At 50.2% G+C, this 129,465-nt stretch overlaps 3 protein-coding genes and 1 pseudogene across 5 annotated transcripts; 1 reads left to right on the forward strand and 3 right to left on the reverse strand.

Annotated features, from left to right (window-relative positions):
* The first annotated feature begins 3,337 nt into the window (after nucleotides 1-3,337).
* On the forward strand, nucleotides 3,338-7,670 carry LOC100193627 (Pumilio homolog 12). Its single transcript, NM_001309886.1, has 6 exons — nucleotides 3,338-3,576; nucleotides 4,146-5,607; nucleotides 5,698-5,860; nucleotides 6,640-6,803; nucleotides 6,911-7,169; nucleotides 7,249-7,670. Exons 2-6 carry the CDS (start codon nucleotides 4,256-4,258, stop codon nucleotides 7,366-7,368), a joined length of 2,058 nt encoding a protein of 685 aa, NP_001296815.1. The 5' UTR covers nucleotides 3,338-3,576; nucleotides 4,146-4,255; the 3' UTR covers nucleotides 7,369-7,670.
* A 29,619-nt stretch (nucleotides 7,671-37,289) lies between these two features.
* LOC109942761 (enoyl-CoA hydratase 2, peroxisomal) lies at nucleotides 37,290-39,336 on the reverse strand. The gene is made up of 6 exons (XM_020545286.1): nucleotides 39,240-39,336; nucleotides 39,000-39,150; nucleotides 38,630-38,700; nucleotides 37,649-37,822; nucleotides 37,524-37,561; nucleotides 37,290-37,369 (listed from the first exon to the last, which is right to left on the reverse strand). The coding sequence occupies exons 1-6, from the start codon at nucleotides 39,245-39,247 to the stop codon at nucleotides 37,290-37,292; spliced, it is 522 nt and encodes a 173-aa protein (XP_020400875.1). The 5' UTR covers nucleotides 39,248-39,336.
* Nucleotides 39,337-41,773: 2,437 nt separating this feature from the next.
* On the reverse strand, nucleotides 41,774-101,580 carry LOC103642309 (uncharacterized; annotated as a pseudogene).
* An 18,069-nt stretch (nucleotides 101,581-119,649) lies between these two features.
* On the reverse strand, nucleotides 119,650-122,112 carry LOC100191480 (uncharacterized). Of its 3 annotated transcripts, none has more exons than XR_559643.2 (4): nucleotides 120,749-122,112; nucleotides 120,625-120,671; nucleotides 120,332-120,521; nucleotides 119,650-120,201 (listed from the first exon to the last, which is right to left on the reverse strand). XR_559643.2 is itself a non-coding variant. In NM_001367167.1 (3 exons), the coding sequence occupies exons 1-3, from the start codon at nucleotides 122,021-122,023 to the stop codon at nucleotides 120,419-120,421; spliced, it is 1,425 nt and encodes a 474-aa protein (NP_001354096.1). In that variant the 5' UTR covers nucleotides 122,024-122,049; the 3' UTR covers nucleotides 120,289-120,418. The 3 variants fall into 3 exon arrangements, 1 of the variants encoding a protein (NP_001354096.1); NR_159727.1 differs by having other exon boundaries at nucleotides 119,653-120,196; nucleotides 120,749-122,057; NM_001367167.1 differs by lacking the exon at nucleotides 119,650-120,201 and having other exon boundaries at nucleotides 120,289-120,521; nucleotides 120,749-122,049.
* Nucleotides 122,113-129,465: the final 7,353 nt, after the last annotated feature.

A 129,465-nucleotide genomic window follows, 5' to 3' on the forward strand; every position in this document is an offset into this window, starting at 1 on the left:
TCGCGGTAAGTGAACCGTCGTGTAGTGCCGCTGGAGTTAGTCTAAATTGGGCTTTTCTTTTTTTGATTGCATTTGTTTGTCTTTAGGAGTATTCCTGTGACTTAGACAAACTTATCTAAAGTAATGTCCAACTAGTCCGGTCATAGTTCTTCATTTTTTTTGATTCGTCCAACTTAGAATCCAATTTTGGCTCAACCTTGGCTCCGGATGCACATTTTCTAAAATTTAAACTTCTAATCATTATAATGTAATTATAATAAGGCGCTCAATAATGATCCTAAGTGTATATAACTTATCCAAACACTTGGACCGCCTATAGTCCATTTTATTATCCAAATTGTGCTATTTCCTAGCTTTGGTTTAAGCCATTTGTTGCATTGAATACTTAAATCCGATTACGGTGAACCTGGAACCATATATTTAGCAAACTAGTTAGATCAAACCGATATAGAAATGACCAAAATGTCTATTTTCCCTTTCAATTCCTCCGTTGTAACGATTGATGTCAACACAAACAAAACAAATACGAAAAGCTTGTCAGAAAAAACCACCACGTACCCGTGTATCGAGTAGCGAAGAGCCGACGAACCCTAGCTACGGGTCTGAAGTCTACAATCTACACTACCTCTCCACCTGATCTCGGCAGTCAGTACCTCCGGCCTGTCAGTGTCGCATCGCCTACTAAAACTCAAATACAAGAGGACCCAATTACAAGCCGACCTGAACCAATAAGGCGAGATACAGATGGCAGATACCATTCCCTAACAGGAGTGGCAAGCGCTACAGTGCCCTGAAGTGGAATACAAGATGATGAGCCAAAAGCGGCATGCACGTACGTGTGCAGCACAGCACAGCAGCAATGCAAGCAAGCAAGCAAGCGCATCAGCAGCAGCAGGACAAGTGAAAGGAAAGCAGCGCGCGCTCCAATGTTCATGCAGCGAGACAGACGAGTGCAAAGGGGTGAAGCTTCCTGGGTCCTTCGCTGCAGTTTCCTACTCCTACTACCGGCCTTGGTGCTGCAACTCACTCACTGCTCCCGTCCCGTCCCGTGCCTGCCAAGGTATCAAGCTTCTTGTGAGTTTGTTATATCCTAATAGTCGTAGTATAGTTTATTAGACATGCAGCAGGTCGTTGTTAATTGTCTTTGTGTATACCATACCATCTACGAAGCCAAATAAACAAAAAAAAATTATCCAGATAGGAACACACGGTGGGGAAGCAAAGCCATTAAAAAAAGCCGGGATAGAATCCATCGGTGCTGCTTCTAAAGTACCAACCGATCGAGGAAGGTACTGCTAATGCGAGAGATTTCACATTCATTTATGTTTTAAGTTTGTGTCTGGTTGAGCTTTTTAAAAAAAACATAATACATCCTAAAATTCGCAGGATACTTTATATTTGCTTTTCGCTCTTGGTGTTTTTTCTATTTTTTAATGAGTGTGAACACAGATACTTGTTTGTTTCACACTTGTTTTAGATATACAGAGAGATCAGAGAGTGGGTAGTAGGTTTTACACCTTGCATGCAGCTTGCACCCAGCTGCAACTTGCAATTTTTTCTACATTCACAATAACTTCTCTCCTACGTGTAAACTAAACAGATCATGATATTAAAGTGTTTAAAACCCCACACAAGATTATATGGCACTTTAGGTTAATATTCTTTTCTCGAGCACCAATCACATGCATATGCATCTGCTACCAAGCTCAAAACACGCGAGATTAATTAATATGTCAATTTGTTTTTTTATCACGTAATAATACATCCTGAAATTCGCAGAATACTTTATATTTTAGGATGGAGATGGAGTAAATAACAAGTGTCTTTAAACAATACGTACAGAGGGCCATATGTTAATTTCTTTATGCAAGCCGGTTTAAGGCATGTTCGTTTTTTCAGGATTGAAATAGGATTCGTTCCAACTCATCAAAATTTATATAAATTAGAGAAGTAATCCGGCTAGGAACCATTCCAGAGCTCCAATCCGTGCAAACCGAACCGGACCTTAGTCGGGGGTTTATTTGTATTTAAAGTAATGACATACCAGTATATTTAAGGGATATTTGAATGCACTAGAGCTAATACATAGTTGGCTACAAAATTGCTAGTAGAATTAGCTAACTAATAAGTAATTTGCTAATTTACTAATAATAGCTAATAGTTGAACTATTAGTTATGGTGTTTGGATGTCTCCAACTAATTTTAGCTACTACCTATTAGCTTTAGTGCATTCAAACACCCCCTTAATGATTTTGCATGTTAAGAGAGATAGATAGTTTCTAGATGAAACGTTGTCACAGTTAACAACACGCGCGTGGGATGGATAACGAGCTAACCCTACTTAAGGTCTGTTCGGTTTCACTCCAATCTCTATGTGGATTTGAGGTGATTTGATAGGTTTAAATCCATAGCAAGTCAACATATCTACTAACTTTTTTAATCTCATCCAATTTATAGGAATAACCGAACAAGGTCTTACTTTTGTCATGTTTTTTTTTATTAAAAATGATATACTACTATTTATCATGGTCTCTTAAGTTATTTGAGACCCAACTTCAAATAGAGCTTGATGAGCCGAGCTAGAGTCAAAAGACACTCAAAATCAATCTATTTTTATTTGAAAAGACTCAACCAGAGCATTTTGATACAAGCAGCCACCGCGGGCACCGGGGAACAGCAGAACACAAAAAGACATAACAATACCGATAACAATACAGTAAAAATCCATCACTAAAATTGTAGCATGAGAGAAAGCAAACATAAAATCATGTTGTAAGATGAAATGCCTTGGCATGTTGTGTAGTGTTTAGCAAGAGAGAAATCTACGAGAAAAAAGTGACTTGGTCCATGCATCACGATGCACTAAAAACAAGTAGAGAAGTGACTATAATACCCTCACCATGGATGACATCCTCGAATCTGTTGTAAACGTGAGTACTGTGATACGGTCACGTAGAATGCGCATCTTAAGGCCAAAGCAATAGGCATATAGGGAAGCCAAAAAAAGTGACTGCAGAATTATCTTTGGTATAATAATATAATTTCTTTCAAAAAAATGGTAGAGAGCAAAAATAGCACTATTCGATTTGTATTGATAATCTCGTATTATTCTCGTTTGAAGAACTTGCGGTTGGGGCTGCATGCAGTCCGTGCATGCTTGCATGGCAGCAGGCTAGTAGCATCATGTCATGTGTCACCCCCCCTCCACGAACTTTTCTGACTGCATGTTGCCCCCAGATGAGATCCCAGCTGCGGAGAGAGCGAGGGGCAGAAGCGTCCACCCGTTCATCACGGAGCCACGAAACAGAACAGGGGGAAGGAAACCAAAGCCCTCCCCGGAAACAAATGCCCCGTCTTCCTCTGCTCTCTCTCCCCTCTCCCTCTCCCTCTCTCCTCCTTTCGTCTCCTTCTCGCGTAAGCCTTGCCTTGCCCTGCCCTCAAAATCCCTCACAAAATCATCACCTCCACCCGCCGCCTCTCCCCCAATTCTCCCCGGCGGCGCGCCCTCCCCGAGGCAACTCGACCGTGCGGCGGCGGCGCTCCGGCTAATGCGCGTGCTCCCCTCAGCCTTTCCTGGTAATCATCTACTACTAACCTCTCTCCCTGTGACGTCTCTTGCCTGGGTCGATCGGGGCCACGTGTGTCTCCGGATCGGTTTGATCGCGCGGTTGTGACCAAGATCGGGTTTTTCGCGGCGGGGCCTTAGGTTCCTGGCGACGCGTTCTCGTGATCGGGGGGGTTTTATCGGGTTTTTTCGCGATCTTGGCGTGTGCGGGTGGGTTTCGTGGGCATCGGATTGCCGTCAGTTTCACCGACCATTTTTTTTGGGGTCATCTTTGCGCGAGCGCAATACGATCAAGGATTCAGTAGCGAAATCTTCTACTCTTGGTTGTTCTGTTCACCGAGAATACTCACGGTTTTCTCTGTGTTCATGGATTCTTTGGGATTCATAGCGCTGGTGTGATCATAGGTACTTTGTCCTCCTTGCCATCTGGACACCAAAATTCTATGGCCATGTGACAATTCCCCGTTTTCGCCAGACACCCTGCTGTCTCCTGCTCTTGTCTTCGTGCCGGATTTCGTACCAACGCTTTCTTTTTTATTTGGTAACGATTTTTTTTGTCATTGTTCCTGTGATCATTTAGGTGATTTTGTGTTATCCGTGCGTCACACGTAACTCTGGGTGCCGTAGTGTTGGTGAAACTACCTGCATTGTGTGATCGAGTTTGGCTTCGTGGACTCTTCTGGTACTGATATGGACGAAGCCCCGGGTAATCAGGACAATCTGCCATTCCTTGGCAACTTCACTGGAGCCATGTTTTATGGGGAACAATCTGCAGGGTGTTCTTCTCTCGAGGCAGGGTGGGTTCCTATGAGTGAAAGGATCCCTGCTCAGCATGATATAGCAATGGCGCGAGGTAACTGGAATGGTCTGGGCATAATGGACAATGCCAATTTGTTTGATGAGCAGGCATTGGTATCTGCATTTGGTAACATGGGATTGAGCCTCACTGGTAATGCTGCTGCTGATTCTTCTGCTCACTCTGGCACTGTTGGATCCAGGGATGGACTCCTTTTTGCAGACTCTTTGTTTACATCGGCTGATTACCCAACAAATCTGCCACATCAGCCAGCGTTTGGTCAAGATGAGTTTGTGCCTTCATATTATACGGTCCACAATGCTGGACACATGAAAACAAAGTTTGGTGCACAAAATCCTCCAATGTACACAGGGATGCATGGCACAGATAATGCGTTTGTGACTAGAACCAATTTACCGCAAGCTTTGTCTTTCCAGCAACATCATATTATTGATACGCAGCCACAGACATATGCACCTTGTTATCAGCAGATGGACTATAAATTTAAGCGGCATGATATCGATGCCGAGACGAATTTTTTCATGCAGCCACAGTATCCTTATCAGCAATATCCACAGGCTGCTGATGTTCATTGGATCAATAGCAATCAGTATGGTGTTATCAACTCATCAGACAAGTATGCAGCTGCGCCTCACCGTGGAGTGCCTACTGTTCGTCATCTGGGACATGGCAGTCCTGATATCTACAGGAATGGTGCTGTAATTCCTAATGGAAGTAACCGACGGGGTTTGACACATGTGAATAACTGTCCTTTTATAAGTTATCCTGACTGCTTATGTGAAACCTGTGAATATTGTCAGATTCATCTATCTGAAAATCTCAAACGTTCATTTGCGCTCAGACATACACCCAAATGTTCATCAGACGATTGCATCTCTGATAAAGCGAAAAGTTCACCGTCATCCTTGGATTCTGTGGCCATGAAATCTGCCCAACTGCCCTATAGTTCAGTTGATGAAGTTGTTGGGGAATTGTACCACTTGGCGAAGGATCAGAATGGTTGCCGTTTCCTCCAAAGGATATTTATTGAAGGTTCTCGAGAGGATGCTCGAAAGGTCTTTGATGGTGTAATTGAGCATATCGATGAACTTATGGTGGATCCATTTGGAAATTATTTGATACAGAAAATATTTGAGAAGTGCAATGATAATCAAAAGATGCATATACTTTATGAAATAACCAAAATACCTGGCCAGCTAATTGAAGTTGCATGCAACATGCATGGGTATGGCCACTTCATGCTTTGATATTAATTGATTTCCTTTATTTTTCATTTTATCATAGCTTTACACCGTTTTTGAACATAAAAATCCAGGACACGTGTGGTGCAAAAGGTGATAGAATCTATTAGTACCTCAGATGAAGTGTCCATGGTTGTATCTGCTCTGAGCCACGGTGCCATTACTCTGATGATGGATTCCAATGGCTGCCATGTTGCAGAACGTTGCTTGCTGAAGCTGTCACCTGAGGGCAAAGCAGTAAGACATTTTTTTTACTTTAATCCAATGTAGCCGTACTCATGCCTTTTATGTTGTCTGACTGTCTCTAATCTTCCTTTTATCAGCTTTGTATTGTTATAACTTTTTACCCTGCTACTTATAACTTAAGATCCTTTATGGCTAGAGCATTGGCTTATACCTAGAAATTACAAATGTTCAAACTGATGCGAACTAATGCCCATAAGAATAGTGCCTGGCTTGGGTTGTTCTTAGATGGACCATCCTACTTCCTATGACAACCGTGATATATTTTGATTAGCTTTCCGAAGAGTGTTTCATCATTTAATAGCAACCCTGGTGTTTATGACTTGCTGCACATGAAAGCTTGCAGTGCTGCTAATTGTCTCACCAAGTTACTTTAATCAGCATCTTCTATTATATTTGATATCTCTTTCCTGAACATTAGCTATCTGAATTTGAAATACCGTTTAGTATTAATTTACAATGTTCTCTACAATGAAGTCTTGTTTGGTGGAACATAATAGGTACTAACGATGTCTGAATTAACCAAAGGGTGTTCAATCAAATCAAAATGTTAGAAAGTGTAGGACATTGCATCTTTCTCCTTTTTTATATTAATATTATGATTGTTCGAGAGAGAAAAAAAGTGTAGCCATGATGGATTCTCATGCTAGTTGTATCGAAAGGACAAGAAAAAAAAAGGATAATATAAATTGTGTACTTGGCGACTCCTACGTACGTAGTTTCTTTGGTATCATTACTACCAAATCTGCAAAGCCGATTTTGGACCGTTGCAGTTCCTTGTCAACGCGGCCACGAAATACTGCGTTGAGCTAGCAAAGGATCGGCAAGGCTGCTGTATCATCCAGAAATGCATCGCTCATGCGAGCAAGGAGCAGAGGAACAGGTTACTGTACAGCATCACAACTCGGGCTCTCGAGCTCGCAGAAGATGAGTACGGGTACGTATATATATATATATATTTCGCCTTGAGAGAGAGAGAGAGAGAGTTGATGGCGGCTTTTTTGGCACGCTCTGAGCGGTATGTGAGTGAGGAAATCGCTGCAGGAACTACGTGATACAGTTCGTGCTGGGGCTCGGGGTTGCCTGGGCAACGAATGAGGTACTGGACAAGCTTGAGGGCAGCTATGGGTACCTGTCGACGCAGAAGTGCAGCAGCAACGTGGTCGAGAAGTGCCTGAGAGAAGCGCCGGAGCGAGAACGCGCGAGGATCATCCTTGAGCTCATCCACGACCCCAGGCTGCTTAACGTCCTGGTTGATAAGTATGGGAATTATGTGATCCAGACTGCACTCCGGGAGTCTGAGGTAGTAAAATGCAACAACATGTCGAATAGATTGCTTGCTTGTTTGCTTGTTTAACCAAGATTAATCTCATGGCGTGCAGGGTACTGCGGTGGAGGCTGCGTTGATCCGAGCCATCAAGCCACACGCCGGCGCTCTTCGGAACAACATGTATGGGAAGAGGGTCCTGTCGAAAGCCTGCCTGAAGAGCAGGAAGCCCTGATCCCAACAATCCCATGCCGTCCTGATCGCGCTCAAGTGTAGTACAAATCCTGTAATAAGGTAGTGTTATCTAGGAATGGGGAGGAGGAGGAGAGTAGTCTGTGGGGTCTGGTTGGAGGAGGAATCCACATTTTGGGCCAGTGTAGAACGATCCCATGCGTGTTGTAGCTGTAGAGTTCTTGGGAGAGTTCGTTGCAAATAAGTAAGCGTTGTGTCGTTGCTACGATTAGTATTACGTCCGTCAGACGATGCTCTGTATCTTCTTTACATTTTCTTACAGCAGTAAAATTTCCATTTTCTGGTACATGCTCTGTCTCTGGGATGTTTATATACCCGTTGCGGGTGGGTGGCACGTCCGAAATGCGTTTCCGAATTGTGATTGGCTGGAGAGAAAAAATATATGAGGAAATGCGTTTCCGACTTGTTTAATTTTGTTGTTTTGCGCCTAAACTGGTCTTATAGTCGTCATCGCCTCATTAGGTCTAGTTTTGGGTACTCTAGTAATGAGTGGGATTGGAGTGAATTGAGATGTATTTAAAGAGTATTTGATCTATTGAGGATTTACACTCTCTTCAATCCCTCCAAAACACTATAATCTCAAAGTATCTAAACTAGGCCTTAGGTGTATCCCCTGCTTAAAAACCCCTGCTTGCAACCAGACAAGGGAATCGATTTGAATCTGTGAAGTGAGGGATTCAGGCTTGCATAGGCCGATAAGCTAAATGTCGTCAACTGGAGACAGGAGACCATCCTCAGCTGCCGATGCTTATGCAGTACTGTAATGTTCATCTTGCTGATAATAAACATGTTTTTATTTTCAGATTATTGTTGTTGACAAAAAGGTGTTTGAAGTTTAGCGCTGCTTCGCTGCTGTGAGGATACCTGTGTTTGCCCAATTCAAACACTTGTTGCTTTAATTCACGAGACATGAGGTTGAAATAGGTTTAAATCTGTTTTTTTCTTTTCTTTTTAAGGGCTAGATCAGCGGCGAAGCGTGGCCCCAAACACAAGAGGAGCCAAATTGCCTGTTCCTGATCACTGTGTAACAATTTTTAGTGAGCCAGTTTGTCGGCGTTTCGACCCCGGGGGTCCCTGGACCAACGAGTAAATTGTCTTCGCGTGCCCCAGTCCAGATGGGTCGGCGCGAGACGGAGCGCGAAGGGGGGAGAAAGCCGGAGGGAGACAGGTGTAAAAGGGGAAACCCACGGCCTTCGTGTTTGTCCCGCGCCCAGGTCGGGTGCGCTTGCAGTAGGGGGTTACAAGCGTCCACGCGGGAGGGAGCGAGAGGCTTACGCGAGCGTCGTCCCGTCCTTCCCCGCGCGGCCAACCCTCTGTAAGAGGGCCCTGAACCTTCCTTTTATAGGCGTAAGGAGGGGGTCCAGGTGTACAATGTGAGGTGTAGTAGTGTGCTAACGTGTCTAGCAGAGGAGAGCTAGTGTCCTAAGTACATGCTGTCGTGGCAGCCGGAGAGGTTTTGGCACCCTGTTCGTGTGGTGTCGTGGTCGTCGGAGGAGCGCTGGAGCCTGGCGGAAGGACAGCTGTCGGGGCTGTTGAGTCCTTGCTGACGTCTCCTTGCTTCCGTAAGGGGGCTGAGAGCCGCCGTCGTCATAGAGCATGCGGGGCGCCATCATTACTTGTTTTACTGGGGCGAGCCAGATGGGACGCCGGTCTTGTTCCCCGTAGCCTGAGTTAGCTTAGGGTAGGGTAATGATGGCGCCTCTTGTGACGTGGTCGGTCCGAGCCCTGGGTTAGGCGAGGCGGAGGCTCCTCCGAGGTCGAGGTCGAGTCTATCTTCCGAGGCCGAGGTCGAGTCCGAGCCCCTGGGTCGGGCGAGGCGGAGACTGTCGGCTGAGGCCAGGGCTGAGTCCGAGCCCTGGGGTCGGGCGAGGCGGAGTTCGTCGTCTTCTGGGGCCGAGCCCGAGTCCGAGCCCTGGGTCGGGCGAGGCGGAGTTCGTTGTCTTCCGGGGCCGAGCCCGAGTCCGAGCCCTGGGTCGGGCGAGACGAAGCTTCCTATGGCGCCCGAGGCCAGACTTGGCCGCTGTCAGCCTCACTCTATCGAGTGGCACAGCAGTCGGAGCGACGCGGGCGGCGCTGTCTTCTTGTCAGACTGGTCAGTGGAGCGGCGAAGTGACTGCGGTCACTTCGGCTCAGTCGACTGAAGGGCGCGCGTCAGGATAAGGTGTCAGGCCATCTTTGCATTAAATGCTCCTGCGATACGATCGGTCGTCGTGGTGATTTGGCCAAGGTTGCTTCTTGGCGAAGACTGGGCCTCGGGCGAGCCGAAGGTGTGTCCATTGCTGGAGGGGGTCCTCAGACGAGACGTAAATCCTCCGGGGTCGGCTGCCCTTGCCCGAGGCTAGGCTCGGGCGAGGCGAGATCGTGTCCCTTGAGAGGACTGAGCCTTGACTTAATCGCACCCATCAGGCCTTTGCAGCTTTGTGCTGATAGGGGTTACCAGCTGAGATTAGGAGTCTTGGGGGTACCCCTAATTATGGTCCCCGACAGTAGCCCCCGAGCCTTGAAGGGAGTTTTAATACTCGCTTGGAGGCTTTTGTTGCACTTTTTTTGCAAGGGGACCGGCCTTTCTCGGTTGCGTTTCCTTCCGGTGGGTGCGCGCGAGCGCACCCGCCGGGTGTAGCCCCCGAGGCCTCGGAGGAGTGGTTTGACTCCTTCGAGGTCTTAATGCATTTCGCGATGCTTCGGTCGGTCTGGTTGTTCCCTCATGCGAGCTGGTCGTAGCCCGGGTGCACGGTCGGGTCCCAAGTTCTCGGGCTGGTATGTTGACGCTGTCAACGGTTCGGCCGGAGCCGGGTTTGCGAGAGCAGCCCCCGAGCCTCCGCACAGAGCGAGAGGATGGTCAAGGACATACTCGACTTTTTTACATACGCCCCTGCGTCGCCTTTCCTCAAGGAGGAGGGGGGAAAAGCGCCATGTTGCCCTCGGAGGGCGCCGAACATGGTGTCTCCAGTGAGCTGCTAACGGGTAATCCGAGTGGACGCCCGTGCCCCATTTGTTAGGGGTCGGCTAGAGGCCCGGAGGCGCGCTCCAAAAGTACCTGCGGGTGATTTGCCGGACCCGGTCCCCTTTTGACGGGGTCCGAGGGCTCGATGCCTCCCTCTGATGGGATTCCGTTACAAAATCGTTCCCGTTGGTCTCGGAAATGTCCTAGGGTACCTCGGGAGCGTAGCCCGAGCCTTGGTTATGTATCGAACGTACCCAGGGTCATTTCTCGCTCTGCGTCTGAGGCGGCTGTGAACCCTTTGAGGGCCAGCCTACGAACCCCTGATTAGTAGTGGGCGCGGAGCCCGAGTGGCCTGAGGTGGCCGTTGAACCCTTCTGAGGGGCCGGCCTTCGAACCTCTGACCAGTAGCGGGCGCGGAGCCCGAGCGCTCTGAGGCGGCTGTTGAACCCCTCCGAGGGGCCAGCTTTCGAACCTCTGATCAGTAGGGGGGCTCGGGGCCCGTTTCCTTCGCGGAGAAGGATCCCTTTCGGGGTATCCCCTTTCCCGGTCCCTGTTGTAAGAGAGAGAAAGAGGAAAAGGATACGAAATCGAATGACGTGGCACACCTTTTTTGACGCGGTCATTATGGCGGAGGTGAAGCGTCGCCTGCTTCGCTTGCCAAAGGCGTCGTCTGTCCTGCCGTAGAGTTAATGCGACGGGGCGAGTGGTTCGCGGGGCAGCCATTGCGCGTGCGCGAGCCGTTCGAGGAACGGGCGTTTCGCTTTGAGTTTTGAATCCCACGGTGGGTTCGGGCGACGTGTTGAACGGGTCTCGTCAGGGTCTTTATATATTCGGGAGAGGGACCGGTGACGGCTCTTTGCTCTGCTACTTGCCTCCTTCTTAGGTTTTCGCAACCCGAGGGAATAGCCAGAGAAAAGGAAACCGCCCACCCAGTCCTTTCCGCCACCACCTCCTCTGCTTGGTGATGGCCGACCGGGTGACCATTGTTCCGCCGCGTGACCCGTGGCCTTTCTCCACCGTCACGGCGGATGATCTGGAGGCCCTCGTTGCTGAGGGTTTACTTCGCCCTCTCTCCGATGAGAGGCAGCCGGAGTGGATGCCCCCCCCCCCCGAGCGGAGCCGCCCCGTCCCCGCCGCCGGGGTATGTCGTGAGCTTCGTCTCCTTTCACGAGCGGAGGTTCGGAGTGCCGGCAAGCCGTTTTATGCGAGCGATTCTGCATGTCTACGGGGTGGAGCTGCACAACCTCAGCCCCAACTCCATCTCGCAAGCCGCCATCTTCGCGGCGGTTTGTGAAGGATACTTGGGGATTGACCCTCACTGGGACCTGTGGACTCATTTCTTTTCCGCGGAGCTTTTTGCTTCGCCGACGGGGGAGAGAAGGGTCCGCGCAGCAGTGCGGGCCGGTGGCTGCATCCTCCAGCTGAGGCAGGCGCGGGCGCCGCAGTATATTCCCGCCATCCTTGCATCCTCGAACAAAGGGTGGCAGCACCGGTGGTTCTATCTCCGAAATGACGACGGGAGGCTCCCGTCGTTTTCTCAGTGAGTGGTGATCGCCGCTGCCGATGCCTGGCGCTACGGGACCCCGCACGACAGACAGAGAATCCCCAGCCCCTTCTGAAGGCCCTGGAGGAGTTGCGAAAAGGAGGGCTCACCGCTGCGGGTGTGATTGCCGCCATTCATCGCCGGAGGGTGCTTCCCTTGACGGAGCGGCGGTTGCCGCTTTGGGAGATGACGCCGGAGGCCGACTTGGAGGGTTTGCGGATGTCCTCGGATCCCCTTCCCGTTGACGACTTCCACAGGCGGGTAGCCGTCACGTTGGGGAAATCGGACGCCGGCGCCCTTTCCCAGCCCTTGATGCGTCCCGACCGCGGGTGTGTGTCCCTGGTGAGTGTCCGCTCCTTCTTTCTCCTTGCGTCGGGTTGCCCTTGGTTCTCACAGCCGAGACTTTCCGTCTGTCTCTAGGAGGTAGGGTGTCACAAGCCTTCCCGGCCACCGGTCCCGGAGGACGCGGTGGACCGAGCTGCGCGGAGGGTTGCCGCGGAGAAGAGGAAGGAGAAAAAGGACGCGAAGAAGGCTTGGGCCCGCGAGCGGATGCGGGCTCGGGACGCCTTGGAAAGGCTCCGTCGTCGGCAGGAGAGGGATGGGCTCCCGAGGGAGCCGTCGCCGGAAACGCCTGACGACGACGACGACGATGAAGACGATGACGAAGACGACGATATGGCTGCCCGCCTTGGCCTCAGCCCGGATCTGAGGCTGGGCCAGGAGTCGTCAAGCCAGCCCCCGAGCGGGCTGGCGCCGTCGGTTTCCGGGGCCGAGACGTCGGGGTCCCGGTCCGAAGAGCGGGGGCAGACCGAGGGGGTACTTGACCCCTCGGCCGGGGAAGTTGAGGTGACCCCGGGGAGTCAGGCCGAGCTGCCTGTTCCCCGAGAACCGTCGCCCGCGCCGGCTGCGCGGGAGGGCGATCCTTAGGTCGTCGTGGCTGCGCCTAGGCAGTCCGTCTCTCGGGCATCTAGGGCGCCCAAGGCGAGGATGGTACCGAAGCTGGCAGCGAGGCAGACCTCGGCGGTACCTTCGGGGGTCGAGGTTCGAGAGACCTCCCCACAGGCACGGTTGATCATGGCCCGGAGTGGGTAAGTATCTTAGGATGCCTTCGTCCCGGCTCCTCTTTTGTATGTCGCGCCCCTGACTTTGCTTTTCTCCTTAGCAAGCGGAGTCATGGTCCGACCGATCTGGCTCCCCGGAAGGTCCTCAAGACGGCGTTGGCTTCCGCAGCTGGTGCCGCGCCGTCCTCGCCGGCCAGCTGACCTCTTCGCAAGACGCCCCACAGCGGGGGGCTCAGGCGGCACCAGTTGCCGTGAAGCGAGCTCCCGAGGTTGGCTCTTCTGTCGAGGCGGTCGTCGCGCTGGGGGAGGTTGCTGGCGCGGCCGTGGTCTCGGGCCCACCGGACATGCTGCCGGCGTTGGCGCCGGCTGCTGCCGAGGCCGTCGACGTCCTGGCCGTGGAGCGACCCGTCGCCGCCGACGCTGAGATGGCCGAGGCGTCGCTACTTGGTGTCTCGGAGGAGGGGGGCGCGGGACCGCGACCCGTCCCGTCGAGCGGCAGCCTTGTCCCCGCGCGGCGGAGTTCCGAGAGGAGGCGCTAGTTGCTTCGGTTCCGGACCCGTGGAGCCTTGGATCCCCTCTTCGTTCTTGACGATGAGCGGGAGGAGCAGTCTTGGGACGAGCTCCGTGAGTGTGCCGAGGCAACGGTGGGGTCGCTCCGGTCATCCTTGGAGGTCTTTTGCAGGGACGTTCCCAAGATTCTCCAGGTAATGATTTCAGGCATACCTTTCTCGTGATCGAGGCGTTCTTTGTGACGCCTCGCTTCCTTCCCCCAGGGTCTGACGGATCTAAGCGCCGCCAAGTCGTCGTTCATCCGCCGCGAGGTCGATGTCTGGGGTTCGCTGCGGTCCCTGAGGACCACGCTTGCCGGGGCTACCACGCGCCTCTCCCAACAGAGCGCCGAGGTGGCAGACCTTCGGTTGCTCTGTGCCGATCTAGGAGCAGAGGAAGCAGCGGCACGCGCAGAGGTGCAGCGGCGGCAGTCGGAGCTTGACCAGGTCACCGGCGAGCGGGACCAATCTCGGGGCCGGGCCACCGAGGCCGAAAGCCGGGCCGGAGCCCTTGCAGCAGACCTAGTCGTGGCCCAAGCCGCATCCTCGGAGCAGCGTGCCCGAGCTGGAGGTATGTCTTGGCCGTTTTAAGTTTTTGTTTCAGCTCGGTTCCTCAACTTGTGTTTGAGGTACTTGCACTTTGGCTGTTCGCAGAGCTCGAGTCTGCCCTTGATAAGTCCACCAAGGCGCTTGCTCAGGCGGCCGAGCAGAGGTAGGTCGACCACGCAGCCATGTCCGATGCCATCTCGGCTTTCTGCCGGGTCTTTGGCTTCGACGACGTCCCCTCGGGGAGCTCCCCTCAAAGTCGCCTGCAGGCCTTGGGTGACCACGCGCGTGGCAGACTCCGCGAGGCGCTACATCACGGCGTCAGGCGGGCCTTCGCCGTGCTTGCTTCCCACTATGTCGTGGATCTGGAGCGGGTCAGCGAGGGGTATTGCCTCCCCGACGAAGATGAAGCCGCCCTGGCCGAAGTCCAGAGGCTCGACGCAGCTGCCGCGGGCCCGAGCGCGGTGCTGGCAACCACCTTCGAGGCAGAGATCCTCCCGCTCTTGCCGTCGTCCGAGGCCGGGGCGGACCTTGCCGAGGGTGGGGACAAAGCCGAGGGCGCGACTCCTTCTCCGGGCGACGCCTGACTCTGCCGGAGCAGTTTTCTTTGAATGCATATGTGTCTTTTGCGGCCGCTGAGGCCCGAACACTTTATTATCGTCGTATAAGGTTGTGCTCCTTTTCCTTCCATTTTGCGTATCCGGCCCCGTTTGTCAGTAGCAGGGTGGCTTGCCCAAGTAAGAGTCATTTTTTGTGGTAGGTGACGAGTGAGGTATCCGTATCCCAGAGGTGTGGGAGTCCCTCGGCTCGGTCGGCCTTGCCACTTACATGCGCCCTCATTTGCTTCTTGGGGTCCTGCTACTGATATAGCCGGGGAACGCAGAAGCCTTTTCGATGGAAGACTTTTTTCGGGGAAAATTTTGACGCAGAGGGGGTTCCCCCCTTCTAGCCCCTGAGGGAGGGTCGGGCTTTGCCGAGGCAAGGCTGACCCTTCCTTGATGGTTAGACTTCGTGTGTGAAGGAGGTGTACGAACGACCTGAAAGCATCTTAAGGGTAGAAGCGACATAGCTGTCGGATGTTCCAAGCGTTGCTGTAGACCTCGCCTTGACTGTTGGCCAGCTTGTACGTCCCGGGCTTCAGAACTTTGGCGATGACGAACGGCCCTTCCCAGGGAGGCGTGAGCTTGTGCCGCCCTCGGGCGTCTTGTCGCAGCCGAAGCACCAAGTCGCCCACCTGAAGGTCTCAGGACCGAACCCCTCGGGCGTGGTAGCGTCGTAGGGACTGCTGATACCGCGCCGAGTGTAGTAAGGCCATGTCCCGAGCCTCTTCCAGCTGGTCCAGTGAGTCTTCTCGGTTAGCTCGATTGCTTTGGTCGTCGTAGGCCCTCGTCCTCGGGGAACCGTATTCTAAGTCTGTGGGCAAGATGGCCTCGGCCCCATAGACTAGAAAGAACATTGTGAAGCCCGTGGCTCGGCTCGGCGTCGTCCTCAGACTCCAGACCACTGAGGGGAGCTCCCTCATCCATCGCTTGCCGAACTTGTTGAGGTCGTTGTAGATCCGTGGCTTGAGTCCTTGCAGAATCATGCCGTTGGCACGCTCTACTTGCCCATTCGTCATGGGGTGAGCCACGGCAGCCCAGTCCACCCGGATGTGGTGATCCTCGCAGAAGTCCAGGAACTTTCTGCCGGTGAACTGGGTGCCGTTGTCAGTGATGATGGAGTTCGGGACCCCAAAGCGATGGATGATGTTGGTGAAGAACGCCACCGCCTGTTCGGACCTGATGTTGTTTAGAGGTCGGACCTCGATCCACTTGGAGAATTTGTCGATGGCGACCAGCAGGTGCGTGTAGCCCCTGGGTGCCTTCTGCAAGGGGCCGACGAGGTCCAGCCCCCACACAACAAACGGCCAGGTGATGGGTATCGTCTGCAGGGCCTGAGCGGGCAAGTGTGTCTGCCTCGCATAGAATTGACACCCTCGGCAGGTGTGGACAATTCTAGTGGCGTCGGCCACCGCGGTCGGCCAGTAGAAACCTTGTCGGAAGGCATTTCCAACAATGGCTCGAGGCGCTGCGTGATGACCGCAAGCCCCCGAGTGTATCTCTTGTAAGAGCTCCTGGCCTTCAGCGATGGAAATGCATCGTTGGAGGATGCCCGAGGGGCTGCGGTGGTAGAGCTCCTTCCCGTCTCCCAGCAAGACGAACGACTTGGCGCGCCGCGCCAACCGCCGAGCTTCGGCTCGGTCGAGGGGTAGCTCTCCTCGGTGGAGATATTGCAGGTACGGGGTCTGTCAGTTTCGATTAGGCGTGACCCCGCTCCGCTCCTCCTCGACGCGCAGTACCTCACCTTCGGGGGCCGAGGGTGCCTCGGGCTGAGCCAAGGGTGCCTCGGGCTAGGCCGAGGCCTTCTCGGGCTCGGGCGTGTCATCGGTCTTGACGGAGGGTTGATGCAGGTCTCGGGAGAAGACGTCCGGGGGAACCGTTGTTCGCCTCGAGGCTATCTTGGCCAGCTCATCCGCAGTCTCGTTGTACCGTCGGGCGATGTGGTTGAGCTCGAGCCAATAGAACTTGTCCTCCAGGCGCCGAACCTCATCGCAGTAGGCTTCCATCTTCGGGTCGCGGCAGTGGGAGTTCTTCATGACTTGGTCGATGACGAGCTGCGAGTCACCGCGAGCGTCGAGGCGTCGGACCCCTAGCTCGATGGCGATGCGCAACCCGTTGACCAGAGCCTCGTACTCGGCCACATTGTTGGACGCCGGGAAGTGGAGGCGTAGCACGTAGCGTAGGTGCTTCCCGAGGGGCGAGATGAAGAGCAGGCCCACGCCTGCTCCTGTCTTCATCAGCGACCCATCGAAAAACATGGTCCAGAGTTCCGGTTGGATCGGAGCTGTTGGGAGCTGGGTGTCGATCCATTCAGCCACAAAGTCCGCCAAGACCTGGGTCTTGATGGCCTTCCGAGGGGCGAACGAGATCGTCTCGCACATGATTTCCACCGCCCACTTTGCAATTCTACCCGAGGCCTCTCGGCACTGGATGATCTCCCCCAGGGGGAAGGATGACACCACAGTTACCGGATGAGACTCGAAGTAGTGTCGCAACGTCCACCGCGTTAGGATCACCGCGTACAGCAGCTTCTGAATTTGTGGGTAGCAGATCTTGGTCTCAGACAGTACCTCACTAATGAAGTAGACTAGCCTCTGGATGGGCAATGCATGCCCCTCTTCTCGTCTCTCAACCACGATCGTGGCGCTAACCACCTGAGTGGTAGCGGCGACGTAGATCAAGAGGGCTTCTCCGGCGGCGGGAGGCACCAAGATGGGCGCGTTCGTGAGGAGCGCCTTCAGGTTCCCGAGGGCTTCCTCGGCCTCAGGGGTCCAAGTGAAGCACTCGGCCTTCCTTAAGAGGCGGTACAGAGGCAGGCCTCTTTCGCCGAGGCGCGAGATGAAACGGCTCAGAGCCGCAAGGCATCCCATGACCCTCTGTTCGCCTTTCAAGTCCTTGATGGGCCCCATGTTGGTGATGGCCGCGATTTTCTCCGGGTTGGCCTCGATGCCCCGCTCGGAGACGATGAACCCCAAGAGCATGCCTCGGGGGACCCCGAAGACACACTTCTCAGGATTGAGTTTTACTCCTTTCGCCTTGAGACATCGGAATGTCACTTCAAGGTCGGAAAGGAGGTCGGAGGCTTTCCTCGTCTTAACTACGATGTCATCGACGTAGGCCTCGACCGTTCGACCAATTTGTTCACCGAACACGTGGTTCATGCACCTTTGGTATGTCGCACCCGCATTCCTCAAACCAAACGGCATGGTAACATAGCAGTACATGTCGAAAGGTGTGATGAAAGAAGTCGCGAGTTGGTCGGACTCTTTCATCCTGATTTGGTGATACCCTGAGTAGGCATCGAGGAAAGACAAGGTTTCACATCCAGCAATGGAATCCACGATTTGATCGATGCGAGGCAGAGGGTAGGGAACTTTTGGACATGCTTTGTTTAGACCAGTGTAGTCTACACACATCCGCCATTTCCCTCCTTTCTTTCTCACAAGCACAGGGTTGGCAAGCCATTCGGGATGGAATACCTCTTTGATGAACCCTGCCGCCATTAGCTTGTGGATCTCCTCGCCTATGGCTCTGCGCTTTTCCTTGTCGAATCGGCGCAGAGGCTGCTTCACGGGTCGGGCCCTAGCTCGGATATCCAGCGAGTGCTCGGCGACATCCCTCGGTATGCCAGGCATGTCCGAGGGACTCCACGCGAAAACGTCGGTATTTGCGCGGAGAAAGTCGACGAGCACTGCTTCCTATTTGGGGTCGAGCTCGGAGCCGATCCGGATCTGCTTGGAGGCGTCGTTGCTGGGGTCGAGAGGGACGGACTTAACCGTCTCTGCTGACTCGAAGTTGCCGGCGTGGCGCTTCACGTCTGGCGCCTCCTTAGAAGGGCTCTCCAGGTCGGCGATGAGGGCCTCGGATTTGGCGAGGGCCTCGGCGTACTCCCTGTACTCCACGTCACATTCGTACGCGTGTCGGTACGTGGGGCCGACGGTGATGACCCCATTGGGGCCCGACATCTTGAGCTTGAGGTAGGTGTAGTTGGGGACGACCATGAACTTGGCGTAGCATGGCCTCCCCAGCACTGCGTGGTAGGTTCCTCGAAACCCGACCACCTCGACCGTGAGGGTCTCCCTTCGGAAGTTGGAGGGTGTCCCAAAGCAGACGGGTAGATCGAGTTGTCCGAGGGGCTGGACGCGTTTCCCGGGGATGATCCCGTGAAAAGGCGCAGCGCCTGCCCGGACCGAGGACAGATCGATCCACAGGAGCCCGTGGGTCTCGGCGTAGATGATGTTGAGGCTGCTGCCTCCGTCCATGAGGACCTTGGTGAGCCTGACGTTGCCGATGACGGGGTCGACAACGAGCGGGTATTTCCCCGGGCTCGGCACGCGGTCGGGATGGTCGCCCTGGTCGAAGGTGATGGGCTTGTCGGACCAGTCTAGGTAGACTGGCGCCGCCACCTTTACCGAGCAGACCTCCCGACACTCTTGCTTGCGGTGCCGAGCCGAGGCATTCGCCACTTGCCCACCATAGATCATAAAGCAGTCGTGGACCTCGGGGAACTCTCCTGCCTTGTGATCCTCCTTCTTATCGTCATCGCGGGCCCTGCCACCCTCCGCAGGTGGCCCGGCCTTGTGAAAGTGGCGCCGAAGCATGGCGCACTCCTCAAGGGTGTGCTTGACGGGCCCCTGTTGATAGGGGCACGGCTCCTTGAGCATTTTGTCGTAGAGGTTGGCACCTTCGGGAGGTTTCCGAGGGTTCTTGTACTCGGCGGCGGCGACAAGGTCCGCGTCGGTGGCATCGCGTTTCGCTTGCGACTTCTTCTTGCCTTTCTTCTTGGTGCCGCGCTGAGTGGACGCCTCGGGGACATCCTCCGGCTGGCGGCCCTGGGGCTGCTTATCCTTCCGGAAGATGGACTCAACCGCCTCCTGGCCGGAGGCAAACTTGGTGGCGATGTCCATCAGCTCGCTCGCCCTGGTGAGGGTCTTGCGACCCAGCTTGCTCACCAGGTCTCGACAGGTGGTGCCGGCGAGGAACGCGCCGATGACATCCGAGTCGGTGACGTTGGGCAGCTCGGTGCGCTGCTTCGAGAATCGCCGGATGTAGTCCCGAAGAGACTCTCCCGGCTGCTGGCGGCAGCTTCGGAGATCCCAGGAGTTCCCAGGGCGCACATACGTGCCCTGGAAGTTGCCGGCGAAGGCTTGGACCAGGTCGTCCCAGTTGGAGATCTGCCCCGGAGGCAAATGCTCTAGCCAGGCTCGAGCGGTGTCGGAGAGGAACAGGGGGAGGTTGCGGATGATGAGGTTGTCATCGTCCGTTCCACCCAGGTGGCAGGCCAGCCGGTAGTCCGCGAGCCACAGTTCCGGTCTTGTCTCCCCCCGAGTACTTTGTGATAGTAGTCGGGGTTCAGAACCGGGTCGGGAACGGCGCCCGTCGTATGGCCCAGCTGAAAGCCTGCGGACCGGGTGGTTCGGGCGAGAGACTCCGATCCTCCCCGCTGTCGTAGTGTCCCCCACGCCTGGGGTGGTAGCCTCGGCGCACCTTCTCGTCGAGGTGGGCTCGACGGTTGCGGTGAGGGTGCTCGTTGCCGAGGCGACCCGGGGCCGCAGGCGCTGTGTTGCGCGTGCGCCCGGTGTGGACCAAGGCTTCCCGCATGTATCGGGAAGTCGCGGCGCGATGCTCCGAGGGGTACCCCTCCTTCGGGAGGCAGAGCTTTCGGCCCGTCGGACCGCGGCATCCTCCAGGAGATTCTTGAGCTCTCCCTGGATACGCCGCCCCTCGGTGGTTGATGGCTCCGGCATCGCGCGGAGATTTATTGCCGCTGCAGCCAGGTTCTGGCTGACCCCACTGGAAGCCGGTGGCGGCCTTGCCCTGGCATCGTCGGCGATGCGGTGCTGGATGCCCTGGGGTAGATGACGCGCTTCTCCGGCCGGAGGTTGGCCTGCCCATTCCTGCCCGATGTCCCGGCGGAACGACTCAAGTGTTCCTGCTCCCTCGTCGAGCCTGGCCTGCATCTCGCGGATTTGCTCGAGCTGAGTCCTGACCCCCCGCAGGGACTGGGACCACAGCTAGCTCCCGTAGGATGTCAACGCGAGGCGCAGGCTTAGGAGGATCACCGTTCTCCGGTATACCAAGATGGTTGCCTTCGCCGGGACCCCCTAGATCGATGTGGAAACATTCACGACTTGGGCCACAGTCCTCGTCGCCGAGGCTGCGGTTATCATCGGAACAGTCAGAAAGGCAGTAGTCGCATGCGATCATGAAGTCCCGCATGGCACTGGGGTTGCCAAGTCTGGAGAAATCCCAACAAAAGTCGGGCTCGTCATCTTCCTCGGAACCCGAGGGCCCGCAGGTCGAGACGGCTGCCAGCCGGTCCCAGGGTGACCGCATACCGTACCCCGAAGGGTTTGGACTCGCCTCTATGAAAGCGTCCACCGAAGCGAAGTCACTTGGTGGGTCGAGGCTGAATCCAAAAGGCATGAGATGGGAATCGGTCAGTACCTCTTGGTCGACGGGTGGTGACGAAGTCACGTCAGGGGCAGACTGCACCGTCATCTCAGGTACGAGGGTGACGCCCAGCAAGTCTTTTGCGAGCGTGCTGGCGTCGTCTGTCCGCTTGGAGTTGGCGTGTTGCGGGGAGACGGCGCTCGTCTTCGTCTCAGACGCGAAGTCGATGCCCGACGTGTCCCCCGTTGGGGCGCCGACGCCGTCGACTCGCTCGACAGCCGACGAGGTGCCGCCTCCTGCTTGGCCTCGGTTGCCCCGCCTCCTCCTCCGTCGGCGTGGGAGGCGACGGGATAAACCCGAATGTTGTTCTTCCGCCACGTGGGGAAGACGTCGTCGATTCCGCCACCGGCGGGCGTGTTGTCAGCCGCCATTGTCGCTGTCGCGCGGCGGGGGAAGGAGTATCATGTCGTAGCTGCCGTCGAGGGACATGAACTCAAGACTCCCGAAATGGAGCACCGTCCCGGGCTGGAAAGGTTGCTGGAGACTGCCCATCTGGAGCTTGACGGGAAGCTGTTCGTCAACACGCAGCAGGCCCCTACCTGGCACGCCAACTGTCGGCGTTTCGACCCCGGGGGGTCCCTGGACCGACGAGTAAATTGTCGCCGCGTGCCCCAGCCCAGATGGGTCGACGCGAGACGGAGCGCGAAGGGGGGAGAAAGCCGGAGGGAGACAGGCGTAAAAGGGGAAACCCACGGCCTTCGTGTTTGTCCCGCGCCCAGGTCGGGTGCGCTTGCAGTAGGGGGTTACAAGCGTCCACGCGGGAGGGAGCGAGAGGCTTACGCGAGCGCCGTCCCGTCCTTCCCCGCGCGGCCAACCCTCTGTAAGAGGGCCCTGGACCTTCCTTTTATAGGCGTAAGGAGGGGGTCCAGGTGTACAATGGGAGGTGTAGCAGTGTGCTAACGTGTCTAGCAGAGAAGAGCTAGTGCCCTAAGTACATGCCGTCGTGGCAGCCAGAGAGGTTTTGGCACCCTGTTCGTGTGGTGTCGTGGCCATCGGAGGAGCGCTGGAGCCTGGCGGAAGGACAGCTGTCGGGGCTGTCGAGTCCTTGCTGACGTCTCCTTGCTTCCGTAAAGGGGCTGAGAGCCGCCGTCGTTAGGGAGCATGCGGGGCGCCATCATTACTTATTTTACCGGGGCGAGCCAGATGGGACACCGGTCTTGTTCCCCGTAGCCTGAGTTAGCTTGGGGTAGGGTAATGATGGCGCCTCTTGTGACGTGGTCGGTCCGAGCCCTGGGTTGGGCGAGGCGGAGGCTCCTTCGAGGTCGAGGTCGAGTCTGTCTTCCGAGGCCGAGGTCGAGTCCGAGCCCCTGGGTCGGGCGAGACGGAGACCGTCGGCTGAGGCCAGGGCTGAGTCTGAGCCCTGGGGTCGGGCGAGGCGGAGTTCTCGTCTTCCGGGGCCGAGCCCGAGTCCGAGCCCTGGGTCGGGCGAGGCAGAGTTCGTCGTCTTCCGGGGCCGAGCCCGAGTCCGAGCCCTGGGTCGGGCGAGGCGGAGTTCGTCGTCTTCCGGGGCCGAGCCTGAGTCCGAGCCCTGGGTCGAGCGAGGCAGAGTTCGTTGTCTTCCGGGGCCGAGCCCGAGTCCAAGCCCTGGGTCAGGCGAGGCGGAGCTTCCTATGGCGCCCGAGGCCGGACTTGGCCGCTGTGAGCCTCACTCTGTCGAGTGGCACAGCAGTCGGAGCGACGCGGGCGGCGCTGTCTTCTTGTCAGACTGGTCAGTGGAGCGGCGAAGTGACTGCGGTCACTTCGGCTCAGTCGACTGAAGGGCGCGCGTCAGGATAAGGTGTTAGGCCATCTTTGCATTAAATGCTCCTGCGATATGGTCGGTCGTCGTGGTGATTTGGCCAAGGTTGCTTCTTGGCGAAGACTGGGCCTCGGGCAAGCCGAAGGTGTGTCCGTTTCTGGAGGGGGTCCTCGGGCGAGACGTAAATCCTCTGGGGTCATCTGCCCTTGCCCGAGGCTAGGCTTGGGCGAGGTGAGATCGTGTCCCTTGAGAGGACCGAGCCTTGACTTAATCGCACCCATCAGGCCTTTGCAGCTTTGTGCTGATGGGGGTTACCAGCTGAGATTAGGAGTCTTGGAGGTACCCCTAATTTTGGTCCCCGACACAGTTAGAGCATCTCCAATAGCCTAGGCAAAACATCGTACTGGGGAAAAAAAGAGAAAAACTCGGCGAAACTCGTTCCAACAGACTCGCTTTAATCGTCGCACTTTTATCTCGCTCGGTATCGAGTATCCATTGCTTGGCATCTTTGACTAGGCTGTGGGCCTTGCCATTTATTTTCGTGCCCTCTCGCTGCTGCTGAGATTTCCGCTCCCGCGCTCTCTCCTAGCCTCCTATGATTTCCTCTGTTGCTGCATGCTTGTGCCGTCGCGCGCTGCTCTGCTCCCGCATCCGCGCGCGTGCACAGTGGATAGCCCAACGGTGGTTGTGCCCTAAGCCCTCTTCAGGTCGCTGATTGCTCGCCCATTCTTCAGATCGTTCTGCTCCTGTTTCCCAGATGCCACTACAACGGACGGATTTGGAGCTAGGACGCTGAATCGAGGAGATAGAGGACTGCGTGGTCGGATCGATGAAAAATTGTTCTCAAATTGATGGATTGGAACCCTACACTAGTAAGTTCGTTCAAGTAATCAATTTGTACACTGTATGTTCATTGTTTGAATGTATAGATTGAAAATAATGAATCTCAATTGAAGTTGTGCGTGCAGTTTATAATTTTTGGTCTCTAATGTACATATCTGACTGCAAATATGGTCTATTGCAACACTGCTTGTTCATACCCGAATCAGTTAGGTGTTGGTATTATTTGAATGACTGTTATTGTTCACATCAGACAGAATTTTGGGTTTGTATTGTTGGGCTCAATGGTAGTGTTCATACCCGACTGGATTATATTGTTCATAAACCAATACGATTTTTAGATTGATGGTTTGTATCTTACTGCTAACGATCCTCCTCAGAGTGTTGTTGTCTGTAAGATGAGAAGTGAGTTTTCATTATCTTTTCATGTATCCGGAATAGTGCATACCAACCAAAAGGAATGATTGTGTTTGATTTTAGTTCCAGATAATCATTCAACAGATTCACACATCCAAATATGTCATGACTTTATATTTTTAGTTTTTTCTGATGTCCTTCTAAAATGAACCCATTCCGATAGAACTATTATGTTCATTATATTTTTTGTTTGTCACAGGTGTTTTGGACTCTGTATATTACACTGATGTACTAGTGAATGTTGTTGAGGAATCTCAAGATCCCACACCTCCTATTGATGCAAGAAGCCATCATGGACGTGCAACAATCAAGAGTAGTTAGGGTAGAAGCAAAAATTTTAGAGACCCGGAGGATATTTTTGAAAGGAAAATGTGCCCTTGGGCCATCTCTATAAGATTTTGGTGATTAAGTGCCCAACACACATTAAGGGAATGAGTATATGCCAAAGGGTGGACAAAGTGCAAATCAATACAAAGGTATGATTCTAGACTTAGTACATTGGTTTTTGTGTACTAACATATTTGTCTAAGTGCTAGAATCAGAGAAAAGACAATTGGAAAAGACTTGGCTCGAGCAGCTAAGACTCTGCTCAGTCTGGGTGCACCGGACTGTCCGGTGCGCCAGGCTGGCTCTGGTGAAAAGGCCGCTCTCGGGAATTCGTCGGCGGCGTACGGCTAAAATTCATCGGACTGTTTGGTGTGCACCGGACTGTCCGGTGAGCCAACGATCGGCCAAGCCAACGGTCGGCCGCGCAATCCGCGCGTGACGCATGGCCGGGCCAACAGTCTGAAGGGGGCACCGGACTGTCTGGTGCGCCAACGGCTCCAAATCTTCAACGGTCGGCTGCGCCAGAATAGGAAAGAAATCCGCACCGGACAGTGTCCGGTGGTGCACCGGACTGTCCGGTGCGCCAGTCGACAGAAGGCAAGAATTGCCTTCCTGGAATGCTCTCAACGACTCCTAGCTGCCTTGGGGCTATAAAAGGGACTCCTAGGCGAATGGAGGAGGACACCAAGCACACTTTGAGCATTCTTGATCATTCTCACTCCGACTTTGCGCACTCGTTTGGCATTCTTAGTGATTTGAGCTCCGTTCTAGTGGTGAACTTTGGGATACTCATTTGAGCTCAATTCTTGGCTGTGTGTGTGCGTATTTGCTGTGGATTTGAGTGTGTTGCTTCCCTCCCTTACTCTAGTGCTTTCACTTTGATTCTTATTGTAAGGGTGAGAGACTCCAAGTTGTGGAGATTCCTCACAAGCGGGAAAGAGTAAAGAAAGAAGAACACCGTGGTATTCAAGTCGATCATTGGATCACTTGAGAGGGGTTGAGTGCAACCCTCGTCCGTTGGGACGCCACAACGTGGAGTAGGCAAGTTTTGTACTTGGTCGAACCACGGGATAAATCCTCGTGTCTCTTGTGCTTGTTCTCACTGTGTCTATTGTATTTCACAAGAGATCTCCTATAACCACTTGATTTCATTGTGCTAACTCTTAATCAAGTTTTGTGGCCTTAAGTGTTAAGTTTTTACAGGATCACCTATTCACCCCCCTCTATGTGCTCTCAATTTTGCTTGTGTCCGCTTGGCTGAATGTGGGCATGGATCCTATTCAAGGCGTTCTTGTGCCTGCCTCGGCGGTGTACAGAGTTGCTCGCGACAGTGGCGGATGGAATGACTGTAACGTCGGTGCCGAATTTGACTGTGATGGCGGCTTCGGAAATCAACTGCAACAATGGAAGGAAAGGATCTCGTGTCCTGCGATGGCCATGCGATGGCGGCGTGGGCTTCGGCTCCCGCGAGCAACGTGCAGAGGCCAAATTTTATTGGTTTGTTGAGATTTGTACTAGTCAACATCTATATTTAAAGAGTTTGTTGGATACATCCTTCCATTTAGTCCTTATCTATTTTTTTCACAGCCATCTAAACTCTAAATTTAGATAGGATTATACCTAAGCTGTTGGAGATGCTCTTAGCCCTGCACTTCAGCCTTGGGGAGATCTATGGGGCACAAGGAAGGATACATTGTAGTTTACAATGTTTTTGGACTTCATTTAATGGGCTGGCAGCATTGGGCAGTACACGTAGCTACGCTACGTGTTAATGGGCCAGCAGACCTAGTGAAAATTTTGTGAGCCCAGTTTCTCCGCCACTAATAAAACATGGTCAAATTTTGAAAACTTTGACTTGGGACAAAACTAAAGTGACCTGGAAGTACAATGGTTACACTTTATAGCTTGATGTCACTAGGGAATCGACCTGATTGGGATGTACAGAGAATGTGGTTGTTATCATTCTATGTCAAAAAAACAATGTGCTTGCAATCAGTTCCGAAATCTGCTTAGCTGTTTAGTCTTCATTTTGATCCTCTACCTCAGATGGTAGAAGAATGCGGGAAACGATTTTCCAGGGACAGCCAAGGAGAAGCATGTGACGAAGACCAGCGGGTCCAGGAGTTCCTGGATATGCCGATATGGTGAAGGAGGTTTTGCCACCACCCCCACCTAAGGTAGAGGCAGTGGCGATGCAGGAGTGAGTGTGGTGTTAATTAGCATACTTAAGGGTTAGATCGCCTGAGATACAAGTGCTAAATACTTCAAGTAGCTCTATTTTAGCATTATATAGGCAGCTCTCTTGCCTGGTCGTTCTTAGAAAGTTTGTATCGACTGCATTTTCTGTTGCAACTTGTAGAACAGTCAAAAGACCTGACTGTTAAGTTATGGGGGTTTTGTTTCTTAAATTTTTTTACTTTATACTCCTTTCATCCCAAAATATAATTCGTTTATATAGTTTCCATGTATATCTATATTCATTATCATTTGATTCAAATGTGGACGGAAAAAAATGAGCTAGAAAGAACTATATTTTTAAACTCCACTCAACAATGTTTTATAACTTTATTTATCCTGAGAAATCACGGCTGTAACGTCCAAGAGAAGAGTGAATTGAGCAACTTAAAATTTTTCTAACTATGGTATCTAATTTTCACATATGCAAGACATGCCAAAATATATGCAACACTTCCTAATTTTCACCTATGTAAAACATACGCAAGAAATTAATCTATTTGGATGCGTAACTACGGTTTTGGTAGGTGTATTAATATCATTACCATAAAAAATTATGCTACTTAGGTTTTAATTATATCACTAGCCTAGTTAGCTAAAATATGAATGTAAGCACACAATCTAGATAAGCAATAAATAAAGTACAAAAACTTAATTAAGATAAAGATGTAACTTTTTGTCGATGACTTCGATATTTTTATCATGGTGTTAAGAAGGTCATGTTTCTCTCTATTCCTAGTAAGGATACTCTCGCAGGGCCAAGCTCTCGATCGAATATCTTCATGGATAGCCTTTGGGCCTTCTCCACACACAATTGGATCTTCGAGATGTTCTTTTGGACAACTTTCTGTAGTGGAGCCAAATCACCATGGATCTCATTTCCTCTGATATACAGTGGTGGCCATACCCAAAAAATGATTGGTGTGATCTCTCGAGACTATAAGTCACTCTAATTAGAACAATGGTGCATACAACCACCAAGTGGTAAGAGATATACAAACCTTACTAAACACTAGGCTTAAATCTAGAGTAGGGATGACAACAGGCACATTTTACCTACATGCTTGCTGGTAAAAACCCTATAGGGTACATGTTTGAATGTGAGTTTGTATCCATGGGTACGGGTGTGAGTTTAATTCTCAACTTGTTGGGGGTTTTTTTCCTCGTGGGTATGAAAATGTTGTACCCGTGCCCGCAAGCCCGCGTGCCTGCAATGGATATATATGTGTGTATATGTATGTATATTTATATATGTGTGTATACATATGTATATATATAATATATATACATATTTATATGTGTGTATATATAATGTGTTTATTTATGTGTCCGCGAATACACCCACGGGTTTGTGGTACCCGCAGGTAGCAGGTATGGATAGCATATTGTACCCATCACGAGTAATGGGTACGAGTGCGGGTTTGTAAACCCTCCACCCGCGGGTTCTACACTAATCATCATGTGTATCACTAATCACTATTGTCGGGGACCATAATTAGGGGTACCCCCAAGACTCCTAATCTCAGCTGGTAACCACCATCAGCACAAAGCTGCAAAGGCCTGATGGGCGCAATACAGGTCTAAGCTCCGCCCACTCAAGGGACACGATCTCGCCTCGCCCGAGCCCAGCCTCGGACAGGAACAGCAGACCCAGGTGGATTCACGTCTCGCCCGAGGGTCTCCTCAAGCAACGGGCGCACCTTCGACTCGCCCGAGGCCCAGCTCGGGCAGGCTTCGCGGAGAAGCAACCTTGGCCAGATCACCTCGCCAACCGACCGTATCGCAGGAGCATTCAATGCAAGGATCGTCTAACACCTTATCCTGATGCACGTTCCTCAGTCGACAGGGCCGAAGTGACCGCAGTCACTTCGCCCCTCCACTGACTGACCTGACAGGAAAACAACGCCGCCTGCCCTGCTCCGACTGCTGTGCCACCCGCCAGGGTGAGGCTGACAGCAGCCAAGTCCAGCCTCAGGCGCCATAGGAAGCTCCGCCTCGCCCGACCCCAGGGCTCGGCCTCCGCCTCGGCCTCGGAAGACGGTCTCCGCCTCGCCCGACCCCAGGGCTCGGATTCAACCTCGACCTTGAAAGACGGTCTCCGCCTCGCCCGACCCTAGGGCTCGGACTCGCCTCGGCCTCGGAAGGCGGTCTCCGCCTCGCCCGACCCCAGGGCTCGGATTCAACCTCGACCTCGGAAGACGGTCTCCGCCTCGCCCGACCCTAGGGCTCGGACCCGACCTCGACCTCGGAAGACGGTCTCCGCCTCGCCCGACCCCAGGGCTCGGACTCGACCTCGACCTCGGAAGACGGTCTCCGCCTCGCCTGACCCCAGGGCTCGGACTCAGCCTCGACCTCAGAGGAGTCACCGCCTCGCCCGACCTCGGGCTCAGACCGACCACGCCGCAAAGGGGGTACATCATTACCCTACCGCTAGCTAGCTCAGGCTACGGGGAACAAGACCGGCGTCCCATCTGGCTCACCCCGGTAAACAAGTAATGATGTCACCCCGCGTGCTCCATGACGACGGCGGTTCTCAGCCCCCTACGGAAGCAAGGAGACGTCAGCAAGGACCTGACAGCTGTGCTCCTACAGGGCTCAAGCACTCCTCCGACGGCCACGACATCACATGAACAGGGCACCAACACCTCTCCAACAGCCACATCGGCATGTACATAGGACTCTGGCTCCTCTCTGCTACACACGTTAGCACATTGCTATGTTCCCCATTGTACACCTGGGCCTTCTCCTTACGTCTATAAAAGGAAGGTCCAGGGCCCTCGTACAAAGAGGGTGGCCGCGCGGGAGGACGGGCTGACGAACAAGGCTCTCTCTCTCCCTCGCGAACGCTTGTAACCCCCTACTGCAAGCGCATCCGCCCTGGGTGCAGGATAAACACGAGGCTGCGACACTTTACTCGGGCTGGGACACGCAGCGACAATTTACTCGTCGGTCCAGGGACCGCCCGGGGTCGAAACGCCGACAACTATACAAGTGGAGAGCACTAGAATAGCACACCAACTCCTTTGTTCCATACCCATTTTTACATAGCAAAACTAAATAATCATATATGTGCATCTAGGATGTCCAAACACATATTTTATTACATTGATATTCCAATATATTGTTAACACATAGTTTTGTTCACATGAAATATGAAGCAAAAAACAGAAAGTTGAACTACATTCATCCACAAAGACCTCTGCCCAATGGACACCAACTAGTAGTTCTAGACATCTTTGGAAAACTCCTCAAAACTGGCATTTGGTATTCATCTGTATTTTTATTGAATAAAAGCACAAGCATAAGTGTACCATAATTGGGGTTATAAGGCTCAAAGGCTCAACACTATTTGGCTACGGTTAGCACTCTTAGCTGAACATGTTTATTAAACCCGGATCACTACTTTAGTGAAGAACCCAATTTAAGTCATAATAATTAGAATTAATTTGGATGAACTCTTCCTCCAAAACAAAACTTAACCATGTAACCCCTAACAAAGAAGGATTCAGTTTGTTCATGTCTGAGAGCATGTACAATATATCATGTAAAGGGTCCATTTTGCAAAATGTGTACAACTTTACTCGTGAGTCATGATTCCCAAATGTTAAGGTTTGCAAAGCCCACATAACCTCTTCCACGGAATTTTGGCAATGTTTCACTATGCAACCTTTAGTTAGGCACCCTAACTTGTAAGTAGTCGCTAGGTTTCAGTGGCAAGTGTGCATATGTGTACTCCTTCTAGAGGCATAAGTGGTTGCAACACCACACACCAAGGTAGGAAACACAACTATACCACATGATACACCTCCACTTTGTGCCTTTTGGAAAGCACTAACAAGTCAGATAAGTACTAGATACTTAATTTTGATCATAGTCATATGAAACTTGTGGTTGTAAGATATCTTCGAGGTGGGCACTTTAGGATTAAGTTCATAAGGAGAGGAATCTAGAGTATCAACACCTCGTGCTCTAGCCCCTATTCCATGTTGCTAAAAGAACAATGTTTATCCCATTTCATAATACATTAGTCAAAATTATTTAGTTAACTTTGGTTATGTTAGTAACTTCTAACCAAACATGCTTACCAAACCCATAGGATCAAGGATATATAGAACAAGGTATACTAGGTAAAGACCTTAAGGAATTTCAGATTATTCACATGCAATGATGAATATATTTAAGTAATGTTCATATGTGTAAGGAGCCCTTTGTTATACTTGCCTTCCTCAAATTTATTTTCCTGATGTTGCTGGTGACCAACTTGATCTTCCTCAAACTCTAAACCTTCACCTTCTAAATAAATTTTAAAACACCATGCAATCATCCACTATAATCATCACATGTAACAAATATTATTCTATTAGAACAATACATAAAATAGTACAAATAGAGGATAAAAGGTTATAAAACCACTATGCTGTTGGGGACTTGTCAGGGTTTCTAGAAAGAAACACAACATGGCAACATGATTAAAATGTGTTACCCTTCTCCCCCCTCGAAGGTGCAATAAAAAGGGAAGAAGGATAGGTAAGAATGACACAAAATACCAATATCCAAAATGATCGCAATGTTTTATCAAGATAAGAATGCAATTATGGCATGAGTCGAAGGTGATCATTTGCATTGCTTCTCAAGCCATTTTCTTCTTACACATAGACATGCTACAATATGGTCATATTCTTTCTCATAATATTATCCATTCTTATTATTTTTGTAAACCTATTTGTCTTTATGTTGTGCAAGATTGATTTCAAGTATAATTGATGTCGAGGGTGTTAGTCACTCGTTTTTGGTTCCTGAAGGGTACAAAAAACAAAGCAGCATAAGTGAGTAAATTTTAAGCTTATCCCTTTGTTCGACTTCCCTTCGAGAGTCGGTCAAAGGGAGAAGATTGAGATAAGAACATTTACAATACCAATTAGTCACAAAGTGAAACATATGAAAATTTTTGCTCATTTCCTTACTTTATGAAGTCTGCTTCATTTTTACAACATAACAAATAACTATAAATATACCTTCGACTTCACAAATGCGAACTCAAAGATACCTTTAGATGGAGCGCGAATCTGATGAGGACATCACTGCCATACAAATAATGCATGAGCCGACAACACGTGCACGACAAATAAATCTCCAGGTTCGTTCTTACCTAGTCAATTGTATTTTGGAGCTTACACTTTGTGCTATGGATGTTTTGATGAGTACAAACCTTGGAATAGGACCATAAAGGACTTGATAAATGCTAAGATGTCAAGGAAGAGAAGCTAGGACGTTCACAACAAGAGAAAGCCAAGTCCGACTCAACTATCTCCACCTTGGAGCCTAGGACTAGTCTGCACTAAAATGGACACCCAAGGCGCATCCGAACTCTGATTAGGTTGGGCTTTATATGGATGGAAAGATAATGAGATAAGGTTTCCAACCCAACTGGAATCACTTTAAAATTCATCTAGAGTAAATAGGAATCATCGAAACAAGTCACCGTTCAGATTCTATTTTGGTGCTGCGACACCGTCTGTTGTGTTGTTGGGATGTGTATCATGTTGGAGCCCATTAGGGGTACCTCCAGGGGTTGTGCATGCCCCTAACATCTATTTTAACAGCAGCCGCCACCACAATATGGTTTTGGTTTTGCTTAGAGCTCGTTTCGTAGAGCTCTGCTCCATGATTCTCTAGCTCCGAGGGCTAGTTCTCTAATACAGTGATTCTGGGTGATTCTCTACTGGAAGTGAATCTATTTGACAAATACTGTTTGGAAAATAGGCTGAGAAGTGATTCCTGAGGGGTTAAAGAGTGGGGAGCAGGTTGGGAGTGGTGGGAAGCATGTTTTTTGGAACCCACTTTCTAGTACAAAGTAGAGACTAGATTCACTCCACTCCCAACATGAAGCAGTATAGATTTTTATCGTTTGACTCGGCAAGAGTTATTCTCGCTAGAAGTGGAGCTGTGAGAGCTCTGTCAAATGCCCCCTTAGATTATTCTGTCATCGAACAGTTTCGCCGCCGTCGGCTTGTGAGACCCCATCTCGTAATCAACACAGTTTGGTTGCTTTCTTCCTATTCTTGCTGGTGTTCTTGATTGCGCTTGCAGGGATAAGCCTTCATGGCGAGGTCACTCGTGTGTCACGTGTGATAACCAACGAAGCAATGGTGTAATGATTGTGAGGAGCCATTCGCACGGAGCCTTGGATTATCAACGTCGAGATCTCCACCCAATCAAGTTATCGTACCTCACAGAAGATCGGGCCTTGCCCTCTATCAAGTAGTATCAAGATTCAGGTTACCCATGAGGTATAATCTTACCTTTAGATTTGTTTTGTTTGTCCCATAACCCAAAAAAGTCACAAAAAACATCAGTGTTGACCTACAAACTCCGTTGACCTACAACCTTCGCCTTAGCCTTTGCACAATTTGGTTTCAGATTCCGCTGTATGGAGTTTGTGTCCTAGGTCAAGGTCTTGTTGCTGGTTTAGATTTGTTTTGGTTCAGTTTGATCATTTCCATCTGCTTCCATCCTACAAAATCAATCTTCAAAATAGATCCCATCTACAAAACCAATCCTAACCGATACTATTTTATCTCATTATCACGTCCTTATGAGATTAATTTCTGTTCAGTTTGGTATTTTAAGCATAAATCTCGCATACGAACTCGGAATTTTATGTTCTTGTACTTTCTAGAAAGCCTAGAAAATTATCTAAAACTTTGGTATTTATGAGTTTTCTAGAAAACATCATTATCAAGGAGTTATTTGTATTGGAATTAAATCTGTTTGGTATCCTAAAATTTCACGCTAGTCTGTTTTCGGGGTCATTATCTCCCATTTTTTTATCCAAAACAGGCGATCTATATATCTAAAAGAAAGAGAAAAAAGATCTACAACTTTTGTGTTATGTGTTTTTGCGTTTGAGGTCGCTATATTTGTCAAACAACCTGTTGAAGTTAGAGCAGAAAATCTGTAACAGACAGACGATATTTTTTTGATACTCTTGAGTTGTATCTTGTTTTTGCGATACTTTTGTAAAAAAGAGAATATAAAAGGCAAGCGCACAAAAAATCCGCACAAAACAAAAAAATGCAGAAGAAAGAGAAAAAAGCGTGCGCATAAGTAGGAACACCATTGATCTGTGCAACTATATGATTCATCTTATTTTCATCTTGTTTCCTTACTGTACCTAGATCCTTCTTACCTTCTTTGTTTCTTTCTCCAACTATTCTAATACATTCTCTAGGCCAGCAGCTAGGACAAGTACTTTAGACACTTATTCAACATTGCTATCTGTTACTGACTTGTGTGCCACAAATATATAATAGTGAGACTTCCCAAAGCTCCACATTTCTCTCGAGCAGAACAGGTACTCCTTTGCAATCACACCCACGTTCTTTGGGCTGTCACACCGGCCACCGTTTGCCACCTGCAGTGCTGGTAAGAACCTTGTAAGAGCGGGGTAAGACGCTCCATAACTTGTGTTCCACCACCATCCTTGAGAGCAGTTGTAGGATTCACACCTTTTGCTTGTTGCTTTGTTTCTGTTTTGTACTAACAATGACAGGAACATTTCATCTGGAGCTATGTGACATGATGAGAGCTATGTGTTATGCACTCAACATGAACACTGAAAGGCTGAAGAGAGATTCAGGACTTGTTGAACAAATGGAGACGATGGAGACTCGTCTACCACTGCCTATAACTTCTTCCACAGGTGATTCTATTCATGCTTTTCCATCCTATGATAGTATAGATGCTGAAAAATATATTGAGTGGGAAACTAAGATAGGTTGTCTTTTTGCTAAATATTTTATGTGTGAACGGGAAAAGATCAAAAAGGCAACTAGTGTTTTGACCCATTCTGCTTTATCTTGGTGGGAGTCCTTGACTCCATCTGATAAACCACAAACTTGGGCTAATATGAAAATGCTTATGAGAGAACGATTTGTTTCTTCCAATGATGTCATACCTTCAAATAAACTTGAGTTACCTTCATTACATGATGATTGTACTAGTAACTCTTGTGATAAAAAAGAGTTGTGTGATGATTCTTCTATTATTTATATGCCACAACTTGAGCACAAACTTGATATTGTTTCTTCCAATCCTATTAGTTGTACTGAAAGAAGAACTTTCAATCCTATAACTAGTGTGCATGATGAGCTGAAATTGTTGTCTACTTTAAATACTTTATGCTATATTGAATTTGATGTTCTATGCAATCTAAATAATTTAGAGAAACTTCCTTTTAGTGTTGATTTGTCGTGGTTACTTAAACGTACATATCATGTGGTTGGAAGTATAATCGGAAAGGAGACTATATGATACATCGAGTATATATTTGTTCAAATATGAAATATCCTTTTGGAATATATTAGAACAGTTGGAGGAAAACACAAAGAAGGTATACAATATTAGCAACAGACGGTCGGTCGCTAAAACGATGTCGGTTCCTAAAGCCTTTAGCGACGGCACTTACAGCGACCATCCTTATAGGTCGCTAAAAGTTTTTAGCGACCAACCGTAGGTCGCTGAAGGCCGTTTTAGCAACCAACCATATGTTGCTGTAAGTGAACCGTCATGTAGTGAAGGATCTAGGTACAACAAGGAAACAAGATGAAAATAAGACGAATCATAGAGGTGCACATATCAATGGTGTTCCTGCTTATGCGCACACTTGTTTTTTTTCTTTTTTTCTTTGTTTTGTGCGGTTTTTTTTGTGCACTTGCCTTTTATATTATTTTTTCACAAAAGTGCCACAAAAACAAGATACAAATCAAGACTATAAAAAAATTCTTATCTCTCTGTTACAGATTTTCTGCTCTAACTTAAACAGACTCTTTGACAAGTATAGCAACCTCAAACGTAAAAACTCACAACACTAAAGTTGTTGATCTCGTTTTCTCTTTCTTTTTGATATATGGATCTCGTGTTTTGGATAACATAAGTGGCTGATAATAACCCAGAAAAATAGACTGTTCCGAAATTTAAGAATCTCAAACAGGTTTACTTCCAAAGCAAAAAACGCTTTGATAATGATGTTTTTGGAAAACTTGTAAATACAAAAGTTGTAGATGATTTTATAGGATTTCCAAAAACTACAAGAACATAAAATTCCGAGTTTGTATGCGAGATTTATGCTTAAAATATTGAACTAGACAGAAATTAATCTAATAAGGACGTGATAATGAGATAAAATAGTATCGGTTAGGATCGGTTTTGTAGATGGGATTTATTTTGAAGATTGGTTTTGTAGGATGGAAGCGGATGGAAATGATCAAACTGAACCAAAACAAATCCAAACCAGCAACAAGACCTTGACCTAGGACACAAACTCAATACAGCGGAATCTAAAACTAGATTGTGCAAAGACTAAGGCGAAGGTTATAGGTCAACAATGATATTTTTTTGATTTTTTTTTGTGGGTTATGGGACAAACAAAATGAATCTAAAGGTAAGAATATACCTCACGGGCAACAATAGAAAGCTAAGTCCGACTCAATTTCGTCTCCACATCGGAGCCCAGGACCAGTAAGCACTAAAATGGACGCCCAAGGCGCATCCAAACTCCGGGTTGGGCTTTATATGGATGGAAAGATAAGGAGATAAGCTTTCCAACCCAACTGGAAACACCTTAAAATTCTTCTAGAATCGACTGGAATCATCGAACAAGTCATCATTCAGATTCTGTTTTGGTGCTGCGACATCGTCTGTTGGGCTGTGTATCGTGTTGGAGCCCATTAGGGGTAACTCCAGGGGTTGTGCATGCCACTAACCTATATTTTAAAAGCAACCGTCACCACATTAGGGTTTGGGTTTTTCTTTGATTATTCTATCATCGAACATTTTCGCCGTCGTTGGCTTGTGAGACCCCATCTCGTAATCAACACGGTTTGGTTGCGTTCTTCTTGTTCTTGCTGGTGTTCTTGATTGCGCTTGCACGGATAAGCCTTCGTGGCAAGGTCACTCATGTGTCACAGGTGATAACTAACGGAGCAGTGGTGTAGTGATTACGAGGAGGCATTCGTTCGGAGCCTCGAATCATCAACGTCAAGATCTCCACCAGTCAAGTTATTGTACCTCACGGAAGATCGGGCATCATCCTCTATAAGAATCGGTACTTCCAGGCTCGAAAGGTGTCCCCAATGCATGACACTATTCCTCTATTTATAGTCGTGAGGTGCAACTTCGTATGAAATTACAAACATACCCACAAATCTTATACACATGACTAGTTACATGGCCGTGCATTGCGACAGGAGTAAAAAATAGATACAGATCGACAGACATCACTATGATATACAAAATCCAGACAAGTACATAGCTTCTGTTCATAATCATTTGTGATGGACGTCAAATACCAAAATCGACTATAGGAAATGTTGGGTCCATTTCCCTTTCACAAACTATGTCCTAACAAAGTTTCAAGTCACATACACTGCATGAGAATACCACAGAAAAAGATGGTACAAGCATTATGTCATTGTAGACCTTATACTCGGACAAGAACATCACAAGAGAAGCAGAACAAAGCTACACGGCCAAGATCCAGAAGTAGACAATCCTCGTCAGGCTTCCACCAGAAAGCTGATCACTATACCAAACTTTTAATTCTCCGTATCATCGTTCTCCTCTTCCACTTGATCGACAACGCGAGCATCCAACTTAACGCTCGCTGCCTTGACCAGCAGGTTTGCACCTTCTTGAATCAAGCCCTGCAGGCTGCAGCTCCCTTTTGCTCAAACCTGTCCACAAAATCATCAAAGCGCTCGCATGACAGATAATTTCATTAGGTGATTTAATTAGAATATTCTCAAAGCACATTCTATTCCTTGATTTCCAGATGGCCCAACATATGGCCAAAACAGCCATGATATGAACATGTTTGGTTTGTGGCACAAGCATCTCCAACCACAAGCTTCGTTTGGTAGTGCACCCTGCAAAGGCCAAATCATTTTCGTGAGCAAGGAATATGAGCAGCAGAGTTCAGCTGTGGGCCTGTGGCCAGAATAGCTGTTTATTACTTCTGGCTGTCAAGCCACATCTCAGTGGGCAACGTTTCCCCGGGGTAGACGTGCAGAAGGAAACGACCGAAGATGCTCTTCACCATCGTCGGTTCATCGTTGCAGAAAGATTTTATGATGGCGTGAGCAGCAAATCCTAGGGTGAAGAGGCCGTGCAGGATTGGACGGGTGAACCTGCAAAAGCTCCTGTTAGACAGAATCTCCAGTAAAGAACCATGCATGGAAAGCCGAGTCCAGGCAAAGGAGGGATCTTGCGGCTTTTGTCAGATCATTTAAAAAATAAACAGAACACAAACATTTCACTGGGAGCGTCGAAACATGTAAACTAAACAGAACACAAAGTTATGAGAAATTTCACTGGGATTCTAGTTCGTATCAGAATGAAGGAAAAGGACTCAGAACCTAAATTTCACACTAGCATCCTGGCATCAACGAATCTTTCAGTTTTTTATTGAAAGCTCCAAACGAATCTCACTGTGTCCGGTAAGTGCTAACCATGGACTATCGTAGAACACTGGTTGCCGAGATTCAAGAAATCACTCGGAACCTAAATTTCATGGCATCAAGGAATCCTTCATTTTCGTCTAAAACATCTAAACCAATTTCAGTGCATGTGCGAATGATAAGTGCTAGCCGTGAACTACAATGTGCATCACTTGTTTCTTTATTAAAGAAAAGAAAATAAAAAAGTTGGAAATTGGTTGCCCCTTTTTATTCAGAGGTAAGGATGTGAGTTAATACAGCAAGTGAGAGCTGGAATCCTACTATTAATAGTCCATGTAATACTTTTAGGTAATTAGTTACCTGGTTCTGAGATTATCTACATTCCTACAAATGCTTAACTTGGACAAGTGCTAAGAAAGAAGAGGCTGAAAGCTTGAAACTGAGAGGCTTCTCAGTCCAACATCTACCCCAAATACTTCCTCGATGTCAAATATGACTATAAATACAATGATAGAATAGCATTCTGATGAGGCATACCCAGCAAGCTGTGCAATATCTGGGTCTGAATGCAAAGGATTGTAATCCCCAAATGGCCTATATAACAATGCCTGATTAAAAAAGAGAGAAAGAATTAGGCTTTGCATAACAACATTCATGTTTACAAACTGAGAAACTAATTTCGTTTGCGAAAAATAGAACTTGTTCTCTTGGGTCTTGGTTAAATAATTCAGAATTTAGAACACTTGAATTGTACTATGAATGATGCCAGTAGGAAGGACACATTAATTAATCAAAACGACCTATAAAAAGTTGTAATCACATTGGCACAGTGCGAAACATGAGTTGTGCCTTATTAGCAACAAATACCAGATATTGCAGTGTTGTACAAGCAAATAAAGTAACATGCCTGGGATTGCTTTGTCTGGTCGTCGCATACTGCAGAAGGTGCCGAATTTGGAATAGAAATGCGAGAAACTTGATTAGCAGGATAGGTAGCATATGAGTATGGCCGTGAAGAGTCTGAAAACCCTCCAGCACCACGCAAGTAGATAGTACTCCTGCATTACACACTAAGATAACTGCATTGCTCTTTTTTGTAGCATAGTGTTTGATTGGGAGTCTGAAATAAAATGGGCACCATACTGACCTGTTCATGCATAAAATTTCCCCCGACTCTTTGAGCTAGAGAAATTATTGACAGCAAATAAGGTAAAGGAAAGAAATTATTATACAGTGCTTTGTTAGCTTACAATTAATTGATACATCTTTTCTAGTCAGCTAGAAGGGTGTTCTCTAGCTCATATTGAAGAGAAAGCAAGTCAGATTGAAGTGTTGATATCTGCTGAACCAATGCATGTGGTGACATGTATGTTGGTATGTTGCTTGGACATCTACAAAAAGAATAAGTGATGTTAGGAATATGAGAATAAAATACTCATATAGATAAGTAGAGTTGCCCACTTACTTGAGTGAAAACATAGGAGATCTCGCACTGCATGGAGGAAAGTGTCACGATCATCTATAGCTCCTTGTTCTCGCACATGCTTGACGTCTCGGAAGAACTTGAGCACAAAGTGCAGCCTGCAACATCACTAAAAATGGCATAAAGTTTCCGGTCTCCAAACGAAACATATGAAAATCCAGGCGCATCTAGCACCACCACTAAACAAAATTCCACAGCAATGGTGTGTCTCCATGGCCTAAACTGAAACACCAGAATTTCTTATCTTGGAATTATAAACTGCTTTTACTGTAGTACCCATCACCATACATCAACCAAGCTCAGTAACAATAAAAGATGGGTGCAATTATTAAGAACCACAAAAACATAAAAAACCAATGTGCAATGTATACCTTCTTGAATAGTATTAGTTGATTGCTGCTTTTGCAGAGAAAAACAACGACCAAAACCACAAGAAAAAGATGAATACAGACCAAGGAAATTTTTGAAACATTGAATCATTTGCTCGTGATTTTATTTACATATATAAATAATAGTGATTAGAGACTAAATACTGCAACATATTTGAAACAAGTAAACTGATTCAACATCAATTATAGCCATTCAAAATTTAGTTTATTTCATCATACCATATCTTGAGTGCATAATCACTTAATCTCACTATGATGGAGTTACGAATGCCTTCTTCTCCCGATCTCAGATGTCAGAAATCTGCCAGAATTGCTAGTGCACATCCAGAAAAAGATGTGGTATGAACTTAAGTCCTTATTTTTGAACGTGTATGAACTTAAGTCCGAAGATTCATAGAAGTAGCAAAGCAACCTTCTTTGCGGCAGTAAGCTCTCGGTTAATTCCTCCTTGAGGATGTCAAAAACAAAATCCAATGGTTTCAGTTGTGAACACAAACCAGCGTTTGACTCTTAACGACAACATTAATGTGGTCGAGCGCATTATGTACCTGCAAATGTGGTACACTGTGAAACTGATCTCGGTTAATTCCTCCTTCGAGATGCAGTAAATAGACCGCCAACCATGGCAGTGCATCTTAAATCCAGTCAAGATATCCTCTATAACTGATCCATAATTCCAGCCAATCTGCAAGATACATTGATCTACTTAGTACAATACATCTTTTTAGAGTGATCAAAAGTCTCTAAATCAGGTTATATGGTATATATGCCTCTTTTCCCCCAATCAGTCATGTTTTCATAGCCTCAACTGACAACATGTATAGCTTCCTTCAGAAGAGAAGCTAGATCCCACCATTCCCAAGAAGTGTTGATGCTTGCAACCAAAACAGAAGGCTGCCCAAATTTAATTTTCTAGTTGCTATTGCATTGTCATTTATCGGGTGCTCCAAGTGCAACCAAAACAGACCCGATAACTAAGTTTGCAATCTAAATAGAAAGAGAATGAGTGAAGCTCATACGTACCCAACCAGGACATGGAGGCTTTGACCATAGCAAGTCACGAACGCTGCCAACTCCTGCGGGATCTGCAACGCCTCGTCCAGGGTCGCGACGCGCACGCGCCTTTTAGGGCCTAAGGTCTGCACCAGCGTACTCTCTAGGAAGATGAGTTTGGGGACGGGTGATGGGGGCTGGCGGCGTCGCCGGAGTCGAAGAAGGCCAGCTTGTGCTGGCCACGAGGTGCTCCACTGCACAAAAAACCCTCTTTTAGTGGACTGTAACCTATAATTCCAATTCCAACTTGAATACCTCTCACTGACACTACCAACTTCCACTTGCATGTTCACATCGACCACCCGCAGGTGATAGCCACAACTACCAAACAAAGGAAAAACGCCTCTTTTTTATCAATTTGTCTTTAACAACCTAAATATATTTGGAAATTCGGATAGCCACTCTTCATACTCTCTAGCGAAATCCAAATCAAACAAAGAGGTCGATCCTATACATACACAAGACTGCAACCACTGAAACCTTTGCCTACTACTGTTGACAAAACCCAAATTTCGCCAAAAATATGCTCCAAATATAGTGCCCTCCTACATCCCCAAGAACATGAACAACAAAGGCGAGAATCGCACCAGCTTGTCCATCTCCTTTAGCCCCTGCCCATACGAGAGTCCATTCAAAATCCCCTTGAGAATTGCTCATTACCAGCACAATGAAACACATTAGCAAGATATGAGTAAGTAACGAAAGGAAGCCACGAGGGATTGGGAGGCATTTTTCTTGCCAGGAAGAAGCCGCACCTCAGAGGCGGTCGATGGCGGAGAGGCATTTTCTCAGCAGGAAGAAGCCACAGCTCGGAGGCAGCCGATGGCGAAGAGCTCGAACCAACCAGTCATTGTCTGACAAACTGACTTCACACAAGATTACACACAATAGGTTGGCATTTTGACATATCACCTTTGATTTGAATTAACATTACTGTATCTTGTCTGGCATACTTGATCCGAAATGGCTGTGTGTGGAAGCTATTGTCGACGTCATCTATTTTCCAAATGCCTAATGCATCATCCACACCAACATCAGAAGCTACACAATCCACCTACCATGTCATTATCTATTAGCTAAAAGATTGACAGCTACAGAGGACTTAAAAAAGAATCCCATGATCAGCAGCGACCAAAATTCCTTGAGATACTTATTTAATTTACAACAAAGCAATATATATAAACACATGTCGGGAGGGCAGAAAGATAAACACTACAACACTGTCATAGAAGTTAACGAGATGATCTAGTGCAAATATGTTCACATTCACCATAAGCACCATAACAAAAGGTTTGACAGGAGCTCCCTCATGATCATACTTTAGTTGTGTTTTCGCTTTTCCGTAGTTCATCATCACCACTTTATCACAAAATGGAAATGTATCCTTGGGCTTGCACATTTTGACTACTATTGAGGTGACATTGAAAGGAAACAGACAATTATACATACATTGTTAGATATGCTCTAAGTAACACATGGCAAGTATAGGAACAAGGAGATATTATTCATGACACGCTTGCACAGTTATGTTCCATATCCAGCTACGCAACAAATTTCTTGATGTTAATGTTATCAAAGTAGAATTAGACGGAAACAACAAAGATGGTACAATAGTCTCTGGACACAAGGTACTTCTGAAACCTAAAAAGTGAAAAATCATAACGTTTCCTCCCATATAAATATGTAAGTTTCTGTTTTCAGTATCCTATAGTCCTGATAGGATCTGGTACTACTGCAGACAACAATCAAGCAGTTACCGGCTGAATGCTAGCATATGAACAAAACTAAATATTCGCTTTCAATGTAAGCACATCTTGAAATGATGGATATGGGACCAGAAGACTGGATCACGCTATTCAGTGCCCATAGAGATGCACACCTTCATATTGCACGACCTTGGCAGTTGAAGCCGGTGCTTTGTTGCCACCTTCCTCCCACATTGCACTAATCTTCATCTGACCTCCCATCTCTCGCTGCTTTGCCCTGCTGCTGTCGTCGCTCGGCTTCGGCGGCGGCGCCCATGCCGTCGTCCCCTTCGGCGGTGTTCCTGCACGAGCCACCAGCAATAGTCAGACGTCGGTCCAAGTCGAACCATCACGGCTCATCACATCGGCACCTTAAAACAGGGGAGAGCACACGAACAACAATACCTACACAATGCACAAGCGACAGGCAAGCCCACCATGCCTCCACCAACGATAGCAACGTCATCGGGCGGATCCTTTAGGGCAGCAACCTTCTCGGCATGATCCTACACGTTAATTGAGAGAAAGTGAGTAGCAGGGAACATGTTGAAACCGTAAATCCGCGCAGAGCAATCACAGGTGGGCACCCCAAACGACGCTATTCCCCTGGAGGCCTAAACCCTACAAGGCAACGGGAGGCAGAGTGTTCGGGGTGAGTACCTGCGGGTTGGGCGTCCCGCTAAACCAAAAAGTATGGCGATGAAGGAGCGCTCGAGATCCTGGGAAGGTAGCTGCGCGAAGGGGGACATGGGCATTGATGGCCGCCTCGCAGCGGGTCAGGGCAGTGGATCGAAGGCGCGAGGGGGAGCTGAGCGAAGGGGAGGAGGGCGTTGATGGCAGCTTTGTAGCAGATCACGGGATCTAGGAGGGGAGTAGGGCGTTGATGGCGGCAACAGATCACGGCGGACATCACCGAGTCGCGCACATCCGCGGCGGAGAGAGTTTGGCAAGGCCAGGACGCGATCAACACGCGAGTGAGCCATGACAAAAACCAATCGCGGATTGGATCCGAGCAGACACATCACGCATTTAGGGTGGTAGAGGCGTAGTGTACCCTGGCGTTGATGAACTCCTTGAAAGTCGCCTAGAGGGGGGGTGAATAGGCAAATCTGAAATTTACAAACTTAAGCACACACTACAAGCCGAGGTTAGCGTTAGAAATATAAACGAGTCCGAAAGAGAGGGCGAAAAAAATTCACAAGCAAATAAGGCGGATGACATGGTGATTTGTTTTACCAAGGTTCGGTTCTTGCAAACCTACTCCCCGTTGAGGTGGTCACAAAGACCGGGTCTCTTTCAACCCTTTCCCTCTCTCAAACGGTCACTTAGACCGAGTGAGCCTTTCTCTTCAATCAAATGGGACACTAAGTCCACTACAAGGACCACCACAACTTGGTGTCTCTTGTTTTGATTACAAGTGAGTTGAACACAAGAAAGAAGGAAGAAGAAAAGCAATCCAAGTGCAAGAACTCAAATGAACATAGTTGTCTCTCTCACTAGTCACTATTTGATTGGAATGATCTTTGGACTTGGGAGAGGATTTGATCTCTTGTTTGTGTCTTTGAATGAAGTCTAGAGCTCTTGTATGAGGTTTGAAGGCTGAAAACTTGGATGCATTGAAGTGTGGTGGTTGGGGGGGTATTTATAGCCCCAACCACCAAAATAACCGTTGGTGGAGGCTACTGTCGTATGGCACACCGGACAGTCCGGTGCGCCATCGGACACTGTCCGGTGCGCCAGCCACGTCACACGGCCGTTGGGTTCTGACCGTTGGAGCTTCTGACAGGTGGGCCACCAGACAGTCTGGTGGTGCACCGGACAGTCACTATTCACTGTCCGGTGCGCCTTCTGGCGCTGCTCTGACTTCTGCGCGCGTAGGCGCGCACTGTTCACTTTTACTGTTCCGTTGCAGACGACCATTGGCGCTGTGTAGCCGTTACTCCGCTGGCACACTAGACAGTCTGGTGCTGCACCGGACAGTCCGGTGAATTATAGCGGAGCGGCTCCCAGAATTCCCGAAGGTGGCAAGTTCGGAGTTGGGTTCCCTGATGCACCGGATCATTCCGGTGCGCCAGACCAGGGCACACTTCGGTAGTCTTTTACTCTTTTTATTTGAACCCTTTCTTGGTCTTTTTATTGGTTTGTTGTGAACCTTTGGCACCTGTAGAACTCATAATCTAGAGCAAACTAGTTAGTCCAATTAATTTGTGTTGGGCAATTCAACCACCAAAATTCATATAGGAAAATGTGTAAGCCTATTTCCCTTTCAATCTCCCCATTTTTGGTGATTGATGCCAACACAAACCAAAGCAAATGTAGAAATGCAGAATTGAACTAGTTTGCATAAGGTAAGTGCAAAGGTTGCTTGTAATGAAACCAATAATTATTTCTACTAGATATGCATGGATGGTGTCACACCCGGTTTTAGAAGGCAAACCGAATGCGAACCATGTACGTGCCAGGATCAGCAATTCACGTACACAGCAGTTACATATCATGGACATCATCACACAGTGCTCAAATAGTATTAAAAAGGGAAATAATAGTCGATTACATCATATGTCTGAGACATCCACATAGTCTTTACAATAAATCAAAGTGCGGAAAAGAAACATAGATAAACGCGGCCTTCACAGGCAGCTGACTGGGGGTTGCCGCTAACCCACGCCTAGAACTCGTCGTAGTCTTGGAACTCTTGGAAGTCTCCTTCCACAGCTTCATCTTCTCCTGAGCAGTGGTTGCAATGCTGACAACCTAGGGATGGGGGGGTTTGGTGTGTAGAGCAAGGGTGAGTACACATCAACATACTCAGCAAGCGTCCTGTTTGGCTGTAGTGGACTAGCTTTATGTGGGGATAAGTCAAGCAGTTGCTTTTAGTTGGTCAGATTATTATTTACTAGTAGAAAGCCAGGTTTTAGCATTAACCCAAGTTATTAGCCCGATGTACCCTTTCCAAACGGAAATAATACCACTTACCAGCACCATAGACATAACCAAAACCATCAGTCTCATTGCCACCTGTAAACCAAAGTGTCTCTGATCAAGTACCACTAATCACTGGAGCTCCCTTGGCCGCTCATAACCACGAGCATGGCTGATATATCAGTTTTCAAACACTCTGCAGAGGTTGTGCACTTTACCCACAAGCCGTGATTCCCTTTCTGCCCAGAGATCATGACTCTCCATTGATCACTACCAAGGTGACCCAGTAGGGCATCACTACGTAGCCTTTACAAAGATTCCCCGGGGCTGTAGCCACCCGTTAGGTTTCCTAAATGCACCGCACTCCTCCCCAAGGGGCGAACCCAAACTTGGCAGAGCGAGCCGCATACACCGAGCCCCATTGACGGCACAACGGCTAAGCGAACTACACCCCGGATCCTCTAATTATTCAGCTAAGGGCACCCCATTCCACCCTCATGGTTGCATTGTTTTCCCGGGCGGTCATCCAAAGAACAGGTCCTTACAGAGAGGCACTCGAGAAACCGCTCGAGCCCCCTTAAAGGCCACAAGTATAACATCATAATAAAGGAGGGGAAAACAGCGTATCATAGATAATCTCATCATGTTCATTGATTATAGTTGAGCAATAGCATAAACCTAAACAATAATAATCTAACCCAAATAGGTAAACAAGGACATGGATAACAAAAGCTAGTCAATCCTTAGGCATAAATGTGTAATGCGGGAGGTGAATTAAAGAATGAATAGGACAGAGATAGGTCAAGGGACACTTGCCTCCACCAACCGACTGCTGCTCAGGGGCTTCTCCTGCGAGTTCTTCGGGCTCCTCGACCGAATCGTTCTCTATGCGATTGCAAGCATACATACATCCATCCATTCAAATTAGGAAACAAATAGTACACCATACAAGAGAACAAATAAAGTAAATATGCATAGAATATCACATACGATAATGAATTTACCATGGTTAGAAAGAGGCGGGGAAAGGTCTCGCGAGGGTTAAAGCTTATGCTCGAGGTGCACTACGGGTAGACGAATAACTACATGTTACGTACTCTAATTCTACTTAGCTTCAATAATAAGGATTAGCTACATGCACTAGTGTAAACGTGACCACTTTTAGTAGATTAACATTAAATGAGATAGACGATTAGCTATACAAATTAACTAACGTAACTAATTTCTAAATTAAGACTCCTATCTTATTAATATAAACAACAAGATTAGCGCGCATAAGATACGGGGGGTAGACGGGGCGTCTGGGGGGTAGACGATCGTATCGCGGACGCGACAGGGCGCTATGCGTCGCGTCGCGGGCACGATGAGCTACGCCAAGGCGCTGCGCGGGCACGCGCACTCACAAAGCCACGCTTAACGTGCCGCGAACGAGTCGCGCATGCGTCGGGGCCGCGCGCTGGCCGAGCTCGAGGCCGCGCGCCAAAGGCACGCTGGGCCGAGCTCGAGGCCGCACCGGGGCCATCACGACACGAGCAAGGCACACCGGCGGCACGCCGGGGCGGGCGGGCGAACACGGGCGACGGCGAGGGCGGTCGGGCCGGGCGCGGGGCTCGCCGGGGACGAGCGCGACGGGGGCGGCCGAGCCGGGCGCGGGCGCCATGGCCGGGGACGGGTGGGGCGGCTCGACGGAGAGGCGTCCGAGCACGGGGGCGGGCGGGCTCGCCGAGGGGCGGCCGAGCCGGGGCACGGGGCGGGCGGGCTCGCCGGAGGGCGGCCGAGCCGAGGCACGGGGCGGGCGGGCTCGCCGGGGGCGGCCGAGGCGAGGGCGGGGAAGGTGTGGGGCGGCTCGTCAGAGGGGACCGAGCACGGGGGCGGCCGAGCCGAGGCACGGTGGGGCCGAGCTCGCCGGGGGGCGGCCGAGCCGGGACCGGGCGGGGTCGGGGCAGAGCGGGGCGGGGCGGCCTTGCCGCGGCGAGGGGTGGACGCGGGCCCGGGGTGGCGCGCCGGGGAGCGGCGCCGGCGGGGGGGAAGGGGGAAGGGAGGGGAGGGGGGCCTCATCGAGGTGGGGGCGGCCGGCGGCGGCGCTGGGGAAGGGGCGGCGGCGGCGCTAGGGCGGCGGCGGCGGTTAGGGTTAGGGAGAGGGAGAGAGGGAGGGAGGATGACGGGCGGGGCCCACGGGGAGGGAAATTTTGGGGAAAAAAGGGGGGGAGGGGGCGGCTGGGCCACTTGGGCCCAAAGGGGGGAGGGGGCGGGCGCGGTTGGGCCGGCCGGGACGGCCCACGGCGGGGGGAGGGAATGGGGGAAGGGGGGGGGCGGCTGGGCCGCCAGCTGGGCCGGCGCGAAGGGGGAGGGGGGGGGCGGTTGGGCCAAAATGGGGAAAGGGGTGAGAGAGAAAAAGAAAAGGTTTTTTCTTTTTCCTATTTTCCATTTTCTATATCCCCTATTTCTTATATGCCTAATTCTCCAATTCACCCAACCACAAATAAAAAGGGTGCATAATCCGGCTTGATGCAACAACCAAAAATAGTTCTAGGTTTTGCTTACACAAGATATCGAGCTAATTCTCGCTATAACTTTGGAAAAGATCAAGGTTTAGTGAGGGGAAAAGGGAAAAGGAAAGGGTAACGCCTGAATTTGGTGTGAGAAAAGAAGAAAAAATTCTACCCCCAAATTCAGGGCATTACAAACCTATCCCCCTTAAAAGAATCTCGCCCTCGAGATTCAGGGTATGCTAGCAAAGAGCTCAGGGTATTTAGCCATCAGATCATCTTCACGCTCCCAGGTTGCTTCTTCCTCAGAGTGGTGATTCCATCTGACTTTGCACATTCTGATGGTCTTCCTTCGAGTGACTCTATCTGCGGTTTCAAGGATCTGCGCTGGCTTCTCTGTGTAGGTCAAGTCCTCCTAGACTTCAAGACCTTCCACTGGCAACTGCTCTTCCAGCACACGCAAGCACTTCTTCAATTGAGACACATGAAAGACATCATGCACAGCAGACAAATTCTCTGGCAAACTGAGCTGATAGGCCACTTCTCCACACCTTGAGAGAATTTGGTACGGATCAATGTAGCGGGGTGCTAGCTTGCCTTTGACTCCGAATCTTCTGACTCCTCTGATCGGTGACACTTTCAGATAGACGAAGTCTCCGACTTCGAAACTCAACTCTCTTCTTCTTGTGTCTGCATAACTTCGCTGTCTTGACTGCGCTATCTTCAGATTCTCTCGAACCATCTTGATGTTCTCTTCGGCTTCAAGCAGAATGTCTGGCCCGAACACTTGCTTTTCTCCAGGCTGATCCCATTGCAACGGAGTTCTACAACTCCTTCCATAAAGCGCCTGAAATGGTGACATCTTCAAACTGGCCTGGTAACTGTTGTTACAGGAAAACTCTGCATAAGGCAATCTCTTGTCCCATCCGGACTGGTCTTGCAACGCACATGCTCTCAACATGTCTTCAAGAACTTGGTTGGTCCTTTCAGTCTGACCATCTGTCTGCGGATGATATGCTGAACTGAAATTCAGATGTGTGCCCAAGGCTTCATGCAGCTGCTGCCAGAAATGAGAGGTGAACTGCGTTCCTCTGTCTGACACTATCTTCTTTGGCACACCATGAAGACAAACAATCCGAGACATATACAACTCTGCCAATACTGCACTGATGTAGTTGGTCTTGACAGGTATGAAGTGGGCTGACTTGGTCAAGCGGTCCACTACTACCCAAATGGAATCGTAGCCGACTCGAGTGCGAGGCAATCCGACTATGAAATCCATACCGATTTCATCCCATTTCCACTGAGGGATTTGCAACGGTTGCAACAATCCAGCTGGTCTCTGGTGCTCTGCCTTAATTCTTCGACAACTATCACACATAGCCACATGCTCTGCGATTTCCCTCTTCATTCTGTACCACCAGAATTTCTTCTTCAGATCCTGATACATCTTCTCACTGCCAGGGTGAATCGAATAGGTTGTCTCATGGGCTTCCTTGAGGATCAACTCCCGAATGGATTGGACATTGGGAACACACAAGCGGTCTTTAAACCATATCACACCTTCTGCATCTTCCCGAAAATCTTTGCCTCTGCCATCTAGAATCAGTCGCCGGATCTCACTGATCTTCTCATCATTCTTCTGTGCTTCTTTGATTTCCCGCTCCAGGGTAGGTTCCAACTCAACGGTGACTCCTCACGAATTGTTCAGAAATCCGAGACTCAACTTGTCAAACTCCTTGGCCAACTCATAAGGCATCGGACGAGCGACCATCAGATTGATCTGACTCTTCCTCCTCAAAGCATCTGCCACTACGTTCGCTTTGCCTGGATGGTAATGGATCTCCAACTCATAGTCTTTGATCAGCTCTAACCATCTTCGTTGCCTCATATTCAGCTCTGACTGAGTGAATATGTACTTCAGACTCTTGTGGTCTGTGTAAACATCGCATTTCTGTCCATACAGATAGTGCCTCCATGTCTTCAGTGCGTGAACCACTGCTGCCAACTCTAGATCATGGATTGGGTAATTCTTCTCATGAACCTTCAGTTGTCGGGACGAGTAAGCTACAACTCTTCCCTCTTGCATCAACACACATCCCAAACCAGTGTAACAAGAATCACAATACACCGAGAAGGGCTTGTGCACATCAGGCAAGACTATAACAGGCGATGTAGTCAACTTCTTTTTCAGCGCTTCGAAGGCCTCTTGACATTTCTGGGTCCACTTGAACTCAACTTTGTTGCCTAGCAACGCTGTCATTGGTTTCGCAATCTTCGAAAACCCTTCAATGAATCGCCGATAATATCCGGCCATTCCAATGAAACTCTTGATTCCTCGAGCATCTGTTGGCGCTTTCCAGTTCAGAATGTCTGCCACTTTCTTCGGATCCACAGCCAATCCTTCTTTGTTGATTATGTGACCCAAGAACAGGACTTCACTGATCCAGAACTCGCACTTGCTTAACTTTGCATACAGCTGGTGCTCTCGCAATCTCTACAATACCATTCTCAAATGATCTGCGTGCTCTTCTTCGCTTTGAGAATAAATCAGAATGTCATCAATGAATACCACCACAAACTTGTCGAGATAATCCATGAATACACTGTTCATCAAGTTCATGAAGAAGGCTGGCGCATTGGTCAAACCAAAAGACATCACAGTGAACTCATTGAGAGCACCTAGAGGGGGGGGGGGGGGGGGTGAATAGGTGATCCTGTGAAACTTGAAAACTTAAGCCACAAAACTTGGTTAATCGTTAGCACAATAATTGCCAAGTGGCTAGAGAGGAGTCAAAACACAATAACCACAAGAAATCAATCACAGAGATGGCACGGTGGTTATCCTGTGGTTCGGCCAAGACCAACGCTTGCCTACTCCACGTTGTGGCGTCCCAATGGACGAGGGTTGCAACCAACCCCTCTCAAGCGGTCCAAAGACCCACTTGAATACCACGGTGTTTTGCTTGCTTTTTCTCAATCCCGTTTGTGAGGAATCTCCACAACTTGGAGCCTCTCGCCCTTACACTTTAAGAACACAAAGAAACACGGAGCAAGAGAGGGATCAGCAACGCACTCAAGACAAGAAATCACAGCAACACCACGCACACAAGTCGCAATGAGAGCTCACAACACAACTCAATGAGTTCACCACTCAACTAGAGCTCTAATTGCTATCGCAAAGAATCAAAGGCGCGGAATCGATGTCTTGGTGCTTAGGAATGTTGTAGGAATGCTTGGTATTCTCCTCCATGCGCCTAGGGGTCCCTTTTATAGCCCCAAGGCAGCTAGGAGCCGTTGAGAGCAATCTAGGAAGGCTGATCTTGCCTTCTGTCGACTGGCGCACCGGACAGTCCGGTGCACACCGGACACTGTCCGGTGCCCGATTTCCTTCCATAAATGGCACAGTCGACCGTTGGCAGCCTGAGAGCCGTTGGCGCACCGGACAGACCGGTGCCCCCTTCTAGCCGTTGGCTCGGCCACGTGTCCCGCGCAGATCGTGCGGCCGACCGTTGGCCCTGCCGACCGTTGGCTCACCGGACAGTCCGGTGCACACCGGACAGTCCGGTGAATTATAGCCGTACGTCGACGATGAATTCCCGAGAGCGACGAGTTCGCCTGTGAGCAGCCCACCGGACAGTCCAGTGCACCACCGGACAGTCCGGTGAATTATAGTCGTACACCGCCGTCGAAGTCCCGAGAGCAGCCTTTTCCCTCGAGCCAGCCTGGCGCACCGGACACTGTCCGGTGCACCACTGGTCAGTCCGGTGCACCCAGACTGAGCAGACTTTGGCTGCTCGAGCCATCTCTTCTCCAACTCGATTTTTTCTGTTTCCAGCACTTAGACACAATACATTAGTCCATAAAACAATGTACTAAGTCTGAGAAACATACCTTTATTCTTGATTTGTACTTTGTCCACCTTTTTACAATTAGGCACTTGTGTTGGACACTAAATCACCAAAATACTCAGAAATGGCCCAAGGGCACATTTCCCTTTCAATCTCCCCCTTTTTGGTGATTTATGCCAACACAACATAAAGCAAGTAGAACAAGTACAAAATCAATTCAAATAAGAACTCAAATTGTTTTGATTCAAATTTGACATGTATGGATCACTCTTTGCCACCACTTGGTTTGTTTTTGCAAATCAAACTCAAATTTCTATCTCTAAGTCAAACATACATGTTAAGACATAAAGAGAGTCATTCCAAGAGAAATTGATTCAAGATTTCAAAAACTCCCCCTTTTTCCCATAATCAATACTTCTCCCCACAAGAAGCCAACTTTTGACAAGAGAGACAACAAAAGAGTTTTGACAAACCAAAAGCTCTATTCTACTATTTTCAAAATCTCTCAAGTGGTAGCTGATCCATTTATCGCTTTAGCCTTTATTTTCTCCCCCTTTGGCATCAAGCACCAAAACGGGATCAATCTTGGCCCCTTAACCCCATTGCCTCACCAAAAACTTCAAATAAGAACACATAGGCAATAAGAGTATAAAGATGAACTTGGAAAATTTACTCTTTTCATCAGAGTGCAGTGGAAGTCTTGCATGGTCCAAGTCCACCCTTTCCCTTTCAATCCTCCTTTGAGACTAAAACAACCAAACTCAAGTACATGGTTAGTCTCAAAGGGTTAAGTTGTAGCACAGCTCCCCCTAAATATGTGCATCACTTGCAAAAAGGACTTGTAAGGTCCAGGGAGTGTTTGTACAACTTGAGCACCACAATAAGCAACAATATGCAGAATGAACATGATCAAAGGCATAAACACATGTATGCTATAATTCAATCCAAGTTCCGCGAATCTAAGATATTGAGCTCACTACGCAGCCTGCAAAAGGTCTTCTCATCTAGAGGCTTGGTAAAGATATCGGCTAGCTGGTTCTCGGTGCTAACATGAAACACTTCGATATCCCCCTTTTGCTGGTGGTCTCTCAAAAAGTGATGCCGGATGTCAATGTGCTTTGTGCGGCTGTGCTCAACAGGATTTTCCGCTATTCGGATAGCACTCTCATTGTCACATAGGAGTGGGACTTTGCTCAGATTGTAGCCAAAGTCCCGGAGGGTTTGCCTCATCCAAAGTAGTTGCGCGCAACACTGTCCTGCGGCAACGTACTCGACCTCAGCGGTGGATAGGGCAACAGAGGTTTGTTTCTTAGAGTTCCATGACACCAGGGACCTTCCTAAGAATTGGCACATCCCCGATGTACTCTTCCTATCGACCTTACATCCAGCATAGTCGGAATCTGAGTACCCAATCAAGTCAAAGTTAGACCCCTTTGGATACCAGATCCCGAAGCAAGGCGTAGCGACTAAATATCTAAGAATTCGCTTCACAGCCACTAAGTGACACTCCTTAGGATCGGATTGAAATCTAGCATACATGCATACGCTAAGCATAATATCCGGTCTACTAGCACATAAATAAAGCAAAGAACCTATCATGGACCGGTATGCTTTTTGATCAACGGACTTACCTCCTTTGTTGAGGTCGGTGTGTCCGTCAGTTCCCATCGGCGTCTTTGCGGGCTTGGCGTCCTTCATCCCAAACCGCTTTAGCAAGTCTTGCGTGTACTTCGTTTGGGAGATGAAAGTGCCATCCTTGAGTTGCTTCACTTGGAACCCAAGGAAGTAGTTCAACTCGCCCATCATCGACATCTCGAATTTCTGCGTCATAACCCTGCTAAACTCTTCATAAGACTTTTGATTAGTAGAACCAAATATTATGTCATCGACATAAATTTGGCACACAAAAAGATCACCATCGCACGTCTTAGCAATTAAAAAGTCTCTAAGGCATTCATACCATGCTCTTGGGGCTTGCTTAAGTCCATAGAGCGCCTTAGAGAGCTTACACACGTGGTCGGGGTACCGTTCATCCTCGAAGCCAGGGGGTTGCTCCACGTACATGTAGCATCCCAAAAATCCTAACCCAGGTTTGAAACCCTAATCTACCCCTTTCCCCTCCCTTCATCCTTTAATTCCAATACCTCCACTAGTTTTCTTTCATCATATGCATACATTTTGTTTGATCACAAAGCACCTCACTTAGATTCTATTTTCTAAACACTTAGAGTATTCACAAAGTATTTTTTGTTCAAAGAAAAAGGGGCAAAATGGGAAATAGAAATTAGAAAGTAAAAAGAAAAAGGGAAAAAGCTCTCTCCTCCCCTGCTGGACCGAATCCCGGCCCAAGCCCGCGACCTCTCCCTCCCCACGCGCCCGCATTCGGCCCAACTCCGGCCTGCTTCCGCTCGCGCGACAGCCACTCCACACCTCGCCCTCTCTCTCGCTGACAAGGCGTCCCCACCCGTCAGCCACCCGCTCTCTCTCGCTCGCTCGCTCCGTCTGACCAAGCGACCCCACGGGTCAGCTGCTTCGTCGTCCGTCCGCCGTCCCCTCGCCGAAGTCACCTCCGGCCGTCGCCTCCGTCCTCCCCTCTGCCATCCTGCCGCACAGGGAAGTTTGGCACCGCTCCGTCCTCCTCCCCTTGACCAGCGTCCTCACCGGTGCCACCTCGCCGTAGCGTCCCCTCGGGAGCTGTGCGCCATTTATGGCGGCACTGGGAAGCTCGCCGGAGTCAGGGAGCTCCACCGCCCCCCCTTCCCCCGCGCGCCTATAAAAAGCTCCCCCCGAGCTCCTTCTTCCTCGCACCAGCTTCGGCCATCCCCCTCCTCCCCTTCCCTGAGCTCAATTCACAAGGCGCCGGCGTCATCTTCCTCTCCGGTGAGTCTTTTCCTTCTCCTCCCTCTCCTTCTCTGTTGGTCCGGCAAGGAATTGAGTGAGCCGAGTAGCTCCCTCGCGTAGCCACGAACCCGAAGCGCCACTTTCCAGCCCCCGTTCCCCACCCAGAGCCCACCGGCGGCGATCCCCGCCGCGGAACTCCGCCCCCTCCCCGTGGGCAGCCCCCTCCCGACCCCCTCTGGCCAAATTGAACCTACCATAAGAATCGCCAACTGCCGCCGTGCTAAACCACCTGCTCACTGTCCAAAAACCGGGCCACCGGCGGCGAACCGCCGCCGAGCCCACCGGCGGCCGGGTCCTCCCCCGCGGACGGCCGGTTCATCCCCCCCGTCAACCTGACGCCGTTCTCTCCCCCCTCCCGTTCTCTCTGGCACGTGGGGCTCGCGGCGACGCCGTCACCTTCGCGCGCCCGCGTCGTCCCTTGCCCTGGGCCGCAACTGGGCCGGCGCATTCGCGCCCGCGCGCGCTCGCGCCTGGCTGGGCCAGATTCCTTCCACCCGGCCCACCAGAGCTGAAACCCTTTTTCTTTTTCCTTTTTCAGCATTTTCCTCCTTTAATTAGTCTCCTCAATATTTTATGCACTAAAAATTATCAAAAATAATTTCTAAGGTCACATGCAATAATGATGTTAGAAAATGACACACTATAATTTGTGAATCCTTGTTGATGTATTGTTTTATTGCCTGTTTTCCTAGAGGAAGCGGGGACCGTTAATCCGGAACCCGTAGCCCCGGAAGAGGGACCAGAGCCCGAACTTCCGGAAGTAGATCTTCTGTGCCAGGAGAGCTTCGACGAAGGCAAGTCCATCCTTCCCTTGATGCATAAATTACCTATTCTCTCTACCACCGCCTAGGTCAGGAATCATGGGGGAACATTGCATTGTGAGTGAGAGATGGCCCGCATTAACATATTATTTCCGGTTACGAAATGTGGATCTGGAAGTAGGGCAAAGTGTTTCTCCAAATAAAACCTATTTTTGAAAAGTTATGCGATGAAGGGTACTCACCCTCATCACCTTGAGAGTGGGATGATCAGGGACTCCCTGGTTTAGGGGAGGGCCTAAGGTGTTGGCTCAGCTGGTTTAGGCATGAGCAGAAGGATTGTCCCCTCATATAAGGACCGGCTTGTCATTTTCACTACCTGTACTCCTTTATCGTACAACCACTCGAGACTGTGTGGGCAGTCACTTGATCCGAACTCGTGCGGTCCAACCCCAGGGTTAAGAAGGCTGGGGAGCACCGGGAGGATAAGGAGGGGGAAAGTTTTGTCCGGTTTGGACATGGTGGTGGCCTGACTCCTTCCGGATAACCGTTAAGGTTAGGACGTACGGGTAAGGAAAGAGATCCGGCATTCGGGTCTCGCGACGGTGAGATCGCAGAAACTGGGCTAGTGGGTAAAGTGTACCCCTCTGCGCAGAGTTAAAACCTATTCGAATAGTCCGTGTCCACTGGTATGGATGAGTCCGGTATGGTATGACAATTAGAACTTTCTCTATGAATTTCAAGAAAAGGGGGAATGTGTGAATGAGTAGGTGTTAAGGAAGAACTAAGGCCACGGGAGCGGGAAGCTCAGTGGCGGTTGAGTTTTTGGTTACTTTTAAGACCATGGGGTAAACCTTCAAGCAACTGCCTTTCTCTAAGAAAATGATGAGTGACATCAACTCCACCAAATTGAGCATGTACATCATAGGTCTCTTTCTCTCTACGGGAGCGGGGTGGGCTTGCGGAATACCTAGTGTATTCACCCAGATTTATTTATGTTTTTTAGCAGCCGAGGACTTCTTTTCTGCTATGCTTGATTAAGAGGGCTGTGTCTGCACCCAGTTCTGCCTGTGGCTTGGGCTAGTGTATTTTCCTACTGCGTTTCTCTATTTGGCTCTCTCGAGCTTGTACCCCGGTATTGTAATAAATTTATCTAAACTCTGTACTATTTGAAGTAAGGAATGTGTTTACTAGCCTCCTGGGACTAGTAATTGTTTCACATTTGAGTCCCAAAGGATCGGGACGCTTCAGGTGGTATCAGAGCCATAGGACTGGCCGTAGGTCGCAGCCCTGACCCTAAAACTTACCTTAAAAAGAAAATACCTCTTACCTCAAGAAAAGTTTTCTCTTCCCTTCCCCGGTTTTAACAAGACCCTTCTTTTCCTATTCCAGATGGAGGACTCTCTGGCCATTAAGTCATCCTACTGCTCAGAAGTGGAAGGGTTCCCACGCCTCTTGCGAAGCTGTGCGCTCCGCATGGGGATCCGCAAGAAGCCGGAATACGTCTGGACGGAGCATATCGAGGGCGGAATGATGAGATGCTCTATGGCAGTCTACCTGGGGGAAAGCCAAAGCTATCCAAACCAACGTTCCTTCCAAGTCACTTTTACCAGAGTCCATTTCCTAGATGCTTGCCAAAATGTCGCCCGAAAAGCCCTCCGACAACTGTGTCAGAACTACAACAAAGTAATCATTGAAACCCCCCTTCGCTACTTTCCACCCAGCAACAAGAATACCCCCACCTGGAGGAAAAGACTTCAGGCCCTATCAGGAGGAGATCCTATTGAGAATGATCCCACCATTGTCTACATGGCTGGATACCTTCATACCCTTGATAACCAATATGATGACCTCGTCCTCCACTGCACCTCCCTAACCTCCCGGGTGGAAAGCCTGGAGCAGAAAGTCAGGGAACTTTCAGAAGAAAAAGCGTCCCTTCAAGAGAGCCTCTCGATAGCTGAAGGCGAAGAGACCAATACCCGTGAAGCTTACCGCACCCTCAAAATGGACTACGACAAGAAACTGAAGAAGCTCGCCCCCGCAAGAAAAATCCACAAGAAGACCAAAAGCCAAGGATGTCAGACTGAGCAGCAGGAAGAGAACCCTCCTAGGAACCAGTCCGACGCCGAGGACATGTCCCTGGCCAGCCTTGATGACCTTCTCAAGGAATTTGGGGACACGTTAGAGAAAGAGTTCGGGGGTACCTTAGATAGCAACCGCGTGTGATGAGCTAGTGGTAGCAGTGTATTGTGTTATGTAATGGCTTGATGTAATGAATAAAATAACTAGTTAAAAAAATGGCATGTGCATAATAGTGACTCTCTTCCCATGGCAGATGGCTTCGGATAGAACCACGCCTACCGCCTCCGGGATTGGAGCAAGGCTTCCTCTAGGAGCTGAAGGAGAGGCTGGCGGAGAAGGGGGTGAGACCCACCTCCCCGCACCTCCGGAACTACCACTAGACCTAGCCCAAGTGCTGGCAAATCAAACCAGACTCATTGAAGTCCTCACTCGAAGTCTGGAAAACCAGCGCCCAGGCGGTGGAAGGCCCCAGGACAGGATGGGAGAATTCTTGAGACTCAAGCCCCCACGTTCGCGGGGTCCAGCAATCCCCTCGATGCAGATGACTGGCTTCGCACGATCAAGAGGAAGTTAGAAGCCATCGCTTGTCCTGAGAATCAGCGTGTTCAGCTGGCAGCTCATCAGCTTTCAGGAATGGCTTTAGCATGGTGGGACACTTTCAGTGAAGCCATCAGAGATGCTACATGGGCAGAATTCGAAGCAGCCTTCCGTGAGCACCACGTACCCTAGGGGATAGTTCAACTCAAGGAGGATGAGTTCCGGGAGCTAACCCAAGGCGGGAGAACAGTCAGTGAATATGTGCACAAGTTCACAGAGCTGGCCCGCTACGCGCCCGAGGATGTCAGCACCGAGGCCAGGAAAATGGCCCGTTTTCTGAGAGGGTTAAGACCCGAGCTTAAGACCATCCTCGCCAGCCAAGACTTCCACAGCTTCTCTCACCTCTCCAACAAGGCTATCCAGGTGGAAAGGGCAAAAGAGGAAGAGAAAGGGCACCTTAAGAGGAAGTTCCAAGTTCTCCGGGCTCAACAGCAAGAACGTCACCAGAGAACTCGACCCTTTGGGCTCCCACCCAGGGGTCCAAGCTTCCATAAGCAATCTGGACCCTCTCCATCGCGCTACAGTCAGCAGAGTCAGAACTCCCATCAGGCACCCTCCGTTCAAGCAACCAGCCGCCAGCAAACGCCTGTTGGCACTGCGGGGACCCCAGTCACTTCAAGAACAACTGCCCTCAGTTGAAGGCACCAGGACCAACCTACTCCAACTCGGTGAATGGCCCCAAGATTCCATCGGCACCTACCTCCAAGGCGCTTCCTTCCAACAGCCAGCAGAGCAGGACTCAGTACCAGGGCAGGGCCCGGGTCAACCACGTCGACGCTCAAGAAGCTCAGCAAGCCCCGGGAGTAGTGCTCGGTGAGTTCCTTGTTGAATTTACTCCCGCTATTGTGCTTTTTGATTCAGGAGCATCCCATTCTTTCATAGCTGCTAAGTTTGTGGAAAAACATGGCATCCCCTCTACACCTCTAGCTATCCCTTTGGTCACCCGAACCCCGGGATCAGACCTCCTGTGCAAACTCAGGTGTTCCCAAGTCAGAATCCTTTTAAGTGGGGTAGTGTTCCTGGCAGACTTAACCATCTTGCCATCCCAAGGAATTGATGTAATCCTAGGAATGGATTGGCTAGCTAAGCACAAGGGTGTTATCAGCTGCGCAAGCAAGACTGTTCTTCTCATAGATCACCAAGGAAAGGCAGTTTCCTGTCAAGTCCAACCGCCCGCAAATGATCCAATGATATTTAATCTGGCAGTAGAGAGCATGTCTGTAATCAAGGAGTTTGAAGATGTATTTCCAGAAGAGTTGCCCGGGATGCCACCAGAGAGAGGGGTAGAGTTCTATATAGATCTCATTCCCGGCACTGCACCCATCGCGAAGAGACCATACCGCATGGCCCCCACTGAGTTGGCAGAATTGAAACTCCAGATTTCAGAACTACAGCAAAAGGGGTACATCCGTCCCAGTTCGTCTCCCTGGGGAGCACCCGTTCTTTTCGTTACTAAAAAGGATGGGAGTATGAGGATGTGTATTGATTATCGATCCTTGAACGAAGTTACAATCAAGAATAAGTACCCTCTCCCTCGGATCGATGACCTCTTCGACCAACTGCAAGGAGCCAAATACTTCTCCAAGATAGACCTCAGGTCAGGGTATCACCAACTCAGGATTAAGGAGGCAGACATTCAGAAAACTGCATTCGTCACCAGATACGGGCAATATGAATTCACAGTGATGCCATTTGGACTAACCAACGCACCCGCCTTTTTCATGAACCTCATGAATAAGGTATTTATGGAAGAATTGGATAAGTTTGTCGTGGTTTTTATCGACGACATCCTCATCTATTCCAAGAGTCGCAAGGACCATGAGCATCACCTTCGAACCGTCCTCGGAAGACTCAGAGCACATCAACTTTATGCTAAACTCAGCAAATGTGAGTTCTGGTTAGAGAAGATAGCCTTCCTAGGGCATATCTTGACTGCTGAAGGGATAGAAGTGGACCCATCTAAGGTAGAAGCTGTTTCAAATTGGAAGCAACCATCCAACGTCAGTGAGGTACGAAGCTTTCTGGGAATGGCAGGGTATTATCGCCGCTTTATCAAGGGATTCTCCAGCATAGCAAAGCCCATGACTGAACTTCTCAAAAAGGACAATAAGTTTGTATGGACTCCCAAATGTGAAGGAAGTTTCCAAATCATCAAGGAGAAACTTACAACTGCACCAGTCCTGACCCTGCCAGACATACACCAGGATTTTGTCATCTTCTGTGATGCTTCCAAGCAAGGCTTAGGGTGTGTCTTAATGCAAAATGAGAAAGTCATTGCTTATGCATCCCGATTACTCAAGCCGCACGAACAGAACTATCCTACCCACGATCTGGAATTGGCAGCCATAGTGCACGCCCTAAAAATTTGGAGGCATTATCTGATTGGGAACAAATGCCACATCTTCACTGATCACAAGAGTCTAAAGTACATCTTCACGCAACCGGACCTCAACCTCCGTCAAAGAAGGTGGCTCGAATTGATCAAAGATTATGACCTCGAAATCCACTACCACCCCGGAAAGGCCAACGTAGTAGCAGACGCCCTCAGCCGAAAACCCTTCGGGGTTAAGGGAGCAAACTTTCTGGAAGATTGGAAGAAAGAATTAGCTCAGCTAAATGCATGTCTGGGAGACAACGGTGGCCTGGAAGTCAAGCCAAATCTAGAAGATCTCATATGCAAGGCCCAACGCCTGGACGCAGAAACAACCAAGCTTATGGAAAGAGCACGAAAGGAGCAACTTCCGGACCTCAGGACAGATAAGCAAGGAGCCCTCTGGTTCAAGGATCGCCTGTGCGTGCCAGTGGGAGAAACACGAGAAACCCTGCTCGATGAAGCCCACAACTCAGCTTACTCTATCCACCCAGGGACCACCAAAATGTACTTAGACCTTAAGACCAGATATTGGTGGAAAGGGATGAAAAGGGAAATAGCACAGTATGTGGCCCGATGTGACACCTGTCAGCGAACAAAGGCCGAACATCAGAAGCCTGCAGGCCTACTTCAACTCCTCCCAATACCCGAATGGAAGTGGGAAGAAATAGGCATGGATTTCGTAACCGGACTGCCCAGATCACAAAGAGGAAATGATTCCATATGGGTAATAATCGATCGTCTCACCAAGGTGGCCCATTTCATTCCAGTAAATACCACTTTTGGAGGAGCAGCCCTTGCCCGAATATACCTTAAAGAGATAGTCAGGCTACATGGCATTCCACGGAAGATAGTATCAGATAGAGGAACGCAGTTCATTTCAAAATTTTGGAAGGGCCTTCAGCAAGCAATGGGCACCAAGCTAGATTTCAGCACTGCTTATCACCCCCAGTCAGATGGTCAAACAGAAAGAGTCAACAAGGTCCTTGAAGATTTACTCAGAGCCTGCGTGTTAGCCTTCGACAGAGATTGGGAGTCTAGTTTGCCGTACGCCGAATTCTCGTACAACAACAGCCATCAGGCCAGCATCAGAATGTCACCATTCGAAGCACTGTATGGAAGAAAACGCCAGACTCCCCTAATGTGGTCCAATGTGGGGGAAAGGACACTAGAAGGACCCGACTTTGTTAAAGAAGCTGAAGAAAAAGTCGCTTTGATCCGCAGGAGGTTACTTGAAGCTCAGAGTCGACAGAAGAGTTACGCAGACAATAGGCGAAGGGAACTCAGATTTGAGGAAGGAGATTTTGTTTATCTCAAGGTTTCCCCAATGCGTGGTGTCAAAAGGTTCTAGATGAAAGGAAAGCTAGCACCCCGTTTCGTTGGTCCTTACCCTGTCATTTCCCGAATAGGACCCGTGGCATACCGTCTTGAGCTACCAGAATCCATGTCAGATATCCACAATGTGTTCCATGTGTCTCAACTCCGCAAATGCCTAAAAGTACTAGAAACCCGCATCGAGGCAGAGGAAATTCAGATTCAAAAAGATCTCCAGTACCGGGAAAAGCCAGTGAAGATTCTCGACTCAGCAGTCAGAAGGACCCGCAATTCGGAAGTGAGACTCTGTAAGGTTCAGTGGAGCAGAGATGGAGAAGAGGAAGCCACCTGGGAAAGTGAGGACTCTCTGAGGAAGGAATACCCTTACCTTTTCTCGAGCCCCGTCTGAATCTCGAGGGCGAGATTCCTTTAAGTGGGGTAGGTTTGTAGCATCCCAAAAATCCTAACCCAGGTTTGAAACCCTAATCTACCCCTTTCCCCTCCCTTCATCCTTTAATTCCAATACCTCCACTAGTTTTCTTTCATCATATGCATACATTTTGTTTGATCACAAAGCACCTCACTTAGATTCTATTTTCTAAACACTTAGAGTATTCACAAAGTATTTTTTGTTCAAAGAAAAAGGGGCAAAATGGGAAATAGAAATTAGAAAGTAAAAAGAAAAAGGGAAAAAGCTCTCTCCTCCCCTGCTGGACCGAATCCCGGCCCAAGCCCGCGACCTCTCCCTCCCCACGCGCCCGCATTCGGCCCAACTTCGGCCTGCTTCCGCGCGCGTGACAGCCGCTCCACACCTCGCCCTCTCTCTCGCTGACAAGGCGTCCCCACCCGTCAGCCACCCGCTCTCTCTCGCTCGCTCGCTCCCTCTGACCAAGCGACCCCACGGGTCAGCTGCTTCGTCGTCCGTCCGCCGTCCCCTCGCCGAAGTCACCTCCGGCCATCGCCTCCGTTCTCCCCTCTGCCATCCTGCCGCACAGGGAAGTTTGGCACCGCTCCGTCCTCCTCCCCTTGACCAGCGTCCTCGCCGGTGCCACCTCGCCGTAGCGTCCCCTCGGCAGCGCTGTGCGCCATTTATGGCGGCACTGGGAAGCTCGCCGGAGTCAGGGAGCTCCACCGCCCCCCTTCCCCCGCGCGCCTATAAAAAGCTCCCCCCGGGCTCCTTCTTCCTCGCACCAGCTTCGGCCATCCCCCTCCTCCCCTTCCCCGAGCTCAATTCACAAGGCGCCGGCGTCATCTTCCTCTCCGGTGAGTCTTTTCCTTCTCCTCCCTCTCCTTCTCTGTTGGTCCGGCAAGGAATTGAGTGAGCCGAGTAGCTCCCTCACGTAGCCACGAACCCGAAGCGCCACTTTCCAGCCCCCGTTCCCCACCCAGAGCCCACCGGCGGCGATCCCCGCCGCGGAACTCCGCCCCCTCCCCGTGGGCAGCCCCCTCCCGACCCCCTCTGGCCAAATTGAACCTACCATAAGAATCGCCAACTGCTGCCGTGCTAAACCACCTGCTCACTGTCCAAAAACCGGGCCACCGGCGGCGAACCGCCGCCGAGCCCACCGGCGGCCGGGTCCTCCCCCGCGGACGGCCGGTTCATCCCCCCCGTCAACCTGACGCCGTTCTCTCCCCCCTCCCGTTCTCTCTGGCACGTGGGGCCCGCGGCGACGCCGTCACCTTCGCGCGCCCGCACCGTCCCTTGCCCTGGGCCGCAACTGGGCCGGCGCATTCGCGCCCGCGCGCGCTCGCGCCTAGCTGGGCCAGATTCCTTCCACCCGGCCCACCAGAGCTGAAACCCTTTTTCTTTTTCCTTTTTCAGCATTTTCCTCCTTTAATTAGTCTCCTCAATATTTTATGCACTAAAAATTATCAAAAATAATTTCTAAGGTCACATGCAATAATGATGTTAGAAAATGACACACTATAATTTGTGAATCCTTGTTGATGTATTGTTTTATTGCCTGTTTTCCTAGAGGAAGCGGGGACCGTTAATCCGGAACCCGTAGCCCTGGAAGAGGGACCAGAGCCCGAACTTCCGGAAGTAGATCTTCTGTGCCAGGAGAGCTTCGACGAAGGCAAGTCCATCCTTCCCTTGATGCATAAATTACCTATTCTCTCTACCACCGCCTAGGCCGGGAATCATGGGGGAACATTGCATTGTGAGTGAGAGATGGCCCGCATTAACATATTATTTCCGGTTACGAAATGTGGATCTGGAAGTAGGGCAAAGTGTTTCTCCAAATAAAACCTATTTTTGAAAAGTTATGCGATGAAGGGTACTCACCCTCATCACCTTGAGAGTGGGATGATCAGGGACTCCCTGGTTTAGGGGAGGGCCTAAGGTGTTGGCTCAGCTGGTTTAGGCGTGAGCAGAAGGATTGTCCCCTCATATAAGGACCGGCTTGTCATTTTCACTACCTGTACTCCTTTATCGTACAACCACTCGAGACTGTGTGGGCAGTCACTCGATCCGAACTCGTGCGGTCCAACCCCAGGGTTAAGAAGGCTGGGGAGCACCGGGAGGATAAGGAGGGGGAAAGTTTTGTCCGGTTTGGACATGGTGGTGGCCTGACTCCTTCCGGATAACCGTTAAGGTTAGGACGTACGGGTAAGGAAAGAGATCCGGCATTCGGGTCTCGCGACGGTGAGATCGCAGAAACCGGGCTAGTGGGTAAAGTGTACCCCTCTGCGCAGAGTTAAAACCTATTCGAATAGTCCGTGTCCACTGGTATGGATGAGTCCGGTATGGTATGACAATTAGAACTTTCTCTATGAATTTCAAGAAAAGGGGAATGTGTGAATGAGTAGGTGTTAAGGAAGAACTAAGGCCACGGGAGCGGGAAGCTCAGTGGCGGTTGAGTTTTTGGTTACTTTTAAGACCATGGGGTAAACCTTCAAGCAACTGCCTTTCTCTAAGAAAATGATGAGTGACATCAACTCCACCAAATTGAGCATGTACATCATAGGTCTCTTTCTCTCTACGGGAGCGGGGTGGGCTTGCGGAATACCTAGTGTATTCACCCAGATTTATTTATGTTTTTTAGCAGCCGAGGACTTCTTTTCTGCTATGCTTGATTAAGAGGGCTGTGTCTGCACCCAGTTCTGCCTGTGGCTTGGGCTAGTGTATTTTCCTACTGTGTTTCTCTATTTGGCTCTCTCGAGCTTGTACCCCGGTATTGTAATAAATTTATCTAAACTCTGTACTATTTGAAGTAAGGAATGTGTTTACTAGCCTCCTGGGACTAGTAATTGTTTCACATTTGAGTCCCAAAGGATCGGGACGCTTCAGTACACCTCCTCCTTGATCGGCCCGTTGAGGAAAGCGCTCTTCACATCCATTTGGTACAACCTGAAAGAATGGTGAGCGGCATATGCTAGCAAGATACGAATTGATTCTAGCCTAGCCACAGGAGCAAAAGTCTCCTCAAAGTTCAAACCTGCGACTTGGGCATAACCTTTTGCCACAAGTCGAGCCTTGTTCCTTGTCACCACCCCGTGCTCGTCCTGTTTGTTGTGGAACACCCACTTGGTTCCCACAACATTTTTCTTGGGACGAGGCACCAGTGTCCAAACTTCATTGCGCTTGAAATTGTTGAGTTCCTCCTGCATGGCCAACACCCAGTCCGGATCTAGCAAGGCCTCTTCTACCCTGAAAGGCTCAATAGAAGAGACAAAAGAGTAATGCTCACAAAAATTAACTAATCTTGAACGAGTAGTTACTCCCTTGCTAATATCACCCAAAATTTGGTCGACGGGATGATCCCTTTGGATCGTCGCTCGAACTTGGGTTGGAGGTGCCTGAGGTGCTTCTTCCTCTTCAATTTGAACATCCTGTGCTCCCCCTTGATCATGCGCCTCCACTTGAGGTACCTGTTCATCATCTTGGGTTGGGGGATGCACCATAGTTGAGGAAGACGGTTTATCTTGCTCCAATTGTTCCTGAGGCCGTACATCTCCAATCGCCATGGTGCATATCGCGGCCGTTGGAACGTCTTCTTCATCTACATCATCAAGATCAACAACTTGCTCTCTTGGAGAGCTATTAGTCTCATCAAATACAACATCGCTAGAGACTTCAACCAAACCCGATGATTTGTTGAAGACCCTATACGCCTTTGTATTTGAATCATAACCTAATAAAAACCCTTCTACAGCTTTGGGAGCAAATTTGGAATTCCTACCCTTCTTTACTAGAATGTAGCATTTACTCCCAAATACACGAAAGTACGATACATTGGGTTTGTTACCAGTCAGCAGCTCATATGAAGTCTTCTTGAGGAGGCGGTGAAGGTAGACCCTGTTGATGGCGTGGCAAGCCGTGTTCACGGCTTCTGACCAAAAGCACTCAGGGGTCTTGAACTCTCCAAGCATAGCCCTCGCCATATCTATGAGCGTCATGTTCTTCCTCTCTACCACACCATTTTGCTGAGGTGTGTAGGGAGCGGAGAACTCGTGCTTGATCCCCTCCTCCTCAAGGAACTCCTCCACTTGAAGATTCTTGAATTCGGATCCATTGTCGCTCCTTATCTTCTTCACTTTGAGCTCAAACTCATTTTGAGCTCTCCTGAGGAAGCGCTTGAGGGTCCCTTGGGTTTCAGACTTATCCTGCATAAAGAACACCCAAGTGAAGCAGGAAAAGTCATCAACAATAACTAGACCATACTTACTTCCTCCTATGCTCAGATAGGCGACGGGTCTGAAGAGGTTCATATGCAGCAGCTCCAGAGGTCTTGAAGTAGTCATCATATTCTTGCTGTGATGTGCTCCTCCCACCTGTTTACCTGCTTGACAAGCTGCACAAGGTCTATCTTTTTCGAAATGTACATTGGTTAGACCTATCACGTGTTCTCCCTTTAGAAGCTTGTGGAGGTTCTTCATCCCCACATGTGCTAAGCGGCGGTGCCACAACCAGCCCATGCAAGTCTTAGCCATTAAGCATGCATCTAGACCGGCCTCGTCTTTTGCAAAACCAACTAAGTAAAGTTTGTCGTCTAGTACACCCTTAAAAGCTAGTGAACCATCACAACTTCTAAAGACAGACACATCTACATTTGTAAATAAACAATTATATCCCATATTACATAATTGACTGACAGATAGTAAATTATATCCAAGAGACTCAACTAAAAACACATTAGAGATAGAGTGCTCATTAGATATTGCAATCTTGCCTAAACCTTTCACCTTGCCTTGGTTCCCATCACCGAATATGATTGAATCTTGGGAATCCTTATTCTTGACGTAGGAGGTGAACATCTTCTTCTCCCCCGTCATATGGTTTGTGCATCCGCTGTCGATAATCCAGCTTGAGCCCCCGGATGCATAAACCTGCAAGGCAAATTTAGGCTTGGGTCTTAGGTACCCAACTCTTGTTGGGTCCTACAAGGTTAGTCAAAACTGTCTTAGGGACCCAAATGCAAGTTTTATCGCCCTTGCATTTTGCCCCTAATTTCCTAGCAACTATCTTCCTATCCTTTCTACAAATAGCAAAGGAAGCATTTAAAGCATGATAAATTGTAGAGGGTCCATTCATAACTTTCCTAGGAGCATGAACAATATTCTTTCTAGGCACATGATGAATATTTTTCCTAGGCATATCTCTATCATGCATATAGGAAGAACTGGGAGCAAACATAGCATAAGAATCATAGGCATGTGAATCAAAAGCATTACAACTCCTATGAGACTGTCTTCTATCATTGTACATAAAAGCATGGTTCTTTTTAGTACTACTTGCCATAGGAGCCTTCCCTTTCTCCTTGGCGGAGATGGGAGCCTTATGGCTTGTTAAGTTCTTGGCTTCCCTCTTGAAGCCAAGCCCATCCTTAATTGAGGGGTGTCTACCAATCGTGTAGGCATCCCTAGCAAATTTTAGTTTATCAAAATCACTTTTGCTAGCCTTAAGTTGGGCATTAAGACTAGCCATTTCATCATTTAACTTTGCAATAGAAGCTATGTGTTCACTACAAGCATCAATATCAAAATCTTTACATCTGTTGCAAATAACAACATTTTCTACACAGGTTGTTGATTTACTAGCTATTTCTAACTTAGCATTCAAATCATCATTAATGCTCCTTAAGCTAGAAATTGTCTCATGGCAAGAAGATAATTCACAAGAAAGCATTTCGTTTCTCTTAACTTCTAAGGCATGAGATTTTTGTGCTTCTAAAAATTTGTCATGTTCTTCATACAACAAGTCCTCTTGTTTTTCTAAAAGCCTATTCTTATCATTCAAGGCATCAATCAACTCATTAATTTTATCTACCTTGGTTCTATCTAGGCCCTTAAATAAACATGAATAATCTATTTCATCCTCATCACTAGATTCGTCCTCACTTGAAGAAGCATAAGTAGAGTTTCGAGTACTTACCTTCTTCTCCCTTGCCATAAGGCATGTGTGACGCTCGTTGGGGAAGAGGGATGACTTGTTGAAGGCGGTGGCGGCGAGTCCTTCATTGTCGGAGTCGGACGAGGGGCAATCCGAATCCCACTCCTTGCCAAGATGTGCCTCGCCCTTTGCCTTCTTATAGTTCTTCTTTTTCTCCCTCTTGTTCCCTTGATCCTGATCACTATCATTGTCGGGACAGTTAGCAATAAAATGACCAAGCTTACCGCATTTGAAGCATGAGCGCTTCCCCTTGGCTTTGGTCTTGCTTGGCTGTCCCTTGCGACCCTTAAGCGCCGTCTTGAATTTTTTGATGATGAGGGCCATCTCTTCATCATAAAGTCCGGCCGCCTCAATTTGTGCCACCTTGCTAGGTAGCGCCTCCTTGCTTCTTGTTGCCTTGAGAGCAAGGGGTTGCGGCTCATTGATCGGACCATTCAAAGCGTCGTCCACGTACCTCGCCTCCTTGATCATCATTCGCCCGCTAACGAATTTTCCAAGGACTTCTTCGGGCGACATTTTGGTGTACCTGGGATTCTCACGAATATTATTCACCAAATGAGGATCAAGAACGGTAAAGGACCTTAGCATCAGTCGGACGACGTCGTGGTCCGTCCATCGCGTGCTTCCGTAGCTCCTTATTTTGTTGATAAGGGTCTTGAGCCGGTTGTATGTTTGAGTTGGCTCCTCGCCCCTTATCATCGCGAACCGTCCAAGCTCGCCCTCCACCAACTCCATTTTGGTGAGCAAGGTGACGTCATTCCCCTCATGAGAAATCTTGAGGGTGTCCCAGATCTGCTTGGCGTTATCCAAGCCGCTCACTTTGTGATATTCATCCCTGCACAATGAAGCTAGAAGAACAGTAGTAGCTTGTGCATTCTTATGAATTTTCTCATTAATGAACATGGGACTATCCAAACTATCAAAGTGCATTCCACTCTCTACAATCTCTCATATACTAGGATGGAGAGAGAATAGGTGACTACGCATTTTGTGGCTCCAAAATCCATAGTCCTCCCCATCAAAATGTGGAGGCTTGCCGAGTGGAATGGAGAGCAAATGTGAAATTGAACTTTGCGGAATACGAGAGTAGTCAAAAGAAAAGTTCGAATTAACCGGTTTCCTTCTCTCGTAGTCGTTGTGGTCATCATCCTTTTGGGAAGAGGTAGACTCATCGCTGTCGTCGTAGTAGACGATCTCCTTGATGCGCCTCGTCTTCTTCTTCTTCCCATCTTTCCGTCTATGGCCCGAGCCGGAGTCGGTAGGCTTGTCGTCCTTCGGCTCGTTGACGAAAGACTCCTTCTCTTTGTCGTTGATCACAATTCCCTTCCCCTTAGGATCCATCTCTTCGGGCGATTAGTCCCTTTGTGAAGAGAACGGCTCCGATACCAATTGAGAGCACCTAGAGGGGGGGTGAATAGGTGATCCTGTGAAACTTGAAAACTTAAGCCACAAAACTTGGTTAATCGTTAGCACAATAATTGCCAAGTGGCTAGAGAGGAGTCAAAACACAATAACCACAAGAAATCAATCACAGAGATGGCACGGTGGTTATCCCGTGGTTCGGCCAAGACCAACGCTTGCCTACTCCACGTTGTGGCGTCCCAATGGACGAGGGTTGCAATCAACCCCTCTCAAGCGGTCCAAAGACCCACTTGAATACCATGGTGTTTTGCTTGCTTTTTCTCAATCCCGTTTGCGAGGAATCTCCACAACTTGGAGCCTCTTGCCCTTACACTTTAAGAACACAAAGAAACACGGAGCAAGGGAGGGATCAGCAACGCACTCAAGACAAGAAATCACAGCAACACCACGCACACAAGTCGCAATGAGAGCTCACAACCCAACTCAATGAGTTCACCACTCAACTAGAGCTCTAATTGCTATCGCAAAGAATCAAAGGCGCGGAATCGATGTCTTGGTGCTTAGGAATGTTGTAGGAATGCTTGGTATTCTCCTCCATGCACCTAGGGGTCCCTTTTATAGCCCCAAGGCAGCTAGGAGCCGTTGAGAGCAATCTAGGAAGGCTGATCTTGCCTTCTGTCGACTGGCGCACCGGACAGTCCGGTGCACACCGGACACTGTCCGGTGCCCGATTTCCTTCCATAAATGGCACAGTCGACCGTTGGCAGCCTGAGAGCCGTTGGCGCACCGGACATGTCCGGTGCACACCGGACAGACCGGTGCCCCCTTCTAGCCATTGGCTCGGCCACGTGTCCCACGCAGATCGCGCGGCCGACCGTTGGCCCTGCCGACCGTTGGCTCACCGGACAGTCCGGTGCACACCGGACAGTCCGGTGCACACCGGACAGTCCGGTGAATTATAGTCGTACGTCGACGATGAATTCCCGAGAGCGACGAGTTCGCCTGTGAGTAGCCCACCGGACAGTCCGGTGAATTATAGCCATACACCGCCGTCGAAGTCCCGAGAGCAGCCTTTTCCCTCGAGCTAGCCTAGCGCACCGGACACTGTCCGGTGCACCACCGGACTGTCCGGTGCACCCAGACTGAGCAGACTTTGGCTGCTCGAGCCATCTCTTCTCCAACTCGATTTTTTCTGTTTACAGCACTTAGACACAATACATTAGTCCATAAAACAATGTACTAAGTCTGAGAAACATACCTTTATTCTTGATTTGTACTTTGTCCACCTTTTTACAATTAGGCACTTGTGTTGGACACTAAATCACCAAAATACTCAGAAATGGCCCAAGGGCACATTTCCCTTTCACTCATACAAACCATACTTGGTAATGAATGCCGTCTTCGGAATGTCCGAAGGTCGGATTCTGAGCTGATGGTAACCTGACCTCATATCAATCTTGGAGAACACACTGGCTCCTCTCAACTGGTCGAACAGATATTCTATTCTGGGCAAGGGGTACTTGTTCTTGATCGTGACTTCATTCAAAGCTCGGTAATCGATACACATCCTTTTGGTGCCATCTTTCTTTTCCACAAATAGGACAGGGGTGGCCCAAGGCGAGGTGCTTGGCCAAATGTAACCTTTCTCTGTCAGCTCATCAATCTGCTTCTTAAGTTCAACCAACTCTGGTCCGGATATTCTGTAAGCTCTCTTAAAGATGGGAGCGGTTCCAGGAAGAAGCTCTATGGCAAACTCAACTTTCCGCTCTAGTGGCATGCCCGGTAAGTCCTTTGGAAACACATCTGGGAATTCGGACACAACCTTGATACTCTCAATTAGGTCTGCTTCACTGCTATCAATGGCCATCTGATAACAACCTCCTTTCTTTGGCTCAGGTGGGACTAACTCGGTCACCACTTCCTCTCCTAGTGGGGACACCAACTTGATTGTCCTTTTATCACAACTGATAACTGCCTGATACTTATCTAGCCAATTCATCCCTAGGATGACATCTATTCCCTGAGTACCCATTACTATGAGGTTAGCGGGAAACGCTATCCCCCTTATTTCCACACTTACATTCAAACAAATGCTATCGGCTCGAATTCTACCACCGGCTGAGTCAATTTGAATGGAGGTTGACATGGTAGTTATTGGAAGATTATGTGCTTCTACCCATGATGCAGTAATGAAAGAATGCGTTGCTCCAATATCAAATAACACTTCTGCAATATGAGAGTCGACTGGGAACATACCTACTATCATGCCAGGGGTCTCCTGAACTGCTTCAGCCTCCAAGTGGTTCAGTCTCCCATGATTATAACGCGGCTGAGAGCGGTTGCCTGCTCCAGGCTGAGACACGTTCTGCTTCGCTGGGGCATTGGGGCCTGATTGCTGCTGGGCTGCCTTCTTCGGACATTGCATCACCCAATGGCCTTGCTCTCCACAATGGAAACATGCTCTGTTTCCAACCTGAGCTGGTGTTGCTTGACTGTTCTGCTGGTTTGCTGGGGCAGGAAGACGAGGTGCCTGCTGATTCTGCCTCTAGAACTGACGTCCTGACTGATTGCTCTGACGGTTCTGATACTGGTGCTGAGGATACTGCCTTTGGAACTGCTGATGCTGCTGAGGTGGACGCTAGTTCTACCTGAAATGCTAAGGTTGATTGCCGGAGAAACGAGGACGATTGCTGCTTCCAGGCTGGGGTCCACTGATCTTGCGCTTGCGATCCTCCATCTCCTTACGCTTCCTCTCTATCATGATTGCTCTGTCAATTAGGTGCTGGAATGTCGGGAAGGTATGGTTCATCAGCTAATAGTGCAGAGGGTCAACCAAGCCTTTCAGGAAACGGTATTGTCTCTTGGCGTCGGTGTTGACATCTTCAGGAGCATAGCGAGACAGCTGCAGAAACCTGTCCCGGTACTCACTGACAGACGATGACCCTTGCTTGAGGGCCAGGAACTCCTCCTTCTTCACTGTCATCAGACCTGCAGGCACATGGTACTGACGAAAGCTACCTCTGAATTCTTCCCAGGTGATGGTGTCGAGGTTGGCATGGGTGGCGAGATAAGACTCCCACCATGATTGGGCTGCTCCTCTCAACAGACAGGGACCATACAGGACTTTCTCCTTGTCGTCACACTGAGCGGTATGCAACTCCTGCTCCACAGTGCGCAGCCAGTCTTCAGCATCCATGGGGTCAGAAGAATGAGCAAACGTGGGTGGATGACCTCTCATGAATTCAGCACGCTTGTCCCTGGGCATCTGAGGCATCTGAGGCTGAGGGGGTGCTTGCTGCTGTTGCTGCTACTGAATGGCGGCCAGAGTCTGACCGATGGCTTGAACTGCCTGAGTCTGCATCAGGAACATCTGCTCGATGGACATCGGGGGCGGGGGCGGCAACTGCTGTTGCTGGGGCACCTCTTCCTGCTGAGCGGCTTGCTCCTGCTGAGCACGCCTTCCTCCTCTGCGTCTGTTCTCTGACATCTGCAGAATGCAACCACACATCAGAACTGATCTTGCAAATCTTGCAACATAAGAAAAGAGTATAGAATTTTCCACAACACTGAACAGATGAGCATCTTCACTGATCTCCAACACTGACCACACAGCTTCTCAGATAAAGAGGAAAGTGGAATAAAAGGTTTCTCAACTAGATAACTAACTCCATTAATATAATAGTGTCGGCGTTCCGAGACCGGGGGGTCCCTGAGCCGACGAGTGAATGTCGCCGCGTGCCCCAGCCCAGATGGGTCGAGCGCGAGGGCGAGCGCGAAGGGGGGAGAGCGAGGCGGCCGGAGACCGGCGTGAGAGAGGTGGGAATCCCGCGGCCTTCGTGTTCGTCCCGCGCCCAGGTCGGGTGCGCTTGCAGTAGGGGGTTACAAGCGTCCACGCGGGAGAGGGAGCGAGCGGCTTCGAGCGAGCGCCTGTCTCGTCCTCGTCCCCGCGCGGCCAACCCTCTCTAAGAGGGCCCTGGTCCTTCCTTTTATAAGCGTAAGGAGAGGATCCAGGTGTACAATGGGGGGTGTAGCAGAGTGCTACGTGTCTAGCGGAGGAGAGCTAGCGCCCTAAGTACATGCCGTTGTGGCAGCCGGAGAGATCTTGGCACCCAGCTGGTGTGATGTCGTGGTCGTCGGATGAGCGATGGAGCCTGGCGGAGGGACAGCTGTCGGAGCGGTTGAGTCCTTGCTGACGTCCCCTTGCTTCCGTAAGGGGGTTGAGAGCCGCCGTCGTCACAGAGTATGCGGGGCGCCATCATTGCCTATCTGGCGGAGCGAGCCAGATGGGACGCCGGTCTTGTTCCCTGCGGCCCGAGTCAGCTCGGGGTAGTGTGATGATGGCGCCTCCTGTTGACGTGGCTGGTCTGCGCCCTAGGTTGGGCGATGTGGAAGCTCCTCCGAAGCCGAGGTCGAGTCTGTCTTCCGTGGCCGAGGTCGAGTCCGAGCCCCTAGGTCGGGCGAGGCGGAGACCGTCGGCTGAGGCCAGGGCGTAGTGCGAGCCCTGGGGTCGGGCGAAGCGGGGTTCGTCGTCTTCCGGGACTTAGCCCGTGTCCGAGCCCTGGGTCGGGCGGAGCGGAGTTCGCCGTCTTCCGGGACTTAGCCCGTGTCCGAGCCCTGGGTCGGGCGAAGCGGGGTTCGTCGTCTTCCGGGACTTAGACCATGTCCGAGCCCTGGGTCGGGCGGAGCGGAGTTCGCCGTCTTCCGGGACTTAGCCCGTGTCCGAGCCCTGGGTCGGGCGGAGCGGAGTTCGCCGTCTTCTGGGACTTAGCCCGTGTCCGAGCCCTGGGTCGGGCGGAGCGGAGTTCGCCGTCTTCCGGGACTTAGCCCGTGTCCGAGCCCAGGGTCGGGCGGAGCAGAGTTCGCCGTCTTCTAGGACTTAGCCCGTGTCCGAGCCCTGGGTCGGGCGGAGCGGAGTTTCCTATGGTGCCTTTGGCCGGGCCTGACTGCCTGTCAGTCTCGCTCTGTCAAGTGGCACCGCAGTCGGAGTGGCGCAGGCGGCGCTGTCCTTCTGTCAGGCCGGTCAGTGGAGCAGCGAAGTGACGGCGGTCACTTCGGCTCTGCCGGCTGGGGGGCGCGCGTCAGGATAAAGGTGTCAGGCCACCTTTGCATCAAATGCTCCTGCGATTTGGTCAGTCGGTGCGGCGATTTGGTCAGGGTTGCTTCTTGGCGAAGACAGGGCCTCGGGCGAGCCGGGAATATGTTCGCCGCTGGAGGGGGGCCTCGGGCGAGACGGAAATCCTCCGGGGTCGGTTGCCCTTGTCTGAGGCTAGGCTCGGGCGAGCGTGATCGAGTCCCTCGAATGGACTGATCCCTGACTTAATCGCACCCATCAGGCCTTTGCAGCTTTATGCTGATGGGGGTTACCAGCTGAGATTTAGGAGCCTTGAGGGTACCCCTAATTATGGTCCCCGACAGTAGCCCCCGAGCCTCGAAGGGAGTGTTAGCACTCGCTTGGAGGCTTTCATCGCACTTTTTTGCAAGGGGACCAGCCTTTCTTGGTTGCGTTTTGTTCCGGTGGGTGCGCGCGAGCGCACCCGCCGGGTGTAGCCCCCGAGGCCTCGGAGGAGTGGTTTCACTCCTTCGAGGTCTTAATGCCTCGCGTAATGCTTCGGCTGGTCTGGTCATTCCCTCATGCGAGCTGGCCGTAGCCCGAGTGTACGGTCGGGTCCCAAGTTCTCGGGCTGGTATGTTGACGCTGTCAACGGTTCGGCCGGAGCCGGGTTTGCGAGAGCAGCCCCCGAGCCTCTGCACAGGGTGAGAGGGCGATCAGGGACAGACTCGGCTTTTTTACATACGCCCCTGCGTCGCCTTTCCGCAAGGAGGAGGGGGGAAAGCGCCATGTTGCCCTCGATGGGCGCCGAACATGGTGTCTCCGGTGAGCTGCAAGCGGGTAATCCGAGTGGATGTCCGTGCCCCGTTCGTTAGGGGTCGGCTAGGGGCCCAGAGGCACGCCCAAAAGTACCTGCGGGTGATCTGCCGGACCCAGTCCCCTGGCGACGGGGTCCGAGGGCTCGATGCCTCCCTCTGATGGGATTCCGTTACAAGATCGTTCCCGCCGGTCTCGGAAATGTCCTAGGGTACCTCGGGAGCGCAGCCCGAGCCTTGGTTATGTATCGAACGTACCCATGGTCATCCCTCGCTCGGCATCTGAGGCGGCTGTGAACCCTTCGGGGGCCAGCCTTCAAACCCCTGATCAGTAATGGGCGCGGAGCCCGAGTAGCCTGAGGCGGCCGTGGAACCCTTCCGAGGGGCCGGCCTTCGAACCTCTGACCAGTAGTGGGTGTAGAGCCCACGCGATCTGAGGCGGCTGTCGAACCCTTCTGGGGGGCCAGCCTTCGAACCTCTGATCAGTAGGGAGGCTCGGAGCCTGGTTCCTTCACGGGGAAGGATCCTTTTCGAGGTATCCCCCCTTTCCCGGTCCCTGTTGCAAGAGAGAGAAAGAGGAAAAAAGGAAAAGGATACGAAATCGAACGACGCGACGTACCTTTTTTGACGCGGTCATTATGGCGAGGGCGAAGCGTCGCCCGCTTCTCCTGCCAGAGGTGCCGCCTGTCCCGCCATGGAGTTAATGCGACGGGGCGAGTGGTTGGCGGGGCGGCCGTTGCGCGTGCGCGAGCCGTTCGAGGGACGGAGCACGGGCGCGTTGTCTTCACGCCGTGAGAGAGGGTTCTCTTGCTGCCCCCGGATGGGACGTGAGCTTGGCTGACGACGGGGCCGCTGCTCCTGCCATCGCCATTACTGCCGGCCCATTTTTGGCCGCATTGACCGTCGCGCCAGGCTGGCGCTGCTGGGTCGCGCGCTGGGTCGCCTCGAGTCGCGGTATTGGTTCCGCAGTCGAGGAGGCGCGGTAGTGGCGCAAGTGGCGGTGCAGTTGCATGCACGAAGCATTCGGCGCGCCGGTTGCATGACGCGTGGGCCTGGGCCCCCATGCCGGGCGTGTTGGGAGTCGGAGAAATGCGCCCACTTGGCGCGGTTGCATGCCGCCTGCATGGCTGCCCGCCCTTTCGCCCGCTGGTCTGGGCAAAAGTGGAGGGTCGCTCGTAACCGCTGGGTGGTTGTACGCACCGCGCACGGCGGTTTGGCTTCTTCTGCTCTGAGCCGGTTTGCATGACGTGTGGGATCCAGCCCCCGCGCCGCAGGGGAGGACCTTGGAGTGTGTTGGAGAAGACTCGGCCCGCGACGGTTGGGGGTGCAAGTAGGGAGAGTCGCCTTTAAAAGGAGGATGACCCCCTTTGGAAGGCGACCATGTCTTCGCGCTTCCTTATGCATCGCGTCTTTCCACCTTCCAAGCCCCCGGATGGGGGATACCCGCCGTCTTTCCGCCTCATCGTTGGAGGAACGCAACTCCGCGGGAGTTGGTACCTTTCAGCCATCGTTTGGCTTCAAGGATTTTCATCATGCAACCCGGCTGCACCCCCCCGCCGGCGGTCACCCAAGACGGTGACCTCCAGTTTGATGGTGGGGGAAAGCGAGCCGGGCTGCGGCCTCTGCCCCTCCCTCAGCCTCAAGGATTTTCATCACCAGGGCTGGGGAGGGGAGTGTGCCGAGTTGGGGTCGGCCCCCACGTGGGCGGTGGCCCGCTCCTTCCCTCAGTGATCGGGGGGAAGGGCGGTTGTCGTTCGTGGCGCCGGTAGCTGCAGCGTGCCTGGCTCTCGGACCCGAGTGGCTCCGGGGCCGCTCCCGGCGCCGGCTTCCGCCACGGCAGCTGGAAGAGGTTCTTCCGCCGACGAGATAGCCAGGGCCGCCCACGGACCGACCTCCAACTCTACGGCCGTCTGCCCGTCCTTGCCTCACGAGTTTGGGCACGGGCGGGGGCCTCCTGGCAGCGGCATCCGCCCTAAGGTCATCACTGCCGCTGTTCGGACCCCCGGAGCAGAAGTCGTCGTCGTCGCCGCTGCCGGAGCGGGCGACGGCACGTCGTTCGTCGGTCTTCTGTTGCTCCGCAGCCCCCCCCCCCCATCGAGTGGGGTTGTTCGTACCTGCGGAGGTGGAACCTGAGTTCCGTTTGTAATGGCACTTCGAATGCCAGTGTTTTTGTTCATTGTGGCTGTCGAGGCCTGAACATGTATGTAATTTTGGCGTGGAGCCGTGTTTTTTCCTCATTTCCGAGCACTAAGACTCGCCTGTTGGTTGTCTGAACCGCTTCACCAAGCGTGTGTCGCCCCGTGTAAAGGTGACGAGTGAGGTATCTGTATCCCGGAGGCGTAGGAGTCCCTCGGCTCGGTCGGCCTTGTTGTCCGAGGCTTCTCTAGCTTAGCTGAAGGAACCCCTCGGCCGCTCTCCGATGAGCCGAGGCCAGGGGTTGCGGTGTCAGCATGAACAGCGGCAGAGTTGGCTCGAAAAGAAAACCTGGTTGGTCGGAGCCTGGCCAGGCCATCCGTTAGCGGGACCGATGCCGGAATTGACCAGTCGAGGCCTCGGGTCGGGCTGACGTCCTTGGAGGACAACTGGCCGAGGCCCCGGGGTGACCGGCCGAGCCGCCTGCTCGGGCCGGATTCCCTGAGATGACCCTGGCAGCGATGGCCCGGGCGTGGCGATGACGTCGTCCTTCGGAGTGGAGATCTTCGGACCGCGTCGCCGTCTGAGGCTAGGTCGGACCTCGCCGAAAGTGTTATCGATGCCGAGGGTGCTGCTGCTCCCTTCCAGCGTCAAGACCCAAGCCTGCAGGATCGGATTATCTTGTAGCGTGTGTTTCCTGCGGCCGCCGAGGCCAAAACACACCCTCGCCGTGTTGTAAAGCTGCGTCTCTTTTCCTCTTGTTTTGAGTATCTGGACTTTTCTGTCGGTAACAGAAATGTTTGTGCGAGTGAGAGTTGCTTCTCGCGGAAGGTGATGAGTGAGGTATCCGTATCCCGGAGGCGTAGGAGTCCCTCGGCTCGGTCGACCTTGCCGCTTATGCGCACTCTTACCCGTTCATGGGGCTCTGTCACCGACGCAGTCGAGAAGGCTCGAAGGATCGCTTCGGCAGAAGAGCTTCCGAACGTGAAGACTTGTTCGGTCCGCGGAATCACTTATCCGAACGTGAGTTACTTATCGCAGAAGGTGATGAGTGAGGTATCCATATCACGGAGGTGTAGGAGTCCCTCGGCTCGGTCAGCCTTGGCTGCTTACGTGTACTCCGTCGTTTTCAGGATCCACTTTCGAAGTAGTCAAAAAGCACGAAAGACATTCTGGCAGAAAAGATCTTTTTTCGAGGAAAATTTCGACGCAGAGGGGGTTCCCCCCCTTTTAGCCCCCGAGGGAGGGTCGGGCTTTGCCGAGGCGAGGCCGACCCTTCCTTGATGACTAAACTGTGCGTGGGTGCGAGGTATATGATCAACTTGAAAACATCTTAAGGGTAGAAGCGACGTAGCTGTTGGATGTTCCAAGCGTTGTCGTAGACCTCGCCTTGACTGTTGGCCAACTTGTACGTTCCGGGCTTCAGAACCTTGGCGATGACGAATGGCCCCTCCCAGGGGGGGCGTGAGCTTGTGCCGCCCTCGGGCGTCTTGTCGCAGCCGAAGCACCAGGTCGCCCACCTGGAGGTCTCGGGACCGGACCCCTCGGGCGTGGTAGCGTCGCAGGGACTGTTGGTACCGCGCCGAGTGTAGCAAGGCCTTGTCCCGAGCCTCCTCCAGCTGGTCCAGCGAGTCTTCTCGGCTAACTTGGTTGCTTTGGTCGGTGTAGGCCCTCGTCCTCGGGGAACCGTATTCTAAGTCTGTGGGCAAGATGGCTTCGGCCCCATAGACTAGAAAGAACGGCGTGAAGCCCGTGGCTCGGCTCGGCGTTGTCCTCAGACTCCAGACCACCGAGGGGAGTTCCTTCATCCACCGCTTGCCGAACTTGTTGAGGTCGTTGTAGATCATGCCGTTGGCACGCTCTACCTGCCCATTCATCATGGGATGAGCCACGGCGGCCCAGTCCACCCGGATGTGGTGATCCTCGCAGAAGTCCAGGAACTTTCTGCCGGTGAACTGGGTGTCGTTGTCGGTGATGATGGAGTTCGGGACCCTGAAGCGATGGATGATGTTGGTGAAGAACGCCACCGCCTGCTCGGACCTGATGCTGTTCAGGGGTCGGACCTCGATCCACTTGGAGAATTTGTCGATGGCGACCAGCAGGTGCGTGTAGCCCCCGGGTGCCTTCTGCAAGGGGCCGACGAGATCCAGACCCCACACAGCAAAAGGCCAGGTGATGGGTATCGTCTGTAGAGCCTGAGCGGGCAGGTGGGTCTGCCTCGCGTAGAATTGACACCCTTCGCAGGTGCGGACAATTCTGGTAGCGTCGGCCACCACCGTCGGCCAGTAGAAACCTTGTCGGAAGGCATTTTCAACGAGGGCTCGAGGTGCTACGTGATGGCCGCAAGCCCCCAAGTGTATCTCTCGTAGGAGCTCCTGACCTTTGGCGATGGAAATGCATCGCTGGAGGATGCCTGAGGGGCTGCGGTGGTAGAGCTCCTTCCCGTCTCCCAGCAAGACGAACGACTTGGCGCGCCGCGCCAACCGCCGAGCTTCGGCTCGGTCGAGGGGTAGCTCTCCTCAGTGGAGATATTGCAGGTACGGGGTCTGCCAATTTCGATTAGGCGTGACCCCGCTTCGCTCCTCCTCGATGCGTAGTGCCTCACCCTCGGGGGCCGAGGGTACCTCGGGCTGGACCGAGGGTGCCTCGGGCCGAGTTGAGGGCGCCTCGGGTTGAGCCGAGGGTGCCTCGGACTGAGCCGAGGGTACCTCGGACTGAGCCGAGGGTACCTCGGGCTCGGACGTGTCGTCGATCTTGACGGAGGGTTGATGCAGGTCTCGGGAGAAGACGTCCGAGGGAACCGTTGTTCGCCCCGAGGCTATTTTAGCCAGCTCGTCCGCAGTCTCGTTGTAGCGCCGGGCGATGTGGTTGAGCTCGAGCCCGTAGAACTTGTCTTCCAGGCGCCGAACCTCATCGCAGTAGGCCTCCATCTTCGGGTCACAGCAGTGGGAGTTCTTCATGACTTGGTCGATGACGAGCTGCGAGTCACCGCGAGCGTCGAGGCGTCGGACCCCTAGCTCGATGGCGATCCGCAACCCGTTGACCAGAGCCTCGTACTCAGCCACATTGTTGGACGCCGGGAAGTGGAGGCGTAGCACATAGCGTAGATGCTTTCCGAGGGGCGAGATGAAGAGTAGGCCTGTGCCGGCTCCTGTCTTCATCAGCGACCCATCGAAGAACATGGTCCAGAGTTTCGGCTGGATCGGAACTGTTGGTAGCTGGGTGTCGACCCATTCAGCCACGAAGTCCGCCAAGACCTGGGATTTGATGGCCTTCCGAGGGGCGAACGAGATTGTTTCGCCCATGATTTCCACCGCCCACTTTGCAATCCTACCCGAGGCCTCTCGGCACTAGATGATCTCCCCTAGGGGGAAGGATGACACCACAGTTACCGGATGAGACTCGAAGTAGTGTCGCAACTTCCGCCGCGTCAGGATCACCGCGTACAGCAGCTTCTGAACTTGTGGGTAGCGGATTTTGGTCTCGGACAGTACCTCGCTGACGAAGTAAACTGGCCTCTGAACGGGCAACGCATGCCCCTCTTCTTGCCTCTCGACCACAATCGCGGCGCTAACCACCTGAGTGGTCGCGGCGACGTAGACCAAGAGGGCTTCTCCGGCAGCTGGGGGCACCAAGATAGGCGCCTTTGTGAGGAGCGCCTTCAGGTTCCCGAGGGATTCCTCGGCCTCAGGGGTCCAAGTGAAGCACTCGGCCTTCCTCAAGAGGCGGTACAGAGGTAGACCTCTTTCGCCGAGGCGTGAGATGAAGCGGCTCAGAGCCGCGAGACATCCCATGACCCTCTGTACGCCTTTCAAGGGCCCCATGCTGGTGATGGCTGCGATCTTCTCCGGGTTGGCTTCAATGCCCCGCTCGGAGACGATGAACCCCAAGAGCATGCCTCGGGGCACCCCGAAGACACACTTCTCGGGATTGAGCTTGACGCCTTTCGCCTTGAGACATCGGAATGTCACTTCAAGGTCAGAAAGGAGGTCGGAAGCTTTCCTCGTCTTGACTACAATGTCATCGACGTAGGCCTCGACCGTGCGGCCAATGTGTTCGCCGAACACATGGTTCATGCACCGCTGGTACGTCGTGCCCGCATTCCTCAAGCCGAACGGCATGGTGACATAGCAGTACATGCCGAAGGGTGTGATGAAAGAAGTCGCGAGTTGGTCGGACTCTTTCATCCTGATTTGATGATACCCTGAGTAGGCATTGAGGAAAGACAGGGTCTCGCACCCAGCAGTGGAATCCACGATTTGATCGATGCGAGGCAGAGGGTAGGGAACCTTCGGACATGCTTTGTTGAGACCAGTGTAGTCTACACACATCCGCCATTTCCCCCTTTCTTTCTCACAAGCACAGGGTTGGCAAGCCATTCGGGATGGAATACCTCTTTGATGAACCCTGCCGCCATTAGCTTGTGGATCTCCTCGCCTATGGCTCTGCGCTTCTCCTCGTCGAATCGGCGCAGAGGCTGCTTGACGGGTCGGGCTCCGGCTCGGATGTCCAGCGAGTGCTCGGCGACATCCCTCGGTATGCCGGGCATGTCCGAGGGACTCCACGCGAAGACGTCGGCGTTCGCGCGGAGAAAGTCGACGAGCACTGCTTCCTATTTGGGATCGAGCCCGGAGCCATTCCAGATCTGCTTGGAGGTGTCGCCGCTAGGGTCGAGGGGGACGGACTTAATCGTCTCCGCTGGCTCAAAGTTGCCGGCATGACGCTTCACGTCTGGCACCTCCTTCGAGAGGCTTTCCAGGTCGGCGATGAGGGCCTCGGACTCGGCGAGGGCCTCGGCGTACTCCACGCACTCCACGTCGCATTCGAACGCGTGTTTGTACGTGGGGCCGACGGTGATGACCCCGTTTAGGGTTTAGGGTAGGTGTAGTTGGGGACGGACATGAACTTCGCGTAGCATGGTCTTCCCAGTACCGCGTGGTAGGTTCCTCGGAACCTGACCACCTCGAACGTCAGGGTCTCCCTTCGGAAGTTGGAGGGTGTTCCGAAGCAGACGGGAAGGTCGAGTTGTCCGAGGGGCTGGACGCGCTTCCCGGGAATGATCCCATGGAAGGGCGCAGCGCCTGCTCGGACGGAGGACAGATCGACACGCAGGAGCCCGAGGGTCTCGGCGTAGATGATGTTGAGGCTGCTGCCTCCGTCCATGAGGACCTTGGTGAGCCTGACGTCGCCGATGATGGGGTCGACGACGAGCGGGTATTTCCCCGGGCTCGACACATGGTCGGGGTGGTCGGCTCGGTTGAAGGTGATGGGCTTGTCGGACCAGTCTAGGTAGACTGGCGTCGCCACCTTCACCGTGCAGACCTCCCGGCGCTCTTGCTTGCGGTGCCGAGCCGAGGCATTCGCCGCTTGCCCACCGTAGATCATGAAACAGTCGCGGACCTCGGGGAACTCTCCTGCTTGGTGATCTTCCTTCTTATTGTCGTCGCGGGCCCTGCCACCCTCCGCGGGTAGCCCGGCCCAGTGGAAGTGGCGCCGAAGCATGACGCACTCCTCAAGGGTGTGCTTGACGGGCCCCTGGTGATAGGGGCATGGCTCTTTGAGCATCTTGTCGAAGAGGTTGGCACCTCCGGGGGGTTTCCGAGGGTTCTTGTACTCGGCGACGGCGACAAGGTCCGCATCGGCGGCGTCGCGTTTCGCTTGCGACTTCTTCTTGCCCTTCTTCTTGACGCCGCGCTGAGTTGACGCCTCGGGAGCATCTTCCGATGGGCGGCCCTGGGGCTGCTTGTCCTTTCGGAAGATAGCCTCGACCGCCTCCTGGCCGGAGGCGAACTTGGTGGCGATGTCCATCAGCTCGCTCGCCCTGGTGGGGGTCTTGCGACCCAGCTTGCTCACCAGGTTGCGGCAGGTGGTGCCGGCGAGGAACGCGCCGATGACATCCGAGTCGGTGATGTTGGGCAGCTCGGTGCGCTGCTTCGAGAATCGCCGGATGTAGTCCCGGAGAGACTCTCCCGGCTGCTGCCGGCAGCTTCGGAGGTCCCAGGAATTCCCGGGGCGCACGTAAGTGCCCTGGAAATTGCCGGCGAAAGCTTGGACTAGGTCGTCCCAGTTGGAGATCTGCCCCGGAGGCAGGTGCTCCAACCAGGCGCGAGCGGTGTCAGAGAGGAACAGGGGGAGGTTGCGGATGATGAGGTTGTCGTCGTCCGTTCCACCCAGTTGGCAGGCCAGACGGTAGTCCGTGAGCCACAGTTCCGGTCTCATCTCCCCCCCGAGTACTTTGTGATAGTAGTCGGGGGTCGGAACCGGGTCAGGAACGGCGCCCGTCGTATGGCCCGGCTGAAGGCCTGCGGACCGGGTGGTTCGAGCGAGGGACTCCGATCCTCCCCGCTGTCGTAGCGTCCCCCACACCTGGGGTGGTAGCCTCGACGCACCCTCTCGTCGAGGTGGGCCCGACAGTCACGGTGATGGTGCTCGTTGCCGAGGCGACCCGGGGCCGCAGGCGCTGTGTTGCGCATGCGCCCGGTGTAGACCGAGGCTTCCCGCATGAATCGGGAAGTCACGACATGAGGTTCCGAGGGGTACCCCTGCCTTCGGGAGGCAGAGCTCTCGGCCCGTCGGACCGCGGCGCCTTCCAGGAGATTCTTGAGCTCCCCCTGGATTCGCCGCCCTCGGTGGTTGATGGCTCCGGCATCGCGCGGAGAAGCATCGCTGCTGTAGCCAGGTTCCGGCCGACCCCACTAGATGCGGGTGGTGGCCTGACCCTGACGTCGTCGGCGATGCGGTGCTGGAAGCCCTGGGGTAGATGACGTATTTCTCCGGCCGGGGGTTGGCCCGCCCATGCCTGCCCGACGTCCCGGCGGATCGGCTCAAGCGCTCCTGCTCCCTCGTCGAGCCTGGCCTGCACCCCGCGGATTTGCTCGAGCTGTGGGTCATGGTCCCCCGCCTGAACGGGGACCACAGCTAGCTCCCGTGGGATGTCAACGCGAGGCACCGGCCTAGGGAGATCACCATCCTCCGGCATGCCGAGATGGTTGCCTTCGGAGGGACCCCCTAGATCGACGTGGAAACATTCGCGGCTTGGGCCGCAGTCCTTGTCGCCGAGGCTACGGCTACCGTCAGAACAGTCGGAAAGGCAGTAGTCGCATGCGGTCATGAAGTCCCGCATGGCACTGGGGTTGCCAAGTCCAGAGAAATCCCAACAGATGCTGGGCTCGTCGTCTTCCTCGGACCCAGAGGGCCCGTAGGTCGAGACGTCCGTCAGCCGGTCCCAAGGTGACCGCATACGAAACCCCAGAGGGTTTGGACTTGCCTCTACGAGAGCGCCCGCCAAAGCGAAGTCGCTAGGCGGGTTGAGGCTGAATCCAAATGACGTGGGATGGGGATCGGTCGGTACCTCTTGGTCGATGAGCGGCGATAAAGTCATGTCAGGGACTGACTGCACCGTCGTCTCAGGTACGAGGGTGACGTCCAGCAAGCTTTTCGCGAGCGTGCTGGCGTCATCCACTTGCTCGGGATTGGCGTGTCGCGAGGAGACGGCGCTCGTCTTCGTCTCAAGCGCGAAGTCGATACCCGGTGCGCCCGCCGTTGGGGTGCTGGCGCTATCGACTTGCTCGACAGCCGACGAGGCGCTGCCTCCTGCTTGGCCTTGGTTGCCCCGCCTTCCCCTCCGTCGGCGGGGAAGAGGGCGGGATGAGCTCGAAGGTTGTTCTTCCACCACGCGGGGAAGACGTCGTCGATTCCTCCGCCGGCGGGTGGGCTGTCGGCCGCCATCGTCGTTGTCGCGCGGCGGTGGAAGGAGTATCATGTCGTAGCCGCCGTCGAGGGACATGAACTCAAGACTCCCGAAACGGAGCACCGTCCCGGGTTGGAGAGGTTGCTAGAGACTGCCCATCTGGAGCTTGATGGAAAGTTGTTCGTCAACACGCAGTAGGCCCCTACCTGGCGCGCCAACTATCGACGTTCCGAGACCGGGGGGTCCCTGAGCCGACGAGTGAATGTCGCCGCGTGCCCCAGCCCAGATGGGTCGAGCGCGAGGGCGAGCGCGAAGGGGGGAGAGCGAGGCGGTCGGAGACCGGCGTGAGAGAGGTGGGAATCCCGCGGCCTTCGTGTTCGTCCCGCGCCCAGGTCGGGTGCGCTTGCAGTAGGGGGTTACAAGCGTCCACGCGGGAGAGGGAGCGAGCGGCTTCGAGCGAGCGCCTGTCTCGTCCTCATCCCCGCGCGGCCAACCCTCTCTAAGAGGGCCCTGGTCCTTCCTTTTATAGGCGTTAGGAGAGGATCCATGTGTACAATGGGGGGTGTAGCAGAGTGCTACGTGTCTAGCGGAGGAGAGCTAGCGCCCTAAGTACATGCCGTTGTGGCAGCCGGAGAGATCTTGGCACCCAGCTGGTGTGATGTCGTGGCCGTCGGAGGAGCGATGGAGCCTGGCGGAGGGACAGCTGTCGGAGCGGTTGAGTCCTTGCTGACGTCCTCTTGCTTCCGTAAGGGGGTTGAGAGTCGCCGTCGTCACAGAGTATGCGGGGCGCCATCATTGCCTATCTGGCGGAGCGAGCCAGATGGGACGCCGGTCTTGTTCCCTGCGACCCGAGTCAGCTCGGGGTAGGGTGATGATGGCGCCTCCTGTTGATGTGGCTGGTCTGCGCCCTAGGTTGGGCGATGTGGAAGCTCCTCCGAAGCCGAGGTCGAGTCTGTCTTCCGTGGCCAAGGTCGAGTCCGAGCCCCTGGGTCGGGCGAGGCGGAGACCGTCGGCTGAGGCCAGGGCGTAGTCCGAGCCCTGGGGTCGGGCGAAGCGGGGTTCGTCGTCTTCCGGGACTTAGCCCGTGTCCGAGCCCTGGTCGGGCAGAGCGGAGTTAGCCGTCTTCCGGGACTTAGCCCGTGTCCGAGCCCTGGGTCGGGCGAAGCGGGGTTCGTCGTCTTCCGGGACTTAGCCCGTGTTCGAGCCCTGGGTCGGGCGGAGCGGAGTTCGCCGTCTTCCGGGACATAGCCCGTGTCCGAGCCCTGGGTCGGGCGGAGCGGAGTTCGCCGTCTTCTGGGACTTAGCCCGTGTCCGAGCCCTGGGTCGGGCGGAGCGGAGTTCGTCGTCTTCCGGGACTTAGCCCGTGTCCGAGCCCTGGGTCGGGCGGAGCGGAGTTCGCCGTCTTCTAGGACTTAGCCCGTGTCCGAGCCCTGGGTTGGGCGGAGCGGAGTTTCCTATGGTGCCTTTGGCCGGGCCTGACTGCCTGTCAATCTCGCTCTGTCAAGTGGCACCGCAGTCGGAGTGGCGCAGGCGGCACTGTCCTTCTGTCAGGCCGGTCAGTGGAGCGGCGAAGTGACGGCGGTCACTTCGGCTCTGCCGGCTGGGGGGCACGCGTCAGGATAAAGGTGTCAGGCCACCTTTGCATCAAATGCTCCTGCGATTTGGTCAGTCGGTGCGGCGATTTGGTCAGGGTTGCTTCTTGGCGAAGACAGGGCCTCGGGCGAGCCGGGAATATGTTCGCCGCTGGAGGGGGGCCTCGGGCGAGACGGAAATACTCCGGGGTCGGCTGCCCTTGTCCGAGGCTAGGCTCGGGCGAGGCGTGATCGAGTCCCTCGAATGGACTGATCCCTGACTTAATCGCACCCATCAGGCCTTTGCAGCTTTATGCTGATGGGGGTTACCAGCTGAGATTTAGGAGCCTTGAGGGTACCCCTAATTATGGTCCCCGACAAATAGGTAAACCAAAATGCAGGGGATACCCACACTCTGGTGACAGTCATTACAAAGATCCAAACCAAACATAGTTCATCATGACAAACATAAATGCACAGGATATAGCAAACTACCCTGTCTAACTAAGACTAACTAAGAGCGAGACTAACGCTAAGACTGAAGCTTCTACGTATATATTTTGTATTAATTACAAGATCCAACTCTAACGATCTATGGTTCTAGATTTATCTTGGTCTTGCAGTCGGGATTGCCATAAGACTGGCGTCCACGCCGAGGTGAGCGGTACGGGTGCTGAGTCCCGACGGGAGCGGGGGAACCATCATCCAGGTGACGACGTTCTGCGCGCTCAGCCCGCAGCAGGGCGATCTCAGCACGAGCCCTACTCAGCTCGTCTAGCGCATGGTCCAGCTCCGTGTTTAGCACGGCGGCTAGGTTGACTGTGCTGCTCAACCTAGGATTGTCCTCACCGACCGGTGAAACAATCACGCCTCCTGTGCTGCTAGATGGACGGCGGGGGTAGTACTTCAGGTTGAGACCGTCAGCTACCCCACCGAGAACCGAGCAGTAGTGCGAAAGCGCACGCCGTGCAGCATCTTGCATGGCCACCTCAGCCGAGTCCCGCTCAGAGATAGAATAGTGAAAGGGAAATGTGCCCTTGGGCCATTTCTAAGTATTTTGGTGATTTAGTGTCAAACACAAGTGCTTAAATGTAAAATGGTGGACAAAGTACAAATCAAGGATAAAGGTATGTTTCTCAGACTTAGTACATTGTTTTATGGACTAATGTATTGTGTCTAAGTGCTGGAAACAGGAAAAATCCAATTGAAAATGTCTTGGCTCGAGCAGCCAAGACTCTGCTCAGTCTGGGAACACCGGACTGTCTGGTGGTGCACCGGACAGTGTCCGGTGCGCCAGGCTGGCTCGAGCGAAGTGGCCGCTCTCGGGAATTCACCGGCGACGTACGGCTATAATTCACCGGACTGTCCGGTGTGCACCGGACTGTCCGGTGAGCCAACGGTCGGCCGGGCCAACGGTCGGCCGCGAAATCTGCGCGGGACACGTGGCCGAGCCAACGGCTAGAAGGGGGCACCGGACTGTCCGGTGTGCACCAGACATGTCCGGTGCGCCAACGGCTCTCAGGCTACCAACGGTCGACTGCGCCATTTTTGGAAGGAAATCGGGCACCGGAAAGTGTCCGGTGTGCACCGGACTGTCCGGTGCGCCAGTCGACAGAAGGCAAGATCAGCCTTCCTAGAATGCTCTCAACGGCTCCTAGTTGCCTTGGGGCTATAAAAGGGACCCCTAGGCGCATGGAGGAGTACACCAAGCATTCCTACAACATTCCTAAGCACCAAGACATCGATTCCGCGCCTTTGATTCTTTGCGATAGCAATTAGAGCTCTAGTTGAGTGGTGAACTCATTGAGTTGTATTGTGAGCTCTCGTTGCGACTTGTGTGCGTGGTGTTGCTGTGATTTCTTGTCTTGAGTGCGTTGCTAATCCCTCCTTTGCTCCGTGTTTCTTTGTGATCTTAAAGTGTAAGGGCGAGAGGCTCCAAGTTGTGGAGATTCCTCGCAAACGGGATTGAGAAAAAGCAAGCAAAACACCGTGGTATTCAAGTGGGTCTTTGGACCGCTTGAGAGGGGTTGATTGCAACCCTCGTCCATTGGGACGCCACAACGTGGAGTAGGCAAGCGTTGGTCTTGGCCGAACAACGGGATAAACCATTGTGTCATCTCTGTGATTGTTCTCTTGTGGTTATTGTGTTTTGTTTAGACTCCTCTCTAGCCACTTGGCAATTATTGTGCTAACGATTAACCAAGTTTTGTGGCTTAAGTTTTCAAGTTTCACAGGATCACCTATTCACCCCCCCCTCTAGGTGCTCTCAAATAGTGCTCTGAGCAGGCCTCCGCACCCTGGAGACTATTCTCCGGACGGCGCACCAAGCAGGTCGCCTCCCAGCGGTCCGGGTAGACCCCGCGACTATGCTGGTAGACCACACAGCGATACTCGATGGACCAAGTACGTCGGTTAAGTGCCCGACGTAGCAAGGTGTCGAGCGCATCGTGGAAGTGACACCCGCGAGCAGCGTCGTGAGTGATGGGTCGAGCAACCCATCCTTCCGGCTCCTGGTCAGCAGAGAAGTCGGTGTCGTGGATCGAGCTGTCGTCGCCACCTCCGTCGTCTGGGTCTCCTCCAGCAGCTACTCCAGAAGCTGGGGCACCCAGTGGTGGTGTAGGGGGCGCCTCCAGGGGAAGCACAGGGGAGCAGCTCCTCACGGACTCTATCTCCTGCTGGAGCGAGAAGGAAGAACCCTGCTGCTCCTGTCGTCGACGTTCCTGCTCCTCATGCAGGCGGTGGTGCAGTCTCTCCAAGTGGCTGGACTGTCCGGCCACGAGACGGCGAAGCGGACGCTCAGCAAGGCGGGAGGGTAAGAAGGGGATGACGGACTTTCGTGCAGTGTGTCTAAGTCGAGCCATCTACAAAAGACACCGCAAGCAAAAGAGTGAGAACAGAATCAATATGACCAGCAAGTAATGAACCATAAGTAAATGAAGGATTATAATAAAACACAATTTTTAGCAAGGTATAATATATAGTAGAACATAGGTTTTTGGTCGATATGACCAACTTTTGAAGGGATATCAAAGTCAAGGCAGGGACAGAGGTCTATAGTCCTTAGAACGACCATTCTACTCTAGGTTAGCGGTCCTACAGTCAGCACGGCTTTGATACCACCTATGTCACACCCGGTTTTAGAAGGCAAACCGAATGCGAACCATGTACGTGCCAGGATCAGCAATTCACGTACACAGCAGTTACATATCATGGACATCATCACACAGTGCTCAAATAGTATTAAAAAGGGAAATAATAGTCGATTACATCATATGTCTTAGACATCCACATAGTCTTTACAATAAATCAAAGTACGGAAAAGAAACGTAGATAAACGCGGCCTTCACAGGCAGCCGACTGGGGGTTGCCGCTAACCCACGCCTAGAACTCGTCGTAGTCTTGGAACTCCTGGAAGTCTCCTTCCACAACTTCATCTTCTCCTGAGCAGTGGTTCCAATGCTGACAAGCTGGGGATGGGGGGGTTTGGTGTGTAGAGCAAGGGTGAGTACACATCAACATACTCAGCAAGCGTCCTGTTTGGCTGTAGTGGACTAGCTTTATGTGGGGATAAGTCAAGCAGTTGCTTTTAGTTGGTCAGATTATTATTTACTAGTAGAAAGCCAGGTTTTAGCATTAACCCAAGTTATTAGCCCGATGTACCCTTTCCGAACGGAAAGAATACCACTTACCAGCACCATAGACATAACCAAAACCATCAGTCTCATTGCCACCTGTAAACCAAAGTGTCTCTGATCAAGTACCACTAATCACTGGAGCTCCCTTGGCCGCTCATAACCGCGAGCACGGCTGATATATCAGTTTTCAAACACTCTGCAGAGGTTGTGCACTTTACCCACAAGCCGTGATTCCCTTTCTGCCCGGAGATCATGACTCTACATTGATCACTACCAAGGTGACCCAGCAGGGCATCACTATGTAGCCTTTACAAAGATTCCCCGGGGCTGTAGCCACCCGTTAGGTTTCCTAAATGCACCGCACTCCTCCCCAAGGGGCGAACCCAAACTTGGCAGAGCGAGCCGCATACACCGAGCCCCATTGACGGCACAACGGCTAAGCGAACTACACCTCGAATCCTCTAATTATTCAGCTAAGGGCACCCCATTCCACCCTCATGGTTGCACTGTTTTCCCGGGCGGTCATCCAAAGAACAGGTCCTTACGGAGAGGCACTTGAGAAACCGCTCGAGCCCCCTTAAAGGCCACAAGTATAACATCATAATAAAGGAGGGGGAAAACAGCGTATCATAGATAATCTCATCATGTTCATTGATTATAGTTGAGCAATAGCATAAAGCTAAACAATAATAATCCAACCCAAATAGGTAAACAAGGACATGGATAACAAAAGCTAGTCAATCCTTAGGCATAAATGTGTAATGCGGGAGGTGAATTAAAGAATGAATAGGACAGAGATAGGTCAAGGGACACTTGCCTCCACCAACCGACAGCTGCTCAGGGGCTTCTCCTGCGAGTTCTTCGGGCTCCTCGACCGAATCGTTCTCTATGCGATTGCAATCATACATACATCCATCCATTCAAATTAGGAAACAAAAAGTACACCATACAAGAGAACAAATAAAGTAAATATGCATAGAATATCACATACGATAATGAATTTACCATGGCTAGAAAGAGGCGGGGAAAGGTCTCGCGAGGGTTAAAGCTTATGCTCGAGGTGCACTACGGGTAGACGAATAACTACACGTTACGTGCTCTAATTCTACTTAGCTTCAATAATAAGGATTAGCTACATGCACTAGTGTAAACGTGACCACTTTTAGTAGATTAACATTAAATGAGATAGACGATTACCTATACAAATTAACTAATGTAACCAATTTCTAAATTGAGACTCCTATCTTATTAATATAAACAACGAGATTAGCGCGCATAAGATACGGGGGGGGGGGGGGGTAGACGGGGCGTCTGGGGGGGTAGACGATCGTGTCGCGGACGCGATAGGGCGCTATGCATCGCGTCGCGGGCACGATGAGCTACGCCAAGGCGCTGCGCGGGCACGCACACGCGCAAAGCCACGCTTAACGTGCCGCGAACGAGTCGCGCACGCATTGGGGCCGCGCGCTAGCCGAGCTCGAGGCCACACGCCAAAGGCACGCTGGGCCGAGCTCGAGGCCGTGCCGGGGCCATCACGACACGAGCAAGGCACGCCGGCGGCACGCCGGGGCGGGCGGGCGAACACGGGCGACGACGAGGAAAGCCGGGCCGGGCGCGGGGCTCGCCGGGGACGAGCGCGGCGGGGGCGGCCGAGCCGGGCGCGGGCGCCATGGCCGGGGACAGGCGGGGCGGCTCGCCGGAGAGGCGGCCGAGCATGGGGGCGGGCGGGTCGCCGGGGGGTGGCCGAGCCGGGGCACGGGGTGGGCGGGCTCGCCGGGGGGTGGCCGAGCCGGGGCACGGGGCGGGCTCGCCGGGGGCGGCCGAGCCGGGGCGTGGCGGGGCCGGCGAGGGGGCGGCCGAGGCTGGGGACGGGGGCGGCTCGCCGGACGAGGCCGAGGCGAGGGCGGGGAAGGGGCGGGGCAGCTCGCCGGAGGGGGCCGAGCACAGGGGCGGCCGAGCCGAGGCGCGGCGGGGCGGGGCCGAGCTCGCCGGGGGGCGGCCGAGCCGGGACCGGGCGGGGTCGGGGCGGAGCGGGGCGGGGCGGCTCGCCGGAGGGGCGGCCGAGCCGGGGCGCCGAACGGACGGGGCGGGCGGCCTTGCCGCGGCGAGGGGCGAGCGCGGGCCCGGGGTGGCGCGCCGGGGAGCGGCGCCGGCGGGGGGGAAGGGGGAAGGGAGGGGAGGGGGGCCTCACCGAGGTGGGGCGGCCGGCGGCGGCGCTGGGGAAGGGGCGGCAGCGGCGGCGGCGGTTAGGGTTAGGGAGGGGGAGAGAGGGAGGGAGGATGACGGGCGGGGCCCGCGGGGAGGGAAATTTTGGGAAAAAAGGGGGGAGGGGGCGGCTGGGCCGCTTGGGCCCAAAGGGGGGAGGGGGCGGGCGCGGTTGGGCCGGCCGGGACGGCCCACGGCGGGGGGAGGGAAGGGGGGAAGGGGGGCGGCTGGGCCGCCAGCTGGGCCGGCGCGAAGGGGGAGGGGGGACGGCTGGGCCAAAATGGGGAAAGGGGGGAGAGAGAAAAAGAAAAGGTTTTTTCTTTTTCCTATTTTCCATTTTCTATATCCTCTATTTCTTATATGCCTAATTCTCCAATTCACCCAACCACAAATAAAAAGGGTGCATAATCCGGCATGATGCAACAACCAAAAATAGTTCTAGGTTTTGCTTACACAAGATATCGAGCTAATTCTCGCTATAACTTTGGAAAAGATCAAGGTTTAGCGAGGGGAAAAGGGAAAAGGAAAGGGTAACGCCTGAATTTGGTGTGAGAAAAGAAGAAAAAATTCTACCCCCAAATTCAGGGCGTTACAGATGGCTTTCTTCTTATTTAAAATTTTGGACCACGCTTGCACCACTTGCTTTGTTTTGGAAATTCTTTTCAAAGTCTTTTTGCAAATAGTCAAAGGTATATGAATAGGATTTTGAGAAGCATTTTCAAGATATGAAATTTACTCCCCCTATTTCAAATGCTTTTCCTTTGACTAAACAAAACTCCCCCTTAATGAAATCCTCCTCTTAGTGTTCAAGAGGGTTTTAGGTATTAATTTTGAAGAGGGTATACCAATTTGAAATTATGTCAAAAATAAGATACCAATTGAAAAATCTTTTCTTAACCCAAATTTGAAAGACTATATTTTTGAAATTGGTGGTGGTGCGGTCCTTTTGCTTTGGGCTAATATTTTCTCCCCCTTTGGCATGAATCGCCAAAAACGGATACTTGTGAGTGAAATATAAGCCCTTATTCAAACTTTCTCCCCCTTTGGTAAATAATATAGGAGTGAAAATTATACCAAATTGGAGTGCGGTGCGGAGTGACGACGAAGGATGAATAATCGATGGAGTGGAGTGGAAGCATTGTCATCGCCGAAGACTCCATTTCCCCTTTCAATCTATGACTTAGCATAATATTCACTTGAAAACACATTAGTCATAGCACATGAAAGAGAGATGATCAAAAGTATATAAATGAGCTATGTGTGCAAAATATCAATAAAAATTCCTAGAATCAAGAATATTTAGCTCATGCCGAAGTTTGGTAAATGTTTTCTCATCTAGTGGCTTGGTAAAGATATCGGCCAATTGTTCTTTGGTGTTAATATATGCAATCTCGATATCCCCCCTTTGTTGGTGATCCCTCAAAAAGTGATACCGAATGGCTATGTGTTTAGTGCGGCTGTGCTCAACGGGATTATCCGCCATGCGGATTGCACTCTCATTATCACATAGAAGAGGAACTTTTTGTCAATTTATAACCATAGTCCCTAAGGGTTTGCCTCATCCAAAGCAATTGCGCGCAACAATGGCCTGCGGCAATGTACTCGGCTTTGGCGGTAGAAAGAGCTACAAAATTTTGCTTCTTCGAAGCCCAAGACACCAGAGATCTTCCCAAGAACTGGCAAGTCCCTAATGTGCTCTTTCTATCAATTTTACATCTTGCCCAATCAGCATCTGAATATCCAATTAAATCAAAAGTGGATCCCCTGGGGTACCAAAGGCCAAACTTAGGAGTATAAACTAAATATCTCAAGATTCGTTTCACGGCCCTAAGGTGAACTTCCTTAGGATCGGCTTGGAATCTTGCACACAAGCATACGGAAAGCATAATATCCGGTCGTGAAGCACATAAGTAGAGTAAAGAACCTATCATCGACCGGTATACCTTTTGATATACGGATTTACCTCCCGTGTCGAGGTCGAGATGCCCATTGGTTCCCATGGGTGTCTTGATGGGCTTGGCATCCTTCATCCCAAACTTGGTGAGTATGTCTTGAATGTACTTCGTTTGGCTAATGAAGGTGCCCTCTTGGAGTTGCTTTACTTGAAATCCTAAGAAATACTTCAACTCCCCCATCATAGACATCTTGAATTTTTGAATCATGATCCTACTAAATTCTTCACAAGTGGATTTGTTAGTAGACCCAAATATGATATCATCAACATAAATTTGGCATACAAACAAATCTTTTGCAATAGTTTTAGTGAATAGAGTAGGATCGGCTTTTCCGACTTTAAAGCCATTAGCGATAAGAAAATCTCTTAGGAATTCATACCATGCTCTTGGGGCTTGCTTGAGCCCATAAAGCGCCTTAGAGAGTTTATAGACATGGTTAGGATACTCACTATCTTAAAAGTCGGGAGGTTGCTCAACATAGACCTCCTCCTTGATTGGTCCATTGAGGAAGGCACTCTTCACATCCATTTGATAAAGCTTGAAGCCATGGTAAGTAGCATAGGCAAGTAATATACGAATTGACTCAAGCCTAGCTACGGGTGCATAGGTTTCACCGAAATCCAAACCTTCGACTTGTGAATATCCCTTGGCCACAAGTCGGGCTTTGTTCCTTGTCACCACACCATGCTCATCTTGCTTGTTGCGGAAGACCCACCTGGTTCCTACAACATTTTGGTTAGGACGTGGAACTAAATGACATACCTCATTCCTCGTGAAGTTGTTGAGCTCCTCTTGCATCGCCAGCACCCAATCCGAATCTTGAAGTGCTTCCTCTACCCTGTGTGGCTCAATAGAGGAAACAAAAGAGTAATGTTCACAAAAATGAGAAACACGAGATCGAGTGGTTACCCCCTTATGAATATCGCCGTGGATGGTGTTCACGGGGTGATCTCGTTGGATTGCTTGGTGGACTCTTAAGTGTGGCGGCCTTGGACCCTCATCATCTTCCTTGTCTTGATTATTAGCATCTCCCCCTTGATCATTGTCCTCCTCTTGAGGTGACTCCTCTTGATCTTCTTCATCATCATCTTGAGCTTGATCCTCATCTTGAGTTGGTGGAGATGCTTGCATGGAGTAAGATGGTTGATCTTGTGCTTGTGGAGGCTCTTCGGATTCCTTAGGACACACATCCCCAATGGACATGTTCCTTAGCGCGACGCACGGAGCCTCTTCATCATCTAGCTCATCAAGATCAACTTGCTCTACTTGAGAGCCGTTAGTATCATCAAACACAATGTCACAAGAAACTTGAACTAGTCCAGTGGACTTGTTAAAGACTCTATATGCCCTTGTGTTTGAATCATATCCTAGTAAAAAGCCTTCTACAGCCTTAGGAGCAAATTGAGATTTTCTACCTCTTTTAACAAGAATAAAGCATTTGCTACCAAAGACTCTAAAATATGAAACATTGGGCTTTTTACCGGTTAGGAGCTCATATGATGTCTTCTTGAGGATTCGGTGAAGGTAGAGGCGGTTGATGGCGTAGCAAGCGGTGTTGATTGCTTCCGCCCAAAACCGGTCCGAAGTCTTGTACTCATCAAGCATGGTCCTCGCCATGTCAAGTAGAGTTGTATTCTTCCTCTCCACTACACCATTTTGTTGTGGCGTGTAGGGAGAAGAGAACTCATGCTTGATGCCCTCGTCCTCAAGAAAGCCTTCTATTTGTGAGTTCTTGAACTCCGTCCCGTTGTCGCTTCTAATCTTTTTGATCCTTAAGCCGAACTCATTTTGAGCCTGTCTCAAGAATCCCTTTAAAGTCTCTTGGGTTTGAGATTTTTCCTGTAAAAAGAATACCCAAGTGAAGCGAGAATAATCATCCACAATAACTAGACAATACTTACTCCCGCCGATGCTTATGTAAGCTATCGGGCCGAATAGGTCCATGTGGAGTAGCTCAAGCAGCCTGTCAGTCGTCATGATGTTCTTGTGTGGATGATGAACACCAATTTTCTTTCCTGCTTGACATGCGTTACAAACCCTGTCTTTCTCAAAATGAACATTGGTTAGTCCCAAAATGTGCTCTCCCTTTAGAAGCTTATGAAGATTCTTCATCCCAACGTGGGCTAGTCGGCGATGCCAGAGCCAACCCATGTTAGTCTTAGCAATTAAGCAAGTGTCGAGTTCAGCTCTATTAAAATCAACTAAGTATAGCTGACCTTCTAACACTCCCTTAAATGCTACTGAATCATCACTTCTTCTAAAGACAGTAACACCTATATCTGTAAAAAGACAGTTGTAACCCATTTTACATAATTAAGAAATAGAAAGCAAGTTGTAATCTAAAGAATCTACAAGAAAAACATTGGAAATAGAATGGTCAGGTGATATTGCAATTTTACCAAGTCCTTTGACCAAACCTTGATTTCCATCCTCGAATGTGATAGCTCGTTGGGGTCTTGGTTTTTCTCGTAGGAGGAGAACATCCTTTTCTCCCTTGTCATGTGGTTTGTGCATCCGCTATCAATGATCCAACTTGAGTCCCCGGATGCATAAACCTACAAAACAATTTTAGGCCTTGTTCTTAGGTACCCAAACGGTCTTGGGTCCTTTCACATTAGAAACAAGTACCTTGGGTACCCAAACACAAGTCTTTGACCCCTTGTGTTTGCCCCCAACATATTTGGCAACTACTTTGCCTGATTTATTAGTTAAAACATAAGATGCATCAAAAGTCTTAAATGAAATATTAGGTTCATTTGATGCAATAGGAGTTTTCTTCTTAGGCAATTTAGCATGGGTTGATTGCCTAGAACTAGATGCCTCACTCTTATACATGAAAGCATGATGAGATCTAGAGTGGGACTTCCTAGAGTGAATTCTCCTAATTTTGTGCTCGGGATAACCGGCAGGGTATAAAATGTAACCCTCGTTATCCTGAGGCATGGGAGCTTTGCCCTTAACAAAGTTAGACAATCTTTTAGGAGGGGCATTAAGCTTGACATTGTCTCCCTGTTGGAAGCCAATGCCATCCTTAATGCCAGGGCGTCTCCCATTATAGAGCATGCTTCTAGCAAATTTAAATTTTTCATTTTTTAAGTCATGCTCATTAATTTTGGCATTAAGTTGAGCTATGTGATCATTTTGTTTCTTAATTAAAGCTAGGTGATCATGGATAGCATCAACATTAATATCTCTACATCTAGTGCAAATAGTAACATGCTCAACGGTAGTTGTAGAGGGTTTGCAAGTATTTAATTCAACAATCTTAGCTTGTAAAATAGCATTCTCATCTCTAAGATTGGAAATAGAAACATTGCAAACATCTAATTCCTTAGCCTTAGCAATTAATTTATCATTCTCAAACTTAAGGCTAGAAAGAGAGGCATTCCATTTTTCAATTTTAGCAATTAGACTAACATTATCATTTCTAAGATTGGTAACTGAATCATCACTAATGTTTGACTTCTCAACCTTAGCAATCAAATTAGCATTCTCAATTCTAAGGTTGGAGATAGTGTCATGGCAAGTACTCAGCTCACTAGTTAATTTTTCATTTTTCTCTACTTCCTGAGCATAAGCATTTTTAGTCTTAACATGCTTTTTGTTTTCATTAATAAGGAAGTCCTCTTGGCTATCCAAGAGTTCATCCTTCTCATGAATAGCACTAATCAATTCATTCAATTTCTCTTTTTGTTGCATGTTAAGATTGGCAAAAATAGTAAGCATGTTATCCTCATCATCACTAGAACTAGCCTCATCACTAGATGTTGCATATTTAGTGGAGGATCTAGATTTTACCTTCTTCTTCTTGCCGTCCTTTGCCATGAGGCACTTGTGGCCGATGTTGGGGAAGAGAAGCCCTTTGGTGACGGCGATGTTTGCGGCGTCCTCGTCGGAGGAGGAGTCGGTGGAGCTCTCGTCGGAGTCCCACTCCCGACAAACATGGGCATCGCCGCCCTTCTTCTTGCAGTACCTCTTCTTTTCTCTTCTCTTTCCCTTCTTGTCGTCGCCCCTGTCACTATCACATGATAATGGACATTTTGCAATAAAATGACCGGGCTTACCACACTTGTAGCAAACCTTCTTGGAGCGGGGTTTGTAGTCCTTCCCCCTCCTTTGCTTGAGGATTTGGCGAAAGCTCTTGATGATGAGCGCCATCTCCTCGTTGTCGAGCTTGGAGGCGTTGATGGGGATCCTACTTAGTGTAGAGTCCTTCTTTTCTTCTTCCGTCGCCTTGAATGCGACGGGTTGTACCTCGGGTGTGGAGGTGGTGCCTTGCTCGATGATTTGTTTGGAGCCTTTGATCATTAGTTCAAAGCTCACAAACTTTCCTATCACTTCCTCAGGAGACATTAATTTATATCTTGGATCACCACGAATTAATTGAACTTGAGTAGGATTAAGAAATATGAGTGATCTAAGAATAACCTTGACCATTTCATGGTCATCCCATTTGGTGCTCCCGAGGTTGCGCACTTGGTTCACCAAGGTTTTGAGCCGGTTGTACATCGCTTGTGGCTCCTCCCCTTGGTGAAGCATGAATCGACCGAGCTCCCCCTCGATCGTTTCCCTCTTGGTGATCTTGGTCACCTCGTCTCCTTCGTGCGCGGTCTTGAGCACGTCCCAAATCTCCTTTGCACTCTTCAACCCTTGCACCTTATTATACTCCTCTCGACTTAGAGAGGCAAGAAGTATAGTGGTGGCTTGGGAGTTGAAGTGTTGGATTTGTTCGACCTCCTCCGAGTCATAATCCTTGTCCCCTTTCTTCGGTACCTGCGCTCCATACTCAACAATATTCCATATACTTTTGTGGAGTGAGGTTAGATGATGCCTCATTTTATCACTCCACATTGAATAATCTTCACCTTCAAACATAGGTGGTTTGCCTAATGGAACGGAAAGTAATGGAGTGCGTTTTGAAATGCGAGGATAGCGAAGGGGCATCTTACTATACTTTTTGCGCTCATGGCGCTTAGAAGTGGCGGATGCCGATTCCGAGCCGGAGGTGGAGGGTGACGAAGAGTCGGTCTCGTAGTAGACCACCTTCTTCATCTTCTTCTTCTTGTCACCCTTTCATTGGGACTTGATGGAGGAAGAGGATTCCTCCTTATGCTTGTGGGCGGACTCCCTTGAGTGCGTTCTCCCCGAGCTTGTGGATTTGTCGCCGGTCCCGATCTCCCTCATGGCGGATGCTCCCGACATCACTTCGAACGGTTAAGCTCTAATGAAGTACCGGGCTCCGATACCAATTGAAAGTCGCCTAGAGGGGGGTGAATAGGCAAATCTGAAATTTACAAACTTAAGCACACACTACAAGCCGGGGTTAGCGTTAGAAATATAAACGAGTCCGAAAGAGAGGGCGAAAAACAAATCACAAGCAAATAAGGCAGATGACACGGTGATTTGTTTTACCGAGGTTCGGTTCTTACAAACCTACTCTCCGTTGAGGTGGTCACAAAGACCGGGTCTCTTTCAACCCTTTCCCTCTCTCAAACGGTCACTTAGACCGAGTGAGCCTTTCTCTTCAATCAAATGGGACACTAAGTCCACTACAAGGACCACCACAACTTGGTGTCTCTTGTTTTGATTACAAGTGAGTTGAACACAAGAAAGAAGGAAGAAGAAAAGCAATCCAAGCGCAAGAACTCAAATGAACACAATTGTCTCTCTCACTAGTCACTATTTGATTGGAATGATCTTTGGACTTGGGAAAGGATTTGATCTCTTGTTTGTGTCTTTGAATGAAGTCTAGAGCTCTTGTATGAGGTTTGAAGGCTGAAAACTTGGATGCATTGAAGTGTGGTGGTTGGGGGGTATTTATAGCCCCAACCACTAAAATAACCGTTGGTGGAGGCTGCTGTCGTATGGCGCACCGGACACAGCCACGTCATCCGGTCGTTGGGTTCTGACCGTTGGAGCTTCTGACAGGTGGGCCACCGGACAGTCCGGTGGTGCACTGGACAGTCACTATTCACTGTCTGGTGCGCCTTCTGGCGCTGCTCTGACTTCTGCGTGCACAGGCGCGCACTATTCACTTTTACTGTTCCGTTGCAGACGACCGTTAGCGCTGTGTAGCCGTTACTCCGCTGGCACATCGGACAGTCCGGTGCTGCACCGGACAGTCCGGTGCATTGTAGCGGAGCGGCTCCCAAAATTCCCGAAGGTGGCAAGTTCAGAGTTGGGTTCCCTGGTGCACCGGACAGTCCGGTGCGCCAGACCAGGGCACACTTCGGTAGTCTTTTGCTCTTTTTATTTGAACCCTTTCTTGGTCTTTTTATTGGTTTGTTGTGAACCTTTGGCACCTGTAGAACTCATAATCTAGAGCAAACTAGTTAGTCCAATTAATTTGTGTTGGGCAATTCAACCACCAAAATTCATATAGGAAAAGGTGTAAGCCTATTTCCCTTTCACTCCTCGACGCGGCCGTTGGCGCGACATGCACTCGAAGGTGCGGACCTCGTTGGCACGGTCGAAGAAGACCTCGACGCCCCGGCTGTAGATGCGCACGAGCACCTTGCGTGGGCCGTTGCCCTCGGCCTCGCCGCTGAGCCAGGTGATCCGGAAGACCTCGTTGGTCATGGCACCCCTGAGCTGGGACACGGCCAGCGCGCCGGGGTCCACGTCGCCGCCCTAGAGGTCCCCGGCGAGGCAGTGTAGGATGTTGGCGCTCCGCTTCAGCGAGGGTGCGGCCTCCCCGCGTGGTGGCGGGTCCGCGGCGGCCATCGACGCGTGGAGGGGCGCGAGTAGGCGACGACGATCTGCGGAGGCGGAGAAGACGCGTGAGTCACGTGTCGGTTTGAGTTTGATTTGATCGGAGAGGGAAATGCGATTTTGGGGGGCTTGGAATGCGGCCTGTCGCTGCCGGCTGTCGCGGAATCGGATCTAATTCTTCCGCGGAGGGGGAGCTAAGCGAAGGAGAGCGCTGATGGCGGAGAGGATGTCGGGGGAGGGCAGAACCGTGGTGGATGTGGACGCCTACGCTATATGCTTAAGAGTAGTAGAGATTTACAAGTTTCACAAGGGTAACACTATCTTTTCCCTCTCTTTCCATGCTGAACAAGCTTCCTGATTCTTCTTCTCTTGCTTTGTATATTGTTGCCTATGGAGTCGAAGCTATCTCCTTTGGCTCACGCCTTCACAGCAATTATACGTAGCCAAAGTTCCACAGCTTCGCCCCTTAATTTATAGGCTACTTTTGATGAAGGATAGCTTTTCTACTCCTTTACATCTTACCAGAAACACACCTTTTAGTTCGATAATATGGGGTCTTAAGGATCTTCGGCAATATAGATCCCCAATAGAGGATGTATTTTCATTAAGAGGAATGACTCTCCTTAGTCTCCAAGTGTTCTCCAAGTATACTTGCTAATACATCTTCCAAAGTAATGGCTCTTATTAGAGTTTTAGCACATGATTACTCTTATCATGTTGGATAGAGTCTTTGCCAATGCCGAATGGGATCAAGCGTTTGATAGCCATGTGCTTCACAATCTTTCTTCTTCTCTTTTGGATCATTGCCCGCTCCTACTCTCTAATCAAAGTGGCCCACAACATCCAAGCTCTTTTAGATTTGAGAATTTCTAGACTGTGCTTCTAGACTTTGTGGAGGTGGTGACGAAGGTCTGGTGCGCTTACTGCACACATCAGGATCCTTTCAATAGGCTCTACTACAAGCTACAGACTACAACAAAGGCTCTTAGATAATGGAGCTCCAATATAATCTTGGATGCTAAGGTTCAACTTTATATGGCTTTGGAGGTAGTTCATAGATTTGACATAGCATGGGAGATGAGAACTCTCCCCCTGGGAGAGGAGCTTCTAAGGTGTAAACTTAAGAACACAATACTTGGCCTTGCGGTCATCGAACATGCGCAGAAAAAGCAGGATGTCCATCTAAATATGATAAAGTTTGGGGATGCCAACACCATTTTTTCATTGAAGGATCACATCTAGGCATCGTAAAAATTTCATACAGTGCCTGGAAGTTAGAAATGATTGTGCAGCAACACATGAAGACAAGACCGCAAAAGTAAAATCTCATTTCGAAAAGTTATTGCGTCGTCCACCCACTCTAAAAATATACTTCAACTGGACGACGCTTGGTCTACAGAGTCATGACCTCTTTTCTTTAGATGTTCCGTTTTCTGAGTAGGAGATCAAAAGGGCCAATGATCTATTGCCCTCTGACAATGTGCCGGGACCTAATGGCTTCATAGGGCTATTTTTAAGATATGCTAGAACATAATAAAAGGTGATTTCCTAGAGGCGGCCAATGCTTTCCACGCTCTTCGTTGTGGCAACTTGTCGCTCATAAACACTGCAATGTTATCCTCATCCCAAAAAAGAGGGAGCCGAAAAAATGGGGGACTTCATACCAATAAGCCTAATCCATTCCTTCATAAAGTTCATTTCTAAAATATTGGCATTGCGATTATAGTCTCATATGAACGTGATTGTATCCACTTGCTAGAGCGCCTTCATCAAGCACAAGAGCATACACGAGAACTTTCTAGCTGTGTGTAACGTGACCCGCCATTTTCATACAAACAAGACCCCAACTCTTCTTATAAAATTGGACATTACAAAAACCTTTGATTCGATACATTGAGAGTATCTCCTCACTCTACTTGAGCATCCTGGCTACCCTATGAGATGGAGGAGATGTATTGCGACAATCCTCTCTACATCAACCTTAAGGGTGATCCCCAATGGCGTACCAAACCCTCCTATTTCACATGGAAGAGGCCTCAGACACGGTTGTAACACCCCTGGTGTTTAGCATATTCATTCATGGCATGTGCATCATAATGGCATTACCATGAGCATCATCAATCATATTATCACTTCCATTGAAACTATAAATTGCCACAAATAGTTGTGAAATGAACCCTTGCTTGCACCAGTAGAAAAACCTAGTTCTCTTAGACTTAGACTTTCTTAGAGTACTAGAGTGTTAGTAACCTCACTTAATTAATTTGAATTGATAATGCTTAGTATACTGACTCTTGAGTTCAGGTGATGATAGTTTCTTAAACTATATGTGATGATGTGATTTAGTGATTGTGTGCTTGATGAATGAAGTTTCTTCAAAAACCAAAAAGGAAATGGGAACAACCCTGATTTTTCTAAGTCTAATCTTATACCTCTTTTCAAACCTTAGCACGTTCAAAAATAAATAATATTCAAATCACATTGTCCCAATTACAAAAATTGTAGAGAATTACTTAGGGCACGCCCTGTAAAAGTTGGTAAACTTTTGAATCCGTTTGACATGTTTTGACACGGTTAGACGGTCGGTTTCCACTGTTTGGTGCCCTGCTGACAAACCCAAGTTTGAAGATCTATAATTCAAAATCTAGCCAATGAATCACCCTAATCCCTATAGCAAAGTTGTAGCTGGTAGAGAGGAGAATAGACTGGTGGAGTTGGACGAAGTTTTGTGCTCCCGTTTTGCCCCTACTGCGTCTACAGCTCAGGTAGATGGCGATCGCCAAGTGTCATTCGCGTGGACGCGTGGAGCGACCGTCCTGGCGTGCGCCGCACCTTTTCCCCGCGCGTGGGCAAGCTAGCAGCCGCGCCTTGCTTTATTCGGTCGAGCACTCCACCGCGCCCTCACTCTCTCCCTCTACTCTCGTCTCGCTCTCACTCGCCCTCGCCTCATCATTTCTTCCACTCGACGCCGACCACGCTCGCGCCTCCACTGATCACCGTTGTCCATGAACCAAGTCGCAACCACTTCGTCGTCAAGTGCGCAAACCCGAAGCCCTTGCTCGAGCTCGGAGAAGGCCCCGAGCACCACCGTCGACGCCACCGTTCGTTGGTCTCCGCCGCCGCGCGTGGACCGAACGTCTCCGCCCGCGACCCTTCGAGCCAAGAACACCGTCGAGTTCGTCGTCGACCATCGCTACTGGCTGACCCCTGCCTCGACTCGTCTTGCCACCGGTAAGCCATCAGCCGGACCGCACACTCGTCTTTCCCTCTCTATGTTCCGAGGTAGAAGACGGATCTCGCGCGCGATTAAGCCAAAGCCGAGGGGTTTTTCTGCAAAATTCCATAGACTCAGAGAATAGTGGCCGAGGACCTGGTGGTGACTGTTTGCAGTTAGTTGAAACCCAAGGGGCTGACATACAAAGTGGATTTTCTGTTTTCTTTTCCTTTTTCGATTTAATACGCAAAGAAACTTGGAAAAATCGTAACTCCAGTTTTTGAACCCGAAAAATTGCGAAATAATTTTTGTAGGATTCCACTAAGTGAGATCTACAGTTTAAAAATGTTGCATGTCAAGATTTGAATGATTTTGGTCACGGCTTGAATTTAAATATGAAAACCGAGTTTCTTTATAAGTAATAAAATAAATAGATCCAAGGCGAGAAAAATATGATTCAAATTTTTGTCAGGTTCCTATAGGTATTGCTTAACTATGATAATAAATATTTTAGGTCTTGTTCTGTGGATTAATTTGTGTATATGGATTAAAAGATTAAATGATTGATTCCTTAGGAAATTCAATATAAATAGTAAAACTGAAAATTGGGTTATGAAACTTTTTGTGGATAAACCATATGTTAATAACCACCTCTGGAATTTAATTGTACCAGCAATATATGGAGAAATTTTGGATAATAAGCGAAAAAACAAAAAGGCTGATTTCTTTGGAAAACCATAGAAAAAAGAATTATAAAGGAATTGTCTGTGTAAATTTTTATGATATGATATTAGGCCAAGTAGAGTATAGGAAAAATATGGTATTTATTATTTGACTGGTTTAGTATTTAAAAGTAGATCAATTTGATTTCTACATCATTTCTTGTTATTTTTATGTAGTAAAAACATGGGTCCAAACCCTTTGAAAATTCTATGGTAAAGCATGATAGTGAATTATTATCTATTAGAATTTTCGTAATAAATTTTAAAGTAATCAAATGGTAGTTTCAATACAAGTCCAACTAAACGGTATACCAAAAGTTCGTGTATTAGGAGAGATTCTAGTTCAATAATAATTTACTTCGAAATAATTTAGGGAGTTACTTCTACGGAATTGATTAGAGATAAACAAATCCCTTTTTGCTAGGAAGTAACTAACCTCTGAGAGATGAGGAAGCTTAATGAAGAATATAGCTTAGTATGTCTCAACCCATAGGTGTAAGTTGTTTCGAAACACCTTATAACGTAACCTCTGTGTTGTTTTGTAGAATCCTTAAACAATAGCCAGGACCGGCCAAGAAAAGACAGACTACATGTTCTTGGACGATGTAGACTATCTTGTAGAAGCTCGCGTGTAATAGATCGATTTTGACATACGTGTACATCACATGCATCCATACGCATCATACATCTCTCGCATGAAGGATCATGTATCCTCATACTGCATCCATACATCATACAGGATCGTAGGATGAAGTACCAGTGGGGATTGTCGAGGAGCTGCCAGGAATTCTCGTGGAAGAGGGTGAACCCGAAGCTGAAGCTCAGGAGTGTCCTGATCACCGCCCCAGTTCCTTCAAGAAATGCGAGCCCCGACATCTAACTTCCTATATTTGCAATAATTTAATTTACTCACTGCCTACCTATATTGTTGCATTAGGTATAGGAGTTGATTGAAACCAATTGCTGCATTCACCTTGATCTATTGGTTATCTTGTCCTTGCCACCTATTTAAATTAAGTAAGCTTTAATGCTTAGGCCTGCTTAGACGGTAGAAGTCGGGTTGCCTGTCACCTGCGATATTTAAGTGAATTTCTTATGCTTGACTGGAAGAGGTCTTGGGTAATATCCATGAGGAAAAATAAAGGTTTAAGATGAGACCGGGCAGACTCTTATGGGTGCCATGTAGGCCATAGTGATCCCGTCTGTGTCGATTTAGGACCGTACCATTGTGGTCCCTTGAGTCATGTTGAATTTATGCCTATTGACTTAGCTGGTCGGATAACTCGTTTCGACCGCGAAGCCAGAACACCATTCCAGCCGGATTCGACCTTGCGGTGCACCTACTGGTGTGGTTGAGAAGTGACGGAGACACGTCGAGATGACCCATGGTGGATGGTGCGCCCTAACCCTCTTTTAGTCGGGCGGTCCCTGGGTATGGTGGCCCGTGTGGAATCCAAGATGTGCGGCAAGAATGCTACTGGAATGTGTGCAGTGGTGATTGTATCTCACAAAGTACTATGGGTACGATTTGTGATAGGAGTACCCACCAGCTGGTTAGGAAACGATTCGAATCGCCATCGCTCCTGGATAGTGAGCACTTGACTTTAGCTATCTCATCATAGTAAGAACTACATTTTAAGATTTGATGAATGGATAAGAAACGGTGTTAATTCCAATTATGCCTAAGGAATAGGATAGCTTGATGTGATGACTTGATTCAACACTCTCAACTTGGTTATTCTCTAAATGGGTAATTAGATATACTACAAGTGGGGTATGGATCACTTAGAAAATCAGGTGCAAAACTTAGTTTGCAGCAAAGTAGGTATTAATCCCGACCTGCTAAAATGGAGTAATTAAATTGGTAAATTCCTCCTCAAGTTATTAAGAACTTCTGCAACTCCCGTTACTCTTGAAAAGCAAAGAGCCAACTCCAGATATAGCCTTGCATACTCCTTGGAGTCTTTTACTTTCTTATTTTCTGGTTTTGGACGGGTCAGTCTAACTGAAAGGGAAATGTGCCCTTGGGCCATTTCTAAGTATTTTGGTGATTAAGTGCCCAACACAAATGGTTTAAGTGTTCAATTGTGCCAAAGACTCAAGAAGTGCAAATCAACACAAAGGTATGATTCTAGACTTAGTACATTGGTTTTTGTGTACTAACATATTTGTCTAAGTGCTGGAATCAGAGAAAAGACAAAAAGAAAAAGACTTGACTGGAGCAGCCAAGACTCTGTGCAGTCTGGGTGCACCGGACAGTGTCCGGTGCGCCAGGCTGGCGTCTGGTCAACTGGCTGCTCTCGGGACTCGACGACGGTGTACGGCTATAAATCACCGGACTGTCCGGTGGTGCACCGGACTGTTCGATGAGCCAACGGTCGACTGCGCCAACGGTCGGCCGCGCAATCCGCGCGTGACGCTTGGCTGAGCCAACGGTCTGATGGGGGCACCGGACTGTCCGGTGTGCACCGGACAGTGTCTGGTGCGCCAACGGCTCCAAATCTTCAACGGTCGGCTGCGCCAAAATAGGAAAGCAATCAGCACCGGACAGTGTCTGGTGGTGCACCGGACTGTCCGGTGCACCACCCGACAGAAGGCAAGGATAGCCTTCCTGGATTGCTCTCCAACGGCTCCTAGCTGCCTTGGGGCTATAAAAGGGACCCCTAGGCGCATGGAGGAGTACACCAAGCATTCTTTGATCATCTCTAAGCACCAAGTCTTCATTCTAGCGCGTTTGATTCTTTGTGATAGAAATTTGAGCTCCTTTTGAGTTGAGAACTCCGTGTGTGAACTTAGAGCTCAAGTTGTGACTAGTGTGCGTGTTTGAGCTGTTGCTTTTGAGACTTGTGTGTGTTGCTTTTCCCTCCCTTACATCTATGCTTCTTTGTGATCATCATTTGTAAGGGCGAGAGGCTCCAAGTTGTGGAGATTCCTCGCAAACGGGGTATAGTGAAAGAAAGAAGAACACCGTGGTATTCAAGTTGATCATTGGATCACTTGAGAGGAGTTGAGTGCAACTCTCGTCCATTGGGACGCCACAACGTGTAATAGGCAAGTGTTATACTTGGCCGAACCACGGGATAAATCCTCGTGTCTCTTATGCTTGTTCTCACTGTGCTTATTGTGTTTCACAAGAGCTCTCCTTTAGCCACTTGATTTCATTGTGCTAACTCTTAATCAAGTTTTATGGCTTTAAGTTTTAAGTTTTTATAGGATCACCTATTCACCCCCCCCTCTAGGTGCTCTCAATTGGTATCAGAGTCGTTCTCTTCACGAAAGGGACTAATCGCCCGAAGAGATGGATACTAAGGGAAAGGGGATGGTGATCAACGACAAGGAGAAGGAATCCTTCATCAATGAGCCAAAAGACGACAAGCCCACTGACTCGGGCTCAAGTCAAAAGAAGAAGGATGGAAAGAAGAAGAGGCGCATCAAGAAGATTGTCTACTACTACAGCGACGAATCTTCCTCTTCTCAAAAGGACGACGAATACGAGGAGAAAAAGAAAACGGTTAACTCGAACTTTTCTTTCAATTATTCTTGTATTCCGCATAATTCCAATGCTCATTTGCTTTCCATTCCACTTGGTAAACCTCCACACTTTGATGGAGAGGACTACGGATTTTGGAGTCACAAAATGCGTAGCCATTTGTTCTCTCTTCATCCAAGTATATGGGAGATAGTAGAAAATGGAATGCAATTTGATAGTTTGGATAATTCTATGTTTATCAATGAACAAATCCATAAAAATGCACAAGCTACTACTGTTCTTTTAGCATCCTTGTGCAGGGAAGAATACAATAAGGTGAGCGGCTTGGATAATGCCAAGAAAATCTGGGACACCCTCAAGATCTCGCATGAGGGGAACGACGCCACCATGCTCACCAAGATGGAGTTGGTGGAAGGTGAACTAGGAAGGTTCGCGATGATTAGGGGAGAGGAGCTAACTCAAACGTACAATAGGCTCAAGACCCTGGTCAACAAGATAAGGAGCTATGGGAGCACGAGATGGACGGACCACGACGTCGTCCGACTTATGCTAAGGTCCTTCACTGTCCTTGATCCTCGTCTTGTAAACTCTATTCGTGAGAATCCTAGGTACATCAAGATGACGCCCGAGGAAATACTCGGAAAGTTCGTAAGCGGGCGAATGATGATCAAGGAGGCAAGATATGTTGATGATGCATTGAATGGCCCAATGCCGATCTACGAGCCTCAAACTGTTGCTCTCAAAGCAACAAGTAGCAGGGAGGCACTACCTAGCAAGGTGGCGCAAGTTGAGGTGGCCGGGCTAAATGAGGACGAAATGGCCCTCATCATCAAGCGCTTCAAGACGGTGCTCAAAGGTCGCAAGGAGCATCCCAACAAGAGCAAGACGAAGGGAAAGCGCTCCTGCTTCAAGTGTGGTAAGATTGGTCACTTTATTGCTAACTGTCCCAACAATGATAGTGATCAGGAACAAGGAAAGAGCGGAAAGTGGGAAAAGAAGAAGACCTACAAAAAGGCGAAGGGCGAGGCACACCTTGGAAAGGAGTGGGATTCGGATTGCTCCTCGTCCGACTCCGACAACGAAGGACTCACTGCCTCATCCTTCAACAAGTCGGCTCTCTTCCCCAACGAGCATCACACATGCCTCATGGCAAAGGAAAAGAAGGTACATACTCGAAGTACTGTTACATATGCTTCTTCAAGTGATGATGAGTCTAGTGATGATGAAGTAGACTACACAAGCTTATTCAAAGGTTTAGATAGAACTAAAATTGATAAGATCAATGAATTATATGATGCTTTGAATGAGAAGAATAGATTGTTAGAGAAGCAAGAGGATCTTTTATATGAAGAGCATGATAAATTTGTTAGTGCGCAAAATTCTCTTGCTTTAGAAGTTAAAAGAAATGAAATGCTTTCATGTGAATTATCTACATGCCATGAATCTATTTCTAGCTTAAAGAGTATTAATGTTGATTTAAATACTAAGTTAGAAATAGCTAATAAATCAAGCTCTTGTGTAGAACATGTTGTGATTTGCAATAGGTGTAAGGATTTTAATGTTGATGCTTGTAGTGAACACTTAATTTCCATCTCAAAATTAAATGGTGAAGTGGCTAGTCTTAATGCCCAACTTAAGACTAGCAAAAATGATTTTGATAAACTAAAATTTGCAAGGGATGCCTACACCATTGGTAGACACCCCTCAATTAAGGATGGGCTTGGCTTCAAGAGAGAAGCCAAGAACTTAACAAGCCAAAGAGCTCCCATTTCCAACAAGGAAAAGGGGAAGGCTCCTATGGCTAATAGTAGTCAAAAGAATCATGCATTTATTTATGATAGAAAAATTTCTAGAAATGTTCATCATTATAGGAGTTGTAATGCTTATGATTCAAATGCCATGTTTGCTTCAAGTTCTTCCTTTGTGCATGGTAGAGATATGCCTAGGATAAATGTTGTTCATGTACCTAGATAACCAAGTAATGAACCTTCTACAATTTATCATGCTTGCAATGCTTCTTTTGCAATTTGTAGGAAGAATAAGAAAGTGATTGCTAGGAAAATAGGGGCAAAATGCAAGGGAGATAAAACTTGCATTTGGGTCCCTAAGACCATTGTTACTAACCTTATAGGACCCAACAAGAGTTGGGTACCTAAAACCCAAGCCTAATTTGCCTTGCAGGTTTATGCATCCGGGGGCTCAAGCTGGATTATGGACAGTGGATGCACAAACCACATGACGGGGGAGAAGAAGATGTTCACCTCCTACGTCAAGAACAAAGATTCCCAAGATTCAATCATATTCGGTGACGGGAATCAAGGCAAGGTTAAAGGACTAGGAAAGATTGCCATTTCATTCGAGCACTCCATTTCAAATGTGTTTTTAGTTGATTCGCTCGGGTATAACTTGTTGTCCGTTAGTCAACTTTGTAACATGGGTTATAATTGCTTATTCACAAATGTAGATGTGTCTGTCTTTAGAAGGAGTGATGGTTGATTAGCTTTTAAGGGTGTACTAGACGACAAACTCTATTTAGTTGATTTTGCAAAAGAGGAGGTCGATCTATATGCATGTTTAATTGCTAAGACTAGCATGGGCTGGCTGTGGCATCGCCGTCTGGCACATGTGGGGATGAAGAACCTTCACAAACTTCTAAAGGGAGAACATGTGTTAGGTCTAACAAATGTGACTTTCAAAAAGGATAGACCTTGTGCAACTTGTTAAGCAGGTAAACAAGTGGGAAATGCTCATCACAGCAAGAACGTGATGACCACATCAAGACCCCTGGAGCTGCTGCATATGGACCTCTTCGGACCCATCGCCTACCTCAGCATCGGGGGAAGTAAGTATGGTCTTGTTATAGTTGATGATTTTTCCCGCTTCACTTGGGTATTCTTTTTGCAGGATAAATCTGAAACCCAAGGGACCCTTAAACGCTTTCTAAGGAGAGCTCAAAATGAATTTGAGCTCAAGGTGAAGAAGATAAGGAGCGACAATGGGTCTGAGTTCAAGAACCTTCAAGTGGAGGAGTACCTTGAGGAGGAAGGAATCAAGCACGAGTTCTCCGCTCCCTACACACCACAACAAAACGGTGTGGTAGAGAGGAAGAACAAGACGCTTTTAGACATGGCGAGGACGATGCTTGGAGAGTTCAAGACGCCCGAGCGATTTTGGTCGGAAGCCGTGAACACGGCTTGCCACGCCATAAACCGGGTCTACCTTCATCGCCTCCTCAAGAAGACTTCGTATGAGCTTCTAACCGGTAACAAACCCAACGTTTCATATTTTTGTGTATTTGGGAGTAAATGCTACATTCTAGTGAAGAAAGGTAGGAATTCTAAATTTGCTCCCAAAGCTGTAGAAGGGTTTTTGTTAGGTTATGATTCCAATACAAAGGCGTATAGAGTCTTCAACAAATCATCGGGTTTAGTTGAAGTCTCTAGCGACGTTGTATTTGATGAGACTAATGGCTCTCCAAGAGAGCAAGTTGATCTTAATGATGTAGATGAAGATGATGTTCCAACGGTCGCAATACGCAACATGGCGATTGTAGATGTGCGACCACAGGAACAAACGGAGCAAGATCAACCTTCTTCCTCAACAATGGTGCATCCCCCGACTCAATCTGATGAACAGGTTCATCAAGAGGCGTGCGATCAAGGGGGAGCACAAGATGATCATGTTATGGAGGAAGAAGCACCTCAAGTCCCTCCAACTCAAGTTCGAGCGACGATTCAAAGGAATCATCCCGTCGACCAGATTTTGGGTGATATAAGCAAGGGAGTAACTACTCGCTCTAGATTAGTTAATTTTTGTGAACACTACTCGTTTGTCTCTTCTATTGAGCCTTTCAGGGTAGAAGAGGCCTTGCTAGATCCGGACTGGGTGTTGGCCATGCAGGAAGAGCTCAATAACTTCAAGCGAAATGAAGTTTAGACTCTGGTGCCACGTCCAAAGCAAAACGTTGTGGGAACCAAGTGGGTGTTCTGCAACAAACAAGACGAGCACGGAGTGGTGACAAGGAACAAGGCTAGACTTGTGGCAAAAGGTTATGCCCAAGTCGCAGGTTTGGACTTTGAGGAGACTTTTGCTCCTGTGGCTAGGCTAGAGTCTATTCATATTTTGTTAGCCTATGCCGCTCACCATTCTTTCAGGTTGTTCCAAATGGATGTGAAGAGCGCTTTCCTCAACGATCCAATCAAGAAGGAGGTGTACGTAGAGCAACCCCATGGCTTTGAGGATGAACGGTACCCCGACCACGTGTGTAAGCTCTCTAAGGCGCTCTATGGACTTAAGCAAGCCCCAAGAGCATGGTATGAATGCCTTAGAGACTTTTTAATTGCTAATGCTTTCAAGGTTGGGAAAGCCGATCCAATTTTATTCACTAAGACTTGTGATGGTGACTTATTCGTGTGCCAAATTTATGTCGATGACATAATATTTGGTTCTACTAATCAAAAGTCTTGTGAAGAGTTTAGTAGGGTGATGACTCAAAAATTTGAGATGTCAATGATGGGCGAGTTGAACTACTTCCTTGGGTTCCAAGTGAAGCAACTCAAGGACGGGACTTTCATCTCCCAAACGAAGTACATGCAAGATTTGATCAAGCAGTTTGGGATGAAGGACGCCAAGCCCGCAAAGGCTCCAATGGGAACCGACGGACACGTCGACCTCAACAAAGGAGGTAAGTCCGTTGATCAAAAGGCATACCGGTCTATAATAGGTTCCTTGCTTTACTTATGTGCTAGTAGACCGGATATTATGCTAAGTGTATGCATGTGTGCTAGATTTCAATCCGATCCAAGGGAGTATCACCTTGTGGCCATTAAGCGAATTCTTAGATATTTAGTTGCTACGCCTTGCTTTGGGATCTGGTATCCAAAGGGGTCTACCTTTGACTTGATTGGATACTCAGACTCCGATTATGCTGGATGCAAGATTGATAGGAAGAGTACATCAGGGACGTGCCAATTCTTAGGAAGGTCCCTGGTGTCGTGGAGTTCTAAGAAACAAACTTATGTTGCCCTAACCACCGCTGAGGCCGAGTATGTTGCCGCAGGACAGTGTTGCACGCAACTACTTTGGATGAGGCAAACCCTCAGGGACTTTGGCTACAATCTGAGCAAAGTCCCACTCCTATGTGACAATGAGAGTGCAATTCGCATGGCGGATAATCCTGTTGAACATAGCCGCACAAAGCACATAGACATCCGGCATCACTTTTTGAGAAACCACCAGCAAAAGGGAGATATCAAAGTATTTTATGTTAGCACCGAGAACCAGCTAGCTGATATCTTTACCAAGCCTCTAGATGAGAAGACCTTTTGCAGGCTGCGTAGTGAGCTAAATGTCTTAGATTCACGTAACTTGGATTGATTTATAGCACACATGTGTTTTATGCCTTTGATCAAGTTGCTTTATGCATTTATGAGATTTGTGTTTATGTATGGTGCTCAAGTTGTACACATGATCCCTGGACCTCACAAGTCCATGTGCAAGTGATGCACTTATTTAGGGGGAGGCATGCCACAACTTGACACTTTGAGACTAACCTTGTGTTTGAGTTTACTTGTTTTAGTCTCAAAAGTGGATTGAAAGGGAAAGGTGGACTTGGACCATGAAAGACTTCCACTGCACTCCGATGAGAGGGTAATTAACTCCAAGTTCATCTTTTTGCTCTTATTGCCTTTTTACTCTTACTTGAAGATTTTGGTGAGGCAATGGGGTTCAAGGGCCAAAAATGATCCCGTTTTAGTGCTTGATGCCAAAGGGGGAGAAATTAAGGCCAAAGCAAGCAAATGGATCAGCTACCACTTGAGAACTTTGAAAATAGTAGAGTTAGAAGTTTTGATTTGGCAAAATACTCTAAGTGTCTCTTTTTGTCAAAAGTTGGTCTCTTGTGGAAAGAATGTTTGATTATGGGAAAAAGGGGGAGTTTTTGAATCTTTGATCAATTTCTCTTGGAATACCTCTCTTTATGTCTCAACAAGTGTGTTTGACTTAGAGATAGGAAATTGAGTTTGAGTTACAAAAACAAACCAAGTGGTGGCAAAGAATGATCCAAATATGTCAAATTTGAATCAACAACAATTCTTGTTCTCATTTGCTTTGAAGATGCACTTCTATGTGTTGTTCTTTGATTGTGTTGGCATAAATCACCAAAAAGGGGGAGATTGAAAGGGAAATGTGCCCTTGGGCCATTTCTAAGTATTTTGGTGATTAAGTGCCCAACACAAATGGTTTAAGTGTTCAATTGTGCCAAAGACTCAAGAAGTGCAAATCAACACAAAGGTATGATTCTAGACTTAGTACATTGGTTTTTGTGTACTAAAATATTTGTCTAAGTGCTAGAATCAAAGAAAAGACAAAAAGAAAAAGACTTGGCTGGAGCAGCCAAGACTCTGCGCAGTCTGGGTGCACCGGACAGTGTTCGGTGCGCCAGGCTGGCGTCTGGTCAACTGGCTGCTCTCGGGACTCGACGACGGTGTACGGCTATAAATCACCGGACTGTCCGGTGGTGCACCGGACTGTCCGGTGAGCCAACGGTCGACTGCGCCAACGGTCGGCCGCGCAATCCGCGCGTGACGCGTGGCCGAGCCAACGGTCTGATGGGGGCACCGGACTGTCCGGTGTGCACCGGACAGTGTCCGGTGCGCCATCGGCTCCAAATCTTCAACGGTCGGCTGCGCTAGAATAGGAAAGCAATCAGCACCGGACAGTGTCTGGTGGTGCACCGGACTGTCCGGTGCACCACCCGACAGAAGGCAAGGATAGCCTTCCTGGATTGCTCTCCAACGGCTCCTAGCTGCCTTGGGGCTATAAAAGGGACCCCTAGGCGCATGGAGGAGTACACCAAGCATTCTTTTATCATCTCTAAGCACCAAGTCTTCATTCTAGCCGTTTGATTCTTTGTGATAGAAATTTGAGCTCCTTTTGAGTTGAGAACTCCGTGTGTGAACTTAGAGCTCAAGTTGTGACTAGTGTGCGTGTTTGAGCTGTTGCTTTTGAGACTTGTGTGTGTTGCTTTTCCCTCCCTTACATCCGCTCTTCTTTGTGATCATCATTTGTAAGGGCGAGAGGCTCCAAGTTGTGGAGATTCCTCGCAAACGGGATATAGTGAAAGAAAGAAGAACACCATGGTATTCAAGTTGATCATTGGATCACTTGAGAGGAGTTGAGTGCAACTCTCGTCCGTTGGGACGCCACAACGTGGAATAGGCAAGTGTTATACTTGGCCGAACCACGGGATAAATCCTCGTGTCTCTTGTGCTTGTTCTCACTGTGCTTATTGTGTTTCACAAGAGCTCTCCTTTAGCCACTTGATTTCATTGTGCTAACTCTTAATCAAGTTTTGTGGCTTTAAGTTTTAAGTTTTTACAGGATCACCTATTCACCCCCCCCCCCTCTAGGTGCTCTCACTAACTGAGTACATTTCAGTACTCTGGCTGCTATTCCCAATGATTTTTTATAGATGGTCAGATGTACTACGGGTACTGCGAGCACTGCTTATACCCGATTACGGGAGATGACTAAGCCCAGGGGAGGCTTTTCCGATTCTCGTCTCATGCTTTTGGTGGGTTGACATCCTAATGTTGGCACAATATTTTCAAACCCTGCAGGTGTTGTGGGTACTAGTTAAATAAATGCTTCCGCAAAAACTTGTCACTTCAGTGAATGCTACTTGGAGTTATTTGGGGCTTGTGTGCCACCTCTATTGTAATAACTCTATATACTCCAATCTATGTTATGAACTCTGTGGAATGTTGTAACACTTGATGCAGCAATTGTCAGTTCATTACGATCTTGGTTGCGAAGGAAAAGTTTTGAAATCCTCCGCGATTTTACTAGACCCTGGGTTTATATGGGCTCAAGTGTGAGGTAATCACTAGGGGCAAGTGGTTTGCATACTTGATATCTTATAAATTTGGTCGAGTCACCACAACGGTGATCCTCTATCACCTCTACTCTTTGTCAATGCAATAGACCCCTTACAAATATTGCTTGAAGCTGCAACTAAGGTCGGCATTCTCACCAAGCTTTGTGGTTGCTCGCCTAGCATACACATATCTATGTTTGCGTACGACATGACCATATTTGTCATGCCCAACAAAGGTGACATATATATGCTTGTAAGGATCCTGGACTGGTGAAGTCACGAACTTGACAACATACTTTGAAAAGTTGATTGTAGCTCCAATTCAATGCAACAACATCAATCTCCGTGACGTCTTGTCAGGGCTGCTGGCAACGAGGATATCCTTTCCCTTCAAATACCTTCGGTTGCCTTTGTCTTTGAACAGGCTAAAGCGAGCAAACTTTTAGCCCTGTATTGACAAAATATCCACAAAGTTGAGTACGTGGAACGAGAAAAACTAATCTACTGCTAGTTGTCTCACATTGGTCAATTAGGTCCTAACCTCGTAGATCATCTATCCGCTTCTAGCACTCAAACTGCCTAAAGAGGTGATGGACCTGATTGACTCAAAACGTAAACAATTTCTTTGGGCTGGTTCAAAAAGGTTGAGTAGTGGAAAGTGCAAAGTCAGCTGAATTTGTGCAACAATACCAAAGAAGCATGGTGGATTAGGCATTCTGCATCTCGACAAATTTTCACAGGCCTTGCATCTCGGATGGTTGTTGTAGGAAGCCAAAATGTTGGCTAGTTAGAGGATGGTAAAAATCTACTTGCACTACAATGGACAAGCGACTCTTTGCAGCAGCAACCTTAGTCACAGTGGGTGATGGAAAGTCTTCTTTGTTCTGGGAAAGCGCATGGCTAAGGGGTATGACTCTTAGAGACACCTATCCTTTGATCTTCTCTATTTACAGGGGAAAAATAGATCCATTCAAGAGGCTCTCTCAAATAACTGGTGGATACAGGATCTAAATCTTTACCATGATGATTTTTCATCTACGCACATACATGAATACTTTCACTTATGGGCAGAGGTAATCCAGCTTTGCTTATTGGAAAATTCCACCCGATCTTATCTAGTGGAAGCTTACCTTGAGTGGCCAGTACACAACTCAGTCGGCCTACCACGCACAATTCTTTGGCTCCACACTCACAATCACTAACTTTAATAACATAATTTGGAGGGTCTGGGCACCACCAACATGCAAATTCTTTAGTTGACTTGTTGTTCAGAACTGACTCTGGACAACAGACGTGTTGGCAAGGAGAGGATGAGCTCACAATCCGCATTGTGTGGTGTGCTACCTGTACACAGAATCTGGACTCACTTGTTTGTTGAATGCTGCTTCACCAGACGTATTTGGGGTTGAGTCTGTGGCCTTCAAGTGCTAAGATTCACCATTCAGCCTAGCAACCTGTAGATTATGTGCACCATCGGTGGTCAAATCTTGCGGCCTCTGCAGTAAGAGACAATAAGGGCTTGTGAACCCTCATCATTATCGTCTCTTAGAGGATTTAGTGCGAGAGAAATAAATTTTCGAGCACAAAGAGACAACCCTACACCAGACTCTAGAAAAGATCAAAGAGGAAGTCCATAGATGGATCATGGGAGGGCAAACCATTTAACCAACTTGCTATAATTTTGTGTTATCGGTGCATTGGCGTGCATGTCACCGAGATTAGTGTCTTTTTCCCTTTATTACCTGTAGCTCCTTGGGGCCCACATCTCCCTTTTAATATGAAAGTCAATCCTCTTGCCGATTTAAAAAAAAATAAAAACCAATGAAAAACCAAAGTATAACCCATGGCAGAAGTTAGAATCCATAAGACTGTGCGCAGCGCTGCTCCCTCTCCTAGCATTGTAGCGCCTATGGCGGTTACAGTTCCGCGCTATGCGCTGCAATGGTGGCCTCCATACGAGCTATAGTGCTACGGGAGGCACTCTCTCTCCATAGATTTGGGGGAGCGGCAGTTGACCCCCTGGTAAATGATGATGTATAGGTATGGAAAATAATATTTTATGGTTGTAGTGAGATATAGGAGGAGAATTTAGGGGAAACCGTTACGGGAAGAGTAAATAGAGGGGAAGGAATCTTGCTGATGTGACTACATAGTAGCATATAGGAGGAAAATTTAGAGGACACCGTTGCGGATAGCCTAAGTTTCACTACCCTGGTAATTGCCTATTCAAAATCAGCATCCCCAAACAATCATGAAACCAGAAACTACCCTGGTAATTGCCTATTCAAAATCCCCCACCCCGCCCAAAAAAACCATCATAAAACCGTAAACCATGTATTTACTGACATGTTGCATATGGTGCTCAAATGACACCCAACTAGGGGTGGATATCGAGCCAGCTCGGCTCGTTATGGCTCGGCTCGTTATAACTCGTTACTGTAACGAGCCAGCTCGGCTCGGCTCGTTATACTAATGAGCTAAACATCTAGCTCGGCTCGGCTCGTTAGGAAGCTCGAGCCAGCTCGTTAGGCTCACGAGCCACACAACTAAATACAAAGATCTATGTACATAAATATATATATATAACCGAAAAATCATATTTTAAGTGTTTAACGCTACAAACCCAAAACCTTTATAATATTATTATCGTATCATCATACTGGCTTCTAACTTTTGATATTAAATTAAATAACCAAATATATATTAACTTACATATTTACAGACCCTTATTATAATAAAATAGCAAAAAACATCATTATAAAGCAATTCATCATCCATTCCACAAACATGTAACATTTCATTGCACAACACTAACATCATATGCTGCTAGAAACAAAGTTCACAAAACCATAACCAATAATCAAATATTAAATATGCAATGTAGGTATGTAGCCATACAATAATACAAACATTTAAGCATATGGCACATTCACACATGTCCATATCACAGATCATAGCTACGAGAAAACAAGACTATAAGAGATGGGACGACACTAACGACTAGACAAACTTGTGTTGTGGCTTGGCTCGTTTGGCTCGCGAGCTAGCTCACGAGCTAATCCGAGCTGGCTCATTAGAGAACCGAGCTAGAATGCTAGCTTGGCTCGCTACAGAATCAAAACGAGCCGAGTCGAGCCGAGCTACTAACGAGCCGAGTCGAGCGAGTTATCGAGCCATGAGTATTTTGTCCAGCCCCACACCCAACAACAATATTCAGCGGTGAAGTGCCATGAACGTCAATTCCATGATCGATTCTAAGATCTGAGTCAACTTCTGGTGATTGAAGTCCCATGAACACACAACGTACAACGCTCAGGTGGTATATCCTACACTGTACAAACAATCTGGTTAGACTCATATGATGCAAGCAATGTCTGAGCGAGCAAGATGCAACGAAATGTTGTTGGCACACGAGAAGTAACTGAGAAAAAAATGGTTTCCATATGTGAAAGCTACATCACCAGACACGGTGAAAAGAAGAACGCAAGACCAACAATGCGGAAGCCCAGTCATGTGTTTGCTTCACAAACAGATGACTCATTTGGTAGTTAGATCCTCTTGGGAGGCCTCTGGTGCCCGTGGCCTGCCCTAGGAGCCTTGTCGAGCAGCAGAAGCAGCCCCACGTTGTTGCCGCACTGCCCAATAGGGAACCTGCCATTGGTGGTGAAGACCGAAGAGCTTTAGTAGGATCGGAGGAGATGGAAGAAATCGTGTGCGATGGATGGATTTGAGGAATGAGATACGAGGAACTCACTTTACGCGAGATGATTTCCTTCGCCACCACATGATTGATGTAACCCACTGGAAGGGAGTCAAATTAAAAGCAAGCAAATTAACTTTTGTTTTCAAGAAAAATGTCATGAATGTAGCGAGATTACCTTGACCACTACAGCAAGGAGTGATGGCTTCTTCTTCACCAGTTTCCTTTGCATAAGCAAAGCTGGGTGCCGTGGTGGTCGCACAGTGATGGTCATGGCCGGCTGCGTGTTGCCCCCTTTGTAAAAGCCGTGCTGCGCCACTGCTGCCGCTGGAACCGGTGGTGTCGCGTCTTTGCAGAGCTTCTGCGCGATCTCCTTGAGCAGCATCACCTGCGCCTTCTCGGCTCCCATGGACATGATGGCTTGCCTCATGGACTCACGGTCTGCCTCCAACGCCTGCATCCGCACGCTGAGGCGGCGCACCTCCTCGTCTTCTGCCCACGGAGCGCCGCCGTAGCAGTCGCTCCCCATGGGCGTGCTACCGGCGTAGGAGCCCTCAGGAACCGCCAGGGGTGCCCCATGAATGGCGTCCACGGTGTATACCCGGTCGCTGGCGCCGCAATCGTCATCCGGGAAGCAGTCGCCACCATCGTACAAGTCAAGGCTGTCATCCGAGTAGGCCCGTGCATGGTGCGGGAAGGCAGACCCCGGCGCGACACGGATGATGGGCGTGGTGTTGGTGGCGGCCATCGGGGTCGCGCCGCGCTCGAGGAGGTGGACACGGTGGGCGAGGTGGTTGAGCTGGTCGCGCGGTGTCTCGAGCGCGTCTGCTTCGGACGCGGTGGGCGGGTGGTCGATGCTGCACCGCAGAGGCGGGTAGTACCCTCCTCCGGACGACGCCGCGGGGGACAGCGAGGAGGGTGGGTGACGCGGCGTGGCCACAGAGGGGCGTCGTGGGGTGGAGCCCCCCGACGGCGCGGCGCAGGCGTGACGGGGCGTCTGGCCCTGGAGCGCCCGCATCCCGGCCTCACGCTTCGAGAGCGCCTCCTCGAGGGCCGCGAGCTCGGCGGCGTCGTGAGCCATCTTCTCCTCGGCGTAGCGGCGGAACTGGCGTGCCTCCATCATGGCCTCGGCCTTCTCGCGCTGCAGGCGGAGGATCATGGTCATGGCCTCGCTGGCGGCGCCGGCCGCGGCCCCGCGTTCCGCGTCGAGCTCCGCCTGGACGTCGGCGAGCGCCGCTTGCTGCCGCGCCAATGCCTCGCGCAGCGCCGCGGCCTCATCCCCGATCTCCACCCTCACGACCGCAGGTGGCGCCTCGGGTGGGGTCCTTCGCTTCAGCGGCGGCCTTGCGGGGGACACGCTGGCCGCCGCAGACGTCGACGGTGAAACGGAGAAGGCAGCGGGGTGGCCGCATAAGGGGCAGAGCGAGGGAGGAGGCTCGCCGACGTCGGCCATGGCGGTGGCGGGGGACGGGACATGCGCATCCGCGGCCGCGGGGAGGTGGCACGCGGGAGGAGTTTAATTTTTTGGGTTTCTCCCGACATGCAGTTTTGGACGGTTGTTGCTATTTTTAGGACAGATGGTTTGGGTCTCTTCTTTCTCTGGCCGTAGAAGAAAAGGACAGATAGAGGACCTACCCAGACAAGTAGGGTGGGGAAAATGTGTTCTGCGAGCGCGATTCTCGCTCTAAAAAAATTTAAGAGGTGTTTGAATGCACTAAAATTAATAGTTAGTTGTCTAAAAATTATTAGTGGAATTAGCTATCTAACAAATAACTACCTAACTATTAACTAATTTACTAAAAATAACTAATAATTGAACTATTAGCTAGTGGTGTTTGGATGTCTCAACTAATTTTAGTGGCTAACTATTAGTTTTAGTGCATTCAAACACCCTCTTACTCAAAACCAAAGAACGTGTAAATGCTAGGTCCAATACAATAATAAGGGCAAAGTTATTATTAGATTAAGTTTGCTAGGGATGCGTACATCATTGGATGGAACCATGGACACAAAGAGCCAAAAAGGCCCTAACTTCACTAAGGAAAAGGGAAAGACGCCTATGGCTATTAGTTCGTATTCTTTTCATTAAATAAAAACTATGATTATTTGTATGCTCATGCTAAGAATGTTTCTCATAATGCTCGTAATGTTCATCATGATGCTTGTATTGATCATCCTGTTTTACACACGCGTCATGATGCTATTTTTACTCCTCGCACTATGATTGCTTCATCTAGTAATGCATATGTTAATAGTAGGAGTAGACCTAGGTGGCGTGCATCTCATATTGTTTCTCATGCACCTAAGAATAGAAATGCATAGTATGGTCCATCTATGTTATTTCATACCTTTGGTGCATCCTATGTGCTTAATTGTAAGAACAATAGAATTATTGCTACTAATATGGGACCCAAAAGCAAGAAGGGTAAGACTTGCATTTGGGTACCAAAATCCTATGTAACTAACTTGACATGACCCAACAAGAGGTGGGGACCTAAACCCCAAGCCTAAATTCCTTGTAGGTTTATGCATCCGAGGCTCAAGGTGGATCATTGATAGCGGATGCACAAACCACATGACGGGGGAGAAGAAGATGTTCACCTCCTACGTCAAGAATAAGGATTTCCATGACACGATTATCTTTGGAGATAGGAACCAAGGCAAGGTAAAGGGGATAGGTAAAATAGCGATTACCACTGAGCACTCTATTTCTAATATCTTTTTGATAGAATTGCTTGGTTATAATTTGCTTTCTGCTAGACAATTATGTCATATGGAACATAATTGCTTGTTTACAAAAGTTGATGTAAATGTCTTTAGAAGAAGTGATGGTTCATTAGCATTTAAAGTTGTATCTGACGACAAACTTTACTTGGTTGATTTTACTAAAGAGAATGCTGATCTAGATGCATGTTTACTTGCTAAGACTAACATGGGCTGGCTCTGGCACCGTCGTTTAGCACATGGGGATGAACAACCTTCATAAGCTTCTGAAGGGAGAACATGTTGAAAGTCGCCTAGAGGAAGGGTGAATAGGCGAAACCTGAAATTTATAACTTTAAACACACACTACAAGTCGGGGTTAACGTTAGATTAATATTCAAGTCGAAAAGAGAGGGGAAAACAAATCAAATAAGAAACAAGGCGAGTGAACACGGTGATTTGTTTTACCGAGGTTCGGTTCCAAAGAACCTAGTCCCCGTTGAGGAGGTCACAAAGACCGGGTCTATTTCAACCATTTCCCTCTCTCAAACGGTAACTTAGACCGAGTGAGCCTTCTTCCTTAATATCACGGGTCACTAAGACCCCACAAGGACCACCACACTCTTGGTGTCTCTTGCCTCGCTTACAAAACACTTGAGAATAAAAATAGGAAAAGAAGAAAGGCAATCCAAGCGACAAGAGCGCAAATGAACACAAAAATCTCTCTCACACAAGCCACTAAGTGTTTAGAATGAATTTGGGACTTGGAGGGGATTTGATCTTTTGTATTGTGTCTTGGAATGAATGCTAGAGCTTTTATATTGAATGTGATCTTCAGAAAACTTGGATGCCTATGAATGAGGTGGTTGGAGGTATTTATAACCCCCAGCCACTTCCATAGCCGTTAGGGAGGCTGCTGGCGATGGGCGCACCGGACAGTCTGATGCGCCACTGTAACGCCCTAAATTTGGGGGTAGAATTTTTTTCTTCTTTTTCCTCACCAAATTCAGGTGTTACCCTTTCCTTTTCCCTTTTCTCCTCGATAAACCTTGATCTTTTCCAAAGTATACCGGGATTCGGCTTGAGGTCCCATGTAAAGCAAAACCAAAATATTCTATTTTGTGTGATGCACCATGCCGGACCATGCATACCCTTTGATTGTTTAAAAGTGTGAATGCATTCATTTAGAGGAAAATAGATTTTAGAAAAAGAAAACCTTTTCTTTCTCCCTCCCCCTCTCCTTCCCCATTTTCGGCCCAGCCCCCCCCCTTCCCCCCGCGTGGGCCTCGCGACGGCCCAGCAGCCCCCCCCCCCCTTCCCTTCCCGCCGTGGGCCGCCTGGCGGCCCAGCCGCGCCCCCCCCCCCCCTCCCCCTTTGGGCCCAGCCGGCCCAGCCGCCCCCCTCCCCTTTTCTTTTTCCAAAAAATCCCCTCCCCGCGGGCCCCGCTCGTCATCCCCTCTCTCTCTCCCTCACCCTAACCCTAGCCGTCGTCGCCCCAGTCCCGCTCCCGCGCCGCCGCCGTGCCGGCCTCCCTCTCCGGTGAGGTTTCTCCCCCTCTCCTCCCTCCTCCTTCTCTCCCGCCGGCGTCCCCCGCCCCCCGTGCCATGGGCGCGCCCGCCTCGGCCCCGGCGAGCTCGGCCTCGGCCCCGGCCGCCCCGGCCTCGCCCGCGCCCGGCCGGCCCCGCGCTCGGTCGCCCTCGGCCGCCTCGCGCTCGGCCGCCCGCTCGGCCGCCCTCCCCGCGTCGCCCTCGGCCGCCCCCGGCTCGGCGAGCTCGGCCGCCCGCGCCCGGCCGCTCCGTGCCGCCCCGTCGCGCTCGGCCCCGGCCCCGGCCTCGCCTGCGCCCGCCCTCCCCGCGCCGCTCTCCGGCGAGCTCGGCTCGGCCGCCCGGCCTCGGCCGCCTCGCCCCGCCCGGCTCTCCGGCGAGCTCGGCCGCCCCGCCCCGCCTTGGTCGTGCCCCCGGCCCCGGCGCGCCTCGCTCCGGCGAGCCCGCCCCTCGCCGCGCCCCGGCTGCCCCGGCTCGGCCGCCCCCGCGCGAGCCCCGCTCAGCCGCCCCGCCCTGGCTCGGCCGTCCCCGCCGCGCCCGCCTCGGCCGCGCCCGCCTCGGCCCCGTACCGTCCCGGCCCCGCCCGTGCTTCGCCCCGCCCGTGCGCCGTGCTCGCCCGCTCGCCCCGTCGTGCCTTGCTCGCGTCGTGACGGCCCCGGCGTGGCCTCGAGCTCGGCCCAGCGTGCCTTTAGCGCGCGGCTTTGAGCTCGGCTAGCGCTCGGCCCCGACGTGCGCACGGCTAATTCGTGGCGTGTGCGTGCGGTCTCGCGCGCGTGCTCGCGTAGTGCGTGTGCCTTGGCACGACCAGTCGTGCCCCGTCTACCCCCCGTGTCCTATGCGCGCTAATCCCGTTGTTCATATTAATAAGATAGGGGCCTCAATTTGGAAATTGGTTACGTTAGTTAATTTGTATAGCTAATCATCTATCTCATTCAATGATAATCTACTAAAAGTGGTCACGTTTACATTAGTGCATGTAGCTAATTCTTTTATTAGAACCAATTGGAATTAGAGCACGTGACATCTAGTTATTCGTTTACCCGTAGTGCACCTCGAGCATAAGCCTTAACCCCTGCGAGACCTTCTCTCGTTTCTTTCGAATCAAGGTAAATTCATTATCGTATGTGATATTCTATGCATGTTTACTTTATTTGTTCTCTTGTATGGTGTATTGTTTGTTTCCTAATTTGAATGGATGGATGTATGTATGCTTGCAATCGCATAGAGAACGATCCGGTTGAAGAGCCCGAGGAACTAGCAGGAGAAGCCCCTGAGCAGCAGTCGGTTGGTGGAGGCAAGTGTCCCTTGACCTATCTCTGTCCTATTCATTCTTTAATTCACCTCCCGCTTTACACATTTATGCCTAAGGATTGACTAGCTTTTGTTATCCATGTCCTTGTTTACCTATTTGGGTTGGATTATTATTGTCTAGCTTTATGCTATTGCTCAAACTCTAATCAATGAACATGATGAGATTATCTATGATACGCTGTTTTCCCTTCTCTTATTATGATGTTGTACTTGTGGTCTTCAAGGGGGCTCGAGTGGTTTCTCGAGTGCCTCTCCGTAAGGACCTGTTCTATGGATGACCGCCCGGGAAAACAGTGCAACCATGAGGGTGGAATGGGATGCCCTTAGCTGAATAATTGGAGGATCCGGGGTGTAGTTCACTTAGCCATCGTGCCGTCAATGGGGCTCGGTGTATGCGGCTCGCTCTGCCAAGTTTGGGTTCGCCCCTTGGAGAGGAGTGCGGTGCATTTAGGAAACCTAACGGGTGGCTACAGCCCTGGGGAATCTTTGTAAAGGCTACGTAGTGATGCCCTGCTAGGCCACCTAGGTAGTGGTTAATGGGGAGTAGCTCTCTCCGGGCAGAATGGGAATCACGGCTTGTGGGTAAAGTGCACAACCTCTGCAGAGTGTTTGAAAACTGATATATCAGCCGTGCTCGCGGTTATGAGCGGCCAAGGGAGCTCCAGTGATTAGTGGTACTTGATCAGAGACATTATGGTACAGGTGACTATGAGATCGATGGTTTTGGTTATGACTATGGTGCTGGTAAGTGGTATTCTTTCCATTTGGAAAGGTACATCAGGCTAATAACTTGGGTTAATGCTAAAACCTGGCTTTCTATTAGTAAATAATAATCTGACCAACTAAAAGCAACTGCTTGACTTATCCCCACATAAAGCTAGTCCACTACAGCCAAACAGGATACTTGCTGAGTATGTTGATGTGTACTCACCCTTGCTCTACACACCAAACCCCCCCATCCCCAGGTTGTCAGCATTGCAACCACCGCTCAGGAGAAGATGAAGCCGTGGAAGGAGACTTCCAGGAGTTCCAAGGCTACGACGAGTTCTAGGCGTGGTTTAGCGGCAACCCCCAATCGGCTGCCTGTGAAGGCCACGTTTATCTACGTTTCTTTTCCGCACTTTGATTTATTGTAAGGACTATATGGACGTCTCAGACGTATGATGTAATCGACTATTATTTCCCTTTTAATACTATTTTGAGCACTGTGTGATGATGTCCATGTTATGTAACTGCTGTGTACGTGAATAACTGATCCTGGCACGTACATGGTTCGCATTCGGTTTGCCTTCTAAAACCGGGTGTGACATAAGTGGTATCAAAGCCGTGCTGGCTGTAGGACCGCTAACCTAGAGTAGAATGGTCGTTCTAAGGATTATGGACCTCTATCCCTGCCTTGACTTTGGTATCCCTTCAAAAGTTTGTCATATCGACCAAACCTATGTTCTACTATATATTATACCTTGCTGAAAATCATGTTTTATCCTAATCCTTCATTTATTTATGGTTACCCTCCCGCCTTGCTGAGCGTCCACTTCGTCGTCCTGTGGCCGGACAGTCCAGCCACTTGGAGAGGCTGTGCCACCGCCTGCATGAGGAGCAGGAACGTCGACGACAGGAGCAGCAGGGCTCTTCTTTCTCGCTCCAACAGGAGATAGAGTCCGTGAGGAGCTGCTCCCCTGTGCTTCCCCTGGAGGCGCCCCCTGCACCACCACTGGGCGCCCCAGCCTCTGGAGTAGCTGCTCGAGGAGACCCAGACGACGGAGGTAGCGACGACAGCTCGAGCCACGACACTGACCTCTCTGCTGACCAGGAGCTGGAAGGATGGGTTGCTCGACCCATCACTCGCGACACCGCTCGCGGGTGTCACTTCCACGATGCGCTCGACACCCTGCTACGTCGGGCACTTAACCGGCGTACTTGGTCCATCGAGTATCGCTGTGTGGTCTACCAGCATAGTCGCGGGGTCTACCCGGACCGCTGGGAGGCAACCTGCTTGGTGCGCCGCCCGGAGAACAGTCTCCAGGGTGCGGAGGCTTGCTCAGAGCACTATTCTATCTCTGAGCGGGACTCAGCTGAGGCGGCCATGCAAGATGCTGCACGGCGTGCGCTTTCGCACTACTGCTCGGTTCTCGGTGGGGTAGCTGACGGTCTTGACCTGAAGTATTACCCCCGCCGTCCATCTGGCAGCACAGGAGGCGTGATTGTCTCACCTGTCGGTGAGGACAATCCTAGGTTGAGCAGCACGGTCAACCTAGCCGCCGTGCTAAACACGGAGCTGGACCATGCATTAGACGAGTTGAGTAGGGCTCGTGCTGAGATCGCCCTGCTGCGGGCTGAGCGCGCGGAACGTCGTCACCTGGATGATGGTTCCCCCGCTCCCGCCGGGACTCAGCACCCGTACCGCTCACCTCGGCGTGGACACCAGTCTTATGGCAATCCCGACTGCAAGACCAAGATAAATCTAGAACCATAGATCGTTAGAGTTGGATCTTGTAATTAATACGAAATATACATACATAGAAGCTACAGTCTTAGCGTTAGTCTCGGTCTTAGTTAGTCTTAGTTAGTCAGGGTAGTTTGCTATATCCTGTGCATTTATGTTTGTCATGATGAACTATGTTTGGTTTGGATCTTTGTAATGACTGTCACCAGAGTGTGGGTATCCCCTGCATTTTGGTTTACCTATTATGTTAATGGAGTTAATTATATAGTTGGGAAAACCTTTTATTCCACTTTCCTCTTTATCTGAGAAGCTGTGTTGGTCTGTGTTGGAGATCAGTGAAGATGCTCGTCTGTTCAGTGTTGTTGAAGGATTCTATACTCTTTTCTTATGCTGCAAGATTTGCCAGATCAGTTCTGATGTGTGGTTGCATTCTGCAGATGTCAGAGAACAGGCGCAGAGGAGGAAGGTGTGCTCAGCAGGAGCGAGACGCTCAACAGGAAGAGGTACCCCAGCAACAGCACCTGCCGCCCCCGCCCCCGATGTCGATCGAGCAGATGTTTCTGATGCAGACTCAGGCAGTTCAAGCCATCGGTCAGACTTTGGCCGCCATTCAGCAGCAGCAGCAACAACAGCAGCAGGCCCCACCTCAGCCTCAGATGCCTCAGATGCCCAGAGACAAGCGTGCTGAATTCATGAGAGGTCATCCACCAACGTTCGCTCATTCTTCTGACCCCATGGATGCTGAAGACTGGCTACGCACTGTGGAGCGGGAGTTGCATACCGCTCAGTGCGATGACAGAGAGAAAGTCTTGTATGGTCCCCGTCTGTTGAGAGGAGCAGCTCAGTCATGGTGGGAGTCTTACCTCGCCACCCATGCCCACCCCGACACCA

Source organism: Zea mays, chromosome 10 (assembly GCF_902167145.1).
Source record: "Zea mays cultivar B73 chromosome 10, Zm-B73-REFERENCE-NAM-5.0, whole genome shotgun sequence".
NCBI lineage: Eukaryota > Viridiplantae > Streptophyta > Magnoliopsida > Poales > Poaceae > Zea > Zea mays.

Excerpts from the sequence above, each read along its gene's own strand:
- LOC100193627 (NM_001309886.1), top strand. The coding sequence starts at position 4,256 with ATGGACGAAGCCCCGGGTAATCAGGACAATCTGCCATTCCTTGGCAAC. Across the intron at positions 5,608-5,697 it reads GTTGCATGCAACATGCATGG|GACACGTGTGGTGCAAAAGG; the intron begins GTATGGCCACTT and ends ATAAAAATCCAG. Across the intron at positions 5,861-6,639 it reads TGTCACCTGAGGGCAAAGCA|TTCCTTGTCAACGCGGCCAC; the intron begins GTAAGACATTTT and ends GGACCGTTGCAG.
- LOC109942761 (XM_020545286.1), bottom strand. Across the intron at positions 37,823-38,629 it reads GATATTGCACAGCTTGCTGG|GTTCACCCGTCCAATCCTGC; the intron begins GTATGCCTCATC and ends GAGCTTTTGCAG. Across the intron at positions 37,370-37,523 it reads GCTTGTGGTTGGAGATGCTT|GTTTGAGCAAAAGGGAGCTG; the intron begins GTGCCACAAACC and ends TTTTGTGGACAG.
- LOC100191480 (NM_001367167.1), bottom strand. The coding sequence starts at position 122,023 with ATGGCCGACGTCGGCGAGCCTCCTCCCTCGCTCTGCCCCTTATGCGGC. Across the intron at positions 120,672-120,748 it reads TCCTTGCTGTAGTGGTCAAG|TGGGTTACATCAATCATGTG; the intron begins GTAATCTCGCTA and ends ACTCCCTTCCAG. Across the intron at positions 120,522-120,624 it reads AGGAAATCATCTCGCGTAAA|GTTCCCTATTGGGCAGTGCG; the intron begins GTGAGTTCCTCG and ends CACCAATGGCAG.